This window comes from Podarcis pityusensis (assembly GCF_964106645.2).
Source record: "Podarcis pityusensis genome assembly, chromosome: 5".
In the NCBI taxonomy this organism is placed as follows: Eukaryota; Metazoa; Chordata; class Lepidosauria; order Squamata; family Lacertidae; genus Podarcis; species Podarcis pityusensis.
The window spans coordinates 91,339,816-91,483,190 of NC_138032.1; the positions used below are offsets into that span (position 1 = coordinate 91,339,816).

Sequence of the window (143,375 nt, forward strand, 5' to 3'; positions counted from 1 at the left end):
TGAGCGGTTCAAATCCCCGCGATGGGGTGAGCTCCCGTTACTCTGTTCCAGCTCCTGCCAACCTAGCAGTTGGAAAGCACGCCAGTGCGAGTAGATAAATAGGTACCACTGCGGCGGGAAGGTAAACGGTGTTTCCATGCGCTCTGGTTTCCGTCACGGTGTCCTGTTGTGCCAGAAGCAGTTCAGTCATGCTAGCCACATGACCCGGAAAGCTGTCCGTGGACAAACTCCGGCTCCCTCGACCTGAAAGCAAGATGAGCGCCGCAACCCCAAGTCTTTGACTGGACTTAACCGTCCAGGGGTCCTTTACCTTTATCTAGAGAGCATTCTACTGTGACTGTATTGCCTCTATGAAGCCTATGTTTGAAGGCATACTCCTTGCACCGTTCATCATCAAAACCACACAAATACCTTGTCTTTTTCACTATGCCACTGTCCTGTCTTTTGTTTGTTTGTTTGTTTGTTTGTTTGTTTGTTTGTTTAAATTTTAAAGAGAACAGTGGTATGCCCGGTATGGTGGTGGTGTTGTTGTTTAGTTGTTTAGTCGTGTCCCCATGGACCAGAGCACGCCAGGCACTCCTGTCTTCCACTGCCTCCCACAGTTTGGTCAAACTCATGTTAGTAGCTTCGAGAACACTATCCAACCATCTCGTCGTCTGTCGTCCCCTTCTCCTTGTGCCCTCCATCTTTCCCAACATCAGGTTCTTTTCCAGGGAGTCTTCTCTTCTCATGAGGTGGCCAAAATATTGGAGCCTCAGCTTCAGGATCTGTCCTTCCAGTGAGCACTCAGGGCTGATTTCCTTCAGAATGGATAGGTTAGATCTTCTTGCAGTCCATGGGACTCTCAAGAGTCTCCTCCAGCACCAGAATTCAAAAGCATCAATTCTTCAGCGATCAGCCTTCTTTATGGTCCAGCTCTCATGGTGTAGAAAGGACTTATTCTGGCTCAGCATGCTTTGCAACAGAGGTTCTTGGGCTTGAGATTTTCCTGGTTGTGTTTGCTTCTCCTCCTCTCACCAGTTTACAGTATCCCCCTTTGTTTGCGGTGGAAATTACTATGGGGTGTGTGTGAATAAAACCCCAGAGCAAGGAGCCTGGGTGAACTATCTCTGCTCAGACTGTCTCAGCACCTCTTCTAGCCTGGGAATTTCATTTTGCAACGTTTACCCAAGACTGGTTTCCATGGTTTTCTTCTCTCTTACTGACTAGGCCTCTCTTTTATGCCGCTCAGACTTTTGGACTCTCACGTAACCATTGTACTTAAGCTTGCTTTTCCTCTCTATTTCTCCACAGCTGGGGTGACCCACAACCCTCTGTAGCTGTAGCCGTTCCTGAAAGGTTCAGCAGGCTAGGGATGGATGGGCAGGAGATTTTGGGAGATCAAGGCCACTTCCCGAAAACTCCGTTTTTAAGAGGCCCGGGACTTGACTATGCCATTGCCATTGTGGAGTGCATGGCAGCATGGCTCACGACAGTCCAATAGCAGTTTTTGAAAGGAGCGTTAACTTCAACAGGGGGTGGTTTCTAGCCGAGAAATGTTGGGTTGATGTTTTCATTGCTCTGCTATACAGCTTCTTTCCCCAGAATGCTATGCCATTTCTCCAAAGAAAATAGGGATGTCCTATTTAATAATAATAATAATAATAATAATAATAATAATATTTATACCCCACCCATCTGACTGGGTTGTCCCAGCCACTCTGGGAGGCTTCCACCATATATAAAAACATAAGAAAACATCACACATTAAATAACTTACCATACAGGGCTGCCTTCAGATGTCTTCTAAAGGTTGTCTAATTTAGGGCTGTCTTACTGGGATTTCAAAGGTGGAACTGATGTTGGAGGGAATTGTCAAAAGGCGGTGCTGGGTCATTTATTTATTTATTTATTTGTATTTTTTTAATATTATTTTTTATTAGTTTTCAAATTTTAACAAATCCATCCTAATTGTTTAAATTTAATACATTTTTTCAAAAAGTAATTAGGTTTCCCACTCGAGCTCTGGGGTTTGTCTAATAAAAGCTTAACAATTTTTCGGGTGTTCTTAGTATAGTTACTTATCTCCTTGGCTCAGGGGTTGCATAACTCCATACCCGCTAACATTTCCCCGATGAAAATAGGGACGTCCTAAGGAAAAGTGGGACATTCCGGGATCAAATCAGAAACCGGGACAGCTTCTGTAAGTCCAGAACTGTCTCTGGAAAATAGGGACACTGGGAGGGTCTGGATATTTGTGAGATATCATTACATAGGCTGGTATTGAATCTGCAGTTCCACACTCAATAGATCGTCTCTTATCTCTGCTAGCGAATTTGGTGATTTACTTGCTTTGAAAGCCAGCGCTACAAACCATGACATTCTTGCTTAGAATTTGCAGCCTGACAAAAAAAGTCAAGTAAATGGCTGTTATAAAAGAAATATCAATTTAAATTATCTGTGGTCAAGAAGCTACAGGGTCTCCCTCCCACCCTAATAGTTGTTATGGGTAGTAAATTAAGAAATTGGCTATTTTTCAGGGACACATTTATCTGAAATATATTCCAACACCATTCAAGCAACAGAATATCTGTACCATTATGCACTATGCTGTCCTATGTACAGTGGTGCCTCGCAAGACGAAATTAATCCGTTCCGCGAGAGTCTTCATCTAGTGGTTTTTTCGTCTTGCGAAGCAACCCTATTAGCGGCTTAACGGATTAGCGCTATTAGCGGTTTAGCGGCTATTAAAGGCTTAAAGGCTTAGGGGATTAGCTGCTAAAAGGCTATTAAAGGCTTAGCAGATTAGATAAAGGGGGGGGGGAGCGAAAAAAAAATCTCTAGACTCGCAAGACATTTTCGTCTTGCGAAGCAAGCCCATAGGGAAATTTGTCCTGCGAAGCAACTCAAAAACTGAAAACCCTTTCGTCTAGCGGGTTTTCCGTCTTGCGAGGCATTCGTCTTGCGGGGCACCACTGTATTCTGAACCGAGAGCTAAGTACATTAACTATTGTGTAAGATACCTGATGTGGACGATTAAGTGAAGATCCTATATTTGCTGTCTGGATACAATAAGTTCAAGGCAGACAAAGTTGCAAAATTCGTGGCTGCGGCCCAAAAACTGAGAAGAACGTTCATCAGAGACAATATGGTGGACTGTAACGTCTGATCAGTAATGTAATATAGAAACTTATTTGTCTATGTCTGCATTTTAATGCATGTACAGTGGTACCTCGGGTTACATACGCTTCAGGTTACATACGCTTCAGGTTACAGAAATAGCTAACCCAGAAATAGTGCTTCAGGTTAAGAACTTTGCTTCAGGATGAGAACAGAAATCGTGCTCCGGTGGCGCGGCAGCAGCAGGAGGCCCCATTAGCTAAAGTGGTGCTTCAGGTTAAGAACAGTTTCAGGTTAAGAACGGACCTCCGGAATGAATTAAGTACTTAACCCGAGGTACCACTGTATGTACAAATTGGTTATATTTCCACAGTGTGCATAGAATACTTTTATTTCCTTTTTGGGGGAACCAGGATGGTTGCAACAACAAATAAACATTGAGCTAAAAAATGTTCCAACAATTTCTTTGTACAAAGAGGTAGTTTGGTTCCTTCCACAGATTTCTGAGTCTTTCATTCCTTCCAAGCAAATTGGGGATGCTGCCAAAGAAATCTGGAATTACACAGTTTTGGCAGCGGGTTTTTAGTTGAGCGGACTTTTTCTGAACTCCAAGGAGGGGCTTTCATGACCCTCCAGAAGTTCTAAACTGGTCTGGGGAGCAAGGCATCTTGCCCAGACATGTGTCAACAAAGCCACTCACCCACACTGGTTGTTCAGCCTTGGGCCTGAGTGTAGCAGGACTTGGTGTGCCACAAAGGTCTCACCTCCTGTGTGAGAGGGAGTTGCTACCAACAGGCTACTACCCTGTTTCCCCGAAAGTAAAACATCCCCCGAAACTAAGACCTACTGGTACTTCCAGTTTTGTCTCTCGCTGTAATATAAGGCCTCCCCCGAATAGAAGGCCTCCCCGATACAGTGGTACTGCTAGATGCGAACGGAATCCGTTCCGGAGCCTCGTTCGCGTCTAAGAAGCAAACGTAACCCGTGTCTGCACGTGCGCAGGTCACGTTTTGGTGTTTCTGCGCACGCGCATGACATCATTTTGAGTGTCTGCGCATGCGCAAGTGGCGAAACCCGGAAGTAACACGTTCCGTTACTTCCAGGTCGCCGCGGAGCGCAACCCAAAATTCTCCACCCCCATCATTCAGCCCAGACACTGAGGTCCATCTCTGAGGGCCTTCTGGCGGTTCCTTCATGGCGAGAAGTGAGGTTACAGGGAACAAGGAAGAGGGCCTTCTCGGTAGTGGCACCCGCCTGTTGAATGCCCTCCCATCAGATGTCAAGGAAATAAGCAACTATCCTATTTTTAAAAGACATCTGAAGGCAGCCCTGCTTAGGGAAGTTTTTAATATTTAATGCTATATTGTTTTTAATACTCGATTGGGAACCGCTCAGAGTGGCTGGGAAAACTCAGCCAGATGGGTGGGGAATAAATAATAAATTATTATTATTATTATTATTATTATTATTATTATTATTACTACTACTACTACTACTCCTCTTAGGTCCAAATTAGTTTTCTGTATGTCTTGCTTCATTGCTTTAAATTTTTTTCCCCATCAAAGTACATTTGTACAACATGTTTTACCACATGGCAAAGCTACAGCTTAAGTCTATGAACATTAATGGTGTGCAGTAATATGGTTGGAATTGGCAGACTGCGTTGGCAGTCACATCCGGAAACAGACAACAGCTGTAAATTACAAAAACCATGTTCTTCTCCCATGAAACTTTAAGAGGAATTAATTCCTCAGAGGCTTCTGCTCTTTTATGTTTTGGATTTCACGGCAGCGTATTGTTACCCTGAAACATTCTGTCTTTCGCTCCAAATCTTTGCCAAACTGTGGCCGGCAGTGCATCTCTTCAAGAAAAATAGGTGCCGGAACTTTTATTGCAGAGGTATTCACGAGGTGTGCAGGGGGTGTGAAATCCTGCTCCTTTTAATTATGTCGCTGAGACAACTCCTGCACTGTAGAAAATTCACAGTCCTTGAAAGCATAAGGATATTTGGCCCGTAGGGAGTCCCACATGCTCCCCTCATTGAACACATCTGGTGCGTTACTGCAATCACCAAAAAAAGCAATGTGCCTGTCAAATGCTGTGTTTACCAGACTTTTCGAAGTCACAGATTTTGAGTTTTGTTAATTTTTGTGTTAATCCGATTGTAAGTTGCAAGTAATAGTTTTGCTCGCATCTCAGGGGAGTACTGAACACTGTGGGAACACATTATTTACTGTCTATGAAACAGACGAGATACACCACTTTTGTCTCAGATTATAGCTACAAGCAAGCTCCATAGACAGGCTCAGGTCAGTACACTATTTATGTAGCTGTGTCTGAGTGTACACAGGCACTCTGGAACTGCCACAACACATAAGATCCCTGATCCGCACTGGATCAATAGAATACCGACAACATTTCCAAATACCTACCAATTAATTGCAAGTGTCATCACACACTGACAGTAGTTAACAAAAGAAGCAATGTCAGTTGCCTTCTGGGAAATGCACAGAGTAATGGATTGCTGCCACTGTTTCCGAGCCCAGAACCACCATCTGCTTATAGTATAGCCAGGTGACCTGATCTAGTGGGACAGATCCATGCTGAAGCAGGCTTTCATGGGATGATTACGGTGCTTGTTGTTGTTTAGTTGTGTCCAACTCTTCATGACCCCATGGACCAGAGCACCCCAGGTACTCCTGTCTTCCACTGCCTCCCACAGTTTGGTCAAACTCATGCTGGTGGCTTCAAAAAAACTATCCAACCATCTCGTCCTCTGTCATCCCCTTCTCCTTGTGCCCTCCATCTTTCCCAACATCAGGGTCTTTTCCAGGGAGTCTTCTCTTCTCATGAGGTGGCCAAAGTCTTGGAGCCTCAGCTTCACGATCTGTCCTTCCAGTGAGCACTCAGGGCTGATTTCCTTAAGAATGGAGAGGTTTGATCTTGTTGCAGTCCATGGGACTCTCAAGAGTCTCCTCCAGCACCATAATTCAAAGGCATCAATTCTTCGGCGATCAGCTTTCTTTATGGTCCAGCTCTCACTTCCATACATCACTATTGGGAAAACCATAGCTTTAACTATACGGACCTTTGTTGGCAAAGTGATGTCTCTGCTTTTTAAGATGCTATCTAGGTTTTTCATTGCTTTTCTCCCAAGAAGCAGGAGCTATTGGGGCCAAATACGATGTTCTGTGAGGAGCAGGGGTTGCCTCCTGTACAACAGCAGTGGTTTGAAACTGATCTACATGGTCTTTTTCAGTCATTGATTTTATTTACCACTTCATCTGAACACCACAGGCCGGTTCACAACCGCCCCAGAAGGAAACCATGGTCAATGGTATTGAAAGCTGCTGAGAGGTCGAGGAGAATAAACAAGGACACATTTCCCCTATCTCTCTTCTGACAGAGGTCATCATACAGGGAGACCAAAGCAATTTCTGTGCCAAAACCAGGCCTAAACCCCAATTGAAATGGATCTAGAAATCAGTTTCCTCCAAGAGGGCCTGCATCTCATCCACAACCACACACTGAAGAACCCTGCCCAAGGAGGGGAGATTAACAAACTGTCCAGCAGTTATGTAGATTACTTAAGTTTTAATTTTTTGGAAGCCGCCCAGAGTTGCTTGGGGACCCAGTCAGATGGGCAGCATATTATTATTATTATTATTATCATCATCATCATCTGAGTCCAGGGTTTATTGAGGAGTCGTTTTATCACTGCTTCCTTCAAGCAGGCCAGGACCACTCCTACTCGTAAAGGTAAAGGGACCCCTGACTGTTAGGTCCAGTCATGGAAAACTCTGGGGTTGCGGTGCTCATCTCGCTTTATTGGCCAAGGGAGCCGGCGTACAGCTTCCGGGTGATGTGGCCAGCATGACTAAGCCGCTTCTGGCGAACCAGAGCAGCGCACGGAAACACCATTTACCTTCCTGCCGGAGCGGTACCTATTTATCTACTTGCACTTTGACGTGCTTTTGAACTGCTAGGTTGGCAGGAGCAGGGGAGCAACAGGAGCTCGCCCCGTCGCGGGGATTCGAACCGCCAACCTTCTGATAGGCAAGCCCTGGGCTCTGCGGTTTAGACCACAGCACCACCTGCATCCCACTACTCCCTCTCACAAGGAGGCATTAATCACCTCCCTGGCCCAGCCAGCTGTCACCTCCTTGCGAGTTTTTATAAGCCAAGAGAGACAAGGGTCCAGAGGCCAAGCGGTCGCCCTGACTGATCCAAGCACTTTGTCTGCATCGTTGAGCCTTACCAGCTGAAACTCATCCAACACAATGGGACTAGACAGTGCTCTGGATGCCCCTTGAGAGTCATCTGCTGTATTAGCCCAGAAATGGAAACAAGAGGAAATTCCGACGAAAGAAGAATGGCAGACAAAATTAATGGACTATGCAGAATTGGACAAAATGACAGGAAGGATTCGAAACCTACGGGACCAGAGATTTACAGAAGATTGGAAGAAGTATACAAATTATTTGAAGAACAACTGTAATCAACAAATTACGCTAGTAGGACTACAAGAAGTTTTGTAAGGAGAAATATACGAAGTGTTACAAAGTAGAAAAAGATACGAGATATCGTTTATGAGTTTGAAATGCAATAGGGAAGATAAGAAATGCAGCCCGAGAGATTAGATTGGAAATTTTTCAGACAGGATCGACGGAAGTCAAAAATTTGAATAAGATGTAAAAGTATGTTTAATTACTGTTGAAAATGGTATGTTAAAAAAAAACTAATAAAAATTATATTAAAAAAAAGAGAGTCATCTGCTGTAGCAGCAGAGTCAATTTCTTTTTTAAAAACCAAAACCAGATTTGGGAGAGGGAAATAAGAAGTGTGGGAGCCGTGTGTATGTGCACAGTTTTTTTAAGAGCAACAAATATATATACATTAGGAGAATGCTACCCACATCTATGTGTGACATCTAGTTTGGCTCCAAACAGTGCTGAGAGTGTTGGACCAATTTCATCTGAAAGCCGGCAATTTTATTTATAACATTTAGACGCTTGTGTATTTGTTCCAACATTGCATTCATTGTGGGCTGCTTATAAATGAGGAGAAAATTAATGAAACAATATCTGAATTGAAAACAGGCTCCCCAATTATTTCAACTTCCCTCAGTTTGAGAAATCCACACAGCTTCCAAAAAATAATAATGAAAATTATCCCAACTTCATCAGACATTTAAAGGAACGCTCGCTCGCTCAATAGTGTGCAAAAAGTGATATCACCCCAAAGCCCTAATACATTTTGATTCTATTTGGGTTCATGGGACATTTGCTGCTCATCTGTGTGCCTGGGGTGAACTCTCCAAAAAGAATCTAGTGCTCCTCTCCCCTTTCCTTATGAACCACAACAGTGATGTAATTTCTTTGTCTCTATAATCAAGTTAAGTGGTTCTGAAGTTGTTTAATAAAAAGTGGGTATCAGCTTATCACAGGATGTTGTTTTTCCATCACTGTAATGATTATGTTTTCAATGTGCTTTTATTACATTCACTTGTTACTGCAAAATTCCACGTTGTTAATACTTGTAGAGGAGCATGTTCCACACGCAAGGAATTCATGCCATTAACCCCCCCCATAATGTTTATTAAGTTTCATATAAAAACATAACTTTAACATAACCGAAAAAGAAAAAACAATAATGAGAAAAAAGAAAAGAAAAGAAAAACCAAAGAAGTAAAATATTTCCAACCCCACATAATACCACCACATACATAGATACAATAAAGCTTAATTAGTTATAATCCAACTTCATAAACATATTACTTGACTTCCTCTAATCTCTTCCATCTGAATTTCTTTGTAATTGAATGTAGCAGTTTCCAATATCATTATTTCATATAACAATAATCCTGTCATAATCATATTTCCTAACTTTCCTTATGGTATTGTTTCTTATTTATTTATTTAATCCTGATTTAATCCTCAGCCTAATTAATTCTTTCGAGTAGTTACAAATCTTTAATATTACAATATTTATTCAAATAGTCTTTAAATTTCTTCCATTCTTCTTGATATTCCTCTTCTTTCTGGTCGTGGATTCTCCCGGTGAGATCAACCAGCTCCATAAAGTCCAACATCTTCATCTGCCATTCTTCTAGCGCTGGTAATTCTTGTGTTTTCCATTTTTTGGCTAACAAAATCAGTGCTGCAGTTGTGGCATGCAAAAATACTTTTACATCTTTTTTGGACAATTCAGTACCTGTAATTCCAAGGAGAAAGGCCTCTGGTTTCTTCACAAATGTATATTTCATCATTTTTTTAAATTCATTATAATTTTTCCCCCAGAAGTCTTTTATCTTGGGACAAGTCCACCACATATGATAGAAGGTAGCTTCCTTTTCTTTACATTTAGTGTGAAGAAGTTTAGAGGGCCATGACCCTCTAAACCTCTTGGATTTCGAAAGTCTTAGGAAGGCTTCCCATTTCCATCTGTTTAGTGCAGCCAATCGGAATTAGTACCCCAGCATTCAATTCAGACGCTTCTCTTTAACTTGGAGTATGCCTCAAGTTCAGTCTTGCCCTCTCCTCTCATTCCCAAAGGATTTCTAGGGAGGGAGGGGCCAATTCAATTCTCATTATTCACTCCCTCCAATCTTGAGCTTGGAGGTGGAGTAACTTATTCCATAGCTCTGTCTCAGGGTTTGGAGGACGTGGCAACACTAATGACAGGAGAACTCTCAAACCCCACTTTTCATTTCTGACTATCCATCATGGATGCTGAGCATAAGTAAGGAATAGCATCAAGGACAACAGCTGAATCTCTTGATTGTAGGGTAACCAGCCTCATATAACCATCATGCTTGAGTCTCTTTGGTGCATGAAAGGGTTAAAACCATAGAGCAAGCTGTCCTGCCAGGCTTAGCCTATGTTACTTCCCCTCAGCTTGGGAGGAAATGAGTAACCAAGTCTTTGTTATCTCACTCTCATTGCATACAGTCAGTATAGAAGGAGATCTGAGCTGGTCGTTCCAGCACATGACTTTAAGTAGCATCTTTTGTTTCATACCAGAACACAGTCTGAAACTAGTATTTTCTCTACCAGTAGTATAGATTTTTTTAAAAACTTTTGTAACTAAGCAATGTTCTTAACCATATGTGCATTTTTTACCTAACTGCTGTATGGAAAAGCACATGAATCCAACCTTTGAAGAGTTTTGTAAGTAAATTATTTTGCGACTTTCCAAATGTGTGGTCCATCTCTGTGCTAGGGATGTGGGAAGGCTTGAAAAGAACTTAAAAGGAACATTTGGGGCCAGACTGGAAAGGCACATTTTAAAGGTTTCACAGCCTGTGCTTCCACAAGTTTATTTGCTGCATGTTTTGCAATGTTAAATCTCTGCCAGGATTCTTTCACCCAAGAGTACATGATTCCAACACTGATAAAAATGTTGAGAAACTGGAATGATCAAAGAATAAACAATGGGTACAAGCAAATCACTGACAATACTGTAGCAGCTGCCAGATTTTACTACATGAACTCAGAGAATATAAGCAGGGAGTTTTTGAATGGTTTTGAAGAGAGGTTACTGAGAGAAGCAGTCATTGTACTCTAGCGACTGGTGGGAGCTTAAAAATAGATCGGTGCTCTGGGAGTACAATCTGGAGCACAGCAGGGTAGGAAATTCTTCCCCATGTGGTGGGATTATTTAGGGCACGAAAGGGTTAAAACCAAAGAGTAAGCTGTCATGCCAGGCTTATCCTATATCTTGCTCTCTTATTTTGTTTTGTTTTGCTTATTAAACAAATTTACAGACTGCTTCTCTGCATAATGTCATCTAATAATACTAATAATACTAATACTAATATTAATACTACTACTACTACTACTACTACTACTACTACTAATAATAATTTATTAGTTGTACCCCACCCATCTGGCTGGGTTTCCCCAGCCACTCTGGGCGGCTTCCACAAATACCCAAAATACACTAATATGTCATACATTAAAAACTTCCCCGAACAGGGCTGCCTTCAGATGTCTTCTGAATGTCAGGTAGTTGTTTATCGCTTTGACATCTGATGGGAGGGCGTTCCACAGGGCGGGCGCCACTACCGAGAAGGCCCTCTGCCTGGTTCCCTGTAGCTTTGCTTCTCGCAATGAGGGAACTGCCAGAAGGCCCTTGGCGCTGGACCTCAGTGTCCAGGCAGAACGATGGAGGTGGAGACACTCCTTCAGGTATACTGGGCCGAGGCCGTTTAGGGCTTTAAAGGTCAACACCAACACTTGGAAACGTACTGGGAGCCAATGTAGGTCTTTCAGGACCGGTGTTATATGGTCTCGGCGGCCGCTCCCAGTCACCAGTCTAGCTGCCGCGTTCTGGATTAGTTGTAGTTTCCGGGTCACCTTCAAAGGTAGCCCCACATAGAGCGCATTGCAGTAGTCCAAGCAGGAGATAACTAGAGCATGCACCACTCTGGTGAGACAGTCCGCGGGCAGGTAGGGTCTCAGCCTGAGGACCAGATGGAGCTGGCAGACAGCCGCCCTGGACACAGAATTAACCTGCGCCTCCATGGACAGCTGTGAGTTCAAAATGACTCCCAGGCTGTGCACCTGGTCCTTCAGGGTGATGAACAGGGAGAAAACCGAATAAAAGACAGAAACCCAAGCTCTAAGAAGAATAGCATCAATTCAATGGGTTCTAAAACAATTAAACCACCCACACAGATTCTAAAAGCAATGAAAGCATTTCACCAAATATAAAATTGACTTTCCATAAATGATTGGGTTGCGCTTCAGGGAAAGCCTTCCTGAACAAAAATGTATTTGGTAGACACCTAAACATAATCTTGCCAGGCACTTGTCTGACTTTGTCTGCTTGTTGATTCCAGAGAGCTTCAGCTGCAGCACCAAAAGCTCAATTTCTGGCACAGTGGTACCTTGGTTCTCAAACGCCTTGGTACTCAAATGCCTTGGTTCTCAAATGCCGAAAACCCGGAAGTAAGTGTTCTGGTTTTTGAGCGTTTTTCGGAAGCCGAGCGTCCGATGCGGTTGTCGGCTATTGTTTCTGGAGCACCTGCACCAATCAGAAGTGCCACCTTAGCTTTTGAACATTTCGGAAGTCAAACGGTCTTCCGGAATGGATTAAGTTTGGCGTTTTTGTTTTTGAGGCTTTTTCGGTTAATTTGTTTTTGTGACTGTGTGGAACCCAGTTCAGCTACTGATTGCTTGCGTGACTGTGGAAATAGATAAAAGCTATTTATTATAATGACTACCATCAGTGCAGGTAGGGAAAAAAATTATTTTATTTTTCATCATCTACAATATTATCTGATTTATTTTACAGTACAGTGCATTGATTATTGCTCTCATTTTATGGATCCATGGTCTCGCTAGATAGTAAAATCCATGTTAAATTGGATCCATGTTTTGGGGGTTGTTTTTAAAAGTCTGGAACAGATAAATCCATTTTGCATTACTTTCAATGGGAAAGCGCGCCTTGGTTTTGGAACGCTTTGGTTTTGGAACAGACTTCTGGAACGGATTAAGTTTGAGAACCAAGGTGCCACTGTACAAGCTAAGGGCACCTCTAGCTTTCCTCCACACAACCAGTCTTGGAGACGTAAACATACTGGATCAGAGAAGCTGAGATTCTCAAAGGCAGTGTCCTGGTCCCTTGGGTTCCCCGAGAGGTGAGGTCCAAGGCAGGTCCATGGTCAAAGGTGCAACATGGAGGAAGTCCGTAGTAGCTGAAGCTGGGTGCAGGACAGTCGGGTGAAGTCAGGAATGGGTCAGGAGCTCTGGCAGAAAAGCAGGACAGGGTTCAGGCAGGAACTAGCAACCATCAATATTGTTCCTGCAACTTGGGACTGGGGCTGGCCAGCTTTTATCTGCCCCGAGACATAGGGCGGCCCTGATCCTCTGGTGACTCGCCTCTCCTGGTCTGGAGGCGAGCACTCCTTCTGTGGGAACTTAGTTCCCTCCGCCTCTCTGCTCTGAGGCTCTGCAGCTCAGGAGAGGCTGGAGGGTTACCGGACCCAGAGGCAACCTCAGCTTCCTCTGATGGGGCTGAGAGTGGAGCACCTGCAGGCAATCACCTCAGGAGCCAGAGCAGACTCAGCTGGTGCCTGCACCTGAGGATCCAGCACAGGTAGATTCTGGAGGCAGGGAATCCTGTGCAGGCTGGGATCCCTCAGGTTCAGCATCCGAGTCCGAATCCCAGGCCATCACAGGCAGGTTCAGCCTACATTGGTGTTGTTATCCACATTCTCCCATATCAGTGAATGGTGACCATTTCTTCCATGAGGATAATAAAGTGCTGCAATGGATGACCCAACAGTAGAGATAATAACAGCAGCAACAACAACAACAATTTATATGCTGCCCATCTGACAATGTTAACCAGCCACTCTGGACAGCTTCCAACAAATAAAAACACAATGCAGTCAAACCTCGGTTGTCGAACATACCGTATTTTTCGCTCTATAGGACGCACTTTTTCCCCTCCAAAAATTAAGGGGAAATGTGTGTGCGTCCTATGGAGCGAATGCAGGCTCCTTGGCTTCAGCGATAGCAACGCAAAGCCTCTGAAGGGGTCGGTGCGCAGAGGGGTGCGCACCGACCCCTCTCGCTCTCCAGGCTTCAGGGGTAGCCGCCTGAAGCCTCCGGAGTGCAGCCTGAGTCTTGCTCTCCCGGCTTCAGCAAATGGAACCCGAAGCCTGAGGAGCGCAGTGGGAACTTGCGCTGTGCTCGGAAGGCTTCAGGGATAGCCGCACGTAGCCCCTCCGGCAGGGAGAGGTTGCGCGGGGCTAAAGAGGAAGCCAAAACAGTGAGTGGGATCCATCCCGCTCGCTGTCTTGGCTTGTGCCATAGCCGCGCGCAACCCCTCCGGCAGGGAGAGGTTGCGCACAGCCTGTACGCTGCTCTTTGGGGCTGGGGGGAGAAATTAGATTTTTTTTCTTGATTTCCCCCTCTAAAAACTAGGTGCGCCCTATGGTCCCGTGTGCCTTATGGAGCGAAAAATACGGCAATCCATTCTGGAAGGCCGTTCGACTTCCAAAACCTTCGACAACCGAGGCACGGCTTCCAATTGGTTGCAAGAGCTTCTTGCACAAAAGCAGAAGCTGTGTCGGACATTTGGGTTCTCAAAAGCGTTCAAAAACCAGAGCATTTACTTCCGGGTTTTCGGCTTTTGAGAGGCAAAACATTTGAAAACGGAGGCATTCCGGAACCAAGCTTTGACTGTACCACCCAAAAGTTGGGTGGTCCCACATTACGTAGAGACCTTTGCCTTCTCAGCTGTATGTGAGAAGAAGACAGGGAGGGGCTAGTCTCTGCACCCCTGCGGCAGCCCCATCCTGCGTTAATTTAAACACTTAAGTAGAATGTCTGAATAAGGCTCCTGTTATCAGTTTTAAGTCTGCTGCTTAAAGCACAGAAGTGTTATTTTCTCAATTTCGTAGATGAGGAAAGGGAAATATTTTCAACAGAGTGCGCACTCCAAGCCCACCCAGAAAGTGTGGCAAGCCCTCAAATGAAATCCCCCTGGCTCCGAGACAATCTTCCTCCCCATCTTCCCTCTTAGAACAAGACTTTCCTTTCCTGTGAAGCTGTCGCAGAGCAGGCTGGCATCAACAGAGTCGGTCGAGGCAAACCTTCACGAAGCCTCAGGAATGCTCTCGGCACCGTTTTCAAGCCGTCAGGGGGCCAGTCAGCTGTCTCAGAAGAAAACGCTTCCAGGAAAAATAGGACAGGAAGATCAAGTCGTGAGCAGCTCAGTTTTGGCGCATGTGCTTCCGTCTTCCCTTTTCTGCATTGCAGTCCTGTGTCTTGAATCAGAGCACTTTCCTGTATTCTGTATTTTTTGCTCTATAAGACTCATTTTTTCCTTCCTAAAAAGTAAGGGGAAATGTGTGTGCGTCTTATGGAGCGAATGCAGGCTGCGCAGCTATCCCAGAAGCCAGAACAGCAAGAGGGATTGCTGCTTTCACTGTGCAGCAATCCCTCTTGCTGTTCTGGCTTCTGAGATTCAGAATATTTTTTTTCTTGTTTTTCTCCTCCAAAAACTAGGTGCGTCTTGTGGTCTGGTGTGTCTTATAGAGCGAAAAATACGGTAAGTGGAAAGCAGAATACCCTCATACCCCTCAACATTTCTCTGATAGAAATAGGGATGGCCTATTCTGTAATAATAATAATAATAATAATAATAATAATAATATTTATACCAACCCCATCTGATTGGGTTATCCAAGCCATTCTGGGAGGCTTCCAACATCAATAAAAACATAACAAAACATTTTAAAAAAACCTCTTTCCTATACAGGGCTACCTTCAGATGTCTTCTAAAGTTTGTATGGTTACTTATCGCCTTGGCTCAGGGGTCACATACCGTATTTTTCGCTCTATAGGGCGCACCAGACCATAGGGCGCACCTAGTTTTTTGGGGGGGAAATAATAAATTTTGGGCTTCTTCTCTAGCCACACACAACCTCGCCCCCGCCACGTGATTTCTGTTCTCATCCTGAAGCAAAGTTCTTAACTCGAGATGCTATTTCTGGGTTAGCGGAGTCTGTAACCTGAAGCGTATGTAACCTGAAGCGTATGTAACCCGAGGTACCACTGTATAATAATGCCTACAATAAGTCTACACCTGACACTCTGTCTTGGCCCACTGACTCATAATTTCCCAGTTTCCAAAGATATCTTATTTGACCACTTCCTCACAACGCACAGCCAAAGAACAAAAGGAAATTCTTACTGTGGATTTCTATTCCCAGTGACTCCTGGAGGACAGCCTTAACTAGGGGTCGGTGAACTTTTTCAGCAGGGGGCTGGTCCACTGTCCCTCAGACCTTATGGGGGGCTGGACTATTTTTTGGGGGGGAGGGAGAACGAATTCCTATGCCCCACAAATAACCCAGAGATGCATTTTAAATAAAAGCACACATTCTACTCATGTAAAAACACACTGATTCCCGGACCGTCTACAGGCCGGATTGGAAAGGCAATTGGGCTGGATCCGGCCCCCAGACCTTAGTCTGCCTACCCATGGCCCTTAACACTGGGATTTGCTCCTCCTCCTTCAAAGAATTGGCTGATTAAATAGCAATTGGCCAAATCTCATCAGCTTAGAATTGGTTTAGTATTTACAAACCTCCCCGGCAAGCATTCTGAAAAAGCTTGTCTGTATTCTGGGAGTTCCTTCCTGGCTCATAGTGTTGGCCCATGCCTGTTGATGATGCCGCGTGAATTCACACTATTTTATTGGCCTGTAGGAGTTGTATTTTGGTTTTACTTGCTCCGTGAAAAGCACCAGCCATGGCAGAGGGCCACTTGGAAATTCAGCCCTGAAGCAAACACACTCAGAAAAAGAGGAGGTTATAGTTCTACAAGGGGAACAAAAAGCTCATAAATTTGTTTCGCGGGAGATGATTCAAGAGGGTTGACTCAAATAGACGAACGTCTTGCCAGCAAAGATCGTCTGGCCACAGATTTCACAGCAACCAAGCTAAGATTCATTGAGAATAAGGGTAAATAACTTCCACTCAAATGCCTACCTTAGTTTTGGGTGTTGTTTAGTCGTTTAGTCGTGTCCAACTCTTTGAGACCCCATGGAACAGAGCACGCCAGGCACTCCTGTCTTCTACTGCCTCCCTGTTATGTACTGAGTGGAATAGGATCCAAAATGCAGCAGTCTGATTGGTCCTAGAACAATAGGATCCAAAATGCAGCAGTCTGATTGGTCCTAGAACAATAGGATTCAGAATGCAGCAGTCTGATTGGTCCTAGAACAATGCAGCAGTATGATTGGTCCACAGGAGCCACCCAGTCCAGCTCCAGATGGAAGTGAATCCACAACCTGATTGGCTTACAGGAGAATCCCGGAATTAGCCAATCATGTGCAGCCCATTGTGTAAATAATGTATATAAAGCAGATATTGTGGGGGAACTTCCATTCCTCCTCACCACTATGAGCTGAATAAAGAGCATGAAATCCACTCTCGACTCCAAGTATATTTCACTCCTGCAGTTTGGTCAAACTCATGTTGGTAGCTTCGAGAACACTGTCCAACCATCTCGTCCTCTGTCGTCCCCTTCTCCTTGTGCCCTCCATCTTTCCCAACATCAGGGTCTTTTCCAGGGAGTCTTCTCTTCTCATGAGGTGGCCAAAGTATTGGAGCCTCAGCTTCACGATCTGTCCTTCCAGTGAGCACTCAGGGCTGATTTCCTTCAGAATGGAGAGGTTTGATCTTCTTGCAGTCCATGGGACTCTCAAGAGTCTCCTCCAGCACCAGAATTCAAAAGCATCCATTCTTCAGCAATCTTGGTTCAAATTCTGAGCGTTGACATTTGCAGAATCATCTTTAATATTCCAAGCCGAAGGAGAACTGCAGAAATGACACTTGATTCATAGTGCAGTTGAGCATCATGAGTTGGACAAATTTGTATACTGAACCTAAGTATTTATAAATTTATCAACATTGCAGGTGATATGTCGCATCGAGTCAGCAGCGTGATGCAGCAGCAAAAAAAGGGCTAGTACTATCCTAGGCTGCATCAACAGAAGTCTAGTGTCCCAATCAAGGTAAGGAATAGTACCGCTCTATTCAGCCTTTGTCACCTGGAATACTGTGACCAGATCTAGACGCCACAATTTAAGAAGGATATGGACAAGCTGAAACATGTGCAGAGGAGGGTGTTCAAGATGACCAAGGGTCTGGAAAGTGAGCCATATGAAGAACAGTTGAGGGAGTTGGAGATGTTTAGCCTGTAAAAGAGAAGGACAATGGAAAGGATGTAAGAAAAAAATGGGGTTGGCTTTGACAGCCCAACTCCCCATCAAAGGACCCCGTGTCCCCTAAGTCATGTAGTTTAAAACTGCAACTAAGGCTCCTGGCAGAACCTTCCATGTTTTGTCTCTTGAAGACTACTTCTTGATGTAGATCAGGCATGGCCAAACTTGGCCCTCCAGGTGTTTTGGGACTACAGTTCCCATCATCCCTGACCACTGGTCCTGTGAGCTAGGGATGATGGGAGTTGCAGTCCATAAACATCTGGACGGCCAAGTTTAGCCATGCCTGATGTACCGTATTTTTTGCTCTATAAGGCTCACTTTTTCCCTCCTAAAAAGTAAGGGGAAATGTGTGTGTGTCTTATGGAGCGAATGCAGGCTGCACAGCTATCCCAGAAGCCAGAACAGCAAGAGGGATTGCTGCTTTCACTGCGCAGCGATCCCTCTTGCTGTTCTGGCTTCTGAGATTCAGAATATTTTTTTTTCTTGTTTTCCTTCTCCAAAAACTAGGTGCGTCTTGTGGTCTGGTGCGTCTTATAGAGCGAAAAATACGGTATATAAATAGATATAACACACACACACACACACACACACACACACACACACAGATAGAGGAAGGGAGAGGGAGGGAGAGAGGGAGTGTTTTACAGCCCAGTGAATAGAGAAATCTCTTTCCAGGTCAATGTAAGAAATTGTAGAGCACTGAAAAGGCCTAGTTTTATCTCCTGCCAGAGAAGGGATTAAGATACCATGATTCACAGGCCTAAGGACTTTCCCCCTGCCTTTGCCTTTGCTTCTCTGAGGGTAAACTGACAGAGACGAGTTTTTACTCCAAACAGCTGTCTGTTATTTGAATGGAGACAGCTCTTAATCCCGCACATGACAGCCATCAGAGTCTGCTGTAGTGGAAATGTTTCTTGGATCCAGACAAGGCCTCTGGCACAGTACTGAAAATAACGCTGCGTTTGTAAGTTGTAACCCTACAGGCTCTGTTTTCAGCAAGGCAGCAGCCTGCTGGCTAGTCATCACCGATTCAATTAAAAAAAGAGATGAAGCCAGACTTGCATATGCAGGAAGAAAGGGAAATAAATGGAATTCATTCTCCAAGATCCTTTTCGAAAGCAGGATGGGAATCAGAACGTGCGCTGCAGCAAATTAGCTGGGGTGGTTCTGTTCAGAGTGCTGTCTGCAAGAGCACTCCACGATTGGTGAAGCTGTGCACTGATAGAAAATATCTTGATTAGTTTTAATTAATCGGCGTATCTGCAGCACCACTCATTTTGAGCCATCTGTGACTGAAAATTGCAAAAGTGCCTCAGCCCGTGTCCTATTGCTGAATGCTGTTCATTACCATTCCTCTGCTGAGTTCAGGTCATAGCTGTCAACTTACAGATTTGAAAATAAGGGACCAGCAGCCTCGAAAATAAGGGATCAGCAGCCAAAATAAGGGATCAACAATTACTTTGATAAAATACATATTTTGTTGCGTGCAAATGGCTTTAGATACCTATTAGGTCCATAAATCACCATATAGCATATATTCAACACAAAAAAGGAACAATTTGTTGTTGACAAAGGACAGCTGGACATAGAAAGGGCCCCATTACTTTCAGTAGCTTATTTAAGGGACATCATCAATAAGGGACAGCAGTGGGACATGGTGCTGGGATAAGGGACTGTCCCGCCAAATAAGGGACGCTTGACAGCTATGGTTCAGGTCCATGAAAAGTAGCAATACTTAGAAGAGGAAGAAGCCTTTGGACAAATGTCTCTTTTATAGTCCCGCAGCCCAGGCATGGTCTCCCTTGCCCCTCTTCCATTATCAGAGTTTTCCCCCTTCCCCGCATCTAATTGAACTGATTTTGTGCAAGCCAGCTCACTCCTCATAAGCATTTTGCTAATTCATTCACCTAATTTGGGAAGCAGTTTCTCTCCTTGCAAAAACTTCATCACAGTTCCAGGGAGACATCTAATGGTTGCCTCTTCTTTTCTTCCACATTGCATCAAATAGATGTGAAATATACTCGGAGTCCTGTAGTGATTTCATGCTCCTTACTGCAGCTTGTAAAACAGTGATTGAATTGCCCCCCAAACCTCAGGCTTTTATATACATTATTTACACAATGAGTCCCGTCTGATTGGCTGATTCTGCTTCCCTCCTGGAGCCTGATGGGTCTTTTCCTGCAGGCCAATCAGTTGTTGCATTCTACGATCCTACCAGCCTAATATGCTGATTAACTTCCTCCTGGAGCCCGATCGGTCTTTTCCTGCAAGCCAATCAGTTGTTGCATTCTAGGATCCTACTTGCCTACTGTTCTAGGATCCAAGCTTAGTACATAACAATATGAATAAGTGTATAGATGCTGAAATGCACAGATATTTGCACATCTTTGTAAAGTTTTTGGTTGTTGTTTATTCGTTTAGTCGTGTCCGACTCTTCGTGACCCCATGGACCAGAGCACGCCAGGCACTCCTGTCTTCCACTGCCTCCCGCAGTTTGGTCAAACTCTTTTTTTAAAAAAATAATTTTTATTAACCGGCCAATCAAATCAAATTAAATCACATCACATAAATTCCAAATTACAAAGCCGAATTTTAAATTTTGTTGTTGAGGGGACCCATATTTCAAGATCCGAAGGGGGATTCTGATCATCTTCTTGCTACTGCTTTAATGTCCAAATCAGTACAAATCAGTCCAAACAGCGTTCATAATTCTATCCAGTCTTATCTTGCTGTTTCCACATCACATCTTGTTCATATATTTTCTCTTTTTTCTTTATGATCTCTTCTGATAGTCTCCTTAAGCCGATGAACACCAATAATAATCCTGTGTGAATTTTTCCGTTCTTCCAATCCTCAAATCGAGATGGTTTCCATATATCATCGCCTTCATAAATAACATTGCTCTTTCCATCATTAATTCCAGAACTGTCGTTCTTAAGTCCCTCTGAGGAGTTTCACCCACAATATAAAAACAGCTCTATTTCTCTATTTCTCCTCCCAGACTTAAGTCCTCCGACAGAACTTCCCAATATGGTGACGGCATTTTTAACTGCGTCATTCCAAAGCCCTTATACATTCCACGCTCTTCTTAAAACATGCTTTGGTTCGAAAGTTTATCTCCACACAGCCTTAAATCCACAGCTTAAGTCCTTAAAACGACATTTCTGACTTGTGAGGGGAGGGGATTCTTGTTTAATCACATAAGGAAAGAAAGGAAAGTTTCCCCCCCTCCCCCATCAGTCATCAGTCCCTTTACCACACCGAGTCTTGGCGTATCTTCTCATAATCTATACTTGTTCCTCCGACTCGTCTTGTTTTATCAGAGATCTCTTCTGTTAGCAGTCTTTACTCCCCCTCCTTCCTTGAAATATGTGCATTCGCTTCATCCAAATTGTTTCTTTTGAAGTTCTTGCAGCTAGTGGCGCGGATCAGAGACGGCGTCCAGGAGCGCCGAAATCCCACAGGAGGGCTTTGTGCCTAGTGCCCCCATCCCCACAAATTCGGGGGTGGTATAGGGCACAGCAGACAAGGGCAGTCCCCCCCCACCATCCTGTGGGGGGGTAGGGAGGCTAATTACTCCCATCATAGCCTCCAAATTACCTCATGTGGGTCAGAGAGATGTTATTGTCAGCCATCTTCTGATGCGCCACCTAGTGGCCCCTAGTGGTCAAACTCATGCTGGTAGCTTCGAGAACACTGTCCAACCATCTCGTCCTCTGTCTTCCCCTTCTCCTAGTGCCCTCCATCTTTCCCAACATCAGGGTCTTTTCCAGGGAGTCTTCTCTTCGCATGAGGTGGCCAAAGTATTGGAGCCTCAGCTTCACAATCTGTCCTTCCAGTGAGCACTCAGGGCTGATTTCCTTCAGAAGGGATAGGGTTGATCTTCTTGCAGCCCATGGGCCTCTCAAGAGTCTCCTCCAGCACCATGATTCATAATTTCGGTTAATTAATTGAAAAATAATTTGCCAATAATTTGCTAATCCTGCAGTGTGAATTTTGAAATGGTATACCATACCCTCCAACATTTCTCCAATGAAAATAGGATGTCTCATTCCATAATAATAATTTTGCTATTTATACCCTACACATCTTTCTTTCTGCCACTCTGGGCAGCTTCCAACATATATAAAAACTTAATAAAACATGACACATTTTTTAAAAAAACTTCCCTGTACAGGATTGCCTTCAGACGGATCGGGAGCTGCATAACTCCATACCCTCCTACATTTCTCCAATGAAAATAAGGACATCCTAAGGAAAATTGGGACATTCCGGGATCAAATCAGAAACTGGTATGGCTTCTCTAAATCAGGGATGTCCCTGGAAAATTGGGACACTTGGAGGTGTTTAGTGTATCTTTTGAATATCCTGCATACAGTGTCTGTATTTAATACCGGATAATATTTAACTTCTGATATGTGACAATATATGGCAGGTTTTTTTACCATTGCTATCTTATGTGTTTCTTTATTTCTTTTTTTCTATTATTGTCTTTTGCCTGGGTAAATTCATATTAATGCAGAATAAGTTCTTGACCTCACACCCATCCCATTTGGGGGTTATATTTGTATTCTTTCCTTTGTCGGTTGTACATACTGTATTTCTCTTTATTACATAAATGAAAATTGGGGTGGGTGGGAAGGATTTCTCCCTTAAGGCACTAAATTAAAGCAATAGTATGAAACAAATATTATTGTTGTTTAGTCGTTTAGTCGTGTCCGACTCTTCGTGACCCCATGGAACAGAGCACGCCAGGCACTCCTGTCTTCCACTGCCTCCCAAAGTTTGGTCAAACTCATGTTAGCAACTTCGAGAACACTGTCCAACCATCTCGTCCTCTGTCGTCCCCTTCTCCTTGTGCCCTCCATCTTTCCTGGTCTTTTCCAGGGAGTCTTCTCTTCTCATGAGGTGGTCAAAGTACTGGAGCCTCAGCTTCAGGATCTGTCCTTCCAGTGAGCACTCAGGGCTGATTTCCTTCAGAATGGATAGGTTTGATCTTCTTGCAGTCCATGGGACTCTCAAGAATCTCCTCCTGCACCATAACTCAAAAGCATCAATTCTTCGGTGATCAGCCTTCTTTATGGTCCAGCTCTCACTTCCATACATCACTACTGGGAAAACCATAGCTTTAACTATACGGACCTTTGTTGGCAAGGTGATGTCTCTGAAACAAATATAAAAACAGTTAATAGCAGATGGTTGAGTCAATTTGGGCCACTTATCTCTCCCTTCAGTACTAATAATTAAAAAATTCAAGGGAACTTAACAGTAAGTAAACAAACAAACAAACAAACAAACTGATAGTATTTGATAGCTTACCTACAATGATGTTTCACTATATGCTTGTATTTGATCTATGGAGACAGACTGATATTTGAAACACGACATAACCACAGAATCAGTAACATGTTTGGAGTGCACAGATTTTATTTCTGAAGTTGAGAAGAAAAAGTTGAATTTAAAAATAGAATCCCGAGGCTTTTTTCTTTTTTACATGTGAAACAAAAACACATGAATTTGGCATTTTGAAAATATTTCAAAATTCATATACAGCTCTATGAATTCAGTATATTTAGTAAAAACTAATAAAAGTATGGGTATGTATGAGGAAAAGTATAGGAAATACAGTGGTACCTCGGGTTACATACGCTTCAGGCTACAGACTCCGCTAACCCAGAAATAGTGCTTAAGGTTAAGAACTTTGCTTCAGGACAAGAACAGAAATCGTGCTGTGGCAGAGCGGCGGCAGCAGGAGGCCCCATTAGCTAAAGTGGTGCTTCAGGTTAAGAACGGTTTCAGGTTAAGAACGGACCTCCGGAACTAATTAAGTACTTAACCCGAGGTACCACTGTATACGTAAATTGGTACAGGTAAAATGAGGCAGTAATGGAAACTCAGAGTCTGGTCCTGGGGCTGGTATGGGCTCTGATACAATTGCTCCAACTGCACCACTGAAAACCTGGCCTTGCAAGGCAGCTACAAGTGATTTTATTCTCAGTTCCAAGTGCTTAGCCAACATGTCCCAGCACACTTCAGAGTCTGCCTTCATCCCACCCGACAGGGTCAAGTCACAACTGGTCCCAAATAGCATGGAAAAATAATAATAACACAACACAAAATTTCCCCAAACTCTTGGTTCTTAAAAAAAATCTTTTAAGGAAACAAGATATTCTTCATTCCATCTTTAGCTTCTTTTGCACTTTTCATTGCACACATTTACAGGCTGACTTCTTCACACCTCTACCACCATAGTCCCACAATCGATTTTTAGGAACAGGACTTGAAAACACCAGCCGATTTAGAAGCTTGTTCAGGTATAGCATTTATGCATACAGTGGTACCTCGGGTTAAGTACTTAATTCGTTCCGGAGGTCCATTCTTAACCTGAAACTGTTCTTAACCTGAAGCACCACTTTAGCAAATGGGGCCTCCCACTGCTGCCACGGCGCAATTTCTGTTCTCATCCTGAAGCAAAGTTCTTAACCCGAGGTACAATTTCTGGGTTAGCGGAGTCTGTAACCTGAAGCGTATGTAACCCGAGGTACCACTGTACTATATTCATTAGGTGGGTTTCGATTTTAAAAGACACCTTTGAAAAGTACCGTACTTTTCCGTGTATAAGACAATCTTTTTTCCTGATAAAACAATGTTAAAAAATTGTGGTCGTCTTCTACATAGGTAGTGCAGAGTGGGGGCGGGGGATTTGTTGCTTTCGCAGTATGAGATTGTCAGCGGTGATTCTGCGGTTGATTGGTGGTTGTGGCAAGGGCTGCTGTTGATTGCCTGCTGTTGTGGCAATTGAGTGGGTGCTTGCGGCGGGCAGACGATTTTTGCCTCCTGCAACGTGAGAGCTTTGTAGAGTTGGTCATTAGGGAGAGCGATTTTCAGCATCCCCCCCCCCAAAGCTCAACAACTGGGCAATCCTCTCCCCAAAAAGCTCAAGAACTCTTGGCAATCACCGCCCCCCCATTTTCTTAATTTTGTGTCCCCCAAAATCTTATACACGGGGGCGTTTTATGCACGGAAAAATATGTTAAGTAGTGAATGTAGGGAAGTATCATAAAAGTGGACATAAAAAATGTAGGGTGGCAAACAATCCATATATGAAAAGCTTTGGATATGCATATTTGTACACGGGTGGCGCTGTGGCCTAGGACTTGCCGATCAGAAGGTCAGCGGTTCGAATCCCCGCGATGGGGTGAGCTCCCGTTGCTCGGTCCCTGCTCCTGCCAACCTAGCAGTTCGAAAGCACGCCAAAGTGCAAGTAGATAAATAGGGACCGCTCTGGCGGGAAGGTAAATGGCGTTTCCATGCGCTGCTCTGGTTCACCAGAAGTGGCTTAGTCATGCTGGCCACATGACCTGGAAGCTGTACGCCGGCTCCCTCGGCCAGTAAAGCGAGATGAGCGCCACAACCCCAGAGTCGGTCATGACTGGACCTAATGGTCAGGGGTCCCTTTACCTTTCTACACATTGCTTGGCTGGAGAATGGAGTGGCAAAATCTGGAATTTTGAAAGACAGCTGTGATGCAGTCTGCGCAGGGGGGAGCCCAGCAGGCCGACACAGCTTTTAGCACGTGAATCCCCCGGACACCCACGGAGAGAAGAGACGGGTCGTGTTGTGCTGTGGTCACTCCTTGCCCACCTCCCTTCATCCGTGATCGCTTGCCATGGGTCTGGGCTGCTCTGCAGCCTTCACCAGTGTGAGAGGGGGATCCCAACGGAAGCCAGCGCCTGTGAGGGGTGTCCCCTCAGAATTTTGCACCTGAAGCCACGCCCCTCCACAGCGGCGGAGCAAGCTGATTGGGCGCCTGGGGCAGCATGAGTGTCCTGTGTCCAGAGGCGGGACCAACCGCCCACAGGGCAGAGACAGCCGGGGCAGGACGCTCGATGGGGCCTCCAAGGAGTCTGCCGGCCTCCTCCCACTCAGCCACCCTACAGCTGGGGGGGGGGGCGGCAGCGGGCAGACTGTTTGGGGTAGCGCGGAGCCTGCAGGCACCCAAGCCACCATGTTAGTCTCAGGAGAGACACATGGCTCAGGCGCGATGCAGGCTCCGCGGTGAGTGCTGCCCGGCATTTTGTCACCCCCTTCAGGGGTGACACCCGGGGCGGCCCGCCCCCACTGCACCCCCCTTTCTCCGCCTCTGCCCCTCCAGCTCCCGAAGCTACACCACAGGCTACACTCCCAGGCTGAAATGATCTATAATGATGCTTTTAATTCAAAAGCATCAATTCTTCAGTGATCAGCCTTCTTTGTAGTCCAGCTCTCACTTCCATACATCACTAATTGGCAAATTATTTTCAATTAATTAAATGGGTACAACCAAAATTATGAAATATGGTGCTGGAGGAGACTCTTGAGAGTCCCATGGACTGCAAGAAGATCAAACCTCTCCCTTCTGAAGGAAATCAGCCCTGAGTGCTCACTGGAAGGACAGATCCTGAAGCTGAGGCTCCAATACTTTGGCCATCTCATGAGAAGAGAAGACTCCCTGGAAAAGACCCTGATGTTGGGAAAGATGGAGGGCACAAGGAGAAGGGGACGATGGAGGACGAGATGGTTGGACAGTGTTCTCGATGCTACCAACATGAGTTTGACCAAATTGTGGGAGGCAGTGGAAGACTGGCGTGCTCTGGTCCAGGGGGTCACGAAGAGTCAGACACGACTAAACGACTAAACAACAACAACAACAACAACAACAACAACAACAACATGGCCTAGTGTTGTTACATGCACTTGCGTGTAATGTGTGGTTTGAGCCTTGGGGGGAAAAGTGACTGCGTTTACTCCCCAATTCTCAACAGAAGTCCAGGGCTCCGTCTCTCTCCTCTTGGCCTGCAGCCAGTAAAGGGTGTTGCTTGACTCTGTCATCTCCTTGCTAGACAAAGTACAAATAATTCAAGTAAAAGACAAATGGCTGAGCTGCAAACGAGACTTGGGAGTGGTAGCGTTTTCTTTTATCAGACTCGACACGTTTCATTAAGCCAGACTGACCAAACTCATTTCACAGAGCCAGTTTCCTCTTTGTATGATCAGCCGCCTCCAACATTTCTCTGATGAAAATAGGGATGTCCTATTCAACAACAACAACAACAACAACTTTATTATTTATGGACGTAGAGTTAACCAGGATTTTGTATATTTCCAATAGCACCCCTTTTATATTACATCCAGTCATACCCTCCAATGTTTCTCTGATAAAAATGGGGGTGCCCTATTTTACAACAACAACAATTTTATTATTCACACCCCGCTCATCTGACAGGGTTGTCCCAGCTACTTTGGGCGGCTTCCAACATATACAAAAAGATAATAAAACATTAAACATTAACAAACTTCCCCCTACAGGGCTGCCTTCAGATGCTTTCTAATGGCTGCATCTCCTTGGATCTCATAACTCCATACCATCCAACATTTCTCTGATGAAAATACGGAAAAGCGGAATTTTGGGACATAATATACAATGAACTCAAAAAGATCTTTAAATTCTCATTTCAAAAAAACCCTGAAGCCTTTTTGCTAGTCATTATGCCCATTGATATATCAAAAAAACCATAGAACCCTTTTTATGTATGCAACCACAGAGGCGAGGATTTTAATAGCAAAAAACTGGGAAGGTGACGTAATCCCCACAAAAACTGATTGGCAAGCAAAAATGATAGAATATTTAGAACTTGCGAAGATAACTGGGAGAATAAGAGGAAACGCTAACCAGAAAGTCAGTAAAGATTGGACAATATGTAAAGAATATCTTGACAAATCTCCTGACAGATTTGGGTTGAATCTTGAAGGTTAAGGAAATCATAAAAGCAAAAATTTCTCCTGATAAGTAACTGAAAAGAATAATAAATAATGAAATGTGTATAGATTAGTAAGGTATATTTGCTTCTTATTTGCAATAAGAAATGGATAAATGTTGGTACATAATGAAATGTGAAAATGTGAATTTACAAATATAATGTATATGTATTATTATGTGAAGATTTCATATGTGTATTGCATTAATAATAATAATAATAATTAGTAAGGTATAAAAAGCACAATGAGGTGAATCAGAAGTTAAAGTGTATGTAATGTCAAATGAGGTGTTGTTAGCCAATGTCTATGGTCTGTTTGTTGTTTTGTTTATGTTTTATGTAAATTATTTTGTATTAAAGAATCTTTTAAAAATAAAAAAGTAAAAAAGAGCAGGAAAAGAGAAAACAGGCAAAAGCGGGACATTCCAGGATCAAATCAGAAACCGGGATGGGTTCTGTAAATCCAGGACGGTCCCCGGAAAATAGGGAGACTTGAAGGGCCTGCAGCTCCAGACCCTCCTCTATACTACACATATTGCACCATTACAACAGCCTTAATTCCCAGTCTTGTCCTCTCAGAAAAGTGTTGCAATACTATCCCTTCACCAGGATCCACTGACTTAATTCATTGTCCCCAAGATCACCATGCATGCATGTGGAGGATAAAGAGCTGCAGTTGGTCACATGTAGAAGCGGGTTGGCAGAGTGTTATGTACTGAATTGAATAGGATCCAAAATGCAGCAGTCTGATTGGTCCTAGAACAATAGGATCCAAAATGCAGCAGTCTGATTGGTCCTAGAACAATGCAGCAGTATGATTAGTCCGCAGGAGCCACCCAATCCAGCTCCAGGTGGAAGTGAATCCACAACCTGATTGGCCTACAGGAGAATCCTGGAATTAGCCAATCACGTGCAGCCCATTGTGTAAATAAGGTATATAAAGCAGATACTTTGGGGGAACTTCCATTCCTCCTCACCACTATGAGCTGAATAAAGAGCATGAAATCCACTCTCGACTCCGAGTATATTTCACAGAGAGAGCTGGCAGATCTGCTTTCTAGAATTAGACTGGACAGCCCTTCAAATGGAGGTCTGTCCTCTATAATACAGCCATCCTGCAAGACTTTATTAAAATGTATTTACACACTTCGTAGGGTGCCCCTTCCTGGAACTAGTGAGGCTGCAGCAGAAAAGAGAAACCCTTCACTTACGGTGTTTTTCTGAGTTTTCCCAAGTATATACGCTGAATAACTCTTGTTTCAAGTAAGGCTACTTTAACATAGGATCACGCCTATTTTTAGCTAGATTTATCTGTCAGCAGTGCAAACGTTCTTCTCGCCATTTGGAATTGTACTAGGCACTCTGACAAACCTGACCCAAATCTAAACCCAACCTGCTTATTAGTGAACACATATATTTCCAACATATACATTTGAGTCAGCACGGTTGGTTTCTCGTTATAAATAGTCACATTACTTTTAAGTTGCTTTCCATTTCTCCGAGCTGATTAACACCCAGATCCTGATGGTCTAATACAGGGGTTGGCAAGTTTTACCTCGCCTGGGCTGGTTTACTCCCATGGAGATCGCTCTGTGGGGAGGATGCGCAGACGCGATTTCCGGCGCCGCGAAAGCAAGTCCCCACTCCGCACTGCGCCTGTTATGTACTGAAGTTCTCACCCTGGGCCAGCAGGGGGATACTGTAGATAGTTATGCAAATAAGGGATCAAAAGTGACGTTCAGTGATTGGATAGTTTTAGAAAATTGTTACAGTTACATTGTACTGGAGCTCTATATAAGCAGGCTGGCTGAACCCTTCAGTTCAGTTCTCTTCTGGCCTGTGAATAAACAAGAGCTGTTTGAAGAATCGCTGTGTTGTCTGATATGTTCACCCACAACTTAACACTGGCAACGAAGGTGATTCTTCAAACAACTCTTGTTTATTCACAGCCACAGTAGTGGGAGTCACTGGACCTCGCTCGTACCAGGTGGCACTCGAAGACGGACGCTTGTGGCGCCGGCACATAGACCAGCTTAGGTGCAGGGTTGGGGACTTGGACACTACCGTGGTGCCCCCAACTGTGCTCGTGGCTCCAGAACAGACACTTACAGATGGTGAGGCTCCACCTACACCTCTCTCGCAATCTGCCGGCGTGGAGCCGAACCAAGCCACTTCAGAGGGTCTGCCAGACTTCCCACAGACTCAGACCACTGCCGTGCCTGACATTCCGCCAACTCCACTTGCGGAGGTTCCCTTAACAGCGCCAGTTTAGCACAGCGCATGGGGACTCGCCGAGTGGGCAGCTTGGTTCGGGGGTGGATCGTGGGCCATTTAAACAACCCCCGTGGGCTGCTTGTGGCCCATGGGGCACAGGTTGCAAACCCCTGGTCTAATAGCACACTTCCCGATCCTGAGGGCCTCAAGGTCAGTTGGACTACAACTCCCATCATCTCTGACTATTGGCCGTGCTTACTGGGGCTTATGGGAATTGTAGTCCAAAACATCTTGAGGAGGCCAAGTTGGGGAAGGCTCCTTGCCTTAAAACAGAGGCAGGAACACATGTGCAAGCCTTGCCTTCAATGTCCCAGGGCATGTGAGCTGCTCTTGAAGCCTTCACATGCTTATTGCAAAGGTCTCCAAGTGTGTTTGGTTGAATATGCTTAGAAGCAGAAAACCTGTCTTACCAGGGTTCCCAGTCATACAGAGCAGATCGTGAAGCTGAGGCTCCAATACTTTGGCCACCTCATGAGAAGAGAAGACTCCCTGGAAAAGACCCTGATGTTGGGAAAGATGGAGGGCACAAGGAGAAGGGGATGAGAGAGGACGAGATGGTTGGATACTGTTCTCGAAGCTACCAGCATGAGTTTGACCAAACTGTGGGAGGCAGTGGAAGACAGGAGTGCCTGGCGTGCTCTGGTCCATGGGGTCACGAAGAGTCGGATACGACTGAACGACTAAACAACTAAACAACAGCAAATCATACAGAGAACATGCAACTGAACATGCTTAAAAACCCTCTTCAGACCTTTGCAGGGGTTTATTTCACCCAGATCAAAGACTCAGTTTGGCACACCCGCCCACCCACATTTGTGTACACACAAAGGCTAGAAGCTTCTATGGTGCCCCCCCTGGACAGGGGCGAAAAAAGGTGTTGTGACACCCGGAAAACCGCTATGTACAGCGCATGTGTGGCATCGCTATGTACGGCATATGTGCCATACGTAACTACGCTGCTGTTGGGAAACTGTGTACATGCAGCTACTCACACAGAGTCAAGTTAAGGTTTGGCAGCCAGCCAGAAGGCAATCTGAAGGAGTAAGTCTGCCTGGTGATAACAGAGACATGGAGACTGCTCCCTAATTGGTCAAGCTCTCTTAAGGGAGTGATAATTAATGGCCTACTAACTGTTAGTTCAGTGTTTGGAGTTCAGTGGTTCAGTGTGTCAGTGAGTGTAGGAGTTGTGAGTCGTGTCAGAGAGAGCAAGCAAAAGATCATAGAATCATAGAGTTGGAAGAGACCACAAGGGCCATCGAGTCCAACCCCCTGCCAAGCAAGAAACACCATCAGAGCACTCCTGACATATGGTTGTCAAGCCTCTGCTTAAAGACCTCCAAAGAAGGAGACTCCACCACACTCCTTGGCAGCAAATTCCACTGTCGAACAGCTCTTACTGTCAGGAAGTTCTTTCTAATGTTTAGGTGGAATCTTCTTTTTGTAGTTTGGATCCATTGCTCCGTGTCCGCTTCTCTGGAGCAGCAGAAAACAACCTTTCTCCCTCCTCTATATGACATCCTTTTATATATTTGAACATGGCTATCATATCACCCCTTAACCTACTCTTCTCCAGGCTAAACATGCCCAGCTCCCTTAGCCGTTCCTCATAAGGCATTGTTTCCAGGCCTTTGACCATTTTGGTTGCCCTCCTCTGGACACGTTCCAGTTTGTCAGTGTCCTTCTTGAACTGTGGTGCCCAGAACTGGACACAGTACTCCAGGTGAGGTCTGACCAGAGCAGAATACAGTGGCACGATTACTTCCCTTGATCTAGATGCTATACTCCTATTGATGCAGCCCAGAATTGCATTGGCTTTTTTAGCTACCATGTCACACTGTTGGCTCATGTCAAGTTTGTGGTCAACCAAGACTCCTGGATCCTTTTCACATGTACTGCTCTCAAGCCAGGTGTCACCCATCTTGTATTTGTGCCTCTCATTTTTTTTGCCCAAGTGCAATACTTTACATTTCTCCCTGTTAAAATTCATCTTGTTTGTTTTTGCCCAGTTCTCTAATCTGTCAAGGTCTTTTTGAAGTGTGATCCTGTCCTCGGGGGTGTTAGCCACCCCTCCCAGTTTGGTGTCATCTGCAAATTTGATCAGGATGCCCTTGACTCCATCATCCAAGTCGTTGATAAATATGTTGAATAAGACCGGGCCCAAGACAGAACCCTGTGGCACCCCACTAGTCACTCTTCTCCAGGATGAAGAGGAACCATTGATGAGCACCCTTTGGGTTCGGTCAGTCAGCCAGTTACAAATCCACTGAGTGGTAGCATAGTCAAGACCGCATTTTACCAGCTTCTTTACAAGAATATCATGGGGCACCTTGTCAAATGCCTTGCTGAAATCAAGGTAGGCTACATCCACTGCGTTCCCTTCATCTACCAGGCTTGTAATTCTGTGAAAAAATGAGATCAGGTTAGTCTGACATGACTTATTTTTCAGAAATCCATGCTGACTATTGGTGATCACAGCATTCCTTTCTAGGTGCTCACAGACTGTTTGCTTAATGATCTGCTCCAGAATCTTCCCTGGTATTGATGTCAGACTGACTGGGCGGTAATTATTTGGGTCCTCTCTTTTCCCCTTTTTGAAAATAGGGGCAACATTTGCCCTCCTCCAGTCTGCCGGGACTTCGCCTGTTCTCCAGGAATTCTCAAAGATGACTGCCAGTGGTTCTGAGATCACATCTGCCAGTTCTTTTAATACTCTTGGATGCAGTTCATCTGGCCCTGGAGACTTGAATACATCTAAACTAGCCAAGTATTCTTGTATTATCTCCTTAGTTATTCTGGGCTGTGTTTCCTTTGCTGAATCATTTGCTCCAAATTCTTCAGGTCGGGCATTGTTTTCTTTATCGGAGAAGACTGAGAAGATCCGTGTTCTGATCCGTGTTCTGTTCCTGTAAATAGTCCACTGTATATAATAAACACCTAACTACAAGTTCCTGGTCCCTGCTTCGTCTATCCTGTCTGCAGCCAAGTCGCCAGTTGCTTCCGTGGATTGTGCGTTTGCTCTGCTAGGTCTGGCTAAGGTCCTGCAACTAGTCAGAAAGTTGCAAAACACCATATTGGTTTTGCCAATAGCTGCACATGGGCTGTACCAGCAGCGCCGCTCCAGCACCGTACGGATGGCGCAGAGATCCTCTGCTCGCGGCTTGCAGCCGCGAATGGAGGACCTTTCATTTGCCACTGTAGTAGCGACGGAGGGATCCCACCACCGTCCGTATGGTACTCGAGCAAACCGCTATGTACAGCACATGTGCGGCGGTGTTACGTACAGCACATGAATGCGACGCCGCACATGCGCTGTACATAGCCGTTTGCTGCTGGCACTGGGATCCTCTGCTTGCGGCTGCGGCGGCACGAGCCTCCATGGGGTGCCTTCTTGTCACCCCCCCAACATGGCACCCGGGGCACACCGCCCCCCTGTCCCCTGTTGCGACACCACTGCCCCTGGAGGCTTCACCTGGTGCAAAAAACCTTGCTACCCCCCTAACTATGGCTCTAATTCATGTCAAGGAGGGGGGCGCTTTCCAGAGTCCTCCCACGAAGCTACGAACCAATCACACGGAGGCACAGTGCGGGTTATTGGGCTTTATTGCCATCTTCTCTGGCACCAGCTACAGAACCTCAAACAGCAAGTCTAATCCACAGTTTGTTTTCTCTCTCCCCTGGGAAGGTTAACTCAAAAATTTATAGGGGCAGGGGCATTCTCGCAGCCAGCCAGCTCTATCACGTGTTCCCACTTCGGGGACTAATTGTTACTACCTGCCTGAGGGCCCCACCCAGCGATACTTGCTCACAGGATCACTACTTCATGACATCCCTTCTTTTCTTCTGAAGATGAAATTCTAAATGTTAGAATTTTCGTCTTCAAGTAGACCTGGACCACAAACAAGATATTTACTATAAGCATTTGGCACTAACTGAAACTCTGAGCAGCTGCACCAAAGTTACAGTGTGCAAATATATGTGTGGGATCTAAGATGTGATGCAAGTTTCTGTGAGACAGGGTATGTGCCAAATTCCACAAAGGCTAGAAATGCTACCTCTGTTTTTCACCTTTTGTTGTTGTTTAGTCGTTTAGTCGTGTCCGACTCTTCGTGACCCCCTGGACCAGAGCACGCCAGGCACTCCTGTCTTCCACTGCCTCCCGCAGTTTGGTCAAACTCATGCTGGTAGCTTTGACAACACTGTCCCGCCATCTCATCCTCTGCTGTCCTCTTCTCCTTGTGCCCTCCATCTTTCCCAACATCAGGGTCTTTTCCAGGGAGTCTTCTCTTCGCATGAGGTGGCCAAAGTATTGGAGCCTCAGCTTCAGGATCTGTCCTTCCAGTGAGTACTCAGGGCTGATTTCCTTAAGAATGGAGAGGTTGATCTTCTTGCAGTCCATAGGACTCTCAAGAGTCTCCTCCAGCACCATAATTCAAAAGCACCAGTTCTTCGGTTCTCAGCCTTCTGCTAAAGAAGACCTGTCTCTGATTGATGCCGGGATGTTGGTGCTCAATGTTTTGGAAAGACAGGGAAATGGATGAGATCGGTTAAGGCCAGGGGTAGGCAAACTAAGGCCCATGAGCCAGATGCGGTCCAATCACCTTCTAAATCCGGCCCGCGGACGGTCTGGGAACCAGCGTGTTTTTACATGAGTAGAATGTGTCCTTTTATTTAAAATGCATCTCTGGGTTATTTGTGGGGCCTGCCTTGTGTTTTTGCATGAGTAGAATGTGTGCTTTTATTTAAAATGCATCTCTGGGTTATTTGTGGGGCATAGGAATTCGTTCATATATTTTTTCCAAAATATAGTCCGGCCCACCACACGGTCTGAGGTACGGTGGACCGGCCCATGGCTGAAAAAGGTTGCTGACCCCTGGGTTAAGGCACTGTATCCCTTTCTTTGTCGTTTTCTACTGTCACTTGACTTGCTTTCCCATGTGGCGCATGGTATCTGGGCTCATGGCATGTCTGATGTGTGCATGTGGGGGAAAGTGCGGGGAGAGGGCTTCAGAAGAAAGGAGCAAATTGGGTGGAGTGGTCCCCCCCCCCCCGCCTTGCTGACTTTCCTTACTGCTGCTTGGCCATAGCTGTCAACTTACAGATTTGAAAATAAGGGACTAGCAGCCTCGAAAATAAGGGATCAGCAGCCAAAATAAGGGATTTTGCTTAGCTTATACAGAAATCCGGCACTGATGGAGCCATGCTGCTTTTGCTGCGACTGACTGTGTTTTGCAGGGGGTTGGACTAGATGATCCTAAGGATCTACAACTCCCACCAAAGAAGAGTGGCAGACAAAACTGATGAACGACGTTGAGATGGCAAAGCTTACAGGCAGAATTAGAAACCAGGAAGAGGACCTCTTTAATAAAGAATGGGGAAAGTTTATAATTTAGTTGAAAAGCTATTGTAAAGAGTTACATACATTGGTAAGATTGACAGAAAACTTGTAGTAAAAATTGGAACTATGGATGGACAAATGATTTATAAAAATAGAGTTATGAAAGGGATGCAGAGGGGGAAATCACTACATTAAGATGCTGCACTGGTTGGAGGGGATGCTAAGCAGCACGTCGGGGCTGCCGTCGTCCTGGCACGAGGAGTTCCATCGGCCATTCCCCGCCCGAGAGAGAGGGAGGGAGGGACAGAGACTCTGCCCACGCCGCCCGTGAGCCCGGCATGAGGTGGTTGTGGTGCCACCGCGGCCGCTGAAGCGCCGCCCTTCTGCGTCCCTCCCCATCCCCTCCTCTTCCTCCTCCCTCAGGCCACCTCCTCAGCCACCGCTGCTGCCACCTCTGGCTTCCCCTGGCAGCACGGCGGAAGTCTCGCAAGAGAGGGGCTGTCTGCCTGCCCGCTGCCACCCGTCTCCTCACAACGCGCCCCTGAGGGGGAAAAGGGAGAGACGGAGACACGGCAGCTCGTGCACGCTCTCTCTCTCACTCTCTCACGGCGGAGGACCCCGAGCCGCTGCTTCCCTCCCGAGCCGGGTGAGCATGAAACCTGGAAAATTTAAGGGACATCATCAATAAGGGACAGCAACAGGACATGGTGCTGGGATAAGGGAGTTTCCCGCCAAATAAGGGACTGTTGACGGCTATGTGCTTGGCTCACTCAGGACCCCTGCTCATGAGGAGCAGATAGGGCTCATCAACCTAGGAAGGTAGCCCATCGAGGAGAAGAAAAACTCTGACCCTAGCTGTTAAAAGTGATTTGACATTTTGTATCCTAAAGTGTTATATGCCTCTCCTCCTGGGCGGCGGAAAGGACAACTGATAACGCTGATTTGTTTCATGTTCTCCTCTGAGAGATCAGCTAAAGGTGAGACCATTTATTTGATAATGATGCCAGCTAGCTTGGAGACTGAAGCCCACCAACTCCAACGGCTGTCTCAGTCCATTCATTTTCACAACCAGCTAGCTTAACCAATATTTTTGGAGATACATGAAATTGTTGCTAAATAACCACATTCATAGAAAATTATAGGGCGCCCATTGGCAAACATCTTTATTTATATTTCCCCCTGGTTTGTTTTATGTTTCCAGCATTTCCCTTTCTGGCAACCGTTCAGTAATTCTCGGTTAGGACAAAATACTGGCTTCTGCTCCAAGGAACACCACTTAGTGGTTTATGCAAGGCTGTCATTAGACAGCTCTCCCTCTCTCAAATTTCTGAACAGCTCTACCATATCAAAATCTGTGGTGTGGCTTTCAGTTATGCTGGGCAAGGCAATAACAAAACCAAGCGCAAAGTTCTGGGGGAAGGCCCCGGAACAGCAAAAGAACACAAGGCTTGCTTTCTGATTGCACATAGTTCCAATGTTGGCCTTTTTGCTTGTCCGACGGGTAGATAGAGACCCTGTGATGCTGTCTAATCCCATTGTAAGATATCGCTGCCAAATATTAGGTGCAGTTTCCTCTGTTCCAACGTGCTTGCATAATGGCGGATGGAGCTAAGCAGGAACACTCAGGTAGCAGGGAGGCAGCTGGGGAGAGCATAAGGAAGTCTTGAGTCACATCCTTCCTACAAATTGATGAGGAACGCCACACAACGCAACCTCACACCTTAATCTTGTGCCTCCAAGTCCTTTGTCAATGAAACACGAGTTCTGCAGCTTGAGGCCCAAGACCCAACTTGGGATTGCATATCCACATTCACCTGTATAGCATGGTAAGAGGGGTTGGGTTGGCTCACAATCCCAGTGGGATCCCACCATTTAAGGCTGAGGTGCAGCACTCCTTCGTAGAAACTCTCACACTGCTCTGGAGTTCTTAAATTGAGAGGAAAGTGCAAACCCTCCAACATTTCTCCGATGAAAATAGGGACATCCTATTGACGCGGGTGGCGCTGTGGGTTTAACCACAGAGCCTAGGACTTGCCGATTAGAAGGTCGGCGGTTCGAATCCCCGCGACGGGGTGAGCTCCCGTTGCTTGGTCCCAGCTCCTGCCAACCTAGCAGTTCGAAAGCACGCCAGTGCAAGTAGATAAATAGGTACCGCTCCAGCGGGAAGATAAACGGCATTTCCGTGTGCTGCTCTGGTTCGCCAGAAGCGGCTTAGTCATGCTGGCCACATAACACGGAAGCTGTACGCCGGCTCCCTCGGCCAATAAAGCGAGATGAGCGCCACAACCCCAGAGTCGGTCACGACTGGACCTAATGGTCAGGGGTCCCTTTACCTTTACCTTACCCATCTGACTGGGTTGTCCTAGCCACTCTGGGCAGCTTTCAATATATATAATAAACATAATAAAACATTAATCATTTTTTAAAATGTTTTGCTCCACAGGGCAGCCTTCAGATGTCTTCCTTCAGCCAAGGAAATACGTAACTATACAACCTTTAAAAGACATCTGAAGACAGGTATACAGTTGTATGTTGGAAGTCGAACGGAATCTGTTCCAGAATTCCGTTCAATTTCCAAAACATTCGAAAATCAAAACGCGGCTTCTGGTTGGCTGCAGGAAGTTCCTGCAGCCAATTGGAAGCCCCGTCGGACATTCGGTTTCCAAAAGAACGTTCAAAAACCGGAACAGCCACTTCCGGGTTTCAATCGTTTGGGAGCCAAAACGTTCGAGAACTAGGCTGTTCGACTTCCAAGGTATGACTGTAAATAAAATCATCATCATCACTGAATAGGACATCCCTATTTTCATTGGAGGGACGCGGGTGGCGCTGTAGTCTAAACCACTGAGCCTCTTGGGCTTGCTGATAGGAAGGTCGGTGGTTCGAATCCCCATGACTAGGTGAGCTCCCGTTGCTCGGTCCCTGCTCCTGCCAACCTAGCAGTTCAAAAGCACGTCAAAGTGCAAGTAGATAAATAGGTACCGCTCTGGCAGGAAGGTAAACGGCATTTCCATACACTGCTCTGGTTTCAGAAGCGGCTTAGTCATGCTGGCCACATGACCTGGAAGCTGTACGCCGGCTCCCTCGGCCAGTAAAGCGAGATGAGGGCCGCAACCCCAGAGTCATCCACGACTGGACTTACCTGTCAGGGGTCCTTTACCTCTTTTTTTAAATGAGGTTTTATCAGTTTCTGTGGCAAAAAGTGGTACTGTACAGATTTGTTGAGTCGAGTGTGGATTTCATGCTCTTTATTCAGCTCATAGTAGTGAGTAATGAACGTTCCCCCAAAATATCTGTTTTACATACAATATTTACACAATGGGCTGCACATGATTGGCTAATTCTGGGATTCTCCTGTAGGCCAATCAGGTTGCAGATTCACTTCCACCTGGATCTGGATTGATTGGCTTCTGCGGACCAATCATACTGCTGCATTGTTCTAGGACCAATCAGACTGCTGCATTCTGGACCCTCTTGTTCTAGGTCCAATCAGACTGCTGCATTCTGAATCCTATTGTTCTAGGACCAATCAGACTGCTGCCTTTTGGATTCTATTCAACTCAGTACATAACAAAACCCCAATTACATAGTGTTCTAGGTCATATGGAAGCTGCATGCATGAAGTTTTCCTCCCTACAAGTGCCTGGGATGTGGCCAATGATGGTCCCACCTCACCTTGCAAGTTGGTTTAAGACGTAAGCAGACACCTGAATACGTCTCCTTTGTCTGTTCCAAACCAGCAAAATGTAACCATGATCTGAGAGTGATTTGAGTTTCGCATTCTTTCTCTCAATTGAGGCTTTCTACTCTTGAGTATGCTTGGCTGGAAGTAATTCAGGTCAGAAATGAATATACACCTCAGACTCAACAGTAGCTGCCAATTATGCCTGAACTTGTTTTAAGGTGATTCTAGGGAGACTAATTCTATTGTTCGCTACCTGTCTCTTGAGTTGTTTTTCCCCTTTCGTTCAAGAAAACTTCTCAGCTTTCCATTCAAGAAAATTTGGCCGCTGTGAAAATATCGTTGCGGTTGCTTTCTCAGACAAGTTTTGTGTTAATGCAGACAAGCAAACATTTGATAAAAAAGACAGCTCCTTCAAATCTTGACATAGGATTTTTGTTTTCTAAAAAAGGTAAACACTATTTAGTTTAATTTTCTATATAAAAATATAGTTTGAAGGAGAAACCCCATCTGTATCGTATGTTTTCTTGTCACAGTTTTACAACTAGGAACCTGATATACTTTCTTTTTTGCCAAGTCATAGATTGAATGTCTTGCAAAAAAAACAACAACCCAACAACCTTCTGTTTTTCTGAGATAATCTGGGGTTTTTGTTTTATAGCTTTCATCATTAGGTCTTTGAATCTTAAGTCTCCAAACTGAATCAGCACATCCCTGTTCCACTTAAACTCTTCAGTTATTATATTATATATTAGTTCTGTATTGTCTGAATCCAGAATAGCTATAAATAGTTCTTCAAGGTTCTCAACTAGATTTTTCCCTTTGGACCTCTCTTTCAAGCCCCTGATTTTAATGCCCAATCTTCCGGCTGAATTATCTAGTTCCTTAATCCTATTTTCCAGTCCTTCTTTTTTATCACTTGCTCTGTTGATTTCATCTTCTTTCACTTTACCCTTAAATTCTCCTATCTGTTGCACAAGCAGTTTTTTATTTTCCTTAAGCTCATTCATAGCTTTAATTCCCCGTGCAGCAAATTCATTCTTCTCCTGCACCATTTTAAGCCTTTGGTTTCTTCCATTTATTTTTCTTCTTCTAATGCCGCTTTGCGGAATCCATTTTGTGTATAATTTTTGCCTCTGATTTTTCAAAATATCTTTGCAAAACTATATTTAACTCCCTGACAGACAGAGCCATATCCCATTAACCAACCATTTCCCCTTCTTCCTCCTCCTCCTCCTCCTCCTCTTCTTCTTCTTCTTCTTCTTCTTCATGACATTATGTTTGTTTCCTCAAGTTCCAAGGCTACCTTTTATTTTTTTCCGAACATGAGAGAATGTTATTAACTGGAAGTAATCCCCAAGCCAATGATCTGAAATACTCACTGAATCAAAGAGCTCACCACTTCTCATGGGCTCCACTGTTCCAAAGCATGACGATGATGTCACACGATGTCACACGATGTCACACAGTACAGTTCTGTACAGCTGAAGCTCAGCAAAAGAGAGATGTTTTCACTCACTGACATAGGACCATCTCCTTTCTTCTGACTTCGCTTAAGGAAGGCAGGGAATGAGATGAAGGGACAGCAAGGTAGGAAGGAACCAGTTGTTTTATTCTGAAATGGCATGTACCTGCAAAAAAATATCCTACCCAGTCCCCCCTCCCAAGATGCTCCAGAACAAGGGTGCCAACTGGAATAAAATACAGTGGTACCTCGGGTTAAGTACTTAATTCATTCCGGAGGTCCGTTCTTAACCTGAAACTGTTCTTAACCTGAAGCACCACTTTAGCTAATGGGGCCTCCCACTGCTGCCATGCCGCCGGAGCACGATTTCTGTTCTCATCCTGAAGCAAAGTTCTTAACCTGAAGCACTATTTTTGGGTTAGCGGAGTCTGTAACCTGAAGTGTATGTAACCAAGGTACCACTGTATGGGGTGGTGGTGGATTGCCCCACATAATCAATCACAAGATGCAACATTCAGGCATGCACCATTTGAATGGTAATGAACATCAACTTTGGGGAGGGGGGGCCTTGTCCCCTCAAATATTTTATGGGGGGGCAAAGGGACCTCAGCTCCTGGGAGTTGACTCCTATGCTCCAATATCACGTGTAGCCAAATAGTCCTGAAAATTATAGGCCTATAAACCTTTGTTTGACCAAAGCAATGTGACTGTCTCTTTACTGACAAACAGTTTGGGGATTGCTATTTAAATACAGCTAGCAGTTCATTATCATTTGTTTTTCTCTGCTGAGCTTTTACCCTTTTGTAAATCCACTTACATCCTGGATTGAGACATTCCCAAACCTGCCAGGTCACCGCTGCTTATCTTTCCCATGACACCCTGTCTTCTAATCTTCCTGGGGCCATGTCAGTACATTTCCACATAAAGCAATTATTCCAACTGAGTGGAGATCTTCCTCCCCCTTTCTCCCACAATGTTTTTTTTGGGGTGGGGTGGGGGTGGGATGCTGTGTGTGAGGTGATGAAACTATTAGCAAGGTTTAAACACAGACAAGTATGAGAGATGCATGGCGATTTTCTCATGCAGAATAGAGTCCGGGACCACGGACTGAATGTTAAATGGACCATACCCTAAACATAAAAACAGCCCAAACATGCCTGCTTGATTTATACCAATGCTTATTTTCTCTGTCTGGTCAAAGGTTTAGGCACTTCAAATAGTTCCCAGGGCAACATGACTGCCACAGACTTTAAAGAAGCTTCAAGGCCTAAAATTGAATTACAGTACGCTTAGCTTGCGGTTGCTAGGGAGACTCACAAGACGGAGAGAAAGTTCCTGGCAATTCTTTGCTAGGTGAAATTAAAGCTTTATGGAAACTTTGCTGGGACAAAACTCCACCCATGGCCATCAGGTCCGAGAGAACAAACTTGTATGAAGCAGATTTGACAGAGAAGTATGATGAAGCCAGGTGTTTTGAACGTGTTTCATTTGATGGCAGACCTTAGGTAAAGGTAAAGGGACCCCTGACTGTTAGGTCCAGTCGTGGCCAACTCTGGGGTTGTGGCGCTCATCTCACTTTATTGGCCGAGGGAGCCGGCGTACAGCTTCCGGGTCATGTGGCCAGCATGACTAAGCCACTTCTGGTGAACCAGAGCAGCGCATGGAAACGCCGTTTACCTTCCCGCCGGAGCGGTACCTCTTTATCTACTTGCACTTTGACGTGCTTTCGAACTGCTAGGTTAGCAGGAGCAGGGACCAAGCAACGGGAGCTCACCCCGTTGCGGGGATTCAAACTGCCGACCTTCCGATCGGCAAGTCCTAGGCTCTGTGGTTTAACCCACAGTGCCACCTGCGTCCCCCGATGGTAGACCTTAAGACATCTCTATTTTCATCGGAGAAATGCTGGAGGGGATAAAGCACAGTGATTGGAAAAGGCTGGGTCTGGTGAGATCTGTCTGGTCCTCCTCCAGCTCCTCGAGAGCCAGTGTGGTGTCGTGGTTAAGAGCGGTAGGCTCGTAATCTGGTGAACTGGGTTCGCTTCCCTGCTCCTCCACATGCAGCTGCTGGGTGGCCTTGGGCTAGTCACACTTCTCTGAAGTCTCTCAGCCCCACTCACCTCACAGAGTGTTTGTTGTGGGGGAGGAAGGGAAAGGAGAATGTTAGCCGCTTTGAGACTCCTTCGGGTAGTGATAAAGCGGGATATCAAATCCAAACTCTTCTTCTTCCTCCTCCTCCCTTTCTGCCCTGCCCCTCTCTCCATCCTGGTTTTGGTGCCGTTCATGAGGCGACATGAAGCTGTTCACCTCAGGCGGCAGATCCAACCCCCAAGCCACCCCTGCTCTGCTGCCAGGACCACTGCGGCTTTCCCTGGGCTGCCAACACAGCCTTGTTGTCCTCACCATGTTGCAGCGTGCAGCGGCAAGGGTGCAGCGGGCACAGCTGCAGCCAAGGTGGCAGAGGCAGGGAGGGGGCAGGGCACGGATCTGCCGTGGGTTTTCACAACGGGTGCATCATAGGGGCAGAGCAGCCCATCCCTGGGTGCTGCAGTTAATAATTGCAACAGTTTGGAGAGTGTCTGCCTTTCTGAGAGACTTTCAAGCTGCTCGTGAGCACAAATTGGTTGGGGACGACTCAACCCACTCTGTAGTGATTTGCAGCTGCTTCACCCAGATTCGGACAGGTTCAGCATTCAGCCAGATCTGGTACACAGCCTTCATAGACAACAACAACAACAACAACAACAACAACAACAACAACATATTTCTACGTCACCCATCTGACTGGGTTTCCCCAGCCACTCTGGGCGGCTTCCAGCAAAAGATTAGAAATACATTAAAACTTCAAACATTAAAAACTTCCCTAAAGAGGGCTGCCTTCAGATGTCTTCTAAATGTCATATAGTTGTTTATTTCCTTGACATCTGGTGGGAGGGTGTTCCACAGGGAGGGCGCCACCACTGAGAAGGCCCTCTGCCTGGTTCCCTGTAAACTTCGCTTCTCAGAAGGAGGGAGCTGCCAGAAGGCCCTCGGAGCTGGACCTCACTGTCTGGGCTGAACGATGGGGGTGGAGATGCTCCTTCAGATATACTGGACCAAGGCCGTTTAGGACTTTAAAGGTCAGCACCAACGCTTTGAATTGTGCTCGAAAATGTACTGGGAGCCAATGTTAATCATGTCCCCTGCCTGGTAAACTATCCCATCTGATTGTTTTTATAGGGGGCAAATATCAGATCAGACCATCAAATATCCACCAAACCATAACAATTTCCACTGTACTACATTGGAACAGTATATGTTGGTTCTGAAATGATGAACCACCTTAGTAACAAAAGAGAAAAAAATCATTATTTTTTGGCTTCAGGAATAAATAATCTTGTGGTTCTTGACTTTTTATCAGCTTGCAAACATGGGGTGGGTGGGTGGGAATACCATACAAAAAAGCTCAGGACAAACTCTCTATTACCTGCTCCTACATCAACCCCAAATCGCCCATCATTTCCCTATCATTAGGTGACTGTAAGGTGATGACAGGTGGATCCAATAAAAGCAGAACTGATGAAAACAAATTATTAGTCTTCCTTCTCACTGTGCTTTCATCTGCTCCTTTAATCTCTTTTATGGGAGAATCACATTTTGGTTTGTAGACACTCATGAACTTCTCAGCCTTCCTTCCCTGAGATGCTATTGAGAGAAAGCATCCTCTGCATATTTAAACAACAGTTGGACATCCCCCTTTAAATCCATCTCAATGAAAAGAAAAGAACTCACTCTGAAACTCACCTACAGGTGGTACCTAACACCAAGAAAACTAGCGCTAATACGCCCAGGAACCTCACCAAAATGCTGGAGAGGGTGCACCTCCACAGGCACATACCTCCACATGTGGTGGGAGTGCCCCAAAATCCAACTATTCTGGACAACAACCATACAAGAATTAAGTAAAATAACCAAGCAAGTATTAGAAATCACCCCAGAATTGGCCCTACTAAACATCTTCCAAGACAACAATGCCCATTTACACCACAAAGAACTCATAACCCACCTACTTTCAGCAGCCAGAAACACCATAACCAGACACTGGAGAGATCTGTCAGGAGTAAGTATGGACCAATGGTATCAAATAGTTTGGGGAACAGCCCTACTAGAAAAGTTAACCAATAAACTGAAACTGACACGGGGACAAACAGAAGACAATGCTTTTACCCCGGTATGGCTCCCCTTTATTACATACACAGCCCAACAAGACAATGACAATAATCCACCAACAGCATACAAATCAATATGGCTAACCTGATCCAAAACACCCACCCACCCACCCCACTCACACACGAAAACAAAGAACACCACAGCCAATCACAAACAAACAACCACACCCTAGGCCAACCCCAACCTCTCTCACCATCAAAGAAACACAAATGAACAGCAGAGAACCTGCACGAGCAACGCTGACACCAAACCCTACATACATTAAGCAAAATATTTTTTTTTTTATAGCAATTTATTAAGTTTTACAGTAAAAATAAACATAATAAACAATGTAACATTGATCTTAACATATTTTCACATTTTCTTTGGACTTCCTCACATCTCCCGCTCCCACTTTCATCGTTATAACGTTTTGTCAGCAATTTATCTTCTTATTTAAACTCTTATATCCCTTCTATATTTCATAATCTTATAATTCTCAGAAGGAGCTAAATTTCACAGTCTTACTTATTTTCTTAAAAACTTCTAAATTTAGTGGTGCTCAGTTATTTTGATCTAGCGTCTTGTTTAGCATTCACTCAAGTTACAATACTTTTGTAAATAGTTCTTAAATTTCTTCCAGTCCTCCTCAATCCTCTCTTCTCCCAGGTCACGGATTCTGCCGGTCATTTCAGCCAGTTCCATGTAGTCTATCAGTTGTATCTGCCATTCTTCCAGTGTGGGTAGATCTTGAGTTTTCCAATATTTTGCGAGAAGTATCCTTGCTGCTGTTGTTGCATACATAAAGAATGTCTGGTCCTTCTTTGCCACCCCTTGGCCGACAATACCCAAAAGGAAAGCCTCTGGTTTCTTAGTGAAGGTATATTTAAATACCTTTTTCAGTTCATTATAAATCATTTCCCAGAACGCCTTCACTTTAGGGCAAGTCCACCAGAGGTGGAAGAACGTTCCCTCGCACTCTTTGCATTTCCAACACTTATTATCAGACAGGTGGTAAATTTTGGCAAGTTTGACTGGGGTCATATACCATCTATAAATCATTTTCATTACATTTTCTTTCAGAGCGTTACATGCAGTAAATTTCAATCCATTACTCCACAACCTCTCCCAGTCCTCAAACATGATATTATGCCCAATGTCCTGTGCCCACCTTATCATAGCCGATTTAACCGTTTCATCTTGTGTATTCCATTTCAACAGCAAGTTATACATCCTAGAAAGTACCTTAATCTTTGGTTCTAACAATTCTGTTTCTAATTTCGATTTCTCCCCCTGGAACCCTAGTTTCTTATCATTTTTAAAAACTTCTTTAATCTGAGCGTAATGTAACCAATCTCGCACTTTGTCTTTCATTTTCTCCAAACTCTGCAATTTCCAATTGTCTCCATCTTTTTCTAGTATTTCCCAATATTTTGGCCATTTAGCCTCCATATTGGGTCTTTTTCGGGCCTTGGCTTCCAAAGGTGAAAGCCACCTTGGTGTTTTATTTTCCAGCAAGTCTTTATATTTTGTCCAGACATTAAACAATGATTTTCTGACAATATGGTTCTTAAAGGCCTTATTTGCTTTAACCTTGTCATACCATAAATATGCATGCCATCCAAAAGCATTGTTAAACCCTTCCAGATCCAACACATCAGTGTCCTCAAGAAGTAGCCAGTCTTTTAGCCAGCAGAACGCTGCGGCTTCATAATACAACTTTAAGTCTGGCAGGGCAAAGCCCCCTCTTTGTTTTGCATCAGTTAATATCTTAAACTTAATTCTGGGCTTTTTGCCCTGCCAGACAAACTTAGAAATGTCTCTCTGCCACTTCTGAAAGCACCCCGTCTTGTCCAAGACCTGAAGTGTTTGAAATAAAAACAACATCCTTGGCAATACATTCATCTTGATAGCAGCAATTCGGCCTAACAAAGAAAGTTTCAGTTTTGACCAACTATCTAGGTCTCTCTTAATTTCTGTCCAACATTTTTCATAATTGTCCTTAAATAGACTTAGATTTTTTGCTGTTATGTTTACCCCTAGGTATTTTACTTTTTTAACCACATTAAGTTCCGTCTCATTCTGAAACCTTTCTGACTCTGTATCAGTCAAATTTTTCCCCAAAACCTTAGTTTTCTGTTTATTTAATTTAAATCCAGCCACCCGACCAAAATCATTAATCAGTTGTAATACTCTTTTCGTACTGGGCTCTGGCTTCTGCAGGGTCAAAACCAGGTCATCTGCAAAAGCTTTTAATTTATATTGTTTCTGACCGACCTGAATTCCTTCCACCAACCGATCCTCTCTAATCATACATTAAGCAAAATAGAAACATCTCCACCCGACCCCCCCCCATCTTTCCCCCCTCCACCCCTTATTTTCCCCTAATGTCTCAACAAATGAAACTGATTTGTAAAAATGTTACATGGAAAAAATACAAGAGACATTACACATACTTCTGTAAAACAAGAAAATCTTTAATAATAATAATAATAATAATAATAATAATAATACAGCTGGAAATGGATTTATTTTTCCAGGCCTTTGGAACCTGATAGTGCTCACAGGGAAGGGACTTCAGGCAGTGTTGATGTTTTTACAATGGATGCAATATAAAATTTATATTATATTTACCATTTATATTTCAATGTTACATTGTCAGCTACCTTGTGCTCTGATCTGGAGGGCCATTGGGCAGTGTTCTGTGGAGGTGTTTAGAGCAGTCTGAACAGCGTTTCTATGGGATCAGCTCCAATCGCTGCGGCCTGAGGAGGTGGACAGGACACTTGCAGGAACCCTCTCGGTCCCAGGACATCTTGAATTGTTCAGTTGGTTGGTTGGTTGGGTCCAGGGTGTGGGAGATGCCTCATTGCAGTAGCAAACAATGCCCACCATTTTGAAAGAAGCAGCGGTGTCGTCAGGCATCAGTGGCTCCAACCCCAACGGTAGGTTGCCAGGAATGGATAAGACAAGGGAAAGTTCTTGCCAACTGCCTTTTATTCAGTATTCACAGAGAGAGGCTCAGAAATGCATCCTCTTGGAATAATGGCGTTGATCTGAGTCAATCTCCACCCACTGCTCTCCCACTTTCTCATTTGTCAACACCACCCACCCCCTTTATGGTTGCCGCTTAGGGCCCTCTGTCTTTGAGCTCTTTGCTCTCCTACTTTCAAGGCTTGCCAGGTTCTGGGAGATGGTGGTTCTGGAATGCTTTCCAGCAGTAACATGTCAGCCAGCTGTTCCTGCTCTGCCTCCTCCTCCTCTCCCATTATTTCCCAACTTTCCCCCTCATCTGCCTCTGAGCTGTGACCTCCCTCAAACCCCTGTGGTAATTCAGAACTTCTCTGAAAGTTCTTTGCCCAGGTGTCCACCTCCATGGATCCTGAAGTTTCAAACAACCGCTGCCCAGCTGGGAATATCCCTTTCTTGTGCAAGATGGCAGAGAGGGTGGTTAGTTGCGTGTCGAGGCCTCCCAGGACACCCCAAATAAAGACACAGTTCACACAACATTTTTGTTTTGGTTTTTGGCATAATTTTGGCCACAACTGTATTGAATTACAGTATGTGAGTGGTTGCTTAGGCATTGGTTAGCGACTATCTGTTCCCACACAGAGGTAGAAACAGAACTGACAACCGCAAGCCTGTGGAAGTCAGTAAGGGTAAACATTTTTGGGGAGAGAATAGAGCTGGGCGCCAGGCTCTCACCTCTCCCCAAGTGCTCCCAGGGGCTCTTGCGTGGCCCTAGCCCCTTGACAGGGGTTCGGACAAGAGCATGGCAAGCCCCTGGGTTCCTTTAAAGGAATACCCTTGCAGCAGCAGCATTGGAGGGGCAGGCACAGCCAACCACATCCCCTCCACCAACCAAAACTAACCAATGCCGAACCGCAACCTTACAAGTTGTGACGATTTGCTTCGCAGTAGGCAAAAACCAAATGGCACCGGCCAATCAGCCAAATCGTAAGAATTCCTACCAGGCCCCTGCCCCAAAATCAGGCGACCCCATGACAGGCATAGCAAGGTCAGCACGAACAAACCCTAAATATAGGGAGGGTGGGCGGGTAATCCGATGTGCGCAGCGAAAAGAGGAAGCTCAACGCTGCTCACAGGGAATAAATGGCACCCCCATCAATCAAGTAATTTTGCAACATTAAATTTTCCCCAGCAACAATTGGAGGTGCCCTATCAAATTTGTGGCCATTCATACTCACCTGCCCAGCAACAGGGGATGTCATGGTTGCCCCCACTGCAACATGTGCTCTCCATGAAGGAGAACGCGCTCTGGCCAACTGCAGACATTCCTAGATGAAGTGGATTATCTAGACTCATTTCAGTCTGGCTTCAGACTTGGGTTTAGTACTGAAACTGCTTGGGTAACTCTGATTGATGACCTTCATTGAGAGAGAAGAGGACTGGTATCCTATAGGTTCTCCTTGACCTTGCACCAGTGACCGGTACCACTGACCCATACCTAGTGGCCTGTGCTTTGAGATTGGTGGGAAAGATCCTGCTCATTATTTTTATTATTTACATCCCATTTTTCATCCCAAAGGAGTCCAGAGCAGCAGTTCAGGGCTGCCTGCTGCACCACCCATACTGATAATACGCAGCAAAAAGTTCCCATCTTTAACCCATTACAGGAGTGCCAACTTGGACTCGCAACCGTTGGTGCCCGGGGCTGTGGGTACCATGCAGCTTGCATAGCCCTGGCACCAACATTTGTGGGTGCCCAACTGGGCCATAAAGAAGGCTGATCGCCGAAGAATTGATGCTTTTGAATTCTGGTGCTGGAGGAGACTCTTGAGAGTCCCATGGACTGCAAGAAGAACAAACCTATCCATTCTGAAGGAAATCAGCCCTGAGTGCTCACTGGAAGGACAGATCCTGAAGCTGAGACTCCAATATTTTGGCCACCTCATGAGAAGAGAAGACTCCTTGGAAAAGACCCTGATGTTGGAAAAGATGGAGGGCACAAGGAGAAGGGGACGACAGAGGACGAGATGGTTGGACAGTGTTCTCGAAGCTACCAGCATGAGTTTGACTAAACTGTGGGAGGCAGTGGAAGACAGGAGAGCCTGGCATGCTCTGGTCCAGGGGGTCACAAAGAGGCGGACACGACTAAACGACTAAACAACAACAACAAACCCCTTCATGGGGAATTTTATAGGTGTTCAGGCACCCAGGGCCCTGGGTGTTGGCACCTATAACCCTTTAGGATTGCTCTCAGTCAGTGGAGAAAGCATTGACCTCATCTTAGCCATCACGAAAAGTCAGGTGTTGAAGCTGCAGATTTATGATACTGAATTATATAGACTTACAGCATCTACAGTGCCAACAACGAAACAGGCGTAATTCAAAAAACATCAGTCAGCTTGCCAAACGATATATGAACTTTGCAGGGTATAATTTTTAAAAACAGAGCTGGTGATCTAGTACGAAATTACAACCCTCGAGGAACCAGCAACACCCACTGGACTTATTGCACAATATATTGAAATTAAGTGTAATTGGAAAAAGATGGGTGTGAGGGTAGCTGCAGAAAATCTTAGTGTGTGTGTGGGGGGGGGGACACATATAAGAACCCATTTCCTTTAATAATAATGTTATGATAAGGTTGGTTTTTTTAGGCAAGTGAAACCTTTATTTTCATTCAATGGTCTATTGCTTTTGGGCAGGAATGCCTGGGGCGCTCATCTTATGGGCAAAGGCTGGCTCGGAGTTGTATAATTTCTGCTTTATTACCTCCACTGAATAGGTTCTGGGCAATCCAAAAATAACTTGAAGGATTTGGTCGTAAGCATCCACTTTGGGAAATAGTTGTCTTCAGATTTCAGGGAAGGGTGGGAGGGATTTTGCAATCCTGCCTGAGTGCCTGAAATGGTCTCCCCCCTCCACTCCTTCAAGGGAAGCTCGGGCTGCACTTCTGAGTACACTCAGCATATTGAGAGAGGAGGGAGAAGGAGAGGTCAGGTCGGGGTGGGAGAGGGGGCAAGTGGTGGCAGACCCGCACTGTGCTGGACTGGCGGGTGGGGGGCAGTTGAGGAGGGAATAATAATAATAATAATAATAATAATAATAATAATAATAATTTATACCCCGCCCATCTGGCTGGGCTTCCCCAGCCACTCTGGGCGGCTTCCAACAAATTATTAAAATACAACAGTCTACTAAATATTAAAAGCTTCCCTAAACAGGGCTGCCTTCAGATGTCTTCTAAAAGTCTGGTAGTTGTTGTTCTCTTTGACATCTGGTGGGAGGGCGTTCCACAGGGTGGGCACCACTACCGAGAAGGCCCTCTGCCTGGTTCCCTGTAACTTGGCTTCTCGCAGTGAGGGAACCGCCAGAAGGCCCTTGGCGCTGGACCTCAGTGCCCGGACTGAACGATGGGGGTGGAGACGCTTCTTCAGGTATACAGGACTGAGGCCGTTTAGGGCTTTAAAGGTCAGCACCAACACTGCAAGAGGGAAGGAAGGGAGTGACTATTGTCATTCACGCCCGGCCAGGCTCCTTGTCTGCCTGTTCAAGCAGGACAGAGGACACTTTTGTGCAAAAAACAGGACGACCCCATTTTTTCTAGTCTAATAAATTTTTATTAATTTTCATTTACAACAATCCAATAAAAGCCACATCGATACGATACCAAATCATAAAAGAGCCAATTTATTCAATAACACATTATACAATTTTGTTTGGCTTCCCATGCCCTGGTTTTCGGGAGTTGATATTCTTACTTCGCCCTGCTCCAAAACTCTTAGTCCAAATGCATCCGTTCCGACACATCTGTTAACAGCCACTCATCTGGTGACTTTCATTCGTATTTAAATATTCCATGTCCATTCATTTTGCAAGGGGGTTTTCATCCTGTGGATTTCTGTATGAAATGTTTGTTTTACATTCATCTTTTCATTTTTCTGTTGTAATCCAATGTCTTCAAGCATTTCCCTTAACTTTTGCTTTCTCAGGGGACTGAAATTCTCACTGCGACACACACACCATTCGCCATTTTGCTTATCCAAGGCAATTAGAGATGTGGCGTTTCACCAGCATCCCAGGCAGATATCCAGCTTCTTTCATCTGTCATCTGACAACTAACAAGCTGGTATCCTTCCAAAGTCATAATAAATAAGTGCTCCATGTACCCCATTTTTCTAGGGATGGGTAGCAACCCTATACAGGACACTGCACCCACAGCTACCCTGCTGTCTGTCGTTGTCCCTGGAGGAAACAGTATTTGAGCTGTCAAGATGTAAACGCTTGCCTCTAAGGAACCCTGGTGGTCCTAGCATATGTTGCTTCCCAGTTAAACCAGTGAGTTTCCAGCAGCTTGCTTGTGCCTTCTGTGAAAGAGAAGCAATAAAGAAATAAAACTAAGATGTGAATGTGGGTGGTAGCTAGCCAACAAGGATGATTTGAGAACAGGTCATTAATTTTTTTGTTTTCTTAATAAAACTGTGCTGGACCCGGGGGGGGGGTACCGAGAGGCGTGGTCTGAGTCCGGTCCTGGGTCGAAGATCTGGAGACTGTCCACCAAGGGCAAAGCTGGGTCCAAAGCAAGAAGCTGGGCATGGTCGGGAACTCCGGAAGAGCAGGTCTGGGTGCTGGCAGAAACAGGTTTCCAACGACGTTGCTCCCGCAACCTGGGACTGGGCTGACTGGCCTTTATCTCCTCTGGGGCCTAGGGCAGTCCCGGCCCACAGGTGACTCGCCTCTCCTGGCCTTAAGGCGAGCACTTCTCCTGAGAGAACCCAGTTCCCTCCGCCTCTCTGCCCTGAGCCTCTGCAGCTCAGGAGAGGCTGGAGGGTTACCGGACCCAGAGGCAGCCTCACCTTCCCCTGACAGGGCTGGGAGAGGAGCACCTGCAGGCAATGGGTTTTCAATCACCCCCGGAGCCAGAGTGGATTCATCTGGTGTCTACTCCTGAGAATCCGGCACAGGTGCGGGCCCTTCAGATTCAAGCCCCTGCCCTGGCTCAGCCGGCCCTGGAGGCGGGGACTCCTGTGCAGGTTGGGATTCCTCCGGTTCAGCCTCTGAATCAGATTCCCAGGCCATCACACCAACGTTCAGTTTTCTCAAATATTCCCAAAGCTTTGGTTGTCACTAAGAGAGAGAGAGAGAGAGCAGTTTTCTCCCGTTTTCTACGAGTACCAATGGGCAAGATGCTGTCTTCAGTCACTTTCTTTACCTCTTCTCATTGAGACGAGCCAATTTAGCAAACATCTTGCTGCCAAGGGGGTGGGGGGGTGGGAATGCTTGCATTTTGACATAGCATACTCAAGTCCAATCCTGTACCTATCTCCGCCAAGTAAAGCAATGAGGGAATCTGTGGGATGTGATACATTAGTAGCAGTCAAGTACGACATTCCTTGTTTTCCTAGAGTGGACATGCGGGGGAATGTATGCTCCAGCCAGCCGAAAACTTCCTCTTTCCTCCTGGCTGAGACATACTTCCTTTGCATATGACTAGAGGTGGGCATGAGCCTACCTGTCCAGGTAACGAAAGGGACAAGGCATGCAGCACTCTCTCTCTCTCTCTCTCTCTCTGACTTCCTCCGTCGTTGGAGCAGCTTTTAGCTAGAAATGCTTTCAGCCAACAGAAGCCACTAGGATTATCCCCATATGGGCTAGATCCACATGTATATAGTAAAGGTAAAGGTACCCTAGACCATTAGGTCCAGTCATGACCGACTCTGGGGTTGCGGCGCTCATCTCGCTTTATTGGCCGAGGGAGCCGGCGTACAGCTTCCGGGTCATGTGGCCAGCATGACTAAGCCGCTTCTGATGATCCAGAGCAGCGCACGGAAACGCCGTTTCCCTTCCCACCGGAATGATACCTATTTATCTACTTGCACTTTGACGTGCTTTTGAACTGCTAGGTTGGTAGGAGCAGGGACCGAGCAACGGGAGCTCACCCTGTCGCGGGATGTGAACCGCCGACCTTCTGATCAGCAAGTCCTAGGCTCTGTGGTTTAACCCACAGCGCCACCCGCGTCCCCCACATGTATCTACTTTGTAACTAAGTCTGCCTTCAGGGATCACACTGTGAACTGATGATGTGAGTAAACTTTTATATACTTTAAACAAGATTGTGGCATGTTTAATCATTTAAGAGGGATATAAGGGAACTTACCAGGAACCTAATTGTGAGAGGCTTATCCAAGCCTGCAACCAGCTATCTCCTGTGCGTTTAAAAGGGGAATGTAAAACTCTGCTAAGTAAAGGAACTAGCGCAAGTTAGGAAGGATATTAATAAACAATATATCCTTTCCTGCCTCCCTGAACATTCCCACAGAATCGCCAGGGAGCCCCCACAGCTTCTTCAAGTTTGGGGATTTATTTTTAAATCCTGCCTCCTGGCCTTTGGATGAACAACCAAGAGGGGGCAGGATGGAAGCGTTATGGTGATGCCATTAAAGTAAGGTTACCAGATTTTTTCCAATGAATCCATGGACACTTTCCAACTTCAATAGATTTTGTACGTGGACTGATTTGTAAAGCCAGGGACTGTCCCCAGGAAACGGGGATGTCTGGTAACCTTACATTACAGGCCAAACTGCATGCAACAGGCAGTTCCATGGTTCTTCCTCCTGGCAATGTGGGATTGGATTGGTTTTTTGAACAAAAAGCAGCTGCAGAACACTGGAATCGGGAGCAAAGGGATGAGAAGGGGCCATAGCTGTCAATTTACAGATTTGAAAATAAGGGACCAGCAGCCTTGAAAATAAGGGATCAGCAGCCAAAATAAGGGATTTTGCTTAGCTTATACATAAATCTGGCACTGATGGAGCCATGCGGCTTTGGCTGCGACTGACTGTGTTTTGCAGGGGGTTGGACTAGATGATCCTAAGGGTCTACAACTCCCACCAAAGAAAAGTGGCAGACAAAACTGATGAATGACGTCCAGATGGCAAAGCTTACAGGCAGAATTAGAAACCAGGAAGAGGACCTCTTTAATAAAGAATGGAGTAAGTTTATAATTTATTTGAAAAGCTATTGTCAAGAGTTACATATATTGGTAGGATTGACAGAAAACTTGTAAAAATTGGAACTATGGATGGACAAATGATTTATAAAAATAGAGTTATGAAAGTGATGCAGAGGGGGAAATCACTACATTAAGACGCTGCACTGGTTGGAGGGGATGCTAAGCAGCACGTCGGGGCTGCTGTCGTCCTGGCGCAAGGAGTTCCATCGGCCATTCCCTGCCCGAGGGGGGGGAGGGAGACAGACTCTCACCCACACCGCCCGTGAGCCCGGCATGAGGTGGTTGTGGCGCCACGGCGGCCGCTGAAGTGCCGCCCTTCTGCGTTCCTCCCCATCTCTTCCTCTTCCTCCTCCCTCAGGCCGCCTCCGACTTCCCTTGGCAGCGCGGCAGTCTCGCAAGAGAGGGGCTGCCTGCCTGCCCGCCGCCACCCGTCTCCTCATGACGTGCCCCTGAGGGGGAAAAGGGAGAGATGGAGACACGGCAGCTTGTGCGCATGCTCACTCTCATGGCGGAGGACCCCGAGCCGCTGCTTCTCTCCCGAGCCGGGCGAGCATGAAACTCGGGAAATTTAAGGGACATCATCAATAAGGGACAGCAGCGGGACACGGCGCTGGGATAAGGGAGTTTCCCGCCAAATAAGGGACGGTTGACAGCTATGGAAGGGGCTGCTTATGCCTTTCCTGCCTTGCCCCAGTCTGCTCAGTAATGTGCCTCTCCTTCAGCTGCCTGCCTTGATAGGAAGCAGAAGGAAGGGCATCTGATGCCTGAACAGAAAGATACAGGCATAATTTGTCCCTGTGCTAGCAGCTCACCAGCAGGAGGCATTATAGCAGGGCCAGTACTGGACCTCTGCTCCCCGCTCACACAATTGCAAGCACTCATTCATTCGATCATTCATTTATAAATCAGTTGATCAATCAAACTCAGTTTAGCCTAGTAGGTTAACATTGCTATTTTTACTGCATCCATTGACTGCCAGTGTCGAGGAATCTTAGGCACCATGGGAACATTCAAAAGTATTTAATTCTGGTATATAAGCACAAGACAACAATTTTAAGGGAAAAGAAAGGGAACTTTTCCTCTTCTTGTCTTTGAGGTGTAAACTACAAATGTCTTACATGCTAACTACTGCCATCTCCGTCATCAGGGAGCATTTATTGAATGTATAGGCAATTATTATTATTATTATTATTATCATCATCATCAGTAAGATCCATCATCCAAGTTCATGATAAATTGTGGCGCTCAGCTCCAGACCATTTTCAGGCATAGCACATGACTTTATTTTGGAAAACACACAGGTCTCTTTGATGGAGGGAGAGGTTTGGTGAAAGGCTTCAAGAATTCAGTTTTATTGCACGTAGCAGAGCTTATATTTTATTTTCTTCTCATACCCACACTATATAATTGTGGGTTACTTATGCGTGTGGTCCCATTGGCAAAGGTTCCTTTTAATTGCTTCTGTGGCGATACTCTGGGCAGAATCGTCATTGCCACAGTTGCCTTCTCCCAAACAATTTCTGCCTCTCAGGTCAGTCCTTTGGGCTTTTAGAGCTCAGATCTGGCTTGAGGTTTGGAGTTCACTCCTCTGATGCCATTGCAGCCATACATTACTTTTAATATATGCATGTCTTCATTTATTTGATATCTCTTCTTGCCAGGCAAAAAGCAAAAGCATACAAGGATGGTTTACGCTACTGAATTTCCCCACATGGTTGGATGTGGGAATGTGTCCATATGAATTGGTTGATGTGTGAGGTTGTAGTCCTTCCTGTGATCATGGTCGTACCATTCAGCTTAGAAAATGTGGCCGGGGTGCCATCGGCGGGGGGTTGGGCAAGGGCCCCCCTGCATAGCTGTCAACTTACAGATTTGAAAATAAGGGACCAGAAGCCTCGAAAATAAGGGATCAGCAGCCAAAATAAGGGATTTTGCTATTGTAAAGCGTTACATACATTGGTAGGATTGACAGATGCTGTCAATTTGGCATGAGGCGATTGTGGCGCCGCGGCGGCCACTGAAGCGCCGCCCTTCTGCGTCCCTCCCCATCTCCTCCTCTTCCTCCTCCCTCAGGCTGCCTCCTCAGCTGCCACCACCGCTGCCGCTTCCGGGCTTGCAGGCGGCGTGGGCGAGAGTCTCTCTCCCTCCCCCCCCCCCTCGGGCGGGCAAGGGCCGATGGAACTCCTTGCGCCAGGACGAAGGCGCCAGCGCACGCTCTCTCTTGCAGTGGAGGACCCCGAGCCGCTGCTTCCCTCCCGAGCCGGGCAAGCATGAAACCCAGGAAATTTAAGGGACATCATCAATAAGGGACAGCAGCGGGACACGGCGCTGGGATAAGGGAGTTTCCCGCCAAATAAGGGACGGTTGACAGCTATGCCCCCCTGAAATTTTCAAGGAGGGGACTGGGCTCCTCAATATCATGCCACCTATAGCAGGCCTCACCGGCTCTCCCAGTAATATGAGGTAATGTGTGCTCTTTGTACTTTTGTCCATTTGCTGTATTTATTTTCCCCAGTTTGAACTATAAAATGGTGATTTTCTTGAGTCAAAATGAGAGTATCCCTAAACATTTTTTTTCAGAAAAGGCACTGTGCACACACACAAACACACACATATAGTTCCATTTTTACCCACGCCAAAACTGTAAAGGCTGCTCTTGCATGAAAACCACTGGATAGCAAAGTTGGTTTGACCATGGTACTGACAACACCAAACTTTTTTAAGGAGAACTATATGAAATATCGCAGAAAAGATTGATGAGAATGGATTTTAAGCTATGGATTATTAAACGTAATAGTTAGGAACAAATGTAAGATTAAGAGATGAGGTTTGAAAATCATTAGACGTGGTTGATGGAAGTCTCAGGCTAAAATAGCCAAAATGTTGTATAAGATGAGATGAGATGATGTGTTCTGTTTGGAAAATCTATGTAAAAACTAATAAAAATGTATATTAAAAAAGACAACACCAAAGTTGCAGGTTCAATTCCCGTAAGGGACTGGTCCCTTTCAATTCTATGAGGTATCATTTTGAAATTGGGTAGGATACATACCGTCAAAATGGCATACCAAAGTAATCCAGTAATTCTACCCAAAGTAATAAAGCTATAGTTTTCTGCAAGCTATTTGTTGTTGTTAAAGGTGCCTAGCAGAAACACCCCTTTGTATCTAAATTAAGGAAGGGACCCAATAGATTGACTCCTCCCACTAACTGTTAGTGGTTTCAAATCTGGTGAAGAATGAACAGCTATCCTAAGTTATCATTATCTTAAGTTTGGTAATCTATATGCACACACTTCAGATAGCTGCTTGATTTGCCTGGCAATGGAATATAGTTCCCCATCTGTTCCTCATTAAAAAGGAAGGATTATAGAGGGGAAAGGATTTCTTATGTGGGGTGCTTGGTGGCAAAACAGCTGGCAACATAAAAAAGAGCTGAACACCAAGTTTAGTGTTCCACGGCACCTGAAACATGAGCTTCACTTTGCTCTGCGTTGGTTATCGTGGCTTTGAGCCACCAAGATTTGAATATAATGTTTACTGAACTAACTTTAGTTTAGCCTGATGCATGACTGAAACCCAGTTTATTCTGGCTGTGGCACTGGGAATATTTTGGATTGGGAAATGTGGTATTCAGCAGTGACACTGACTCAGAGTAAGCCGTTTCGTATTTCCATCTTAAAAGTAGTTTTCCAAATGGCTTCTGTTGTTCTGCAGAGGTCAGCTGTCATGAAATGGATAGTGTAGATCAACTCCTCGAAAGATTCCATCAATGGTGTCTCCGAAAATTTTTACACATCACTTGGGAAGATAGGCGAACTCATGACAGTGTACTGGAAGAAGCAAAGATCACCAGTGTCGAAGCAATGGTTCAACATCAACTTCGTTGGATGTGCAGATGCCTGATTATCATCTTCCAAAGCAACTACTCTATTCCGAACTTAAAAATGGGAAGCGTAATGCCGGTGGTCAACAAAAAAGATTTAAAGACTCTCTCAAGGCAAATATTTTAAAATGTTCCCCAAAACTGGGAAACAGACCTGCGAGCGCTCCAATTGGAGAACAGCCTTTACCAAAGGTGTCATGGGCTTTGAAGATGCTCAAACTCTGGACGAAAAGGAGAAACAAGCTAAGAGGAAGGCACGTTTGTCAAACCCTCACCATGATCAACTCCCACCCAGAAACCTATATCCCGACTGTGGAAGGACGTGTGGATCCAGAATTGGCCTCCACAGTCACTTAGAGACTCACTGTTAAAACTGTTCATGGAAGACAATCTTACTCGGCTATGAGTGATCACCAAAGAAGAGTGCAGATCATGCAACTCAGAGATGACAGACATCCCAATTTAACTCCAAAGTTAAACTTCCCCATTTATGCAGAAAGGTGGGGCTTCATTTAAACCAAGTGCTGGAGTCCCCAAGATGCTATGAAACAGTCTTCTCACTGTACATGCACAAAACATCATAACCGTTCACCATGCTGGCTTGGGCTGTTGTGACTTGGATTCTACCAACATCTGCAGTCAAAGGCCTAGTCATTCATAACTTGGAGGCAGGTTCTGGCCCTGACACTTCAGAAACAAATCCACGTTTGCATCAGCACATGCGTAAAGAGAGAGAAGGAACCTGGTCTCATAGGACAGGAGACACAGCAGCTGCAGTCTTGATGCTGGGAATGGCATTCATTTCTGCCAGAAGCTTGCCAATGAGTCTAAGCACTAAACTTCCACAAGTATTTTAGCCAAATACTGCTTCAACAGAAAAGTAGGCAGAGCCTATCAACCTTTTCTAAGGCAAATGAAGCAGGCCAGAGATCATTTTAAAATCCTGCATCATTAGAAGAACATCCACATGGAAACAGTGGCACCTGCTGGTTAATACTGAAATGAAAAGTTCAGAAACACTAACGTGCAAGGTAATGCTTATGGAATTTTACGATTTCTTTTCAACCTGGTCTAAGAGCCATACATTTCAGGCAAAGATCTGTGATCCAATTACAATGAGAAAAACGTAAATGTGTGCACACGCAGGGCAATTTCTCTCAATATGTGGTCTTGTTTCTTAACAAATGTTCTGAGTAATTTGTACCTGTTGCTCATTTAGAGAGGGTGGTACAAAGACCCAAGATTTACCCACACTGGAAGAATGGCAGATGCAACTGATAGAATACATGGAGTTGGCTGAAATGACCGGCAGTATTCGAGACCTGGGAGAAGAGATGGTGGAAGAGGACTGGAAAAAATTTAAGGACTATCTACAAAAACATTATAAGTTGTATGAATGCTAGGAGAATGCACGATTGAAAGAAACATGGCAGCAGTAATCTTATTGTAAGACATATGAAAATAAGTGAAAAGGACGTAATTTGAAGTAACACTATTGGAGATTTATATAACAAGAATGGAAGTAAGGTAATAAATTGCTGCATGTAACGATAAGATTGAGAACGCAGGGAAGGGAGATGTGAGGAAGTCTGAAGATTATGAAACTATGATTTGTGAACAACATTTACTTTAATCTGTATCTTTTTTTCTTTTCTATCTTTTCTTTACTCTAACTTTATTTTATATTCTTGTATGTTATATGGTGATGGTAACTTATGTTTGGTGTTTTTTAAAAAAATTGCAATAAATATCTTATAAAAAAAAAAATAGAGAGGGTGGTACAGCCGTGTTGTTTGCTGTCTCTTTAAAGATTTTTATTTAAAAAACCAGTGTCACATAAAACATTGGTATACGTAACTATCAAATCAATTATGACCCCCTTTTCCCAGGCTCTGACCAAGAACTCAATGAAACGCATTACTCCAGTTGGGAATATGTCGAAGGAGGTCAGATCTGATTGTGTTTGTTCACATGCATATTAATTTATACCAGATTTCCAGAAAGCCTTCATCTGCCTATTGTCCTTTTAATGTTTTACTTGCTTTGTAAGTTTTTCCATGAATGCAACTGTTCATACTTTTCGTCTCCAGTTATGCATATGTAAATTGTCCTGGCTCTCCCAGCTTTGAGCTATTCATTACCAGGTTTCAAGTAAAAGAAAAATTACCTGCTACCATGGGGGAGAGCAAACTGAGGAGTATTCTGTATGTCCTGTTGTGTTATTAAGCTTAGCTCCTTAAATACACGTCACATGTCCACTATATATTAAATATAGCACCAATAGTCATAGCCCCTCCAGCATAGGGATGAAAGCTGCGGGCTAATCTTAAAATTTTTAAATACCAGCTATGCAACATTTTGAGCATGTTCTCCCTAATCTTGTCCATAGCAAGTAAAACCTTTCCCCCCATCCACATACACCAGTCAGTTTGTTCAAACTGGAACATTTCATTTAAGTATGTAAGGTTAGTTCTGAAAGAATTCCCAGCCCATATTATTTCCACGGGGTTGTACAAGGGGAACACACTGCAGAATGGCCCTTCAACACACTCTGCTTTCACAAATCACTCAGAGCCACTGCTATTCTCCAGTCAGCAAGTTGTGTCAGCTCATTGGGTTTTCCATGAAGGAAAAACAAAATATCTTGCCATCTCCTTTCACATGGGAAGCAACATCTTTGGAAACTCAAGGCTGTCTAGATCTACCAGGTAGCAAGAGAAACAAATTGTAGTCTGAGTAAGAGGAAAGCAATCTGCAGGGCACTTGTCATTTGACGACTTACAGGAGAGTTAAAAACCAAACTAAAACCTCAAAGTGCACAAAAAGCTTTATTTACATACAAAAATACAGACATGGGCATTCAGTTGTTTTTTGTATCTCATAAAAACCAACATTAATAGACAAATCAGTGCAAGTAAGTTATTTTTTTGTAATTAAACTATTCAAAAGCACAGACTTGTGAAATTAGAAATAAAACAGGAATTGTGTGATGCAACAATTTCGCTCATTTTTGCACCATCCTAGAAATCAAGTCTTCACAGATTTTTGTGAGTTCGTTGTTTTCCTTTGTCTGTTAAAAGAGAAGGAGACATATCAGAGATTGTAGGAGTTGCACAAATATTCAGAAAAGTCACCCATATTTTTACAGATTAGAATAGTTTGCACAGTGGGCCTCATTTTTAAGTAGCAAAATGCAAGGAGAAGCCTGAGAGGTGCTTGTGTCTGGAGTACACAAATCACAGCATTGTTTCATTTTAGGGATCTCAGCTGGAGCTAATGAGTAGCCCGGATGAGATGCAATTTGGGTCCAGTAGATTTTCATATAATACAGATTTCAGATGAGTTTTGCAGATACAGTGGTGCCCCGCAAGACGAATGCCTCGGAAGACGAAAAACTCGCAAGACGAAAGGGTTTTGCGGTTTTTGAGGTGCTCGTAAGACGAATTTCTCTATGGGCTTGCTTCGCAAGACGGAACGTCTTGCGAGTTTGTTTCCTTTTGAAGCGGGAACTGGGCTGGCAGGGAGCGAGCAGGGGAGCGACCTACATTTTCCAGAGGGATCCTCTTCTGGAGAGGGCACAGAGGAGGCAGGTGAGCTGGGATCCAGCGGATCTGGCTGGGTCTCTGTGCCGCCTCTGCCTCTGCCTCTCTCTCTCCCCCTCCCCACGTGGCTGCTCCATTTTGCTCTAACTGCGCGAAGGCAGGAAGAGGCGGGACAAAGGAGGAGGAGGAGGAGGCATCCACTGTGCTTGGGCGGCCGCGAAGGCGCCTTTGCGGGGGTGGGAAGAAGCCGGGAGCAGCTGCCGAGACTGTGGGGAGCCCGGCGGCGTGGCGCAAGGTAACGGGGGGAGCAAGGGAGAGTCCGCGCCGGGCGCTTCGTGCGTCCGCCCTCGGTTCCTGGGCTCAAACTTCCTTTGGCACCTCATGGAGAGAGAGGGAGAGGAGCGGGCTGGGGCTTTGATGTGGAACGCGGTTTGGCGGAGCGAAGACGCGGCAAGGCTTGGCGACAGAGGAAGGGGGGCTGTTTTCATGGGGAGGTGGGAGGGGGTGTCTTTGCCTCTTCCCGGCAACAGATCCTCCAGGCTGGGGAAACTCCTCCTGCTGGGGAGCGACCCGCTTTGTGCTTTGCCCGCTATCCCATTATAATACAGTACCAGGGTGCATCCGTGCTTCGCAAGACGAAAAAATCCGCAAGACGAAGAAACTCGCAGAACGGATTAATTTCGTCTTGCGAGGCACCACTGTATGGATTTAATCTGCAAGCAGCAAAGCCTTTGGAAGCAAAGCCACTCCTCTGCTTGAACCACCACAAACAGTCCCAAGCTCCAGCGAGAATTTAAGACTGACCTTTTGCTCAAGGCTGCTCTCTAGTGACTGGGCTCTCATCTGTTCTTTGCGCAAACTGGCTTGGAGCGCTGCCTCTTCGGCTTTGGCTTTGCTTCGTACTTGGGCAATCTCTTCATTTGCCCTGTCAAAAAGGCATGCAGGCGTATTAGCTTCTTCGTTAACACGGGCACTTTACTTAAATGCACTGCAATCTGAAGGACGGCTGGATCCCAACACCTCATTACTCACCGGCATAGCTTTTCTTCTGCGTGGGCCTTCAATGCTTGATATTTCTGTTCCTCCTTCTTAAGTCTTGTATTGTAATCCTCAACACATTTTTTCAAAGCCTCTTCGTTCTAGAAGAAAAAACAACCCCAGGCCATTTCAGAGGGGAGAGGACCTCTTAAAAATAATTGCGAGGGCAAGCCCAAATCTTGATCTGTCAAAAAGTAGAATCACTCTACACCAACACCACAAATTACACATTCAGCAAAATTCTGTTAAAACCTCTACAAGTGCATTGTAATACAGAAAGCTATACTGGTTGTATTCAGAAGAAAACAGGTTGAATGCATGTGTGCCACCTGTGCTATATCAAGTAATAGCACTTTAAGACATTTGGGATAACAGAGAAACTTCCATACCATTTCTTTAGTTTCCTGTCCAGAACCAACATCTCAGCAAATACTACATTTGGCACCAATGAAGCTCATCTAGCATTATTGATGTATGGTCCTTTAAAGCAGGGATTGGCAGTGTAGCACCTGCGGGTGTCCTTGTGTGTTTTTCTGGTTTGTTTTTAAGAATAGTTTGGGAGGGGTTGTATGGGGGGGGGTAGAATAGCAGCCCTTCATCCATAGAGGGTTTTGCTAAAATATGCTCTGTGTGTGATTAAGGGAAATGCACTTGGGCGGAGAGGGAGAATTGTGTTGTGTGGGGGAGGTTGCTGTGTGGTCCGTACGCATCATCTGCACAAGACAGGGAGAAATGCAGGTCAGCTTTTTCTGTATTGGTGTAAGAAACATCTATGGATGAAGAGCAGTAAACTAACTAACTAAACAATAGTGGCCACTTTGTATATTTTTCCTGGTACTGAGAAATGCTCTGTATTAGACAGCAACTGTGTGTGTGTGTGTGTGTGTGTGTGTGTGTGTGTGAGAGAGAGAGAGAGAGAGAGAGAGAGAGATTGATTTTGTATGATCCCCACAATTACGACCAGCAGGACATAAGCAACTTCCCATGTCAAACATGAGGTTGCCTGGGATTGGGAAAGTAGCAATGACTGCAGTATCTCCAGCTTTCTTATGCTATCCCCCATCCAGCCCTGGTCCAAAAAGGTTGGAGACTGCTGCTTTACATTTTACTCTGCAATTATTTTGATGTTCTTAGTAGTAAATGAATTTATTTTCAACCAAAGATGTCACGCTTGCCAAGTTCCCCCCCTTAGTAATTAAAATACAGTGCAGCCTTCATAACAGGATCTCAAAATAGCCTGCCTCCACAGTTATAGTTGTTATATACGTGTTGAAATGTAATGTGGAATCAGGGATACACATGGGCTTTGCAGGCTTAAGAGTTGCAAAGGTGGGTGTGGCGTTTACCCACTCCTTGTGACTATGTTTGTACAGGGGGATGGAAATGGTTAATGTAGATTGACCAACGAGAAAGCTCAGAGGTGGAGCCTACCTGGTTTTGAGGCTCAGCCCAGGAGTTTTACCATTGGGAGATAGGAGTCAGAGCCAGTGAAAGTCGAACATAGTGGTTGTGACAGATAGAGTGAGAAACAGGGATAGAACTGAGAGAGAAGAGTGTGACAGTGAGATAGTGCCACATCTAGTTAAGGGCAAGCATTTGAGAAACCGTTCTGAACATATTTAAAACTTGTTTGTTCTTCAATAAACTTTAATCTTCGTTGTTGACTTTACAACCTGACTGAGACTCAGTATTTCACCAGAAGAAACCTGGTTGGTGGCAGCGGAAGAATAAAGCAGTGGTGTACAGGTCAACAGTCTGTGAAACGACCAGGGGCTCTGTACGAACGCCACAGTGGGAGACCAAGAAACATAAGTGGCTGGCAGAGTTAAAAATGCTCACTTTCTGATATCCTTCTATTGCCTCCTTCTGCTTTTCAAATCGTTTGAAGAGCTCAGACAATGATTTTTCCACAGAATTCAGATCAGAGCTAATCTGCCGTTTTTCATCCAGTACTTTCTGCAGTTCTTTCTGGGCAAGCTCCTTTTCTTTCTGGGAATTCTCTAGAGAAACAGATAGATACAAATGAAATGCACTGCTTGCTCTCTAGGATCCAAAACTGACAACAGTCCAGAGATCTTTGTGCAAAAGCGCCCCATTACCCCCATGTCTAGGAGAGGCAGTTTTCAAGTAACCTCAAGAAAGGCTGCATATATTCAGAAACGTCAGATATGGTGCAGAATTTAGGACACAACGTGCAACAAAATAGAACAGGGTTTCTCAAACTCAGGTCTCCAGCTGTTTTTGAACTACAACTCCCATCATCCTGAGCTAGCAAGACCAGTGATCAGGGTGATGGGAATTGTAGTCCAAAAATAGCTGGAGACCCAAGTTTCAGAAACCCTGCATTGTTTGAACAGCTTCCTCTTAAGTTCATATTCAAATAATGCATATAAAACTGGCTTCTGTTAGCAGCTAGGCCTCACTAGCTTTCAGTGTCTTGAGGACAATTAGCCTATAATAATGAAATATACAAATTAATGCTGTCCCTTAGAAGAGTGGGAGAACCACATGTTCCTGGACTCCAATTCCCATTATCCCTGACCATTTGCCATGCTGGCTAGGGCTAATGGAAGCTGGAGTCCAGCAACATCTGGAGGGTCAGATTCCCCACCCTGTCCTAGTTCAAGTTTATTAATAGCAGCAGCCACTATGGAGCAATCATCTTAACAGTTAGATTGAACTATTCCCTGTGGATGTGAGGCGTAATCTGCAATGTAAAAGATTTTCCTAGTCTGTTTTTGATGCCATGTGGATGATCGCATACTGTATTTTAGTTATGTATTTGTCTTGGAAACAACACTTTGGATTTTTTAAAAAAAATATACCAAAGACTGACAGTCAGTTTCTTCCAAATTAAGTTGATGGGCTAAGCCAGCCTCTCTCAAACATGCCCCCCCCCGATGTTGTTGGACTACAACTTCCTTCATCCCTGACTGGTCCTGATAGCTAGGGATGATGGAAGCTGTACATCTGGGGGACCAAGTTTGAGAAAGACTAGGCTAAACCAATATCAAGTAATCTCGAATCTCTGCTGCTGCCCCATACTTCTGTGATTCTCAATTCCTGTGCTTTCCTAGTCTTTGAAAAGTTTGGCAAGAATGGAGCTGGAGACTCTCAAACACGTCTTTGGAATACACAATGGTAGAGCACAAGCTTTACACACAAAGTTTCGAAAGTTGAATCCCTCGGTTGTACCAGGCCTCAAAACAAACAAACAAACAAACAAACAAACAAACAAACACAAAAACAAACCAACAACAACAACTCCTCACATCTTGCTGGGAGCCTTTGAAAGCTGCTGGTAGTCAGCATATAGTTCTGGCCAGATACAACAGCGGTATGATTCAGTACAAAGCACCCCCGCCCCCGTCTTCATGCTTTTGTAATTTGTACTTACCCATCACTTGTGCTACGGTAACTTCAAACTCCGCAACAATTGTTCTAAAAAAGAGAAAGAGCTTATTTTAATATGTATAGCAAGAAAGATCACTAATGACCCAGAACACTAAGCTTCCCATGAATGCTCTTCTACTTGAAGAAAGGTCATCTTGCACAGGGTAACTCTTCCTATTTGTCTGTTGCTGTTTTTAATTACATTTTTTTTATCTCCACTGTAGTGGTACTGGTGAGAGTTCCCTCTCCTTTTGAGATAAGCCGCAAATAAAAATAATTTGCCCCTCCTAACAAAAGTGGTCCTAATAAAGTTAGGCAACTCATGGAGGATCTAGACCAAAACAGGTATTTCACTTGGCAATAATGAAACATGGCCCGCCTGAAACCCTGGAAAGCAGCTGCCAGTCAGGGCAGAGGATCCTGGGTGAGATGGACCAATGCCCTGACTCAAAGTTACTTTAATAATTAGCAAAGCTTCAGCAGCACAGGACCATAGCTGTCAACCGTCCCTTATTTGGCGGGAAAGTCCCTTATCCCAGCGCCGTGTCCCGCTGCTGTCCCTTATTGATGATGTCCCTTAAATTTCCCGGGTTTCATGCTCGCCCGGCTCAGGAGGAAAGCAGCGGCTTGGGATCCTCCGCTGTGAGAGAGCGCGCTCGCACCGTCGTCCTGGTGCGAGGAATTCCATCGGCCCTTCCCCGCCCGAGACAGAGGGGAGAGAGAGACTCTCGCCCACGCTGCCCGCGAGCCCGGAGGCGGCAGCGGAGGAGACGGCCTGAGGGAGGAGGAGGAGGGGATGGGGAGGGGTGGTAATAATAATAATAATTTATTATTTATACCCCGCCCATCTGGCTGAGTTTCCCCAGCCACTCTGGGCGGCTCCCAACCAAGTATTAAAAACAATGCAGAATGGCGGTGCCACAACCGCCCCATGCCAGATTGACAGCACCTGTCAATCCTACCAATGTATGTAACTCTTTACAATAGCAAAATCCGTTATTTTGGCTGCTGGTCCCTTATTTTCAAATCTGTAAGTTGACAGCTATGCACAGGACCCCTCCTAGGCCACGTTGCCCAGAATGCCTTGCTCCAAGGAAGGGCCCCAGCCATTTCTCAGAGTGAGCCTGAGGCATGCCTGACACTTTTGCTGCATCAGCAAAGCAGTTCAACAGCTGAGGGGAAGGAAGTTAGGAGGAATAGCAGCCATGACAAAGGTGAGGAGGCAGCAACGACAGAGGCACCTCGGGCAGAACAATCATCCCAGTCAGTCCAACAGGTATCTGGCACTGCCCAAGGAACCAGCACTTGTTGCCTACCAGGAAGGAAGAGGAAGCTTCAGTTCCAAAGCAGAGTCAGATACCAGTTGAAATGGATCTATATATTTGGTGGTATTTAAGTCTTGTGAGAAAGCAACCGTAGAATATGCTTCTGTATCCCAGTTGTACACCTACCCCATTTCTTTATTTTCCAAATAGATCTTGTGATGCTTCCTTTCCCATTCCAAAGCTTCCATCTCCTTTTCTTGTACCTGAAACCACAAGGTCCCCAAAATGAGAGCGTAACAGTAATGGATGTCACTTTAGATCTGGGCTAGAATCAAAGCAACATCCAGAAAAGTCCTTGGCTAGACCTCATTCTACCTTAAGGACAACTGTACCATTTGATAAGAAAGCTTACTCTCTTTTGTATGGGCATTTGAGGAAGCCATTTATTTATAATCACCCAAGGAAAAAAGCAAAAATAAATGACCCTGGTGGTTTATATTGATCAGGAGCATTAGATGGAACTAATTTGATTAGTGTTCCAAAGATCAGTTTGAAAACTCCCACTGGTAAAGAAAATCTGCAGAAAAGTGGGCAAATGTTACCGGTCAGCAGGAAATCAAAAGTTGGTCAGCAGGAAATCAAAAGCCATTCTAAACAGTATCTTTCTAAATATTATCAACTCAAATATTCCTTCCCATGTTCTCACCTCGGAAGTAAGCTTTTTGATAACCACGTCCTTCTCAAGTTTAACCCTTTCGATAGCTGTATCCATGTCTTGCTGAGTGTATTTCAACACTTCCACAATAGCCTCAGTAGGCAGCGCAGAAGGCAAAAATGAAATATCCTTAGTGGTTGGAATATCTGGAGAACCTCTGGCCTGTGACAAGAATTTAAAAACACATTTACATGTGATACTTTTATAATGCATTTTTGTGCTAACAGATACTCTAAGATGCATCAAGCTGAATCAGACAAACCATAGTTCCCTTGATGTCTAAACTGTTAAATGTTTTAAAAAACCGTAGCTGGTTCATTTGAGTTTAAAATGTAATGCTTCTGACCTCTTCCAGCATGCAAGCCTGAGGTTCACCATGGCTCATTCACACAACAGGAAACCATGATTTCATACTATTTCTGAACTGGGCCAATGTGTTGATCTTTTTTAAAAAAATTACAAACCACCTGTGTCTGCAAACTACTGGAGATATTTAGATGGCACTTACCAGATTTGTTGAAGCTCCTAGAAGGTCTAGTCCCAATGCCTTTTCTTCAGGTTTAGATGTTTTTATTTCATTGACTGCCATTTCTCTAGATGGTCTAATTTAAAATAAGAAAAAATACTGAAACAATCCTAAATAGGCTCCAAAATTGAAGAGCACTAAAAATTGAATGCTTACCCATTTCGAACTGCATGTTCATTAGCACCAGGAGCACTTTTCTTAGGGCTTTCACTGAGCAGTGGATCAAATTTCAAGTACAGAGATTGCTTCCTCAAGACAGATTCTTTAAACTATGGGGAAGGAATTTGTAAGTAAGCGACGTACAGGCACAAGTCAGCCAGCCAAAGATGTGATTGTTTGGGGTACAGATCTTCCAAGTTGTATTAAAGAGCATCTCACAACCAAGGAAGTTTTGATACAACTCTAAAACAACCCAATAAAAGTAGCTTCTTTTATATCTGTTTTGTGATTTAAGCAGCATATACCGTATTTTTCGCCCCATAGGGCGCACCGGCCCATAGGGTGCACCTAGTTTTTTTTTGGGGGGGGGGGAATAAAGAAAAAAAAATTTATTTCCCCCCAAGGCGTGGGAAGCCCGAGCTTCCCCCGACCCCAGAACAGGCTGCTATCTGCAAGCCTAGGGAGCCCGGAGGGAAGTCGCGCCGGTCTCCCCAGGCTTGCGGATATCTGCCCGAAGTCGCGCAGCTCTCCCATGGCTTGCGGAGAGCTGCGCGAAGCTCGAAGCCTGAACTCAGCGTGCCCCAGGCTTCAGGCAGCTCTCCGCAAGCCGTAGGAGAGCTGCGCGACTTCACGCCGGGCTCCCACGGCTTGCGGATAGCTTCCTGAAGCCTGGAGAGCGAGAGGGGTCGGTGCGCACCGACCCCTCTCGCCCTCCAGGCTTCAATGAAAGCCTGCATTCGCCCCATAGGACGCACACACATTTCCCCTTCATTTTTGGAGAGGGAAAAGTGCGTCCTATAGGGCGAAAAATACGGTAGTTTAACTGGAAGAGAATGAAGACAGGGCAGTGTTTTGCCACAGAACAAGTTTAGCTCTTGTGTAAATGAGAAAATATACATAACACTGAGTTTATATTGGTAGGTAGACGTTTAGAGCTCTCCTCTGCAATTGCCTTCAGATCCTTAGGAGTATCTACTCCAGCCAAAGTCTCCTCTGCTTGAAATACCTTTAACTCTCTTTTATAGACTGTTCTAGTATAGTAAGCTCAATGCTGTAAAAATCTTAAAATCAGTTCACATAATGGTTACTTACTGAGGCCCTTCCAAATTGTTCCAGATAGTCCACTTCAATATTGAGTCCTAGAACTAAGCAAATGTGTTAATAAATGCAGAAAGCAATGGTTTTTATGTTATTAAAAGTAGAAGTAGCATGGGCAAAGATAAGATAGTCCTTTCTGGAGATGAGAAGTGCAAGCACATCTTCCTGCAATTTTTAGTAGCCTGTGCACCTTGTGGGAGTTACTAGTCACAGTTCAGCTCTTTCTACTTTTCATTTAAATTAATTTAACTTATGATTTAATCATGAAGGAACAGATAATTCGTCAAAGGTTCAGATCTAACATTATTTTGAACACTTTTGGAGTCACATGTTGCTAGATGAGGGATGGGGAGCCTGTGGTCAATTATCAGAATCTGGCAGGCTACAGGTTCCCAGCCCCTGGCTTGGTGGAGACATTTACTGGATCCATGGCTGTGCCTGGAACTTCAGTGAAAGCTAGAAGCACATATTGGTAAACTATTTAGAAGTTTATTATTTTTAGAATTAAGCTATATATAAATGAATAAAAAGCTATACTAGGCGTGCTGCAAGTGCTTTGCAGAACTTTGAGAATGGCAGTAGTCTGTCCTCCAATCAGGGTAGCACGTGAAGACATAGTCACAATAGTGCTTTATCGACAAATATTTGCACACTGATTTTTTTGGGGGGCGGATCCTTAAGACAAACGCCTACAAAGCGGTCTTCATAGGAGGAGAAGATATGATAGCCATCTTCAAATATCTAAAGGGCTGTCACGTGGAAGATGGAGCAAGCTTGTTTTCTCCTGCTCTAGAAGTTAGGATGCAAACCAATGGATTATAAGGAGATTCCTACTGAACATCAGGTAAAAGCTGTTCAACAGTGGAAGATGGTGGACTCCCCTTCCTTTGAGGTTTTTAAGGAGAGGCTGGGTGGCCACCTGTCATCTGATATTCCTGCATTGCAGTGGGTTGCACTAGGTGACACTCAAAAACTTTATAATAAATCTGGTAATTTGTACTTATGATGTCCGTTTGTGCTCTATGTAATTGCCCCAAGCATGGGAAACAAAATTAGGTATAACGGGGGGGGGGGGGGGGAGTCTGCACAATAATTAGAAGGGCCTAAAAGTTCCATAGTTCCAACTACTCTTACCTTCTGAGGGTGATCGGAACTCTTCGTTTTCTGTATCTGCAACCTGGTTGTTTTCATGCATTACTGTGGCAGGCCTTTCACAAGAAGGCTGGAGCAAAAAGCCATCTCCAGGCAACTCTCCATTTAAAGACAAGTTACCCTAAGAAGCAAAGTTTAAAGAAAATATTCCTTAAAGTGGAGAGACGAAATAAATCACACAGTAGTGTAATTGCTCCTCTTCACTTTACTGAGTAGCTACGGCAGAGGACCAAGTTCTCAAAAATCAATAAACACATTTTTAAAAGTCATTTTGCCATTGCAGATGGCTGCGTTTTTATATGTAAGTAGTGTTATATTAAAAAGTGTTTTTCTTCCCCAAGGTTGTTATATTAGCAATATTATTGCTTTGCTTTGAATTCTGGAACTTGATTACAAGGTCTTTAAGATTGTGGATTTATTATTCAAATACCACAAGTCTTCTTATAAAAGGTGAATGAACTAATATTAATAAAAACTTTACTTTAGCAATATAGTAAACTTAAGAGGTTTTACTACAATCAAGTGGTATTTACATCTGTTAAATTAAATCAAGTGCCTAAGTAGTACATCTGTTGAAATCTCAGAAGTATGTTTGTGTTTACTTCAAATGACCAGGACTGAGATAGGCTTTCCTGCTCTGCATAGTGCCTCTCACTCACCATGACAAGAAGGGGTGATTCAAAACCACTACAAGCATATGCAAAACTTGCCTATGCAGGTGACAGAATTCAGCTTTAAAACTGAATGCTTGTGCAGTTTTGTTTTCCATTTTGGCAAGTATGCACAGCTTTGAGTGCAGGTATAACAATGTACACAGGGCCATATCATACCATCAAATCCACTGACGGTTCAGCTGGAGTTTCTGCTTCAGCCACAGCTTGATCTTCAGCTATAATCTGCTCATCACTCTCTTTCCTATAGGGAACAAGACAGCATATGTTATAGAACCTGACAGCTAACAAAGCCTGGTTCAACGTGCTTTATAAATTACCTTCCATAACTTTATAATTCAATTTTGTGCACAAACAGTATAACTTGCACAATTTCAATCTTGCACGGCAGAAAGGCAGCCAGGTTATTTGCACCCCAATCCGACAAATCAATCACATGCAGGGTAGAGAGCTTAAAAGCGCCTCTTGTGCCCCTGGGTCTTCCCCATCACTGAAAGAGCTTTTAAGCTCTCCGCCTTGCTCACTGGGTTCTGGGATGCTCTTGCAGGAGCTCGAATGGTCCTGCAAATCACATGGGAGCATCCCAGAGCCCAGTAAGCAAGATGGAGATTTTAAAAGCTCTCTGCCTTCCTTGAAAGGTAAGGATGGTCGTGGGGGCAGTTCCAAGGGGGTAGTTACAGTATAGAAGTTTTATACATACACATGCCACCCACAGAACGCAACGCCCATACTGCAATAGTACGATATTTAAAATACCACAATTTTTAGCAAGAACCTGTCTTTTGATGTGCGGGATAATCGCTAGTGTCAGACTTAGACCTGGAACACCAGGTTCAAGTCCCCACTTGGCCTTGAAGCACACTGGGTGACCTTGGGGCAGCCACTGCCTCTCAGTCTAACATACATCACAGAGTTGTGGCGGTGACATGTTAACCACACCACCTTAAGGTCCTTGGAGAAGAACAAGACTGTTTATGAACACTGTCTTCCTTAAGCATGTTATTAAACAGTTTATAGCTAGTTCTACTACACAGAACTGAGTAGCATGAAATGATAAGAGAAGCCTGAATAGTTCCAATATATGCTGTGTTCTTCCCCTACCTGTCTTGGGTTCTCTAACTTGCTAGTTTTTGGGATTGATATAAAGTTGCAAGCTTTTTAAATTTGTACTACTTCATTTCCCAAGCCCAGGACTGCTCCAGATTTAGTGTTAAAATACTCACAATTTCTCACTTAATAGTTCTGCAGCTCCAAAGTCATCCGGTTGATTGTGCAACTGTGCTTGAAGTATTTTGGACAAAATACTATCCTCCTGGGTATCTGTTGTTTTAGTTCTGGGCATAGGACACTCAAGGGAATTTTGCATTTTTGAAACACCTCCTAATGGATTGAAGTCAGGATCATCAAATTTATTGCAGTCCAGGCTATAAGATGCTTTGTGGACAGAACTCTTTGTTGCAGTGTTGGTTCTCTCTTCAGCTTCCTCCAGCACTTTGTGAGTTGAAGCTGGTTTCCCAGAAGGAACCTTCATTTCAGCACCCTTGCCTGGTTTCCTTGGAGATACCTTATTAGTTGCGTTTTCAAGCATATCTGGTTCCAGTTTTATGAACTCAGGTTTTGTTACGTGAACCTCCCCCTCACACTCCGGCAAGATGCTGTTCACTGCTGTGGAATTTTGCCACTTTGATTCCTCAGTCTGAAAAGGTTTTATTTCACCGCAGCTGACATTCTCAGAGCTACAGGATCCTTGCACGTGTTGCGAGGGAGAATTTTGTATGTGGGATATTGACAACGGCTCAGATTTGCAGACTCCGTTAGAAACTGTTGCCAAATCAGAGCTTAGAAATTGCTTTGTCACATCATTGTTTGCCGATGGGGTTTTGCAACCTGTTTCCTCATCAGATGGATTGTTCTCTGTAGCAGTCTGAGGCAGGCAAACTGCATCAAGAGAATCGCCATCCTGTTTCTCAGCTGCAGCAAACACTGCCAAAGACGATATTTTCACAAAGTCGTCAGTAGGCAAGTCAGGGATATTTGCTCCTTTGCTTTCTGCTGACATTACATCATCTGAAGAATCAGGATTTACCTTTCCTTCCACCTCTATCTTCTCACTTGCAATATCAGCATCTAGGGTAACTGTTTGTTGACTCCTGTTGAAAGGTAGACCCATCACTAGCTAGTTAATACGGCCTTTGAAGAATAATTAAAATAAAAGAGCCGCATTTGGCACACAGGAAAAGAGGCTTTTGTTAGGTGCAGCCCAATGCTTACGAACAGGGCATTTACTATCCACTTCAGTTTGGCACAAAACTGGAATTCTGTTTCCAAAATGGCCAGCTACCATCCTCCTGCAGTAGCTCTCTCATGAGCCATAGCACCTGCATCCGGAAAATTTATGTCAAACTTAGTGTTTGTCTTCTACATTGTATTCAATGTGGAACTGGAAACGTATACCCCAAAATAAGCTTTTGGCCGCCTCAAATGCTATATCCAAACACCTCCAGGAAAGAGTCTTCTATGAGAAGGCATGAAGTAGTGTCCTGCCCAATGCTTCATTTGGTTGCAAGACACTGCACCCTAAAAGGCGGCTTTGTGCTGCAGCAAATGCTGCATCCAGATTTACAGGTAAGTGCCCCAATGCATTCTCTGGGCACAATACCCTGCCAAGTGTGGGCCCAAGCCAAAATTAGACAAACTATCTCTAAATAAGGAATGGAGGTGTGCACCCCCACAAAACTCTGAATCACACACTCAGGAGTCAGTTTGCACATCTTTTGGCAATTACTGGTGTGGAACCATGCACCTGTCAGTAACTTACACAAAGACTAAGCGTATGGCATCTACACATTCTGGGTTGTGTAGGTATATGATTTGTGGTGGGCTATTATAGGCATAGGTTACACCATCAACAGTATCTTGCATCTAAACTAAGTGTGGGACTAGACACTACTCACTGCCACCTTGTAGATGATACCCTGGAGAATGACTTCTGCAGACTTAGGCCAATCTTCACATGATATCCACTCAATATTTCTTTTTTTATGCTTCTTTTTTATTATTAAAGATTTTCTTGTTTTACAGAAGTATGTGTAATGTCTCTCGTATTTTTTCCATGTAAAATTTTTACAAATCAGTTTCATTTGTTGAGACATTAGGGGGGAAGATGGGTGGATGTGGGGTCGGGTGGCGATGTTTCTATTTTGCTTAATGTATGTAGGGTTTGGTGTCAGCGTTTCCACTCAATATTTCTAATGCCCAAAAATGTCATCAAGTGGAAGACTCCTTCAGAAATCATGGGCTAATGCAACAATCTGTTCTAGCACTTAAGTCAATGCTGCTGCTCTTAGCTTTGAAGGACCAGAAGAAACACTTCCTGTAAAATCTCAATTGTCAGCTTCTAGGAAGAAAAAGTCAGTCACCTCTCTCACTGAATCAGAAAAGACAGCTGCAAGAGAGTATTCTAGAGAACAGGGGCAATCATACAAACTTTTCTAGTTTTAATTTTTAAAAATACATCAAGAGGATCTGATTTACTCACATAGCACTGGATGCAGACAAGACAAAATCCTCTGGGATATCTGTGCAGTCACCTATAACAGGTGTTTCAGGAATCTTCCTTTTATCTGGACTTAGGATTCTGTGAGTCTGAGAATCCCGCATAGGAGTATGAAAAGTTACCTTGGAAGAGAAAGTCACACAAATTACTTGAGCAAGCACACACACACACACACACACACACACACAAAAAAACCCCTAAGAGCACACATGCATGCACATCCATGGGTATTGATACTCTTCCTTTCCACTAAGGAGGCCCTCAAGGCAGCTTATAAAATAATAAAGGCATCAATAAAGATGCCCATAAATATGATTAATAAAGAAGATATTAAGCAACAAAAAGTATTAAAAACTGAAGAGAACTAGTACTAATACAAGTACTAAGCAACAGAGATCCTGTGTTCCTTTACAGTGATGGGTACATTTCAAAGGAATTCTATAATAAAGTCTTCCCTCACATTCCCATCACTGTAAAGGAACACAACCGCCCAACAGGCATGGTGGTAACAGTTGGGGAAATTCTGCGTATGAGTTACAAAGTCTGTCTGCTATAATTATCCCATAATAAAGTGAGACCTGAATATCAAACGCTTGGGCCATGTAATGCCTCTCCATGGTTCCATGTTACACATACCTACAATGAAGACCGTTGCCAGTGTATACATTACACTTGCTGCTGGTCCATGACCCTTGAAGGGTCAGCTTGCTGTTGCCAGTGCACTTGGTGAAACTTAAGTATTTGTCAGCACAGAAACCCGTTGGACCAGGCCTTTAACACAGAAAATTATGCTGGACATTAACACAGACATACCTTCATAGGCTTTACCATCCCCTTTGGTGGCACATTTTCTTTCTGTGATGGGCGAAGAATAGAAGGTCTGCCTACGACTTCTGGAGATGTGAAAAGTATGGCACAGCTTTCAGCAGCTATGTCGTTGCTACCGTTATCTCCACTTAAGGTATGCAGACTCATTCTAGAAACGAAAGCAAAGGTGTTAACAACCATAGTCAGGCTGACAATGTTGTTTTAATGCAACTGGATACTTCTAGGTGGGAACCTGTGGTCTCATAGGTCAAACCCTGTGGCTCTCCAAGTTATTGGACTCAACTCCTATGGACAGGGATGATGGGAGTTGGAGTCCTGCAAGTACTCAGAAATCCAGTTTCTCATCCATTCTCTAAAGTGTAGAGCTCTTGTAAACAAAATTCAGTGTCACTCAGGTTACCATTAACACTATTGTAAGCCACAATGAAGTATAAGCTTTGCTGCCAAAAGCAATAGTGCAAAAACAAGATTAAGCATCTCTTCAAATGTGGGATGTTCTCACTCAGTGCTGTGGCTGTAAGTTTAGGGTGTTTTGAGACTGTGGGTGTAGAAGGACTTTTTAAAAAAAAACCCTCGCTGCTAGAGGTGAGGTTACAGGAAACCAGGCAGAGGGCCTACTGGGGAATGGCACCAGCCCTTCAGATGTTAAGGAAATAAAACAACTACCTGACTTTTAGAAGACATCTGAAGGCAGCCCTGTTTAGGGAAGCTTTTAATGTTTGATGTATTTATCAAGTTTTTAATATTCTATTGGGAGCTGCCCATAGTGCCTGGGGAAACCCAGCCAATGGGTGGGGTCAGGGCCAGTATTTAGGTTTGATGAGGCCTTAAGCTACTGAAGGTAATGGAGCCCTTTATATGTCCAGCTTTCCTTTGTCAACAACCAATTGTCACTGTTTTTTGTGCTGAATATATGCTAAAAACAGTGGTACCTCAAGTTAAGTACTTAATTTGTTCCGGAGGTCCGTTCTTAACCTGAAGCACCACTTTAGCTAATGGGGCCTCCCGCTGCTGCCGCGCCACCGGAGCACGATTTCTGTTCTCATCCTGAAGCAAAGTTCTTAACCCGAGGTACTATTTCTGGGTTAGCGGAGTCTGTAACCTGAAGCGTATGTAACCCGAGGTACCACTGTATAGTAATTTATGGATCTAACAGGTATCTAAACAAAACATGTATTTTATCCTAGTAATTGTTGAACTTATATTTTGGAAATGTACATCCATTTCTTCCCCTTTTTTGGGGGGGGGGCAAGAGAGTGGGGCCCTAAGCTATAGCCTGTTTAGCTTCTATGTAAATCCGGCACTGGGTGGGGGATAAATCATTATCCTCATTACTATAGCATGGCCGTTCTCATTGCAATTATCTGTACGGTATATTTTATGCACATATACGCATGCATATACGAAGTACAGTGGTACCTCGGGTTAAGTACTTAATTCGTTCTAGAGGTCCGTTCTTAACCTGAAACTGTTTTTAACCTGAAGCACCACTTTAGCTAATGGGGCCTCCCGCTGCTGCCACGCCGCCGGAGCACGATTTCTGTTCTCATCCTGAAGCAAAGTTCTTAACCTGAAGCACTATTTCTGGGTTAGCGGAGTCTGTAACCTGAAGCGTATGTAACCCGAGGTACCACTGTATTAATGTTTAACTGGTTAGAAAGAGAGAGAGATATTGCCCCCCGCCTTTTTAGCTGCCTTCCTTTTGTCTGTAAGCCACCTTGAGGTAAAAAATGCAGGGAATAAAAACGGGACGACGCTAAGGCCTAATAGCCCAAGACGGACCAAGGCAGACAGGTATGCAAGGGAAGGTTCCTCCTCCTTGGGGGGGGGCGCGACCCCCTCCAGCCGCTTTCCCGTTCCTCACGGCCCTCCCTCTTTCCCTGAGGGCCTGGACCAGGGGCCGAAGCCTCCTCCCAAAAACCAGCGGGAGAGGAGGAGACCGAAGGGGGGCTTTTTCCACCCCCCCAACACCCCTCCCTCGCCTTCCCTGAGGGAGAAACCGCCGCCCGTCTCCGCTCACCTGCCAAACCACAGTCGCCGACCCGAGAGACGCCTATTCGCCAACTGAGGGAACCGCCGCCGCCGCGTTCAAATTTTCAGCGTCGGCCCGCCTCCGCCAATAAAAAAGCTCACTGCCGCGTTGCGTCAGAGGCCACGTGGCCTGTCGCCGGCCAACCAGGAGAGGCGGCGGCGGCAGGCATGCAAAGCGAGCCCAGAGGGCGGTGGAGGCGGAGCTTGGCTAATATTATTAACGCATGCGCACCACCGCCTGCCGTGCAATTTCCTAAGCTAAGTGCAGGGAATGAGGTGCTTTATATGTCCAGCTGTCCTTTGTCAACAGCAAATCGCCGCTGTTTTGTGTGTTGAACATATGCTAAATGTCTAAACAAAATTTTAAAATTTCTTCCTTTTTATTTTGTTTCGACTAGGGCAGACCAACACGGCTGCCTGCCTGTAACTAGAAATATGCTATATGGGAATTGATGGACCTAATAGGTATCTAAAGCCATTTGCACATAACAAAAGATGTATTTTATCAAAGTAATGGTTGAACTGAAATGTAGTTAAGAAGAAGTATATTAATAGTGAAGTACAATTAAGAAGAAGCATATTAATAGTGAAATAATTATGAAGCTCTAACTTAAAATGATTTTTTTATTCATATCAAACTTAATAATGCAAACACGTTGGCATTTGGCAATAACAAAAGTCCCTTTAGAAACACAGTTTACAAAGACTCATAATTTAGTCTCTAGAAACATGAAATAGCAATAGGTGTAAATATATGGTACAAACTACTAATAATTATCAATAGCTTTATTAACATTAATCAGTCCATGCAGAATGTAGGCACCCTATGTATAGAAATGAGCAAACCAGTGATATTTTAGGGAGCATGCTAGCATATTATGGTGCAACTACTAATAATTATAAATAGCTTTATTAAATAACCAGTCCATGCAGAATGTAAGCACTATATATATATATATATATATATATATATATAAATGAGCAAACCAGTGATATTTTAGGGAGCTGGCTACACAACCCAAAACACTGTTGCTGCATGTAGGTTTTATTTTATTTGCATTTTATCTTATATTTTGGAAGTGTACATCCAGATTTTTCCCCCTTTAATTTTCTTTGGGTTCCCCTAAGCTATAGCTTGCTTAGCTCATAAGGAAATCCGGCCCTGGTTCTGGGGGCTCCTGCCCTCCGTGCTTCGAGTGCCCGTCCCTGAGACCCTCGGACACTTTCCCCGCGGGCAGAGAGTCCTTTGCAGCTCCGCTCCGACAGAGGCTGGTTGAGCGCTGCCCCCTGGACTACACTTCCCAGAGTGCACCGCGCGCGGGGAGAAGCCCGGCCTGGAGCGCGGACCGGGCCTTCGCCGCCTCCCGGGGCCTCCAGCGGCCTTGCCCGCGCGCCCGCCCGCATGGAGAGCCCCGCCGCCACCTTCAGCCTGGCCTACGTGGTGCTGGCCGTCTGCTTCGTCTTCCCGCCCAACGAGTTCCACCTGGCCGGGCTGACGGTGCAGAACCTGCTAGGCGGCTGGCTGGGCAGTGAGGACGCGGCCTTCGTCCAGTACCACCTCCGGCGCGGCGCCGCCACTCTCCTGGCCCACGCCCTGCTGCCCCTCGGTGCGTGAGCGGGAGGCAGGGAGAGGGGGCTGCGGGGGGAGGAGGGGAAGGGCGGGCCCCTCACCACTTGCCCTTCCATTTACTTATTTCTTTGGATTATTATTATTATTTATTTATTTGGATTAGTATTATTATTATTTACTTATTTGGATTATTATTATTAATAATAATAATAATAATAATTTTTATGGATCATTATTATTTATTTCTCTGGATTATTATTATTATTTATTTCTCTGGATTATTATTATTATTATTTAATTTGGATTATTATTATTATCATCATCATCATCTTTCTATACTGCCCCTTACGGTCCAGTGCCAGGGTATAAGCCACACAAGCTATAGCTTAGCGCCCCACTCTCTTGGGGGCCCCTAAAATTTTATTATTATTATTAATTTTTATGGATTATTATTATTTTTATTTATTTCTTTGGATTATTATTATTTATTTCTTTGGATTATTATTTATTTCTTTGGATTATTATTATTATGATTATTTATTTCTTTGGATTATTATTATTATTGTTATCATCATCATCATCTTTCTATTCTGCCCCTCACGGTCCAGTGCCAGTGTATAAGCCACACAAGCTATAGCTTAGAGCCCCACTCTCTTGGGGGCCCCTAAAAACGTTTAAAGGGAAAACATTGTATTTCACTATTAATATAAAAAAAATTCCTTCCAGTAGCACTTTAGAGACCAACTAAGTTTGTTATTGGCATGAGCTTTCGTGTGCATGCACACTTCTTCAGATGCCAGTGTGGTGCCTTCTATAGTTCTAGTTACAGGTAGGTAGCCGTGTTGGTCTGCCAATTTTATTTTGTTTCGACTACGGCAGACCAACATGGCTTGTTGTTGTTGTTTAGTCGTTAGTCGTGTCCGACTCTTCGTGACCCCATGGACCAGAGCACTCCAGGCCCTCCTGTCTTCCACTGCCTCCCGCAGTTTGGTCAGACTCATGCTGGTAGCTTCGAGAACACTGTCCAACCATCTCGTCCTCTGCCGTCCCCTTCTCCTTGTGCCCTCCCATCTTTCCCAACATCAGGGTCTTTTCCAGGGAGTCTTCTCTTCGCATGAGGTGGCCAAAGTATTGGAGCCTCAGCTTCAGGATCTGTCCTTCCAGTGAGCACTCAGGACTGGTTTCCTTCAGAAGGGATAGGTCTGATCTTCTTGCAGTCCATGGGACTCTCAAGAGTCTCCTCCAGCACCATAATTCAAAAGCATCAATTCTTTGGTGATCAGCCTTCTTTATGGTCCAGCTCTCACTTCCATACATCACTACTGGGAAAACCAAAGCTTTAGCTATACGGACCTTTGTTGGCAAGGTGATGTCTCTGCTTTTTAAGCTGCTGTCTAGCTTTGTTATTGCTTTTCTCCCAAGAAGCAGGCATCTTTTAAATTCATGACTGCTATCACCATCTGCAGTGATCATGGAGCCCAGGAAAGTAAAATCTCTCACTGCCTCCATTTCTTCCCCTTCTATTTGCCAGTAGATGATGGGCCCAGTAGCCATGATCTTCGTTTTTTTGATATTGAGCTTCAAACCATATTTTGCGCTCTCCTCTTTCACCCTCATTAAAAGGGTGAAACCAACACGGCTACCTACCTGTGGCTAGAACTATTAATATACTTCTTCTTAATTGTATTTGAGTTCAACCATTACTTTGATAAATTACATATTTTGTTATGTGCAAATGGCTTTAGATACCTATTCGGTCCATAAATTACCATATAGCATACGTTCAACACAAAAAACAGCAGCAATTTGTTGTTGAAAAAGGACAGCTGGACATATAAAGAGCCCCATTACCTTCAGTAGCATAGGGCCTCATCAAACCTAAATGCGGCCCTGCCCTCACCCCAGGATCACAGGGTGGTTTGCAATATTAAAAGCGCAAAAATGCAGGACATTCTGTGAACGTCCCTGAGACCTCTGGGTAAAGGGCAGGGATGTAAATTAAATAAATGAAATAAAAATAGCAACAAACAAAAACAATGCCCTCCACCATTGGAAAGTCCAGTGATGGCTGAATCAAGCCAAAGTCCTGGGAAAGGAATGTTTTTGCCTTCGCGAAGGCATTCCCCATCTTTAGGAGTCTGGGGAGAGGGCCCCACGAACATGTGCGCTGGGGAAAAGTTCCTAAGCAGTTGCTCCCTTTTTTCTGTTTCTCCTTCGCTGCTCTCTCTTCTCCTCTCTACACCTGTATCCCTATAAAAACTAAGCCTGCCATGTAAGGTTTTGCTTTGCTCGTTTGCTTTGAGACGCATGTAAAAGAGATGGTTGGAAGGGAAGTTCAAGTAGGGTTCTCTCTTTCCCCTCCACAGCTGTCAAACGTCCCTTATTTGGCAGGACAGTCCCTTATCCCAGCGCCATGTCCCGCTGCTGTCCCTTATTTATGATGTCCCTTAAATAAGCTACTGAAGGTAATGGGGCCCTTTCTATGTCTAAATGTCCTTGGTCAACAACAAATTGTTGCTGTTTTTGTGTGTTGAATATATGCTATATGGTAATTTATGGACCTAAAGCCATTTGCATGCAACAAAATATGTATTTTATCAAAGTAATTGTTGATCCCTTATTTTGGCTGCTGATCCCTTATTTTCGAGGCTGCTGGTCCCTTATTTTCAAATCTCTAAGTTGACAGCTATGTTCCCCTCCCTGACTACCCTATCACAGTGTAGATAAGGCACAGTTTTCCGGGGATGAAAGTGCGGCAGGGGGAAGAGCGTTTACAATGAGAGAAGGATATGTGGAAGTTCAATGTCTGAAATGTGAACTGTCAAGATGTTAGGTTCTTGTTGGAAGCTTTAAGTAACACCTACGCGTCAAGGGACGCGGGTGGCGCTGTGGGTTAAACCACAGAGCCTAGGGCTTGCCAATCAGAAGGTCGGCGGTTTGAGTCCCCGCGACGGGGTGAGCTCCCATTGCTCGGTCCCTGCTCCTGCCAACCCAGCAGTTCGAAAACATGTCAAAGTGCAAGTAGATAAATAGGTACCGCTCTGGTGGGAAGGTAAACAGCGTTTCCGTGCACTGCTCTGGTTCGCCAGAAGCGGCTTAGTCATGCTGGCCACATGACCTGGAAGCTGTACGCCAGCTCCCTCAGCCAATAAAGCGAGATGAGCACGCAACCCCAGAGTTGTCCGCAACTGGACCTAATGGTCAGGGGTCCCTTTACCTTTACCTTTACATGTATGTCAGGTTATTTTCTCTCTTTCCTAAAAGTACTTTTCTTCTCCCTTGCAGGTTACTATGCTGGCATGTGCTTTGCGGCACCCGAGAAACAACTTTGCAGTTTTTATCAGGCTCCAGAAAGCTGGAGAGTCTTTTTATTGTTGGCTCTTCTTGCCCCAACCATTGCTGGTATCCTGATATATTACTGGTCACGAAATGGCTGGAATAACCACCCATTAGTCAAGACGCTTTCCCTTTATGCCCTCCCACAGTCAGGCTGGAGGGCAGTGGCTTCCTCTATCAACATAGAATTCAGGAGGATTGACAAGTTTGCTACGGGAGCCCCGGGAGCCCGAGTAATTGTTACAGACACCTGGATCATGAAAGTGACCACATACTGTCTACATATTGCGCAGCAGCGAGACATCTTTCTAACTGTGGTGGACTCCAGACAGCATGAACTCTTGCCAGACTCAAACATGCCTGCACAGTTCCTCACAATTCGTGTTGCCAGTATTAATCCTCATGTGAAACCTTTTACTATCCGGTAAAATGGGCATTTTTTTAAAGTTTTGTCAATGTGATCTCAATACAATATTCCACTATCTCTTGGTTAGAGCTGTTTTTTTAAAGCAAGATTGCCTATATGTGATAATTTGGTACAATTTATTTCAATTAAATATATTCAGAGCTCAGGAAAACTTGGGTAAACATAAGATTTTAAGAGGCTTTAAAGGTCTCTATTGCCTGTTGCTCACAAGTTACTCAAGTGAGGCCATTCCAGAGGATGGGTGCTATCGCCAAGAAGGCCTGTTTCCATCAAGTGACAATCTGTTGGCTGTGAAACAGCCAATAGGATCTCCTCTGATCATAAAGATTGGCTTGGTTTGTACTTGTGGGAGGTGGGCTGCTAAGCATCCTGGTCCCAAGTTGTTTTGGGCTTTAAATAGCCACAAAACCTTGAACTTAACCAATGCAGATACTGTACTTTTAACACTGGTATATTATGTTGGACACCTGAGTGTTTGCCCGAGTGTTAGACACCTGAGTGTTTTCCCTAGCATAGCTTGAACCACTTAATGGCAGGATATCAGTGTTCAACCTAGTCATTTTAAAAGTGCTTTTCAAATCAATGGAGGAGACTTTAACAAAACATTTCCCTCCAGTTTGTGGAGGCACAAATGAATACATAAAACGTTGTGAGTCATATGCAAACTCATTTGATGCTAGTGAGAGTTTTCAGTCATCTAAGACATTTAAATAACCCACTGAAAAACAAAAGTTGAAATTTGGTTGTGATTTTTTTATATAATATGCTGCAAAAACAGTATGGATTTGTTTGTTCCTAGTCTGTAATTAAAATGAGATAAAAGTAGCCTTGGTATTTGAGACTGTGTCTCCTTTCTATAAAGCTCACGTATAAAATACAAAGTACAATTTCTTTTACACTTGCAAATGGCTGATATGAAACTCTATCTGTCTTAGGCTGAATTCAACAGAATATGGCGAACTGAGAGAAAAGCTCCATGCTCCCATCCGTAATGCTGCTAATGTGGTCATACATCAGAGCCTCAGTGACTTGTTTCTGGAAACCTTTACCTCTTTGGTAGAGACTAATCAGGCATACAGTGTTTCAAGCAATCAGGTAGGTTCAAGATTGGAGATTATAACTTATTTTTTCGTGTTGCCTTTATTTCACAGTTGGTGGAGTGTGGGCAAGTTGGTAGATTATGACTAAACCTAGAGTATGTTGCCAAATACCAGCTTCCCTGTTGAATATAAATAGCCTCAGGTTAATTGATAAGAATTAATTGATAAGAGTTAATTGATAAGAGGTTAATTGGTAAGAGTTAATTGATAAGAATAATGATCTGTTGTGAGCTTGACGGAAGTGTACAAAAGATGAGCTTTCCTGCTTTGGCTCATCTTCCTTTTTCTTTTTCTTTTTTCTTTTCTTTTATCTTTCCCATAGTTGCTTATGTTCTGTGTTATGTACTTTGATATTTTTTGTAGTTTTTGTAGTTTTTCCCCATTACTATTAAGGAATTTTCCTTTGTAATGTTGGTTGTCTATATTTATATGTACCTGTTTATATGTACCTGTTAAAAGCAAAATAAAAGTTATTAAAAAAAAAAATAGCCTCAGGTGACAAGATCTGCTTCATATCTTCTGAAGTGCCGTATTTTTCGCTCTATAGGACGCACCCAACCATAGGACGCACCTTGTTTTAGAGGGGGAGAACAAGAAAAAAAATTCTCCCCCTCTCTGCTCAGCGCCCCTTCAGCGAAGCGGCAGGAGAAACGGAGCCCCTTCCATTTCTCCTCCCGCTTGGCTGAAGGGGCGCTGCGCAGCTCTCCCTCTCTGCTGAAGCCAGGAGAGTCTTGCTCTCCCAACTTCAGCAAAAGGAACCTGAAGCCTTCGGAGCGCAGCGCGAGTTCCCACTGCGCTCCAAAGGCTTCAGGCGGCTATCCCTGAAGCCTGGAGAGTGAGAGCTCTCCCTCTGCGCTTTGGAGCTTCGCGTTGCTATCACTGAAGCCAAGGAGCCTGCATTCGCTCCATAGGACGCACACACATTTCCCCTTAATTTTTGGAGGGGAAAAAGTGCATCCTATAGAGCGAAAAATATGGTATATCTTAAGCATGCACTTGGCCATTTAAAAACCAATATTTTGCATATAGCAAGTTCAGCAATGGGGACAATATCCAACTAAACTACACAGTTCCACTAATACGAGCACTTCTTGCTGCACAGCAGAACATTCCTCCCCTCTTCTCAAGTATCCCCTAAATTTGACTGGGGGAAGCTCAGAACCTATTTGGTGAATGTGCAAGGAAAGGAGAGGAATTTCTGCTGCACAGCCAAAAGTGCAAGCAGAACTGTTCAGTTGAATTCCATCTACTATAAGTTTTTAGTATCCCTGTGTGAGTGACTGAAACAGGCTGTAGTGAAGTTGGGAACTTTCAGCAAGTTAAAACTTTGGCTCATGCCAAAGGAGAGCATTATGGGAGAGCCAAACACTATAGAATTCTGGGAAAGTGTATCTGGTTCTTTAATTGCCGAATTTTTGTCTTCAGAAGTGTAAATTGGGTGTCTCCTTTCTCAGTAGGAAAGGGGGTTTCTAGTTGATTTGTGCTTCTTGACACCTGGCTGTCCTGGTGGATTCAGTGTGAATGGGTCATCTGGTTAATTTCCAACTCTAAGAATCTTTTTGTCTGTGGGAATGCTTTAATCTTCAAGGCCCCTCTGATAAACAGGATTCAGCTGGTGTCTCCTAACAAGTCTGAGTTATTGTTCTTCTATCTAACCATTGGCTAATTGCTAATTAATCTAAAGAACTGATTGGCTTTTGAGGGGACTGTAGAAAATTTCCTTCCACAAACTTCCAGTTTGTTTATTTTTGGATCCAATCCTTTATCTAGATGTGTGTCCTTTGTTGTGACTGGTTCTTTGGGCATTGACAGTTCAGGGAGGTTCAGGGTTTTCAGTTGCAAAGGCCTGCTTTGGAAGCATTTTGGAAACAGTTTTGGAAGCCGAAAGGAGACAGAATAGTTCCTCCAAAGTTGCCACAAGCAAAAAAAGAACCCCATGTATTTCCCTTTAGCTTTTTAAAGAAATGTTCTAGTACTGCTGGAAAGATTGCTTCTGTCGACAGGTGTCTTTTGTACAGGTACTGTAATGAGCTGGGATTACAGGTAAAATCTCTCCCTTACAGCAGGTGCTTCTAATCTCAGCTCATTACATACAGTGAAGATACCAGGTAGCCTGGTATAGGGGATCAAATACTTATTTTACTCATTATAATGCCCATCAATCTCTGACTTGTGTCTTCTGGGTTTCTGGGGGTTTTCCTGTTGTTGTTCTGTCTCTCACAGCTACAATAAACCTACCATTAAAATTATGGACTGCTCATTTCTTCGTCAGAGGGCAAACGGGCAAATTTATCAGGGGATCAAATACTTTTTTCCTTCACTGTATGCATAGCTAGGCTTGTAAAAATTATGCATCTTCTACGTGAGCCAACTGTTTACTCAAATGTAAGTCCAAGCGGCTTCATTGGGATTTACTTCCAAGGAAATGTATCTTGGATTGTGGTTTTTAAGGCATTAAAAATATTTTCAAAGTCATTTTGAAAAACACTTGCTGGAAATTCAGCTGATGGGAGGAGTTCTCCTTCAGTGGGTGTCAAAAAGCTTTAAAACTTTTACTGAAAATGTTCAGGGGGTGGGGAGCTTATAGCTAAGTAGACAGATTGGTAAGAAAGACTCGCCTCTAAATAGAATAACAGCTTTTTCCAAGGAACAGCTAGCTTTGTTGTTGTTGTTGTTTTGTCATTTAGTCATGTCCGACTCTTTGTGACCCCATGGACCAGAGCACACCAGGCACTCCTGTCTTCCACTGCCTCCCGCAGTTTGGTCAAACTCATGCTGGTAGCTTCAAGAACACTGTCCAACCATCTCGTCCTCTGTCACCCCCTTCTCCTTGTGCCCTCCATCTTTCCCAGCATCAGGGTCTTTTCCAGGGAGTCTTCTCTTCTCATGAGGTGGCCAAAGTATTGGAGCCTCAGCTTCAGGACCTGACCTTCCAGTGAGCACTCAGGGCTGATTTCCTTCAGAATGGATAGGTTTGATCTTCTTGCAGTCCATGGGACTCTCAAGAGTCTCCTCCAGCACCATAATTCAAAAGCATCAATTCTTTGGCGATCAGCCTTCTTTATGGTCCAGCTCACACTTCCATAAATCACTACTGGGAAAACCATAGCTTTAACTATACAGACCTTTGTTGGCAAGGTGATGTCTCTGCTTTTTAAGATGCTGTCTAGGTTTGTCATTGCTTTTCTCCCAAGAAGCAGGCATCTTTTAATTTCGTGGCTGCTGTCACCATCTGCCTCCATTTCTTCCCCTTCTATTTGTCAGGAGGTGATGGGACCAGTGGCCATGATCTTTGTTTTTTGATGTTGAGCTTCAGACCATATTTTGAGCTCTCCTCTTTCACCCTCATTAAATGGTTCTTTAATTCCTCCTTGCTTTCTGCCATCAAGGTTGTGTCATCTGCATATCTGAGGTTGTTGATATTTCTTCCAGCAATCTTAATTCCGGCTTGGGATTCATCCAGCCCAGCCTTTCGCATGATGAATTCTGCATATAAGTTAAATAAGCAGGGAGACAATATACAGCCTTGTCGTACTCCTTTCCCAATGCCTTGCTGTGGCGAAGGGGCTTGAATAACTCGGAGAAGCTATGAGCAGGGCCACCCAAGATGGACAGGTCATAGTGGTTGTTTTGACTAAACGCGATCCACCTGGAGCAGGAACCGGCAAGCCACTCCAGTATCCCTGCCAAGAAAACTCCATGGACAACAGCTAGCTAGATGTGATGAATTTAAAATTCACCATGCGTTTACATTTTCTCATGAGTGGCAGAACCCGGGTGCAGATGACTTTTACCCAGTAACAGCCTAAGGTGAGAACACCCCAAAATTATGCCACTAGGTGGCGATTAAATTTGTGGCAATCATTTGTGTTAACATTGACCGAAAGAATTAGTTGGTTACTTCAGACAGATCATTAGTTTCTTTCTCTCCCCCCCCCCTTCTTTTTGTGTTCTTATGACATCCTGTCAAGTGTCATGTACATTGATGGCACTATATATTAAATAAAACATAATAATTATATTGTGACATATTTTTTCCTCTCTCTGTCTGCAGGAGCTAGACCCATGCATTGGGTGTATGCAAACTACTGCAAATGTCAAGCTTCTGAAGAATTGTCAAGAGCTGAATGAAGGCGAGTGCCAACAATGCTACTGTCGTCCCATGTGGTGCCTGACTTGCATGGGCAAATGGTTTGCCAGCCGGCAAGACCAGCAGCACCCAGAAACCTGGCTTTCAAGCCGCGTGCCTTGCCCAACCTGCAGAGCCAAATTCTGCATTTTAGATGTTTGTGTTATACGATGAACAGGTCCCGGAACACTCCTTTAATCTGAATCTACTTCAAAGGTGGATGAATCCACCTGCTGTTTACCTTTTATTATTCTGTTCATGGGGACTTTCTGTTGGTTGTCTTTCTGATTATTTTCTATTGGTTCAGTTTTTTAATTGCTGCAACCAAACAACGGAAAATGATTATTTTCACCAGCTTTGGCTACTCCCTTTGGTTACATTAAATATTGAGTGATAGTTTAGAATTGCATCAGACCTCTACTGAAGCAGAATTAGGGAACCCTGTGGCCTTCAAAGCTGTCCTTTCCACTAGTGGAACAGGGAAGAGGCAATTTCCATTGATTACGCTGCCTCCTCCCATCTGCTTTGGAGGGTTGGGAGAAACACAGGGGTGAGGGGGTGGGTTGCCAGAAATAGTCTCCCCACATAACCTAGCAGTGGAGGGAACAGTTCTGGCCACTATCTTCACGAGACCTGTTCAGGTTGAAATATGTAGCACAAAATGGGGTGATCATCAATTTAACTTTTTTGAGCAATACAGCCAATCAGTTCAGCTCTTGGCTACATAGCATATTAGAAGAAGAAGGAGGAGCCCATCTGCTCAGTAGTGGTTGGGGGCTTGCCTATTAAATAATACATAACCAGTCTCATCTGGGCTGGTGAACTGATCACAATTGTATTATGTCTGAAATCAGAATAAAAGTCGCAGTATAAAAGTACATGTGTTAAGGTTTCAGGAATCTAGTATTAGACGGATGCTTTCTCTCTTGAAACAAAAGTCTCAAATACTTGCCCTGTTATAGAACATCTGATTTTGCAAGAATAAATGTTCTATGGGCTTTCCCCCTTTTAAAGTTTATTAAATAAGATGTATAAGTACCATAGTTGGCTGGGATTCTGGGAAATATGGGACAATTTCTGTTAGTCATGGAATATGTATCAGAAAATCTTTAGGTCAGAACTTTTTAATGCTTGTTGCTGCCCCAGCTTCTAAAGCTTGGGATTCAGATGAGACGCCAAATAGACCAATTGTGCATGAGATACAAACTATTGTAAATAGATTAGTATCTTAAAATGCAATCATATTACTTTGTAAATCAATATTAATCTTTATGGGATCTCTGCACTTGCTTTTCCTTGATCTTCAGAGGCCTCCCGTTATTAAATGAGAAGGATGACACTTCACTTACCCTTAATGTGTATGGAATTGAACTTCACTTATTTAAAATGCCTGCTGATTGGATTTCCCCTATCCCCCCTCCGTAACTTGTTTTCACATGTATGAGATATGTTCTTAACCTTACTAACCTTGAGGCTAGTCTAGCTGACATGCAGTTACTATTCTTCCTACTACTACCATGTGGGAAAAATACAACAAGCCATAGTAAGTCTGTTTACATTCAATTCCAGGAAACAAGAACACTTGACCACTGTCTTATAAATTGAAACATAATTCTGATCTGTTGCTCTTATTAAGGCAGTGCCTTGTGGTCTCATTATACAAGGGGCAGGTTTCCCTGAGCATTTTGAACTCCAGTAGAACCCAGTTGGGACGTGGGTGGCTCTGTGGGTTAAACCAGAGCCTAGGGCTTGCCAGTCAGAAGGTCAGCAGTTCGAATCCCCGCGACGGGGTGAGCTCCCGTTGCTCGGTCCCTGCTCCTGCCAACCTAGCAGTTCGAAAGCACGTCAAAGTGCAAGTAGAAAAATAGGTACCGCTCCAGCGGGAAGGTAAACGGCGTTTCCGTGCGCTGCTCTGGTTCGCCAGAAGCGGCTTAGTCATGCTGGCCACATGACCCAGAAGCTGTACGCCGGCTCCCTCAGCCAATAAATTGAGATGAGCCCCGCAACCCCCAGAGTCGTCTGCGACTGGACCTAATGGTCAGGGGTCCTTTTACCTTTACTAGCACCCAGTTGCCATCTGGGTGTACACCATTAGGCTGGAGCTGCTATCTGCCTCTAATGCATTTGTACTATTCCAGCAGGAGCAGAGGAACAAGTCCCTATGGATTACCCCTATGTATTGCCTCGGTAGACAAGGTCACAGTGGTTATCAGGGTTGTGAAAACATGGGTTGCATCTGCATTGCTATTTTGTTGGTCTATGCCCTGAATATTTCCTTTGATAGATGCCTCTGCCTAGGTGCCTTACAAGTACCTGTGCGTCTTGTAGAGCAACCCACTGGAGGGGAACCAGAAGCAGGCATTGATCTGCAGTTTCAACTCTCTTGTCTTCCACTCGCTTGGTAGTGATTTAAATTGGAGGATTATCCAGCTCTTGCTTGTGGGATCACCCTGCGTTTTTGCCGGAGGGTTGTTCAAAAATTGTTTTGTGTTCTGTTATTTTGCCATTGTACACTATTTCCCCAGCTACCCCCATGGAAATTGGGCAAAGACTCTGCACTGTGAAGAGACATGCAATTCTAGTTCTCAACTGTTATGGGTAACTGCCATGGGGCAACTGCCTCTTTCCTCAGTATTGATCCTTCACTCTGGCAAGTAACTCATGTTGTGATCTTTTAGTGGGTCTTTGAGGGTGCTCTGAAGGAGGATCCACTCTGAAGGATTGGCAGGGACACACTGTAAGCATTTCTCCAACATCTGTTTCTTGTATGAAATAAAAGATCATGTCCAGGGTCCTCTGTAATACTACCTTCTTTGTCCATCCCCACCCCCAGATGTATTGCAACCTTCCATGTTTTTTCACTTCCTTAGTATACATAAACTCATTTTTGTTGCTTCTGTATTTGCTTGTTATGGATAATTAGCAATGCACAAACCCTCCAGGCAGAAGAGTGTGTGTGTGTGTGTCTCCCAGCTCCTGCCAACCTAGCAGTTCGAAAGCACATTAATGCAAGTAGATAAATAGGTACCGCTGCAGCGGGAAGGTAAACGGGGTTTCCGTGCACTCTGGTTTCCGTCATGGTGTGCCATTGCGCCAGAAGCTGTTTAGTCCTGCTGGCCACATGACCCAGAAAGCTGGGGACAAATGCTGGCTCCCTTGGTCTAAAAGTGAGATGAACGCCGCAACCACAGTTTCCTTTGACTGGGCATAACCATCCAGGGGTCCTTTACACTGTCCGTGTGTATGTGTGTGTGTGAGAGAGAGAGAGAGCACACAAGTGTTCTTCTGGATATTCAGGGTCCCTTAGTTTCACTGATGTAATCAAAACAATTCTCTGGGCTTCCTGGGACTTAATGTTCTTTCTGGTTTAGATGAACCACTTAAGGATTGAAGAATTCCTCTTATCCCTTGCTTGCTGGGTGCCTTTTGACAATGCCACCAACTCTCGTCTCCCTGGTGTTTCTGTGACTTGAGTCAGCTGCTCTGCAGTTACTCTCCTTGCCTGACTTGCCTGTACTGCTTATTGCCTCAATGTAAGGACATGATTTGGTAATCACATGGCTGTGGTCCCATGGAAACGAGGAAATTATCTCCGTGCCAGTAATATTGCCAGAATTGTACTATCCATGCACAAAGACAGTGCAATCATCACTGGGGTGATCGTCAAGGATTGCAGGAGTACTTTCTTAAATAAATGGGAATTTTAAGGGGAGGGGAACAAAAAAAAACTCAATAAGGACTAAGTATGCTCAGTAGTGGGACGCGGGTGGCGCTGTGGGTTAAAGCACAGAGCCTAGGACTTGCCGATCAGAAGGTCGGTGGTTCGAATCCCCGCGACGGGGTGAGCTCCCGTTGCTCTGTCCCTGCTCCTGCCAACCTAGCGGTTTGAAAGCACCTCACCAAGTAGATAAATAGGTACTGCTCCGGCGGGAAGGTAAACGGCATTTCCGTGCGCTGTTCTGGTTCGCCAGAAGTGGCTTAGTCTTGCTGGCCACATGACCCGGAAGCTGTACGCCGGCTCCCTCGGCCAATAAAGCGAGATGAGCACCACAACCCCAGAGTTGGTCACGCCTGGACCTAATGGTCAGGGGTCCCTTTACCTTTACCTATGCTCAGTAGTAGGCACAGAATACTGACTTGGAGAAAACAAAGAAAACAGGCCAGGGGCCAGGACCAGATTTAGGTTTGATGAGGCCCTAAACTACTGAAGGGCCCTTTATATGTCAACAACAAATTGTGGCTGTTTTTTGTGTTGACTATATGCAATATGGTAACTTATGGACCTAATAGGTATCTAAAGCCATTTGCACATAACAAAAGATGTACATCATCGGAGCCTACGCAACACAAAACAAAACACTGTTGCTGTATGTTGGTTTTATTTTACAGTGGTACCTCGGGTTAAATACTCAATTCGTTCCGGAGGTCCGTACTTAACCTGAAACTGTTCTTAACCTGATGCACCACTTTAGCTAATGGGGCCTCCCACTGCCGCCGCACCGCTGGAGCATGATTTCTGTTCTCATCCTGAAGCAAAGTTCTTAACCCGAGGTAATATTTCTGGGTTAGTGGGGTCTGTAACCTGAAGTGTATGTAACCTGAGGTACCACTGTATTTTATATTTTGGAAATGTACATCCAGGTTTTTTCCCCTTTAAATTTGGGGGGGGGCAAGAGAGTGGGGCCCTAAGCTATAGCTTTTTTAGCTTATACGTAAATCTAGCTCTATCAGGGGCATTGCCTCTTTTTGCCATTTGTCGTATGTCTGTGTATTTGCATTTCAGATCTTCCCGCCAACTGATCCCGCCGAGTGGGCGGAGCCTTTGAAAAGCGAGGCAAAACCGGCAGACAAAGGGAAACGCGCGCTTCTGTGCGGGGCGGGGGCGGGGGAGGAGCAGGCAGCTCAGAAGAAGCTCCCATTGGCGCAGCCCTTGGGGGACGTACCATCTTCATCGCTGAGTGGGGGGAATTAATCTATGAGGGGAGAGGGGGGAATCGAGACTGCCGCTTTTGCCCCTCCCCCTTGCTAAACTGGGTTATACACACATCACATACACGCATATCTCGCCAAAGCGGCTTGCTCTCCGCGAAGGCGAAACCTCGTGACAAGGACAACCCCCCCCCCGCCGCGCGCCCCTAATGGTAGGAGCCGCCCAGCCGGTGTCCGCGCAGGCGCTCTCTGTCTCTCGAGGCTCGCTTGAGGGAGGGGAGCGCAGTCGTTTCTTGTTTGGCGGGAGGGAAGGAAGGCGGCGGGAGCGAGGCGCTGAGGGAGAAAAGAGCGGCTATTTTCTGTTTTTATCCGGCTCAGCCATGTCGTCGCGTCAGCGGAGCCCGCTCGGTGGCCGCGCTCACAGTAGGTGCGTGTCCTCTGCCGCCTCCTGAGGGGAATTGGGGGGGTGGGGGCGGGGAGGGGTCTGGAGGCGACCCAGGCCCCGCTTTGTGTCGAGGGCCGCCTTCCGTGCCTCAGCCGGCGAGGCGAAGGGAGGGCGCCGTGAGGGGGCCGAGAGGGCCTTGAAACTCCTTCCCACCCCAACCCCCCCATTCCCAAAATCTGCCTTTTATGGTTTCTGTGAAGTAGGTCAGCGAGAAGGAAGGAGACCCTGGTAAGGCAAATGAGGGAACCAAGAAGAAAGGAGAAATATTTGTTTGTTTATGCGAGTAACGCCCCCCCCCCATTTCATAATTTTAAGTTATTTTTTTATTGATAATAGTTCAGCCATCGTTTATTATAATCGCTAAGATAATATAATAATAATAATTCATTATTTATACCCCGCCCATCTGGATGAGTTTGCCCAGCCACTGTAGGTGGCTCCCAGTCAAGGGTTAAAAACAGTACAGCGTTAAATATTAAAAACTTCCCCGAATTTCTGTCTTATTTGCCGATGTTCTGAGAGTTCGTTTTCTTGTGCGCTGTTGCAATAGGCCGTGGAACAACAGATCGACTGGACGCTTTGCGATTTCCGAAATAGAGGAAACTCTAAACTGGAGGGACTCTTTGAGAGAACAGCTCTGCTTATGAAACGGTCTTAATAAGGCCGCCTTTCTCAACCTTGGGTCCTCGGATGTTGTTGGACTACAACTCCCATCATCTGTGACTGCTGGCTAGGGATGATGGGAGTTGTAGTCTAAGAACATCTGGGGACCCAAGGTTGAGATAGGCTGGTCTAGGGGGTACAGGAGAGGCTCTTTGTGCTAACTGTTTGTCAATAAATATTCCACATCTAGGGTGCAGTTTTAAGATGTGCAGTTAAAACGCCAACATGCAGTACTTTGTTAAGTAATCTGAGGGCGGGGGTGTTGTTTTTTTAGATTATCCCCCCTCTTCTCTCTATCCACATAGTTAGTTGTAAAGTCCTCAGAGGGCATAAGAAGGACAATCCAATTAGGATTTAAATTTTGTATTTTTAAAATATATATATTAAATTTGTATACCGGCTATACCTGCACGTCTCAATGTGGTTCACAGGATAAAATCACAATATAAAAACACAAAATGCATAATCAAAATAAAAACGAGAATGGCAGCCCAATAACAACCCCACAACCCTCCCCAACAAGCATTTTCTAGCAACTTTATAGTCTACATATACAAAATTGTTTACAGTTTCACTTTCTGATTGCTTCCTCACAGACCACCAGCTCGTTGGACTCAAGGAAGGAAGCGTGGAGCAGATGGCAAACACAGAAGCACACATGATCCAAGCATGTCCAATTCTGATGATAAAAATACATGCAGTTTGTCAGACAGTAGGCCAGATAGGTATGTATATAAAGTATGCTGAACTTAAAGCACAATTAAAGTTAACTTTTAATGCATAGATGATATGCAGTAATTTTTGACAACTGATTATGCACTTGCAGCATACTAGGTGTATACTACACTTTTAGAGGACGTTAAATGCAAAAATTCAAATTGAATTGTTTAATTTGTGGGCCTACTGGTACAGGACACATTTTATTGTACTTTTAAAAATATTGTTTTAAAGCTTCAATTCTATATTTATTGGGATTTGGTTTATAGTTTCACAACACCAGAAGGCCATAAACCCCGTTCACGATGTTCAGACTGGGGAAGTGCAGTTGAAGAAGATGAAATGCGGACTAATGTTAATAAAGAAATGGCAAGGTATGACTGCATAATTCATTAAAAATATTTGTTGGGATGTAGAACTATTCAGTGGCTGCCTACTACTGATGAGATCAAAACCACCAGAGTGCCTATATTACGCAAATCCAATTGAAAAAAACGTAATAGGCTGTATGATAACAATTACAAAGTTATTTACTAGAAACTACTTCTCAAAAATTAGATACAGCTTCTCATTGTGTCAAAATCAACATCGTGAAATAATATATTGAAATTATGTCATGATGTTGATTTTGACAGTATGAGAAGCTGTATCTAATTTTTGAGAAGTAGTTTCTAATAAATAACTTTGTAATTGTTATCATATAGCCTATTACATTTAGGTGTTTTAGTACTGATGAGATGGCCAAATTTTAACTGTCTTACTTGGATGCTGGAAGTAGATCTTATTCTGAATGTGGGAGCATTGTGATTTATTCCTCTGAGCAGTGAGTTGAGAATAATAATATTGAAAACTCCCATATACAGAAAAAGAGAACATTTTGGTCTTTTTCATTTGGCAACAAAAACAATTATTGATTATGTTATATTGTACAAAGTTATAATATAACTATAACTTTATTATTGTAAGTCTTTGAGAGACGATAATTGGTCTGTAAAGTGGGATAAAATATAGTAAAACAATTATGTAATGATAAAACTACCCATTTTGGATAAGTGTATTGGTATGCGAGCAGCCTGAGAAGCGACCTAGTAAGCTATATTAGTTGATTGCTTTTTGTTCTTGTCTTAGATCCTCATGGGCATTGCAGCTAGGGAGGGGAGGGTTAATCTTCCCCAACCACAATATCCCTAAAGATCACCTCTTCACCTGCACAGGAATTTATGCTTGCAAAATATCCACAACAGTTAAAAGGCTGTTTTCAACCCTAAATGGAGGTGGGGAAGGGGTTCTAGCTGTGCATGGGAAAGGAAGGGCCATGACTTTCCAGCAGTAATATCTCCAGGCCTCCTGCACTGAAATGCTTGCTTTCTATTGCAAGACTGAGTGAATCTGTCTTCTTTGTTGAGGGATGCTTAACATTTGGGGAGTATAGCTCAAGTAGGGAAAATAAATTAGGAAATGATTATTATGGTCTGCTTGAATAAAACAATTAAAGCTATTTATTTATTGTAATTATGATTGAAGGATTTACATCTTGTTTTCTAATAATATTTTAAAGATATTAACGTTATGTGTAGTAATTTTCTTAATTAAGAAAAGGGGAATACTTTTTGAAGTCTAAATGATACAGAGGTGAGGGGGCTCCCAAGGATACACCTTGCATGTGGGCCAGTAATTTGCCACCTCTGAGCCACATGGTATCATTGTAATGTTAAAGTTGGTAAATCACTGTTATGAGTGGGATTGTTAAACTGGAAACAAATGCACCTACGCTGTTAAGTGCTTGGGAAAAGGATTCCGCTGTAGCTATTACAAGGGCAACATAGCTTAAAGCTGAATGCAGTAATGACGTCAGATGTAAAGGTTTTTGGGAGAAGCTTCCAGTTTCTTAACTTGGAGCAACTGTTCTGATTATGAAGAGATTGAATGGGTCCTACTCAACTGAGTCTTTATTAAATAAGCCTCAATATCAGGTGACCAAGATTTAATGTTGGGTCCTACTCAACTCATGGGTCCTACTCAACTGAGTATTTATTAAATAAGCCTCAATATCAGGTGACCAAGATTTAACGTTGGGTCCTACTCAACTGGGTCCTACTCAACTCATGGGTCCTACTCAACTGAGTATTTATTAAATAAGCCTCAATATCAGGTGACCAAGATTTAACGTTTCAGCAGTTAGCAGCCTTATGTAAAGGTCCTGCATCTTCATACTGTAATAGAGTGGCTATGATATTAAAATAGTGGAAATGTGTGCTAAAATAAAAATACATTTTGTAGATACAAAAGAAAACTTTTGATAAATGAATATGGAAGAGAGAGGAAGCTGTCTTCTGGAAGGTAAGAGTCAAAAACTCATCTGTTGGGTGTGGTGAAATGCTTATTTTGAACTGTACTGTTTTTCTGGTTAGCTATGAAAAAGCTAGAGCTTTCCTGTTCTTTAATGTATCGTCTGTTTAGCCCTCATTATCAGTCCTTCATTAGTGAGTGCTTTTACTCTACCCTTCAGCATGCTTTGGAGGTGGCTTACAAAATAACAATATAAAATACTACACCCACATATCTAAAATCTTTCGTTCTAGAAGTTGCATAAATCTCAAACCAAATGTAACACAATTTTAGTTTTAAAAGCCTAGAAAAATAAAAAGTATTTGCCTGGCACCAAAATGAGAACTTTCTCATTTTTAGGAAAGCCTCTCAGGACAGAGTATTGCAAAGCTAGGATACCATTACTGAGAGGTGATGACCCACTGCCCCAGATGGCAAAAGAATGACCATTGCTTAAGATTTTACTGTACAGACATGCACATGTAAGATAGGTACCCCAGTCCTAAGCTGAGAAGCGCTTAAAAGCAAACACCTTGAACTGAGCCCAGGATATTGATTGGGGTCTAGTTAGAATTGGGAGCCACTGGTTTAGTATGATCATAACACATAGCCCCAGTAACCGTGTTTTGAACTAATTGGGGTTTACAAACACCTTCAAAGGCAGCCTTTGTGTAAAGTGCATTACAGTAGTCCAATCTAAAGGGTACCACCAGAGCATGCCAGTGTGATGTGGTTAAGAGCGATGGACTCGTAATCCGGTGAACCGGGTTCGCTTCCCCGCTCCTCCTCATGCTACTGCTGGGTGACCTTGGGCTAGTCACACTTCTCTGAAGTCTCTCAGCCTCACTCACCTCACAGAGTGTTTGTTGAGGGGGAGGAAGGGAAAGGAGATTGTTAGCCGCTTTGAGACTCCTTAGGGTAGTGATAAAGCAGGATATCAAATCCAAACTCCTCCTCCTCTTCTTCTTCTTCTTCTTCTTCTTCTTCTTCTTCTTCTTCTATATAGCAGAGTGGGTGGAGGGTTTAGGAGGGCAGAAATGGTGTCCAGTACAAGCCCCAATAGTGCCAAAAGGTTCAAGGTTGGCTGAAACCCTGAAAAGGTGCCAAACTCCAGAAAAACTTGCTAAAATGTATAATAATAGATCATCTACATATTGAAGATGCAACAGAGAAATTGGGTCTTATTTGCATATGTGGTGGAAGTGTACAGACATCTGTGTATTTTGGAATAAAACATATGAAGAACTTAAAAAAATTACTTAAATTTACGTTAAAAAAAGGCCAGAAATATTTCTATTAATCATATTGCCAGAAGAAATAGGGAAATCAAAAAGAACATTATTCATGTATGGGATAACAGCGGCCAGAATTTTAATAGCAAGAAATTGGAAAAATACAACAATACAACCTAACACGGCAGATTGGCAAATCCTAATGGTAGAATATCTGCAGCTAACAAAGGTGACAGGAAGGATAAGATGCCAAACAAAACAAATAGCCTATAAGGATTGGAGAATATTTAAAGAATACTTTAAAAACTATGGTATAAAAGGAAACCTCTTGGCAGAATTAGACTGACCCTTGTATTGTATAAATATAAGTTAGTAGGGAGGTAAAAAGAAACTGTATAAGAAATGTGTAACTGCAGTATAAGGTAACCAATAGATAAAGTACAGTGAGACTAACGAAGTCATTTTAAATTTTTTTCTTTACAAGTTTTATAATTGTTTTCATTATTGGAAGTATAAATGATGTTAGTCATATTAATTTTGCTGTTTCTTATATTGTTGTAGTTTGCTTCTATTTTCTATTGTTTGCCTGCTTGTTTGCTTGTACGTATGTATGTATGCTTATTCCCCCCCCCCCTTCATAAATGTACTTATTTTAAAACAATAAATATAGATTCAAAGTAAAACCCTGAAAAGGAACACATCCATTTAACTACGGGGATACATTTCAGTACAGCATCCCATCACCATCTATGCGCAACCACATTTATGTTGGCCACTGCTAAATAAATAGTTTGGCCTCCCCTTGTTCAGGGCTTCTGCCTGAGTGAGGGACGGCTGCCTGCGATCAACCAGCAGTGCAGGGTGGGAGGTGCCTTCTCTCTGCTGCTCCTCCATTGCGTGCCTGCACCCCCCTCCTGGCACCAGTTCTGGTGGCGCCCTTCTTGCACTGGTTCCTTGCAGGCAGACAGGCTGGGCAGCGACCCTGAGCAATTTCCAAGCTGAGTCTCTCCTCCCTGTGTGCCTTCCTTAAAAGTGGGGTGCTCCCCACTTTACGTAATTACACTTTATGAGTGTAGGGGCCTGGAACATAACCCCTGTGTAACTCGGGGGGACACCTATACCATATTGTGTTACAGTTTCGTTAGTATTTATATAGTGCTGTTAACCTATCATGAAAAAGGTAGATTTAAAAAATTAAAATCAACATTATATTTTCAGTTCTGACTCCAAGGAGTCCACAGCAGCAGTGGAACTTGAGACGGATGAGGCTGTTCTGATGAGGAGACAGAAGCAAATAAATTATGGGAAGAACACACTGGCATATGACAGATATATTCGAGAAGTTCCAAAGTATGTTTTCTTGTTTACCAGGAACATTTGGGTTTTCTTTTAAAACTTGCTACTGGTTTCATTGCAGACACTTATGGCAAGCATAAAGTATGGCTTGATTCTAATATACTGCCTTCGTTAAAGAATATAGCTATTTTTCACCCATAGTCTTATTTTAGTTAAATTTTTGAATATGTTTTAGCATTTCTGTGATTACTCACTTGAACAGGTCAGTTGTCTTTTGAAGTATACAGGCAGATAATGTTCTAAATTGAAGCATTCAGATATGTGTTAAATTAAGCAACTGTTTTGCTAAATTGCTAAAGGCAATAGTAAGCAGAAAGAATGACACTAATGAAGTGAGATTTTGATTAATTAAAAATTACTGTAATTAATACTTGCTCTTGCATTTGGAATAAAAGCATGGCTTGGATTAAAATGCCATGTAAACAGTTTTTAATTTTTGTTCCAGGTGTCTACGAGTTCCAGGGGTTCATCCGAGGACTCCCAATAAATTTAAGAAATATAGCCGAAGATCCTGGGACCAACAAATCAGACTGTGGAAAGTTGCACTTCATTTTTGGGACCCTCCTGGTGAGAGAAGTTGTGACATGCAAGTAATGTAAGTACCAGGTATTTTTAGAGTGAATAGAAACTAATGACTTAAAAGAATGAGGGACTGTCTGTTTAGAACTTAAGAATTTCAGTTATAGTGATCTTCTCCTTAATATAGCTAGGGTTAAGAGAGTTATTCAGTTTAGACTTCGTTTTATAGCAAAGTTTAGCATATAATCTGTATAACGGGTGAGCTTAAGAATATTGATTTTCAATAGCATTTATACACATATAACTGTGTGACTCAGAACTAAGATTGCCTTAACTCCCAGAAGTATGTGAACTGTTAAAGGTTTTAAAAACCAGCATTGCCAAGCTTATGTAGCTATCAAAATACAGCTATGGGGCCAGATGTATAAACTTGGAAACCATAGGCCTGGAATCTTGGTTCTGATCACTCATAGACATTTCTTGGGCAATATATAACTGTCAAAAATGAATAACTGATAATTGCTTTTCTCCCCTCATAGTAGTCCTGTTGATCTTGGTGACATGGAAACAGAATCTATAGGAAGCAATTCTGCTGGGTCACAAGGAAGCTCTCAGGATAATGATGTAAGTACTTTGAAGCCTGGAATAAATATTTTGTTAGTCCTGCTTCAGTATCCATTACTGTTAGGGTGCTAGATCACTGATTAACCCAATCTTGCAACAAAGTCTGAAAGGAGCAGCTGCTTGCCAAAAGCTAGTGGACTGCCAACAGGTGATGCACTGCTGTGTTTGTTGATGTTGAACTACCCAGTATCTGCTTATTTTTGTCTCCAAAACTACCTCATCAGGGTACATAGCACCTCTATTTTTTCCATACGCATTGTAAAACTCTTCTTCCCTTGTGTTCTCCACCTTCCCATACCTCTTCGGTCCCTCTTTTCTCTGCCCACCCAGTACAGAATGTGTTTCCCCTTCCTTTAGTATGTTTGTGTATGCTTTTCCCACCACCTCACATACTTGCATTTGTCATTTCTCTCCTCCCACCCCGCCAACATTTTCTGCCTTTAGTGATACATTTTCCTTAACCAGATTGACATATCTGACAAAAGTTGCATTATGAACATTTTTCAGAGTGACCTCCCACCATAAGTTAGAATAATTTTAACTATTATGGCATCGCAGCACTTTAGCAATTGTAGAGGAAGAGGTTTCCACAAACAACAGGAAGTTGATGATCAGTTTTCCTTTTCCATTCCCACATAGCACGGACATTATTTTAAGTTGTTCTGTGTCTTCAGAGGAATAATTGAAGTGTCACATTACAGTATAGAACATAAAGGTTTACAGGGGAGAAAGGATGATTTGCACAGTCATAGGAAATTAACAAAAGGGGAAAAAGGATGATTTGCACAGTCATAGGAAATTTACAAAAGCTGAGATAAACAAAGGTTGTGGTTCAAAATCTTATTGCCATTGACTGCTGCTGTGATGTCATGAATGATGCAATATTACAATTGCTAAGATTTTCTTTACGAAAGACCTGGAGGTGTAGAGGTTGTGGCTTTTTGTGAAAAGTGCAGAGAAAAGAGAATAATTTCAGTAATTAAGTTATAAGTGAAGGTGTGATGCAATGATGGCATAAAAAATGAGGTTTGAGTGAGTGAGTAGTAGATAAAGGGTGAATGTTGGACAGGAAGGGAAAATGTCTTAAATTTTCACAGATCTGCCTTTTTCTTCCTGAGAAAAACCCTAATGGTGTGAGGGAGAGGTATTCAGAACTTGGGAAAAATTAAAGCCATCTAGTTGCCCTTATGTGCTATTGAATCCCCTTGGCAAGATACAATTCTTTACAGTGGTACTCTGGTTACGAACTTAATACGTTCCGGAGGTCTGTTCTTAAGCCGAAACTGTTCTTAACATGAGGTGTGCTTTCGCTAATGGGGCTTCCTGCTGCTGCCGGACTGCTGGCGTGCGACTTCCGCTCACATCCCGGGGCAAAGTTTGCAACTAGGGGCATCTACTTCTGGGTTAGTGGAGCTCGTTACCCGAAGCATTTGTAAGGAGGACGGTATGTAACCCGAGGTTCCACTGTACTTTGGAAAAAAATTTCACTAATGATCAACAGAGTGTGTTAAGAATGAATACCCAGGAGTGAGATTTTCCGTACCCCACTTAGAGACAATTGTAGCTAAGCAGTATATGAATTGTTCAAATAAATAAATAATAGTTTATCTATTTGTCTTGTTTGTTAATCGAGTTTTCCATTTGTTTTAGGAAAACTGTACAGGCACACCCACTAAAGTGAGAAGCATTGACCACCTGGTGGAAGATGAATTTGAGCTGGAGACATGTTAGGTTTTGACATACTTTATGACTGCAAAGCATGCATTCTACTGGCTGCTTTTTGAGAAAGGAATGTCTTACTCAGAAGACACATACACCTGAAACTGTCTTATCTAACAGTCTGGAGAACTGGAGTATGGCAGCTGTGAAATTGCAATCAATGTTTTCGCCTGACTACTTTTTTTTATACAAAGCATAAAACTTGAGTTATATGTAATTGAGTGATTGCCTAATTTTATGTATACTCAGGAGGTAGCTTTATAAACAGTTTAATTATAGTTCAGAAGATAAACCAGCCCAGACAATGTTGACACACTTGAAGAGCTTGAACACTTGACACATTAGAAGAACTTCAGCATCGGTGCTGAGCTATTGGCTCTTGTCCATAGACAAAGAATATGATAGGCAGCAAGTAGTAGTTCTCCAGTCTGTCCTATAATTCATATTGCAAAGGACCACTTATTGATAGCACAAGGCGATGGCATTTTATGCCTCTCGAACCTTTGTGTCCTTCAGATATTGACAACGTGTGCAGTAACAAGGTAATGAGTGTGAACAGGCTCTTTATGACAAAAGGCTTTGACCCAGTTTCCAGGTCCTCCTTATGGTGTCAGCTCTTAAGTTTATTCTGAATTGATGCTTGTAAATAGTTGTGTGCAGAACTTCACTAACTTTTAAAGAAGAATTAATGAACAGAACTTTGGAGACTGTTGACTTATTTTTTTCATAATGTAAAGCTATAGACTTTTTACTAAAACAGTTGCTGTTTTGTATGGGATAAGGCATAAATAAAGCAAGTACATCTTTATGTGTATGGTGCAAACACTGTCATGAAAACATTCTACAAATAAGATGCAAAGAGTTGAAAGATCAAATTCTGAGGCTACTTTAATCAGTGCTGTCATTCCACCTGGAAACTGATGATCACAGTGCCAGCATGTTAGGTAGATTTATTTCTTTATTGTTCGGCGCCCAGCCACGCTTCCCCTGCGAGCCTCTGTGGCTTCTGTTTACGCAGGGTGGCTTTGTAGCGGTCGTAAAGCAATTAGCAGAATTACGCATCAGTGTGTGTCGAAAGAGCAGTAATCAAGTCCCACACGTTTCTTCTGTCCTAATATCCCTTTATTTGCTCAAAAGTAGCATATTTACAATTAATAACGCCATCAGATTCAAGCTGCATTTTCTCTGCGTGCTTCTCTCAGTTTGCAGCTGCGCAACAAAACTGCTTTCACTTTTCACTCAGCTCACAGCATTCCAAGCTGCTTTCGTCACGTCCTGGCGTACTTCCCCTGTACGCGCCTCCTCTCAGCCCCAAGACACAGAAGGTTAACCCTTCACTACACCCAACACCCCCTCTTGTCTCACGCCTGACAAATCTGTGTGCACACAAATCTGCATGAATTAATTCAAAGGGTTGTGTGGTCTGCCTCTGACTTTGGATATGAGCATGTCACAATTTTTGCCTGTTTACATGCATTGCAATCTAAAAATTTGTCACAAACATTAAATTTGCACCCTTGTGTCAGCTCTGGTGCTTTCTGGAGATCTCTCCAATTCAAATGGGCGAAGCATCGGTGCCAAATATGTGAACAACCATGGTGGGCGCTACATTCACACATTGGCCCTTCGCATCTTTGGTGTCATCCTCTCCTATGGCAAAAGGCACATTTACAGCAAACAAATTATCTTTAGACTGCACTGTGTACACGTGTTTCCCATCCTTGGAGAATTCACATTTGTCACCTGCAAAAGAGATATGAAAACCATCAATAAGTAGATCATGCACACTTAACAAACAGTTAAACCGGGCACTGCATAAGCTTTGACTTCATGCTTAATGAAAGGACAGAAGAAAAGGCCTGTCTCTGTTAGTCTTTTTCTGTTTCCATCTGCAATCGTCACAAATTTCTCAGTTTTTACTGTCCTGCAATTCCTCAAAAGACCAGGAGATGGCACCAATGAGTTTGAGGCACCACTGTCGATTACTACAGTGAGAAAGTTTTGTTGTTGACATGCCTGGGTCGCCATGGCAACAATCTCCTCGCTACCCCCTCCTTGGGGCTTCTGCAGATGTCCTCTCTGGTTGTCACAGCAACAGACTCCCCCTGGCAGGAAGACTTGCCCACAACCTTCACAGCTTCCGTAGATGCAACTCAGTTGCCATGGAGACTGGACTTGTCTGGGCGTTCCCACACAACTCTGAAGCTCTTATCTCTACTTGCTGCAGGTGGCTAGCCTTGAAGCCTCCAGCTCTGTTCAGCTTCCCAGGCTCCGACTCACGACGTAAACAACTCTTGGTAGCTTTTGGAGAAAGAGGCGTCTCTGAGCTTTCACTGCTCACTGCCCCCCCCCCCACTGCTCACGGGGCCTCTAGGACGTTTTCCTGCACCCCCTTTGATGGGTAAAGGGCTCACAACACTTGGCCTCTCTCCAGGTTTCTCACACAGACACGTTGCAGCATCCACACAGCTCCCAGGCTCAGCAAAAGCACCAGCAGCATTGCTAGCAACAGCAACAGTCCCTTCGCCCCCCCTGTGGGGGCTCCCAGCTCCTCCCAGCTGTGTATCGGCTCTCAAAAATGTGGCCGGCGCCATCTTGCCTCTCCCTTTCAGATGCAGCCACATCGGCCCTTGCTTCCCACCCCAGCTCCACAAGCTTCTCGGAGTGCTAGCCAAGCGGCCTCTGGCCTTCTTGCACCCAGGACAACTGGCACCAGTTGAGCATCCACACTTTCTGCCAAAAAAGCAAGCACACGCTTCTCAACTTCACTTTGCTCTGCAGCCCTCTTAGCCTCTGCTTTCCCAGCTGCATTCTGTGGGGGCTGGACTACGTCCCAAAGCTGCTCCCCCACCAGAAAAATCTCTGCTTGAAAGCTCCACTGCAGCCAACTTTGGCTAGTCAGTTTCTAACATGGCAGTTTAAACTCAAAGCCATGTTCACGGGGCTGAGCCATTGCCTCCCTTCTGTTGGCTTTTCCAAAAGCAGCCGATAATACTCCCTCTGCAGCCAAACCGGGCTCTCAGCTCCTTCTCCGTCAGCCTCCTCCGATCTGCCCTTTGAAGTCTTGGCAGTCGATCAAACTGACGTTCAGCAAATAAAGCTTCAAAGCCCTTTCTCACACGCTTCACGTTGACCCATAACCTTTGTTAGGTAGATTTATTGCTTTATTGTTCGGCGCCCAGCCACGCTTCCCCTGCGAGCCTCTGTAGCTTCTGTTTACGCAGGGTGGCTTTGTAGCGGTTGTAAAGCAATTAGCAGAATTACGCATCGGTGTGTGTCGAAAGAGCAGTAATCAAGTCCCACACGTTTCTTCTGTCCTAATATCCCTTTATTTGCTCAAAAGTAGCATATTTACAGTTAATAACGCCATCAGATTCAAGCTGCATTTTCTCTGCGTGCTTCTCTCAGTTTGCAGCTGCGCAACAAAACTGCTTTCACTTTTCACTCAGCTCACAGCATTCCAAGCTGCTTTCGTCACGTCCTGGCGTACATCCCCTGTACGCGCCTCCTCTCAGCCCCGAGACACAGAAGGTTAACCCTTCACTACACCCAACACAGCAGTGTGCACAAAGTACCACCACTCAGAATCAAGCCAAAAATCCATGTATGATTGGAAGTAAATCCTACAGAATTAAGTAGCCTTCATATCTAACGTGTTACGATTGCAGCTCAAGGTTGAGGTCCTTAGCATACAACTGAGATTTATGGGACATAATGGTATTAAAGAGTGATAAAGTATTGGGAACATTCTACTGTTGGAAGATGATGTAGAATTGGTGAGTTCGGCACCATTTTTGAGTGAATTGCAGAAGGTCAGATTTTTGCTGAAATTGTGACCGCGCGGCTTAGGGATTTTTTCAAAAAAATGTTGTTCAGAATTCGAGGGCTAATTCTGTTTCCGATGATAAAAACCCACCTGTTTCCACCAAAAAACATTTCAGGGGATCGTTTGCAACAGTTTGGCACCACTTTTGAGTGAATTGCAGAACGTCAGATTTTTACTGAAATTGTGACCGTGCGGCTTAGCGATTTTTTTTTTAAAAAAGTTGTTCCGCAAGTTCAGACATCAAGGGCTAATTTTGTTTCCGATGATAAAAACCCATCTGTTTCCACCGAAAAACCTTTCAAGGTATCATTTGCAACAGTTTGGCACTATTTTTGAGTGAATTGCAGAACGTGAGATTTTTGCTGAAATTGTGACCGCTCGATTTCGGGATTTTTACAAAAAAAAGTTTTTCAGACGTCGAGGGCTAATTCTGTTTCTGATGATAAAAACCCATCTGTTTCCACCAAAAAACATTTCAGGGAATCGTTTGCAACAGTTTGGCACCATTTTTGAGTGAATTGCAGAACGTCAGATTTTTGCTGAAATTGTGACCGCGCGGCTTAGGGATTTTTACCAAAAAAAGTTGTTCAGATGTCGAGGGCTAATTCTGTTTCCGATGATAAAAACCCATCTGTTTCCACGGAAAAGCTTTCAAGGGATCATTTGCAAAAGTTTGGCACGATTTTTGAGTGAATTGCAGAACGTCAGATTTTTGCTGAAACTGTGACCGCGCGGCTTAGGGATTTTATCAAAAAAATATTTTTCCGCAGTTTCATGCGTCGAGGGCTAATTCTGTTTCCGATGATAAAAATCCATCTGTTTCCACCGAAAAACCTTTCAGGGGTTCGTTTGCAACAGTTTGGCACCATTTTTGAGTGAATTCCAGAACGTCAGATTTTTGCTGAAATTGTGACCGCGCGGCTTAGGGATTTTTTCAGAAAAGGTTGTTCAGACGTCGAGGGCTAATTCTGTTTCTGATGAGAAAAACCCAATTGTTTCCACCGAAAAACCATTCAGGGGATCGTGTGCAACAGTTTGGCACCATTTTTGAGTGAATTCCAGAATGTCAGATTTTTGCTGAAATTGTGACCGCGCGGCTTAGGAATTTTTTCAAAAAAATATTTTTCCGCAATTTCAAACGTCGAGGGCTAATTCTGTTTCCGATGATAAAAATCCATCTTTTTCCACCGAAAAACCTTTCAGGGGTTAGTTTGCAACAGTTTGGCACCATTTTTGAGTGAATTCCAGAACGGCAGATTTTTACTGAAATTGTGACCGCGCGGCTTAGGGATTTTTTCAGAAAAAGTTGTTCAGTCGTCAAGGGCTAATTCTGTTTCTGATGAGAAAAACCAATCTGTTTCCATCGAAAAAACTTTCAGGGGATTGTTTGCAACAGTTTGGCACCATTTTTGAGTGAATTCCAGAACGTCAGATTTTTGCTGAAATTGCGACCGCGCGGCTTAGGGATTTTTTCAGAAAAAGTTGTTCAGACGTCGAGGGATAATTTTGTTTCCGATGAGAAAAACCCATCTGTTTCCACCGAAAAACCTTTCAGGGGATCGTTTGCAACAGTTTGGCACCATTTTTCAGTGAATTGCAGAACGTCAGATTTTTGCTGAAATTGTGACCGCGCGGCTTAGGGATTTATTCAAAAAAATATTTTTCCGCAATTTCAGCCGTCGATGGCTAATTCTGTTTCCGATGATAAAAATCCATCTGTTTCCACCGAAAAACCTTTCAGGGGTTCGTTTGCAACAGTTTGGCACCATTTTTGAGTGAATTGCAAAACGTCAGATTTTTGCTGAAATTGTCACCGTGCGGCTTAGGGATTGTTTCAAAAAAATATTTTTCCGCAATTTCAGACGTCCAGGGCTAATTCTGTTTCCGATGATAAAAATCCATCTGTTTCCACCGAAAAACCTTTCAGGGGTTCGTTTGCAAAAGTTTGGCACCATTTTTGAGTGAATTCCAGAACGTCAGATTTTTGCTGAAATTGTGACCGCGCGGCTTAGGGATTTTTTCAGAAAAGGTTGTTCAGACGTCGAGGGCTAATTCTGTTTCCGATGAGAAAAACCCAATTGTTTCCACCGAAAAACCATTCAGGGGATCGTTTGCAACAGTTTGGCACCATTTTTGAGTAAATTTCAGAATGTCAGATTTTTGCTGAAATTGTGACCGCGCGGCTTAGGGATTTTTTCAGAAAAAGTTGTTCAGACGTCGAGAGCTTATTCTTTTTCCGATGAGAAAAACCCATCTGTTTCCACCGAAAAACCTTTCAGGGGATCGTTTGCAACAGTTTGGCACCATTTTGGAGGGAATTCCAGAATGTCAGATTTTTGCTGAAATTGTGACAGCGCGGCTTACGGATTTTATCAAAAAAATATTTTTCCGCAGTTTCATACGTCGAGGGCTAATTCTGTTTCCGATGATAAAAATCCATCTGTTTCCACCGAAAAACCATTCAGGGGATCGTTTGCAACAGTTTGGCACCATTTTTGAGTGAATTCCAGAACGTCAGATTTTTGCTGAAATTGTGACTGCGCGGCTTAGGGATTTTTTCAGAAAAAGTTGTTCAGACGTCGAGGGCTAATTCTGTTTCCGATGAGAGAAATCCATCTGTTTCCACCGAAAAAACTTTCAGGGGATCGTTTGCCAAAGTTTGGCACCATTTTTGAGTGAATTCAAGAAGGTCAGATTTTTGCTGAAATTTTGACCGCTCGGCTTAGGTATTTTTTCAGAAAATTTGTTTAGACGTCGAGGACTAATTCTGTTTCCGATGAGAGAAATCCATCTGTTTCCACAGAAAAACCTTTCAGGGGATCGTTTGCAACAGTTTGGCACCATTTTTGAGTGAATTCCAGAATGTCAGATTATTGCTGAAATTGTGACCGCGCCGCTTAGGGATTGTTTCAAAAAAATATTTTTCTGCAGTTTCAGACGTCGAGGGCTAATTCTGTTTCCGATGATAAAAATCCATCTGTTTCCACCGAAAAACCTTTCAGGGTTTCGTTTGCCACAGTTTGGAACCATTTTTGAGTGAATTCCAGAACGTCAGATTTTTGCTGAAATTTTGACCGCACTGCTTAGGGATTTTTTCAGAAAAAGTTTTTTAGACGTCGAGGGCTAATTCTGTTTCCGATGAGAAAAACCCATCTGTTTCCACCGAAAAACCTTTCAGAGGATCGTTTGCAACAGTTTTAGCACCATTTTTGAGTGAATTCCAGAACGTCAGATTTTTGCTGAAATTGTGACCGCGCGGCTTAGGGATTTTTTCAGAAAAAGTTGTTCAGACGTCGAGAGCTTATTCCTTTTCCGATGAGAAAAACCCATCTGTTTCCACCGAAAAACCTTTCAGGGGTTCGTTTGCAACAGTTTGGCACCATTTTTGAGTGAATTCCAGAACGTCAGATTTTTGCTGAAATTGTGACCGCGCGGCTTAGGGATTTTTTGAGAAAAAGTTGTTCAGACGTCGAGGGCTAATTCTGTTTCCGATGAGAAAAACCCATCTGTTTCCACTGAAAAACCTTTCAGGGGATCGTTTGCAACAGTTTGGCACCATTTTTGAGTGAATTCCAGAATGTCAGATTTTTGCTGAAATTGTGACCGCGCGGCTTACGGATTTTATCAAAAAAATATTTTTCCACAGTTTCATACGTCGAGGGCTAATTCTGTTTCCGATGATAAAAATCCATCTGTTTCCACCGAAAAACCTTTCAGGGGTTCGTTTGCAACAGTTTGGCACCATTTTTGAGTGAATTCCAGAACGTCAGATTTTTGCTGAAATTGTGACTGCGCGGCTTAGGGATTTTTTCAGAAAAAGTTGTTCAGACGTCGAGGGCTAATTCTGTTTCCGATGAGAGAAATCCATCAGTTTCCACCGAAAAAACTTTCAGGGGATCGTTTGCCAAAGTTTGGCACCATTTTTGAGTGAATTCCAGAACGTCAGATTTTTGCTGAAATTGTGACCGCGCGGCCTAGGGATTTTTTGAGAAAAAGTTGTTCAGACGTCGAGGGCTAATTCTGTTTCCGATGATAAAAATCCATCTTTTTCTACCGAAAAACCTTTCAGGGGTTAGTTTGCAACAGTTTGGCACCATTTTTGAGTGAATTCCAGAACGTCAGATTTTTGCTGAAATTGTGACTGCGCGGCTGAGGGATTTTTTCAGAAAAATATTTTTCCGCAGTTTCAGACGTCAAGGGCTAATTCTGTTTCCGATGATAAAAATCCATCTGTTTCCACCGAAAAACCTTTCAGGGGTTCGTTTGCAACAGTTTGGCACCATTTTTGAGTGAATTCGAGAAGGTCAGATTTTTGCTGAAATTGTGACCGCACTGCTTAGGGATTTTTTGAGAAAAAGTTCTTCAGACGTCGAGGGCTAAGTCTGTTTCCGATGAGAAAAACCCATCTGTTTCCACCGAAAAAACTTTCAGGGGATTGTTTGCAACAGTTTGGCACCATTTTTGAGTGAATTCCAGAACGTCAGATTTTTGCTGAAATTGTCACCTCGCGGCTTAGGGATTTTTTTTTAAAAAAGTTGTTCAGACTTCGAGGGCTCATTCTATTTCCGATGATTAAAACACATCTGTATCCACCAAAAAACCTTTCAGGGGATTTTGTGCAACAGTTTGGCACCCTTTTTTAGTGAATTCCAGAACAGATTTTTGCTGAAATTGTGACCGCGCGGCTTACGGATTTTTTCAGAAAAAGTTGTTCAGACGTCGGGGGCTAATTCTTGTTCCGATGAGAAAAACAAACCAGTTTCCACCGAAAAACCTTTCAGGGGATCGTTTGCAACCATTTGGCACCATTTTTTAGTGAATTCCAGAACGTCAGAATTTTGCTGAAATTGTGACCGCGCGGCTTAGGGATTTTTTCAGAAAAATTTGTTTAGACGTCGAGGGCTAATTCTGTTTCCGATGAGAAAAATCCATCTGTTTCCACCGAAAAACATTTCAGGGGATCGTTTGCAACAGTTTGGCACCATTTTTGAGTGAATTCCAGAACGTCAGAATTTTGCTGAAATTGTGACCGCTTAGGGTTTTTTTCAGAAAGAGTTGTTTAGACGTTGAGGGCTAATTGTGTTTCAGATGATAAAAATCCATCTGTTTCCACCGGAAAACCTTTCAGGGGATCGTTTGCAACAGTTTGGCACCATTTTTGAGTGAATTCCAGAACGTCAGATTTTTGCTGAAATTGTGACCGCGCGGCTTAGGGATTTTTTCAAAAAAAGTTGCACAGACGTCGAGAGCTAATTCTGTATCCGATGTGAAAAACAAACCAGTTTCTACCGAAAAACATTTCAGGGGATCGTTTGCAACAGTTTGGCACCATTTTTGAGTGAATTCCAGAACGTCAGAATTTTGCTGAAATTGTGACCGCGCTGCTTAGGGATTTTTTCAGAAAGAGTTGTTTAGACGTTGAGGGCTAATTGTGTTTCAGATGATAAAAATCCATCTGTTTCCACCGAAAAACCTTTCAGGGGATCGTTTGCAACAGTTTGGCACCATTTTTGAGTGAATTCCAGAACGTCAGATTTTTGCTGAAATTGTGACCGCGCGGCTTACGGATTTTTTCGGAAAAAGTTGTTCAGACGTCGGGGGCTAATTCTGTTTCCGATGAGAAAAACCCATCTGTTTCCACCAAAAAACCTTTCAGGGGATCGTTTGCAACAGTTTGGCACCATTTTTGAGTGAATTCCAGAACGTCAGATTTTTTGCTGAAATTGTGACCGCGCGGCTTAGGGATTTTTTCAGAAAAAGTTGTTTAGACGTCAAGGGCTAATTCTGTTTCCGATGAGAAAAACCCATCTGTTTCCACCAGAAAACCTTTCAGGGGGATCGTTTGCAACAGTTTGGCACCATTTTTGAGTGAATTCCAGAACGTCAGATTTTTTGCTGAAATTGTGACCGCGCGGCTTAGGGATTTTTTCAGAAAAAGTTGTTTAGACGTCGAGGGCTAATTCTGTTTCCGATGATAAAAACCCATCTGTTTCCACCGAAAAACCTTTCAGGGGATCGTTTGCAACAGTTTGGCACCATTTTTGAGTGAATTCCAGAACGTCAGATTTTTGCTGAAATTGTGACCGCGCGGCTTACGGATTTTTTCAGAAAAAGTTGTTCAGACGTCGGGGGCTAATTCTGTTTCCGATGAGAAAAACCCATCTGTTTCCACCAAAAAACCTTTCAGGGGATCGTTTGCAACAGTTTGGCACCATTTTTGAGTGAATTCCAGAACGTCAGATTTTTTGCTGAAATTGTGACCGCGCGGCTTAGGGATTTTTTCAGAAAAAGTTGTTTAGACGTCGAGGGCTAATTCTGTTTCCGATGAGAAAAACCCATCTGTTTCCATAGAAAACCTTTCAGGGGGATCGTTTGCAACAGTTTGGCACCATTTTTGAGTGAATTCCAGAACGTCAGATTTTTGCTGAAATTGTGACCGCGCGGCTTAGGGATTTTTTCAGAAAAAGTTGGTCAGACGTCGAGGGATAATTCTGTTTCCGATGATAAAAACCCATGTGCTTCCACCGAAAAACCTTTCAGGGGATCGTGTGCAACAGTTTGGCACCATTTTTGAGTGAATTCCAGAACGTCAGATTTTTGCTGAAATTGTGACCGCGCGGCTTAGGGATTTTTTCAAAAAAAGTTGTTCAGACGTCGAGAGCTAATTCTGGTTCCGATGAGAAAAACAAACCAGTTTCCACCGAAAAACATTTCAGGGGATCGTTTGCAACAGTTTGGCACGATTTTTGAGTGAATTCCAGAACGTCAGAATTTTGCTGAAATGGTGACCGCGCGGCTTAGGGATTTTTTCAGAAAAAGTTGTTTAGACGTCGAGGGCTAATTCTGTTTCAGATGATAAAAATCCATCTGTTTCCACCGAAAAACCTTTCAGGGGATCGTTTGCAACAGTTTGGCACCATTTTTGAGTGAATTCCAGAACGTCAGATTTTTTGCTGAAATTGTGACCGCGCGGCTTAGGGATTTTTTCAGAAAAAGTTGTTCAGACGTCAAGGGCTAATTCTGTTTCCGATGAGAAAAACCCATCTGTTTCCATAGAAAACCTTTCAGGGGGATCGTTTGCAACAGTTTGGCACCATTTTTGAGTGAATTCCAGAATGTCAGATTTTTGCTGAAATTGTGACCGCGCGGCTTAGGGATTTTTTCAAAAAAAGTTGTTCAGACGTCGAGAGCTAATTCTTGTTCCGATGAGAAAAACAAACCAGTTTCCACCGAAAAACATTTCAGGGGATCGTTTGCAACCGTTTGGCACCATTTTTTAGTGAATTCCAGAACGTCAGAATTTTGCTGAAATTGTGACCGCGCGGCTTAGGGATTTTTTCAGAAAAAGTTGTTTAGACGTCGAGGGCTAATTCTGTTTCCGATGAGAAAAATCCATCTGTTTCCACCGAAAAACATTTCAGGGGATCGTTTGCAACAGTTTGGCACCATTTTTGAGTGAATTCCAGAACGTCAGAATTTTCCTGAAATTGTGACCGCTTAGGGTTTTTTTCAGAAAAAGTTGTTTAGACGTCGAGGGCTAATTCTGTTTCAGATGATAAAAATCCATCTGTTTCCACCGAAAAACCTTTCAGGGGATCGTTTGCAACAGTTTGGCACCATTTTTGAGTGAATTCCAGAACGTCAGATTTTTGCTGAAATTGTGACCGCGCGGCTTACGGATTTTTTCAGAAAAAGTTGTTCAGACGTCGGGGGCTAATTCTGTTTCCGATGAGAAAAACCCATCTGTTTCCACCAAAAAACCTTTCAGGGGATCGTTTGCAACAGTTTGGCACCATTTTTGAGTGAATTCCAGAACGTCAGATTTTTTGCTGAAATTGTGACCGCGCGGCTTAGGGATTTTTTCAGAAAAAGTTGTTTAGACGTCGAGGGCTAATTCTGTTTCCGATGAGAAAAACCCATCTGTTTCCACAGAAAACCTTTCAGGGGATCGTTTGCAACAGTTTGGCACCATTTTTGAGTGAATTCCATAACGTCAGATTTTTGCTGAAATTGTGACCGCGCGGCTTAGGGATTTTTTCAAAAAAAGTTGTTCAGACGTCGAGAGCTAATTCTGGTTCCGATGAGAAAAACAAACCAGTTTCCACCGAAAAACATTTCAGGGGATCGTGTGCAACAGTTTGGCACCATTTTTGAGTGAATTTCAGAACGTCAGATTTTTGCTGAAATTGTGACCGCGCGGCATAGGGATTTTTTCAAAAAAAGTTGTTCAGACGTCGAGGGATAATTCTGTTTCCGATGAGAAAAACTCATCTGTTTCCACCTAAAAACCTTTCAGGGGATCATTTGCAATAGTTTTGCACCATTTTTGAGTGAATTTCAGAACGTCGGATTTTTGCTGAAATTGTGACCGCGCGGCTTAGGGATTTTTTCAAAAAAGGTGTTCAGACGTCGAGAGCTAATTCTGTATCCGATGAGAAAAACAAACTAGTTTCCACCGAAAAACATTTCAGGGGATTGTTTGCAACAGTTTGGCACCATTTTTGAGTGAATTCCAGAACGTCAGAATTTTGCTGAAATTGTGACCGCGTGGCTTAGGGATTTTTTCAGAAAAAGTTGTTTAGACGTCGAGGGCTAATTGTGTTTCAGATGATAAAAATCCATCTGTTTCCACCGAAAAACCTTTCAGGGGATCGTTTGCAACAGTTTGGCACCATTTTTGAGCGAATTCCAGAACGTCAGATTTTTGCTGAAATTGTGACCGCGCGGCTTACGGAGTTTTTCAGAAAAAGTTGTTCAGACGTCGGGGGCTAATTCTGTTTCCGATGAGAAAAACCCATCTGTTTCCACCAAAAAACCTTTCAGGGGATCGTTTGCAACAGTTTGGCACCATTTTTGAGTGAATTCCAGAACGTCAGATTTTTTGCTGAAATTGTGACCGCGCGGCTTAGGGATTTTTTCAGAAAAAGTTGTTTAGACGTCGAGGGCTAATTCTGTTTCCGATGAGAAAAATCCATCTGTTTCCACCGAAAAACATTTCAGGGGATCGTTTGCAACAGTTTGGCACCATTTTTGAGTGAATTCCAGAACGTCAGATTTTTGCTGAAATTGTGACCGCGCGGCTTAGGGATTTTTTCAAAAAAAGTTGCACAGACGTCGAGAGCTAATTCTGTATCCGATGTGAAAAACAAACCAGTTTCTACCGAAAAACATTTCAGGGGATCGTTTGCAACAGTTTGGCACCATTTTTGAGTGAATTCCAGAACGTCAGAATTTTGCTGAAATTGTGACCGCGCGGCTTAGGGATTTTTTCAGAAAAAGTTGTTTAGACGTCGAGGGCTAATTCTGTTTCAGATGATAAAAATCCATCTGTTTCCACCGAAAAACCTTTCGGGGGATCGTTTGCAACCGTTTGGCACCATTTTTGAGTGAATTCGAGAACGTCAGATTTTTGCTGAAATTGTGACCGCGCGGCTTAGGGATTTTTTCAGAAAAAGTTGTTTAGACGTCGAGGGCTAATTCTGTTTCCGATGAGAAAAATCCATCTGTTTCCACCGAAAAACATTTCAGGGGATCGTTTGCAACAGTTTGGCACCATTTTTGAGTGAATTCCAGAACGTCAGAATTTTGCTGAAATTGTGACCGCTTAGGGTTTTTTTCAGAAAAAGTTGTTTAGACGTCGAGGGCTAATTCTGTTTCAGATGATAAAAATCCATCTGTTTCCACCGAAAAACCTTTCAGGGGATCGTTTGCAACAGTTATGCACCATTTTTGAGTGAATTCCAGAACGCCAGATTTTTGCTGAAATTGTGACCGCGCGGCTTAGGGATTTTTTGAAAAAAAGTTGTTCAGACGTCGAGAGCTAATTCTGGTTCCGATGAGAAAAACAAACCAGTTTCCACCGAAAAACATTTCAGGGGATCGTTTGCAACAGTTTGGCACCATTTTTGAGTGAATTCCAGAACGTCAGAATTTTGCTGAAATTGTGACCGCGCGGCTTAGGGATTTTTTCAGAAAAAGTTGTTTAGACGTCGAGGGCTAATTCTGTTTCAGAAGATAAAAATCCATCTGTTTCCACCGATAAGCCTTTCAGGGGATCGTTTGCAACAGTTTGGCACCATTTTTGAGTGAATTCCAGAACGTCAGATTTTTGCTGAAATTGTGACCGCGCGGCTTAGGGATTTTTTCAAAAAAAGTTGCTCAGACTTCGAGAGCTAATTCTGTATCCGATGTGAAAAACAAACCAGTTTCTACCGAAAAACATTTCAGGGGATCGTTTGCAACAGTTTGGCACCATTTTTGAGTGAATTCCAGAACGTCAGAATTTTGCTGAAATTGTGACCGCGCGGCTTAGGGATTTTTTCAGAAAAAGTTGTTTAGACGTCGAGGGCTAATTCTGTTTCAGATGATAAAAATCCATCTGTTTCCACCGAAAAACCTTTCAGGGGATCGTTTGCAACAGTTTGGCACCATTTTTGAGTGAATTCCAGAACGTCAGATTTTTGCTGAAATTGTGACCGCGGGGCTTAGGGATTTTTTCAGAAAAAGTTGTTCAGACGTCGAGGGCTAATTCTGTTTCCGATGAGAAAAACCCATCTGTTTCCACCGAAAAACCTTTCAGGGGATCGTTTGCAACAGTTTGGCACCATTTTTGAGTGAATTCCAGAACGTCAGATTTTTGCTGAAATTGTGACCGCGGGGCTTAGGGATTTTTTCAGAAAAAGTTGTTCAGACGTCGAGGGCTAATTCTGTTTCCGATGAGAAAAACCCATCTGTTTCCACCGAAAAACCTTTCAGGGGATCGTTTGCAACAGTTTGGCACCATTTTTGAGTGAATTCCAGAACGTCAGATTTTTGCTGAAATTGTGACCGCGCGGCTTAGGGATTTTTTCAGAAAAAGTTGTTCAGACGTCGGGGGCTAATTCTGTTTCCGATGAGAAAAACCCATCTGTTTCCACCAAAAAACCTTTCAGGGGATCGTTTGCAACAGTTTGGCCCCATTTTTGAGTGAATTCCAGAACGTCAGATTTTTTGCTGAAATTGTGACCGCGCGGCTTAGGGATTTTTTCAGAAAAAGTTGTTTAGACGTCTAGGGCTAATTCTGTTTCCGATGAGAAAAACCCATCTGTTTCCATAGAAAACCTTTCAGGGGGATCGTTTGCAACAGTTTGGCACCATTTTTGAGTGAATTCCAGAACGTCAGATTTTTGCTGAAATTGTGACCGCGCGGCTTAGGGATTTTTTCAAAAAAAGTTGTTCAGACGTCGAGAGCTAATTCTTGTTCCGATGAGAAAAACAAACCAGTTTCCACCGAAAAACCTTTCAGGGGATCGTTTGCAACCGTTTGGCACCATTTTTTAGTGAATTCCAGAACGTCAGAATTTTGCTGAAATTGTGACCGGGCGGCTTAGGGATTTTTTCAGAAAAAGTTGTTTAGACGTCGAGGGCTAATTCTGTTTCCGATGAGAAAAATCCATCTGTTTCCACCGAAAAACATTTCAGGGGATCGTTTGCAACAGTTTGGCACCATTTTTGAGTGAATTCCAGAACGTCAGAATTTTGCTGAAATTGTGACCCCTTAGGGTTTTTTTCAGAAAAAGTTGTTTAGACGTCGAGGGCTAATTCTGTTTCAGATGATAAAAATCCATCTGTTTCCACCGAAAAACATTTCAGGGGATCGTTTGCAACAGTTTGGCACCATTTTTGAGTGAATTCCAGAACGTCAGATTTTTGCTGAAATTGTGACCGCGCGGCTTAGGGATTTTTTCAAAAAAAGTTGCACAGACGTCGAGAGCTAATTCTGTATCCGATGTGAAAAACAAACCAGTTTCTACCGAAAAACATTTCAGGGGATCGTTTGCAACAGTTTGGCACCATTTTTGAGTGAATTCCAGAACGTCAGAATTTTGCTGAAATTGTGACCGCGCTGCTTACGGATTTTTTCAGAAAGAGTTGTTTAGACGTTGAGGGCTAATTGTGTTTCAGATGATAAAAATCCATCTGTTTCCACCGAAAAACCTTTCAGGGGATCGTTTGCAACAGTTTGGCACCATTTTTGAGTGAATTCCAGAACGTCAGATTTTTGCTGAAATTGTGACCGCGCGGCTTACGGATTTTTTCAGAAAAAGTTGTTCAGACGTCGGGGGCTAATTCTGTTTCCGATGAGAAAAACCCATCTGTTTCCACAGAAAACCTTTCAGGGGATCGTTTGCAACAGTTTGGCACCATTTTTGAGTGAATTCCATAACGTCAGATTTTTGCTGAAATTGTGACCGCGCGGCTTAGGGATTTTTTTAAAAAAAGTTGTTCAGACGTCGAGAGCTAATTCTGGTTCCGATGAGTAAAACAAACCAGTTTCCACCGAAAAACATTTCAGGGGATCGTGTGCAACAGTTTGGCACCATTTTTGAGTGAATTCCAGAACGTCAGATTTTTGCTGAAATTGTGATCGCGCGGCTTAGGGATTTTTTCATTTAAAAGTTGTTTAGACGTCGAGGGCTAATTCTGTTTCCGATGAGAAAAACCCATCTGTTTACACCAAAAACCTTTCAGGGGATCGTTTGTAACAATTTGGCACTATTTATGAGTGAATTCCAGAACGTCAGATTTTTGCTGAAATTGTGACCGCGCGCCTTAGGGATTTTTTCAAAAAAAGTTGTTCAGAGGTCGAGAGCTAATTCTGTTTCCGATGAGAAAAACAAACCAGTTTCCACAGAAAAACATTTCAGGGGATCGTTTGCAACAGTTTGGCACCATTTTTGAGCGTATTCCAAAATGTCAGATTTTTGCTGAAATTGTGACCACGCGGCTTAGGGATTTTTTCATTTAAAAGTTGTTCAGACTTCGAGGGCTAATTCTGTTTTTGATGATAAAAACCCATCTGTTTCCACCGAAAAACCTTTCAGGGGATTGTTTGCAACAATTTGGCACTATTTATGAGTGAATTCCAGAACGTCAGATTTTTGCTGAAATTGTGACCGCGCGCCTTAGGGATTTTTTCAAAAAAAGTTGTTCAGAGGTCGAGAGCTAATTCTGTTTCCGATGAGAAAAACAAACCAGTTTCCACAGAAAAACATTTCAGGGGATCGTTTGCAACAGTTTGGCACCATTTTTGAGCGTATTCCAAAATGTCAGATTTTTGCTGAAATTGTGACCTCACGGCTTAGGGATTTTTTCATTTAAAAGTTGTTCAGACTTCGAGGGCTAATTCTGTTTTTGATGATGAAAACCAATCTGTTTCCACCGAAAAACCTTTCAGGGGATCGTTTGCAACAGTTTCGCACCATTTTTGAGTGAATTCCAGAACGTCAGATTTTTGTTGAAATTGTGACCGCGCGGCTTACGGATTTTTTCAAAAAAAGTTGTTTAGACGTCGAGGGCTAATTCTGTTTCCGATGATAAAAACAAACTAGTTTCCACCAAAAAACCTTTCAGGGGATTGTTTGCAACAGTTTGGCACCATTTTTGAGTGAATTCCAGAACGTCAGAATTTTGCTGAAATTGTGACCGGGCGGCTTAGGGATTTTTTCAGAAAAAGTTGTTTAGACGTCAAGGGCTAATTATGTTTCCGATGAGAAAAATCCATCTGTTTCCACCGAAAAACATTTCAGGGGATCGTTTGCAACAGTTTGGCACCATTTTTGAGTGAATTCCAGAACGTCAGAATTTTGCTGAAATTGTGACCCCTTAGGGTTTTTTTCAGAAAAAGTTGTTTAGACGTCGAGGGCTAATTCTGTTTCAGATGATAAAAATCCATCTGTTTCCACCGAAAAACATTTCAGGGGATCGTTTGCAACAGTTTGGCACCATTTTTGAGTGAATTCCAGAACGTCAGATTTTTGCTGAAATTGTGACCGCGCGGCTTAGGGATTTTTTCAAAAAAAGTTGCACAGACGTCGAGAGCTAATTCTGTATCCGATGTGAAAAACAAACCAGTTTCTACCGAAAAACATTTCAGGGGATCGTTTGCAACAGTTTGGCACCATTTTTGAGTGAATTCCAGAACGTCAGAATTTTGCTGAAATTGTGACCGCGCTGCTTAGGGATTTTTTCAGAAAGAGTTGTTTAGACGTTGAGGGCTAATTGTGTTTCAGATGATAAAAATCCATCTGTTTCCACCGAAAAACCTTTCAGGGGATCGTTTGCAACAGTTTGGCACCATTTTTGAGTGAATTCCAGAACGTCAGATTTTTGCTGAAATTGTGACCGCGCGGCTTACGGATTTTTTCAGAAAAAGTTGTTCAGACGTCGAGGGCTAATTCTGTTTCCGATGAGAAAAACCCATCTGTTTCCACAGAAAACCTTTCAGGGGATCGTTTGCAACAGTTTGGCACCATTTTTGAGTGAATTCCATAACGTCAGATTTTTGCTGAAATTGTGACCGCGCGGCTTAGGGATTTTTTAAAAAAAAGTTGTTCAGACGTCGAGAGCTAATTCTGGTTCCGATGAGTAAAACAAACCAGTTTCCACCGAAAAACATTTCAGGGGATCGTGTGCAACAGTTTGGCACCATTTTTGAGTGAATTCCAGAACGTCAGATTTTTGCTGAAATTGTGACAGCGCGGCTTAGGGATTTTTTCAAAAAAAGTTGCTCAGACGTCGAGAGCTAATTCTGTATCCGATGAGAAAAACAAACCAGTTTCCACCGAAAAAAATTTCAGGGGATCGTTTGCAACAGTTTGGCACCATTTTTGAGTGAATTCCAGAACGTCAGATTTTTGCTGAAATTGTGACCGCGCGGCTTAGGGATTTTTTCAAAAAAAGTTGCACAGACGTCGAGAGCTAATTCTGTATCCGATGTGAAAAACAAACCAGTTTCTACCGAAAAACATTTCAGGGGATCGTTTGCAACAGTTTGGCACCATTTTTGAGTGAATTCCAGAACGTCAGAATTTTGCTGAAATTGTGACCGCGCTGCTTAGGGATTTTTTCAGAAAGAGTTGTTTAGACGTTGAGGGCTAATTGTGTTTCAGATGATAAAAATCCATCTGTTTCCACCGAAAAACCTTTCAGGGGATCGTTTGCAACAGTTTGGCACCATTTTTGAGTGAATTCCAGAACGTCAGATTTTTGCTGAAATTGTGACCGCGCGGCTTACGGATTTTTTCAGAAAAAGTTGTTCAGACGTCGAGGGCTAATTCTGTTTCCGATGAGAAAAACCCATCTGTTTCCACAGAAAACCTTTCAGGGGATCGTTTGCAACAGTTTGGCACCATTTTTGAGTGAATTCCATAACGTCAGATTTTTGCTGAAATTGTGACCGCGCGGCTTAGGGATTTTTTAAAAAAAAGTTGTTCAGACGTCGAGAGCTAATTCTGGTTCCGATGAGTAAAACAAACCAGTTTCCACCGAAAAAAATTTCAGGGGATCGTTTGCAACAGTTTGGCACCATTTTCGATTGAATTCCAGAACGTCAGAATTTTGCTGAAATTGTGACCGCGCGGCTTAGGGATTTTTTCAGAAAAAGTTGTTTAGACGTTGAGGGCTAATTCTGTTTCAGATGATAAAAATCCATCTGTTTCCACCGAAAAACCTTTCAGGGGATCGTTTGCAACAGTTTGGCACCATTTTTGAGTGAATTCCAGAACGTCAGATTTTTGCTGAAATTGTGACCGCGCGGCTTAGGGATTTTTCCAAAAAAAGTTGCACAGACGTCGAGAGCTAATTCTGTATCCGATGTGAAAAACAAACCAGTATCTACCGAAAAACATTTCAGGGGATCGTTTGCAACAGTTTGGCACCATTTTTGAGTGAATTCCAGAACGTCAGAATTTTGCTGAAATTGTGACCGCGCTGCTTAGGGATTTTTTCAGAAAGAGTTGTTTAGACGTTGAGGGCTAATTGTGTTTCAGATGATAAAAATCCATCTGTTTCCACCGAAAAACCTTTCAGGGGATCGTTTGCAACAGTTTGGCACCATTTTTGAGTGAATTCCAGAACGTCAGATTTTTGCTGAAATTGTGACCGCGCGGCTTAGGGATTTTTTCAGAAAAAGTTGTTTAGACGTCTAGGGCTAATTCTGTTTCCGATGAGAAAAACCCATCTGTTTCCATAGAAAACCTTTCAGGGGGATCGTTTGCAACAGTTTGGCACCATTTTTGAGTGAATTCCAGAACGTCAGATTTTTGCTGAAATTGTGACCGCGCGGCTTAGGGATTTTTTCAAAAAAAGTTGTTCAGACGTCGAGAGCTAATTCTTGTTCCGATGAGAAAAACAAACCAGTTTCCACCGAAAAACCTTTCAGGGGATCGTTTGCAACCGTTTGGCACCATTTTTTAGTGAATTCCAGAACGTCAGAATTTTGCTGAAATTGTGACCGGGCGGCTTAGGGATTTTTTCAGAAAAAGTTGTTTTGACGTCGAGGGCTAATTCTGTTTCCGATGAGAAAAATCCATCTGTTTCCACCGAAAAACATTTCAGGGGATCGTTTGCAACAGTTTGGCACCATTTTTGAGTGAATTCCAGAACGTCAGAATTTTGCTGAAATTGTGACCCCTTAGGGTTTTTTTCAGAAAAAGTTGTTTAGACGTCGAGGGCTAATTCTGTTTCAGATGATAAAAATCCATCTGTTTCCACCGAAAAACATTTCAGGGGATCGTTTGCAACAGTTTGGCACCATTTTTGAGTGAATTCCAGAACGTCAGATTTTTGCTTAAATTGTGACCGCGCGGCTTAGGGATTTTTTCAAAAAAAGTTGCACAGACGTCGAGAGCTAATTCTGTATCCGATGTGAAAAACAAACCAGTTTCTACCGAAAAACATTTCAGGGGATCGTTTGCAACAGTTTGGCACCATTTTTGAGTGAATTCCAGAACGTCAGAATTTTGCTGAAATTGTGACCGCGCTGCTTAGGGATTTTTTCAGAAAGAGTTGTTTAGACGTTGAGGGCTAATTGTGTTTCAGATGATAAAAATCCATCTGTTTCCACTGAAAAACCTTTCAGGGGATCGTTTGAAACAGTTTGGCACCATTTTTGAGTGAATTCCAGAACGTCAGATTTTTGCTGAAATTGTGACCACGCGGCTTAGGGATTTTTTCAGAAAAAGTTGTTTAGACGTCGAGGGCTAATTCTGTTTCCGATGATAAAAACAAACTAGTTTCCACCAAAAAACCTTTCAGGGGATTGTTTGCAACAGTTTGGCACCATTTTTGAGTGAATTCCAGAACGTCAGATTTTTGCTGAAATTGTGACCACGCGGCTTAGGGATTTTTTCATTTAAAAGTTGTTCAGACTTCGAGGGCTAATTCTGTTTTTGATGATAAAAACCCATCTGTTTCCACCGAAAAACCTTTCAGGGGATTGTTTGCAACAATTTGGCACTATTTATGAGTGAATTCCAGAACGTCAGATTTTTGCTGAAATTGTGACCGCGCGCCTTAGGGATTTTTTCAAAAAAAGTTGTTCAGAGATCGAGAGCTAATTCTGTTTCCGATGAGAAAAACAAACCAGTTTCCACAGAAAAACATTTCAGGGGATCGTTTGCAACAGTTTGGCACCATTTTTGAGCGTATTCCAAAATGTCAGATTTTTGCTGAAATTGTGACCACGCGGCTTAGGGATTTTTTCATTTAAAAGTTGTTCAGACTTCGAGGGCTAATTCTGTTTTTGATGATAAAAACCCATCTGTTTCCACCGAAAAACCTTTCAGGGGATTGTTTGCAACAATTTGGCACTATTTATGAGTGAATTCCAGAACGTCAGATTTTTGCTGAAATTGTGACCGCGCGGCTTAGGGATTTTTTCAAAAAAAGTTGTTCAGAGGTCGAGAGCTAATTCTGTTTCCGATGAGAAAAACAAACCAGTTTCCACAGAAAAACATTTCAGGGGATCGTTTGCAACAGTTTGGCACCATTTTTGAGCGTATTCCAAAATGTCAGATTTTTGCTGAAATTGTGACCTCACGGCTTAGGGATTTTTTCATTTAAAAGTTGTTCAGACTTCGAGGGCTAATTCTGTTTTTGATGATGAAAACCAATCTGTTTCCACCGAAAAACCTTTCAGGGGATCGTTTGCAACAGTTTGGCACCATTTTTGAGTGAATTCCAGAACGTCAGATTTCTGCTGAAATTGTGACCGCGCGCCTTAGGGATTTTTTCAAAAAAAGTTGTTCAGAGGTCGAGAGCTAATTCTGTTTCCGATGAGAAAAACAAACCAGTTTCCACAGAAAAACCTTTCAGGGGATCGTTTGCAACAGTTTGGCACCATTTTTGAATGAATTCCAGAACGTCAGATTTTTGCTGAAATTGTGACAGCGCGGCTTAGGGATTTTTTCAAAAAAAGTTGCTCAGACGTCGAGAGCTAATTCTGTATCCGATGAGAAAAACAAACCAGTTTCCACCGAAAAAAATTTCAGGGGATCGTTTGCAACAGTTTGGCACCATTTTCGATTGAATTCCAGAACGTCAGAATTTTGCTGAAATTGTGACCGCGCGGCTTAGGGATTTTTTCAGAAAAAGTTGTTCAGACGTCGAGTGCTAATTCTGTTTTTGATGATAAAAACCCATCTGTTTCCACCGAAAAACCTTTCAGGGGATTGTTTGCAACAATTTGGCACTATTTATGAGTGAATTCCAGAACGTCAGATTTTTGCTGAAATTGTGACCGCGCGGCTTACGGATTTTTTCACAAAAAGTTGTTTAGACGTCTAGGGCTAATTCTGTTTCCGATGAGAAAAACCCATCTGTTTCCATAGAAAACCTTTCAGGGGGATCGTTTGCAACAGTTTGGCACCATTTTTGAGTGAATTCCAGAACGTCAGATTTTTGCTGAAATTGTGACCGCGCGGCTTAGGGATTTTTTCAAAAAAAGTTGTTCAGACGTCGAGAGCTAATTCTTGTTCCGATGAGAAAAACAAACCAGTTTCCACCGAAAAACCTTTCAGGGGATCGTTTGCAACCGTTTGGCACCATTTTTTAGTGAATTCCAGAACGTCAGAATTTTGCTGAAATTGTGACCGGGCGGCTTAGGGATTTTTTCAGAAAAAGTTGTTTTGACGTCGAGGGCTAATTCTGTTTCCGATGAGAAAAATCCATCTGTTTCCACCGAAAAACATTTCAGGGGATCGTTTGCAACAGTTTGGCACCATTTTTGAGTGAATTCCAGAACGTCAGAATTTTGCTGAAATTGTGACCCCTTAGGGTTTTTTTCAGAAAAAGTTGTTTAGACGTCGAGGGCTAATTCTGTTTCAGATGATAAAAATCCATCTGTTTCCACCGAAAAACATTTCAGGGGATCGTTTGCAACAGTTTGGCACCATTTCTGAGTGAATTCCAGAACGTCAGATTTTTGCTGAAATTGTGACCGCGCGGCTTAGGGATTTTTTCAAAAAAAGTTGCACAGACGTCGAGAGCTAATTCTGTATCCGATGTGAAAAACAAACCAGTTTCTACCGAAAAACATTTCAGGGGATCGTTTGCAACAGTTTGGCACCATTTTTGAGTGAATTCCAGAACGTCAGAATTTTGCTGAAATTGTGACCGCGCTGCTTAGGGATTTTTTCAGAAAGAGTTGTTTAGACGTTGAGGGCTAATTGTGTTTCAGATGATAAAAATCCATCTGTTTCCACCGAAAAACCTTTCAGGGGATCGTTTGCAACAGTTTGGCACCATTTTTGAGTGAATTCCAGAACGTCAGATTTTTGCTGAAATTGTGACCGCGCGGCTTACGGATTTTTTCAGAAAAAGTTGTTCAGACGTCGGGGGCTAATTCTGTTTCCGATGAGAAAAACCCATCTGTTTCCACAGAAAACCTTTCAGGGGATCGTTTGTAACAGTTTTGCAACATTTTTGAGTGAATTCCAGAACGTCAGATTTTTGTTGAAATTGTGACCGCGCGGCTTAGGGATTTTTTCAGAAAAAGTTGTTTAGACGTCGAGGGCTAATTCTGTTTCCGATGATAAAAACAAACTAGTTTCCACCAAAAAACCTTTCAGGGGATTGTTTGCAACAGTTTGGCACCATTTTTGAGTGAATTCCAGAACGTCAGATTTTTGCTGAAATTGTGACCACGCGGCTTAGGGATTTTTTCATTTAAAAGTTGTTCAGACTTCGAGGGCTAATTCTGTTTTTGATGATAAAAACCCATCTGTTTCCACCGAAAAACCTTTCAGGGGATTGTTTGCAACAATTTGGCACTATTTATGAGTGAATTCCAGAACGTCAGATTTTTGCTGAAATTGTGACCGCGCGCCTTAGGGATTTTTTCAAAAAAAGTTGTTCAGAGGTCGAGAGCTAATTCTGTTTCCGATGAGAAAAACAAACCAGTTTCCACAGAAAAACATTTCAGGGGATCGTTTGCAACAGTTTGGCACCATTTTTGAGCGTATTCCAAAATGTCAGATTTTTGCTGAAATTGTGACCACGCGGCTTAGGGATTTTTTCATTTAAAAGTTGTTCAGACTTCGAGGGCTAATTCTGTTTTTGATGATAAAAACCCATCTGTTTCCACCGAAAAACCTTTCAGGGGATCGTTTGCAACAGTTTCGCACCATTTTTGAGTGAATTCCAGAACGTCAGATTTTTGTTGAAATTGTGACCGCGCGGCTTACGGATTTTTTCAAAAAAAGTTGTTTAGACGTCGAGGGCTAATTCTGTTTCCGATGATAAAAACAAACTAGTTTCCACCAAAAAACCTTTCAGGGGATTGTTTGCAACAGTTTGGCACCATTTTTGAGTGAATTCCAGAACGTCAGAATTTTGCTGAAATTGTGACCGGGCGGCTTAGGGATTTTTTCAAAAAAAGTTGTTTAGACGTCGAGGGCTAATTCTGTTTCCGATGATAAAAACAAACTAGTTTCCACCAAAAAACCTTTCAGGGGATTGTTTGCAACAGTTTGGCACCATTTTTGAGTGAATTCCAGAACGTCAGAATTTTGCTGAAATTGTGACCGGGCGGCTTAGGGATTTTTTCAGAAAAAGTTGTTTAGACGTCAAGGGCTAATTCTGTTTCCGATGAGAAAAATCCATCTGTTTCCACCGAAAAACATTTCAGGGGATCGTTTGCAACAGTTTGGCACCATTTTTGAGTGAATTCCAGAACGTCAGAATTTTGCTGAAATTGTGACCCCTTAGGGTTTTTTTCAGAAAAAGTTGTTTAGACTTCGAGGGCTAATTCTGTTTTTGATGATGAAAACCAATCTGTTTCCACCGAAAAACCTTTCAGGGGATCGTTTGCAACAGTTTCGCACCATTTTTGAGTGAATTCCAGAACGTCAGATTTTTGTTGAAATTGTGACCGCGCGGCTTACGGATTTTTTCAAAAAAAAGTTGTTTAGACGTCGAGGGCTAATTCTGTTTCCGATGATAAAAACAAACTAGTTTCCACCAAAAAACCTTTCAGGGGATTGTTTGCAACAGTTTGGCACCATTTTTGAGTGAATTCCAGAACGTCAGAATTTTGCTGAAATTGTGACCGGGCGGCTTAGGGATTTTTTCAGAAAAAGTTGTTTAGACGTCAAGGGCTAATTCTGTTTCCGATGAGAAAAATCCATCTGTTTCCACCGAAAAACATTTCAGGGGATCGTTTGCAACAGTTTGGCACCATTTTTGAGTGAATTCCAGAACGTCAGAATTTTGCTGAAATTGTGACCCCTTAGGGTTTTTTTCAGAAAAAGTTGTTTAGACGTCGAGGGCTAATTCTGTTTCAGATGATAAAAATCCATCTGTTTCCACCGAAAAACATTTCAGGGGATCGTTTGCAACAGTTTGGCAACATTTTTGAGTGAATTCCAGAACGTCAGATTTTTGCTGAAATTGTGACGCGCGGCTTAGGGATTTTTTCAGAAAAAGTTGTTTAGACGTCGAGGGCTAATTCTGTTTCCGATGAGAAAAACCCATCTGTTTCCATAGAAAACCTTTCAGGGGGATCGTTTGCAACAGTTTGGCACCATTTTTGAGTGAATTCCAGAACGTCAGATTTTTGCTGAAATTGTGACCACGCGGCTTAGGGATTTTTTCAAAAAAAGTTGTTCAGACGTCGAGAGCTAATTCTTGTTCCGATGAGAAAAACAAACCAGTTTCCACCGAAAAACCTTTCAGGGGATCGTTTGCAACCGTTTGGCACCATTTTTTAGTGAATTCCAGAACGTCAGAATTTTGCTGAAATTGTGACCGGGCGGCTTAGGGATTTTTTCAGAAAAAGTTGTTTTGACGTCGAGGGCTAATTCTGTTTCCGATGAGAAAAATCCATCTGTTTCCACCGAAAAACATTTCAGGGGATCGTTTGCAACAGTTTGGCACCATTTTTGAGTGAATTCCAGAACGTCAGAATTTTGCTGAAATTGTGACCCCTTAGGGTTTTTTTCAGAAAAAGTTGTTTAGACGTCGAGGGCTAATTCTGTTTCAGATGATAAAAATCCATCTGTTTCCACCGAAAAACATTTCAGGGGATCGTTTGCAACAGTTTGGCACCATTTTTGAGTGAATTCCAGAACGTCAGATTTTTGCTGAAATTGTGACCGCGCGGCTTAGGGATTTTTTCAAAAAAAGTTGCACAGACGTCGAGAGCTAATTCTGTATCCGATGTGAAAAACAAACCAGTTTCTACCGAAAAACATTTCAGGGGATCGTTTGCAACAGTTTGGCACCATTTTTGAGTGAATTCCAGAACGTCAGAATTTTGCTGAAATTGTGACCGCGCTGCTTAGGGATTTTTTCAGAAAGAGTTGTTTAGACGTTGAGGGCTAATTCTGTTTCCGATGAGAAAAACCCATCTGTTTCCACAGAAAACCTTTCAGGGGATCGTTTGTAACAGTTTTGCAACATTTTTGAGTGAATTCCAGAACGTCAGATTTTTGCTGAAATTGTGACCGCGCGCCTTAGGGATTTTTTCAAAAAAAGTTGTTCAGAGGTCGAGAGCTAATTCTGTTTCCGATGAGAAAAACAAACCAGTTTCCACAGAAAAACATTTCAGGGGATCGTTTGCAACAGTTTGGCACCATTTTTGAGCGTATTCCAAAATGTCAGATTTTTGCTGAAATTGTGACCACGCGGCTTAGGGATTTTTTCATTTAAAAGTTGTTCAGACTTCGAGGGCTAATTCTGTTTTTGATGATGAAAACCAATCTGTTTCCACCGAAAAACCTTTCAGGGGATCGTTTGCAACAGTTTCGCACCATTTTTGAGTGAATTCCAGAACGTCAGATTTTTGTTGAAATTGTGACCGCGCGGCTTACGGATTTTTTCAAAAAAAGTTGTTTAGACGTCGAGGGCTAATTCTGTTTCCGATGATAAAAACAAACTAGTTTCCACCAAAAAACCTTTCAGGGGATTGTTTGCAACAGTTTGGCACCATTTTTGAGTGAATTCCAGAACGTCAGAATTTTGCTGAAATTGTGACCGGGCGGCTTAGGGATTTTTTCAGAAAAAGTTGTTTAGACGTCAAGGGCTAATTCTGTTTCCGATGAGAAAAATCCATCTGTTTCCACCGAAAAACATTTCAGGGGATCGTTTGCAACAGTTTGGCACCATTTTTGAGTGAATTCCAGAACGTCAGAATTTTGCTGAAATTGTGACCCCTTAGGGTTTTTTTCAGAAAAAGTTGTTTAGACGTCGAGGGCTAATTCTGTTTCAGATGATAAAAATCCATCTGTTTCCACCGAAAAACATTTCAGGGGATCGTTTGCAACAGTTTGGCACCATTTTTGAGTGAATTCCAGAACGTCAGATTTTTGCTGAAATTGTGACCGCGCGGCTTAGGGATTTTTTCAAAAAAAGTTGTTCAGAGGTCGAGAGCTAATTCTGTTTCCGATGAGAAAAACAAACCAGTTTCCACAGAAAAACCTTTCAGGGGATCGTTTGCAACAGTTTGGCACCATTTTTGAGTGAATTCCAGAACGTCAGATTTTTGCTGAAATTGTGACAGCGCGGCTTAGGGATTTTTTCAAAAAAAGTTGCTCAGACGTCGAGAGCTAATTCTGTATCCGATGAGAAAAACAAACCAGTTTCCACCGAAAAAAATTTCAGGGGATCGTTTGCAACAGTTTGGCACCATTTTCGATTGAATTCCAGAACGTCAGAATTTTGCTGAAATTGTGACCGCGCGGCTTAGGGATTTTTTCAGAAAAAGTTGTTTAGACGTTGAGGGCTAATTGTGTTTCAGATGATAAAAACCCATCTGTTTCCACCGAAAAACCTTTCAGGGGATCGTTTGCAACAGTTTGGCACCATTTTTGAGTGAATTCCAGAACGTCAGATTTTTGCTGAAACTGTGACCGCGCGGCTTAGGAATTTTTTCAGAAAAAGTTGTTTAGACGTCGAAGGCTAATTCTGTTTCCGATGAGAAAAACCCATCTGTTTCCATCGAAAAACCTTTCAGGGGATCGTTTGCAACAGTTTGGCACCATTTTCGCTTGAATTCCAGAACGTCAGAATTTTGCTGAAATTGTGACCGCGCGGCTTAGGGATTTTTTCAAAAAAAGTTGTTTAGACTTCTAGGGCTAATTCTGTTTCAGATGATAAAAATCCATCTGTTTCCACCGAAAAACCTTTCAGGGGATCGTTTACAACAGTTTGGCACCATTTTTGAGTGAATTCCAGAACGTCAGAATTTTGCTGAAATTGTGACCGGGCGGCTTAGGGATTTTTTCAAAAAAAGTTGTTTAGACGTCGAGGGCTAATTCTGTTTCCGATGATAAAAACAAACTAGTTTCCACCAAAAAACCTTTCAGGGGATTGTTTGCAACAGTTTGGCACCATTTTTGAGTGAATTCCAGAACGTCAGAATTTTGCTGAAATTGTGACCGGGCGGCTTAGGGATTTTTTCAGAAAAAGTTGTTTAGACGTCAAGGGCTAATTCTGTTTCCGATGAGAAAAATCCATCTGTTTCCACCGAAAAACATTTCAGGGGATCGTTTGCAACAGTTTGGCACCATTTTTGAGTGAATTCCAGAACGTCAGAATTTTGCTGAAATTGTGACCCCTTAGGGTTTTTTTCAGAAAAAGTTGTTTAGACTTCGAGGGCTAATTCTGTTTTTGATGATGAAAACCAATCTGTTTCCACCGAAAAACCTTTCAGGGGATCGTTTGCAACAGTTTCGCACCATTTTTGAGTGAATTCCAGAACGTCAGATTTTTGTTGAAATTGTGACCGCGCGGCTTACGGATTTTTTCAAAAAAAAGTTGTTTAGACGTCGAGGGCTAATTCTGTTTCCGATGATAAAAACAAACTAGTTTCCACCAAAAAACCTTTCAGGGGATTGTTTGCAACAGTTTGGCACCATTTTTGAGTGAATTCCAGAACGTCAGAATTTTGCTGAAATTGTGACCGGGCGGCTTAGGGATTTTTTCAGAAAAAGTTGTTTAGACGTCAAGGGCTAATTCTGTTTCCGATGAGAAAAATCCATCTGTTTCCACCGAAAAACATTTCAGGGGATCGTTTGCAACAGTTTGGCACCATTTTTGAGTGAATTCCAGAACGTCAGAATTTTGCTGAAATTGTGACCCCTTAGGGTTTTTTTCAGAAAAAGTTGTTTAGACGTCGAGGGCTAATTCTGTTTCAGATGATAAAAATCCATCTGTTTCCACCGAAAAACATTTCAGGGGATCGTTTGCAACAGTTTGGCACCATTTTTGAGTGAATTCCAGAACGTCAGATTTTTGCTGAAATTGTGACGCGCGGCTTAGGGATTTTTTCAGAAAAAGTTGTTTAGACGTCGAGGGCTAATTCTGTTTCCGATGAGAAAAACCCATCTGTTTCCATAGAAAACCTTTCAGGGGGATCGTTTGCAACAGTTTGGCACCATTTTTGAGTGAATTCCAGAACGTCAGATTTTTGCTGAAATTGTGACCACGCGGCTTAGGGATTTTTTCAAAAAAAGTTGTTCAGACGTCGAGAGCTAATTCTTGTTCCGATGAGAAAAACAAACCAGTTTCCACCGAAAAACCTTTCAGGGGATCGTTTGCAACCGTTTGGCACCATTTTTTAGTGAATTCCAGAACGTCAGAATTTTGCTGAAATTGTGACCGGGCGGCTTAGGGATTTTTTCAGAAAAAGTTGTTTTGACGTCGAGGGCTAATTCTGTTTCCGATGAGAAAAATCCATCTGTTTCCACCGAAAAACATTTCAGGGGATCGTTTGCAACAGTTTGGCACCATTTTTGAGTGAATTCCAGAACGTCAGAATTTTGCTGAAATTGTGACCCCTTAGGGTTTTTTTCAGAAAAAGTTGTTTAGACGTCGAGGGCTAATTCTGTTTCAGATGATAAAAATCCATCTGTTTCCACCGAAAAACATTTCAGGGGATCGTTTGCAACAGTTTGGCACCATTTTTGAGTGAATTCCAGAACGTCAGATTTTTGCTGAAATTGTGACCGCGCGGCTTAGGGATTTTTTCAAAAAAAGTTGCACAGACGTCGAGAGCTAATTCTGTATCCGATGTGAAAAACAAACCAGTTTCTACCGAAAAACATTTCAGGGGATCGTTTGCAACAGTTTGGCACCATTTTTGAGTGAATTCCAGAACGTCAGAATTTTGCTGAAATTGTGACCGCGCTGCTTAGGGATTTTTTCAGAAAGAGTTGTTTAGACGTTGAGGGCTAATTCTGTTTCCGATGAGAAAAACCCATCTGTTTCCACAGAAAACCTTTCAGGGGATCGTTTGTAACAGTTTTGCAACATTTTTGAGTGAATTCCAGAACGTCAGATTTTTGCTGAAATTGTGACCGCGCGCCTTAGGGATTTTTTCAAAAAAAGTTGTTCAGAGGTCGAGAGCTAATTCTGTTTCCGATGAGAAAAACAAACCAGTTTCCACAGAAAAACATTTCAGGGGATCGTTTGCAACAGTTTGGCACCATTTTTGAGCGTATTCCAAAATGTCAGATTTTTGCTGAAATTGTGACCACGCGGCTTAGGGATTTTTTCATTTAAAAGTTGTTCAGACTTCGAGGGCTAATTCTGTTTTTGATGATGAAAACCAATCTGTTTCCACCGAAAAACCTTTCAGGGGATCGTTTGCAACAGTTTCGCACCATTTTTGAGTGAATTCCAGAACGTCAGATTTTTGTTGAAATTGTGACCGCGCGGCTTACGGATTTTTTCAAAAAAAGTTGTTTAGACGTCGAGGGCTAATTCTGTTTCCGATGATAAAAACAAACTAGTTTCCACCAAAAAACCTTTCAGGGGATTGTTTGCAACAGTTTGGCACCATTTTTGAGTGAATTCCAGAACGTCAGAATTTTGCTGAAATTGTGACCGGGCGGCTTAGGGATTTTTTCAGAAAAAGTTGTTTAGACGTCAAGGGCTAATTCTGTTTCCGATGAGAAAAATCCATCTGTTTCCACCGAAAAACATTTCAGGGGATCGTTTGCAACAGTTTGGCACCATTTTTGAGTGAATTCCAGAACGTCAGAATTTTGCTGAAATTGTGACCCCTTAGGGTTTTTTTCAGAAAAAGTTGTTTAGACGTCGAGGGCTAATTCTGTTTCAGATGATAAAAATCCATCTGTTTCCACCGAAAAACATTTCAGGGGATCGTTTGCAACAGTTTGGCACCATTTTTGAGTGAATTCCAGAACGTCAGATTTTTGCTGAAATTGTGACCGCGCGGCTTAGGGATTTTTTCAAAAAAAGTTGTTCAGAGGTCGAGAGCTAATTCTGTTTCCGATGAGAAAAACAAACCAGTTTCCACAGAAAAACCTTTCAGGGGATCGTTTGCAACAGTTTGGCACCATTTTTGAGTGAATTCCAGAACGTCAGATTTTTGCTGAAATTGTGACAGCGCGGCTTAGGGATTTTTTCAAAAAAAGTTGCTCAGACGTCGAGAGCTAATTCTGTATCCGATGAGAAAAACAAACCAGTTTCCACCGAAAAAAATTTCAGGGGATCGTTTGCAACAGTTTGGCACCATTTTCGATTGAATTCCAGAACGTCAGAATTTTGCTGAAATTGTGACCGCGCGGCTTAGGGATTTTTTCAGAAAAAGTTGTTTAGACGTTGAGGGCTAATTGTGTTTCAGATGATAAAAACCCATCTGTTTCCACCGAAAAACCTTTCAGGGGATCGTTTGCAACAGTTTGGCACCATTTTTGAGTGAATTCCAGAACGTCAGATTTTTGCTGAAACTGTGACCGCGCGGCTTAGGAATTTTTTCAGAAAAAGTTGTTTAGACGTCGAAGGCTAATTCTGTTTCCGATGAGAAAAACCCATCTGTTTCCATCGAAAAACCTTTCAGGGGATCGTTTGCAACAGTTTGGCACCATTTTCGCTTGAATTCCAGAACGTCAGAATTTTGCTGAAATTGTGACCGCGCGGCTTAGGGATTTTTTCAAAAAAAGTTGTTTAGACTTCTAGGGCTAATTCTGTTTCAGATGATAAAAATCCATCTGTTTCCACCGAAAAACCTTTCAGGGGATCGTTTACAACAGTTTGGCACCATTTTTGAGTGAATTCCAGAACGTCAGATTTTTGCTGAAATTGTGACCGCGCGGCTTAGGGATTTTTTCAAAAAAAGTTGCTCAGACGTCGAGAGCTAATTCTGTATCCGATGTGAAAAACAAACCAGTTTCTACCAAAAAATCTTTCAGGGGATCGTTTGCAACAGTTTGGCACCGTTTTCGAGTGAATTCCATAACGTCAGATTTTTGCTGAAATTGTGACCGCGCGGCTTAGGGATTTTTTCAAAAAAAGTTGTTCAGGCGTCGATAGCTAATTCTGGTTCCGATGAGAAAAACAAACCAGTTTCCACCGAAAAACATTTCAGGGGGTCGTGTTCAACTGTTTGGCACCATTTTTGAATGAATTCCAGAACGTCAGATTTGTGCTGAAATTGTGATCGCGCGGCTTAGGGATTTTTTCAGAAAAAGCTGTTTAGACGTCGAGGGCTAATTCTGTTTCCGATGAGAAAAACAAACCAGTTTCCACCGAAAATCATTTCAGGGGATCGTTTGCAACAGTTTGGCACCATTTTTGAGGGAATTCCAGAACGTCAGATTTTTGCTGAAACTGTGACCGCGCGGCTTAGGGATTTTTGCAGAAAAAGTTGTTTAGGCGTCGAGGGCTAATTCTGTTTCCGATGATAAAAATCCATCTGTTTCCACCGAAAAACCTTTCAGGGGATCGTTTGCAACAGTTTGGCACCATTTTTGAGTGAATTCCAGAAAGTCAGATTTTTGCTGAAATTGTGACCACGAGGCTTAGGGATTTTTTTATTTAAAAGTTGTTCAGACTTCGAGGGCTAATTCTGTTTCCGATGAAAAAATCCATCTGTTTCCACCGAAAAACATTTCAGGGGATCGTTTGCAACAGTTTGGCACCATTTTTGAGTGAATTCCAGAACGTCAGATTTTTGCTGAAATTGTGACCGCGCGGCTTAGGGATTTTTTCAAAAAAAGTTGTTCAGAGGTCGAGAGCTAATTCTGTTTCCGATGAGAAAAACAAACCAGTTTCCACAGAAAAACCTTTCAGGGGATCGTTTGCAACAGTTTGGCACCATTTTTGAGTGAATTCCAGAACGTCAGATTTTTGCTGAAATTGTGACAGCGCGGCTTAGGGATTTTTTCAAAAAAAGTTGCTCAGACGTCGAGAGCTAATTCTGTATCCGATGAGAAAAACAAACCAGTTTCCACCGAAAAAAATTTCAGGGGATCGTTTGCAACAGTTTGGCACCATTTTCGATTGAATTCCAGAACGTCAGAATTTTGCTGAAATTGTGACCGCGCGGCTTAGGGATTTTTTCAGAAAAAGTTGTTTAGACGTTGAGGGCTAATTGTGTTTCAGATGATAAAAACCCATCTGTTTCCACCGAAAAACCTTTCAGGGGATCGTTTGCAACAGTTTGGCACCATTTTTGAGTGAATTCCAGAACGTCAGATTTTTGCTGAAACTGTGACCGCGCGGCTTAGGAATTTTTTCAGAAAAAGTTGTTTAGACGTCGAAGGCTAATTCTGTTTCCGATGAGAAAAACCCATCTGTTTCCATCGAAAAACCTTTCAGGGGATCGTTTGCAACAGTTTGGCACCATTTTCGCTTGAATTCCAGAACGTCAGAATTTTGCTGAAATTGTGACCGCGCGGCTTAGGGATTTTTTCAAAAAAAGTTGTTTAGACTTCTAGGGCTAATTCTGTTTCAGATGATAAAAATCCATCTGTTTCCACCGAAAAACCTTTCAGGGGATCGTTTACAACAGTTTGGCACCATTTTTGAGTGAATTCCAGAACGTCAGATTTTTGCTGAAATTGTGACCGCGCGGCTTAGGGATTTTTTCAAAAAAAGTTGCTCAGACGTCGAGAGCTAATTCTGTATCCGATGTGAAAAACAAACCAGTTTCTACCAAAAAATCTTTCAGGGGATCGTTTGCAACAGTTTGGCACCGTTTTCGAGTGAATTCCATAACGTCAGATTTTTGCTGAAATTGTGACCGCGCGGCTTAGGGATTTTTTCAAAAAAAGTTGTTCAGGCGTCGATAGCTAATTCTGGTTCCGATGAGAAAAACAAACCAGTTTCCACCGAAAAACATTTCAGGGGGTCGTGTTCAACTGTTTGGCACCATTTTTGAATGAATTCCAGAACGTCAGATTTGTGCTGAAATTGTGATCGCGCGGCTTAGGGATTTTTTCAGAAAAAGCTGTTTAGACGTCGAGGGCTAATTCTGTTTCCGATGAGAAAAACAAACCAGTTTCCACCGAAAATCATTTCAGGGGATCGTTTGCAACAGTTTGGCACCATTTTTGAGGGAATTCCAGAACGTCAGATTTTTGCTGAAACTGTGACCGCGCGGCTTAGGGATTTTTGCAGAAAAAGTTGTTTAGGCGTCGAGGGCTAATTCTGTTTCCGATGATAAAAATCCATCTGTTTCCACCGAAAAACCTTTCAGGGGATCGTTTGCAACAGTTTGGCACCATTTTTGAGTGAATTCCAGAAAGTCAGATTTTTGCTGAAATTGTGACCACGAGGCTTAGGGATTTTTTTATTTAAAAGTTGTTCAGACTTCGAGGGCTAATTCTGTTTCCGATGAAAAAATCACATCTGTTTCCACCAAAAACCTTTCAGGGGATCGTTTGCAACAGTTTGGCACCATTTTTGAGTGAATTCCATAACGTCAGATTTTTGCTGAAATTGTGACCGCGCGGCTTAGGGATTTTTTCAAAAAAAGTTGTTCAGACGTCGAGAGCTAATTCTGGTTCCGATGAGAAAAACAAACCAGTTTCCACCGAAAAACATTTCAGGGGATCGTTTGCAACAGTTTGGCACCATTTTTGAGTGAATTCCAGAACGTCAGATTTTTGCCTGAAATTGTGACCACGCGGCTCAGGGATTTTTTCATTTAAAAGTTGTTCAGACTTCGAGGGCTAATTCTGTTTTTGATGATAAAAACCCATCTGTTTCCACCGAAAAACCTTTCAGGGGATTGTTTGCAACAATTTGGGACTATTTTTGAGTGAATTCCAGAATGTCAGATTTTTGCTGAAATTGTGACCGCGCGCCTTAGGGATTTTTTCAAAAAAAGTTGTTCAGACGTCGAGAGCTAATTCTGTTTCCGATGAGAAAAACAAACCAGTTTCCACAGAAAAACATTTAGGGGATCGTTTGCAACAGTTTGGTACCATTTTTGAGTGTATTCCAAAATGTCAGATTTTAGCTGAAATTGTGAGCGCGCGGCTTAGGGATTTTTTCAGAAAAAGTTGTTTAGTCGTCGAGGGCTAATTCTGTTTCCCATGATAAAAATCCATGTGTTTCCACCGAAAAACCTTTCAGGGGATCGTTTGCAACAGTTTGGCACCATTTTTGAGTGAATTCCAGAACGTCAGATTTTTGTTGAAATTGTGACCGCGCGGCTTACGGATTTTTTCCAAAAAAGTTGCTCAAACGTCGAGAGCTAATTCTGTATCCGATGAGAAAAACAAACCAGTTTCCACCGAAAAACATTTCAGGGGATCGTTTGCAATAGTTTGGCACCATTTTTGAGTGAATTCCAGAACGTCAGATTTTTGCTGAAACTGTGACCGCGCGGCTTAGGGATTTTTGCAGAAAAAGTTGTTTAGGCGTCGAGGGCTAATTCTGTTTCCGATGATAAAAATCCATCTGTTTCCACCGAAAAACCTTTCAGGGGATCGTTTGCAACAGTTTGGCACCATTTTTGAGTGAATTCCAGAACGTCAGATTTTTGCTGAAATTGTGACCCCGCAGCTTAGGGATTTTTTCAGAAAAAGTTGTTTAGACGTCGAGGGCTAATTCTGTTTCCGATGAGAAAAACCCATCTGTTTCCAAAGAAAACCTTTCAGGGGATCGTTTGCAACAGTTTGGCACCATTTTTGAGTGAATTCCATAACGTCAGATTTTTGCTGAAATTGTGACCGCGCGGCTTAGGGATTTTTTCAAAAAAAGTTGTTCAGACGTCGAGAGCTAATTCTGGTTCCGATGAGAAAAACAAACCAGCTTCCACCGAAAAACATTTCAGGGGATCGTTTGCAACAGTTTGGCACCATTTTTGAGTGAATTCCATAACGTCAGATTTTTGCCTGAAATTGTGACCACGCGGCTCAGGGATTTTTTCATTTAAAAGTTCTTCAGACTTCGAGGGCTAATTCTGTTTTTGATGATAAAAAGCCATCTGTTTCCACCGAAAAACCTTTCAGGGGATTGTTTGCAACAATTTGGGACTATTTTTGAGTGAATTCCAGAATGTCAGATTTTTGCTGAAATTGTGACCGCGCGCCTTAGGGATTTTTTCAAAAAAAGTTGTTCAGACGTCGAGAGCTAATTCTGTTTCCGATGAGAAAAACAAACCAGTTTCCACAGAAAAACATTTAGGGGATCGTTTGCAACAGGTTGGTACCATTTTTGAGTGTATTCCAAAATGTCAGATTTTAGCTGAAATTGTGAGCGCGCGGCTTAGGGATTTTTTCAGAAAAAGTTGTTTAGACGTCGAGGGCTAATTCTGTTTCCCATGATAAAAATCCATGTGTTTCCACCGAAAAAACCTTTCAGGGGATCGTTTGCAACAGTTTGGCACCATTTTTGAGTGAATTCCAGAACGTCAGATTTTTGTTGAAATTGTGACCGCGCGGCTTACGGATTTTTTCCAAAAAAGTTGCTCAAACGTCGAGAGCTAATTCTGTATCCGATGAGAAAAACAAACCAGTTTCCACCGAAAAGCATTTCAGGGGATCGTTTGCAATAGTTTGGCACCATTTTTGAGTGAATTCCAGAACGTCAGATTTTTGCTGAAATTGTGACCGCGCGGCTTAGGGATTTTTTCAGAAAAAGTTGTTTAGACGTCGAGTGCTAATTCTGTTTCCGATGAGAAAAATCCATCTGTTTCCACCGAAAAACCTTTCAGGGGATCGTTTGCAACAGTTTGGCACCATTTTTGAGTGAATTCCAGAACGTCAGATTTTTGCTGAAATTGTGACCGCGCGGCTTAGGGTTTTTTTCAAAAAAAGTTGCTCAGACGTCGAGAGCTAATTCTGTATCCGATGAGAAAAACAAACCAGTTTCCACCAAAATTCGTTTCAGGGGATCGTTTGCAGCAGTTTGGCACCATTTTTGAGTGAATTCCAGAAAGTCAGATTTTTGCTGAAATTGTGACCACGAGGCTTACGGATTTTTTCAGAAAAAGTTGTTCAGACGTCGAGGGCTAATTCTGTTTCCGATGAGAAAAACCCATCTGTTTCCACAGAAAACCTTTCAGGGGATCGTTTGCAACAGTTTGGCACCATTTTTAAGTGAATTCCATAACGTCAGATTTTTGCTGAAATTGTGACCGCGCGGCTTAGGGATTTTTTTAAAAAAAGTTGTTCAGACGTCGAGAGCTAATTCTGGTTCCGATGAGTAAAACAAACCAGTTTCCACCGAAAAACATTTCAGGGGATCGTGTGCAACAGTTTGGCACCATTTTTGAGTGAATTCCAGAACGTCAGATTTTTGCTGAAATTGTGATCGCGCGGCTGAGGGATTTTTTCAGAAAAAGTTGTTTAGACGTCGAGGGCTAATTCTGTTTCCGATGATAAAAACAAACTAGTTTCCACCAAAAAACCTTTCAGGGGATTGTTTGCAACAGTTTGGCACCATTTTTGAGTGAATTCCAGAACGTCAGATTTTTGCTGAAATTGTGACCGCGCGGCTTAGGGATTTTTTCAGAAAAAGTTGTTCAGACGTCGAGGGCTAATTCTGTTTCCGATGAGAAAAACCCATCTGTTTCCACCGAAAGAACTTTCAGGGGATCGTTTGCAACAGTTTGGCACCATTTTTGAGTGAATTCCAGAACGTCACATTTTTGCTGAAATTGTGACCGCGCCGCTTAGGGATTTTTTCAGAAAAAGTTGTTTACACTTCGAGGGCTAATTCTGTTTCCGATGAAAAAAAACTCATCTGTTTCCACCGAAAAACCTTCCAGGGGATCGTTTGCAACAGTTTGGCACCATTTTTGAGTGAATTCCAAAAAGTCAGATTTTTGCTGAAATTGTGACCGCGCTGCTTAGGGATTTGTTCAGAAAAAGTTGTTCAGACGTCTAAGGCTAATTCTGTTTCCGATGAGAAAAACCCATCTGTTTCCACCGAAAAACCTTTCAGGGGATCGTTTGCAACAGTTTGGCGCCATTTTTGAGTGAATTCCAGAACGTCAGATTTTTGCTGAAATTGTGACCGCGCGGCTTGGGATTTTTTCAGAAAAAGTTGTTCAGACGTTGAGGGATAATTCTGTTTCCGATGAGAAAAACCCATATGTTTCCACCGAAAGAACTTTCAGGGGATCGTTTGCAACAGTTTGGCACCTATTTGAGTGAATTCCAGAACGTCAGATTTTTGCTGAAATTTTGACCGCGCGGCTTACCGATTTCTTCAGAAAAAGTTGTTCAGATGTCAAGGGCTAATTCTGCTTCCGCTGATAAAAATCCATCTCTTTCCACCGAAAAACCTTTCAGGGGATTGTTTGCAACAGTTTGGCACCATTTTTGAGAGAATCCCAAAATGTCAGATTTTTGCTGAAATTGTGACCGCGCGGCTTAGGGATTTTTTCAGAAAAAGTTGGTCAGACGTCGAGGGATAATTCTGTTTCCGATGAGAGAAACACATGTGTTTCCACCGAAAAACCTTTCAGGGGACCGTGTGCAACAGTTTGGCACCATTTTTGAGTGAATTCCAGAACGTCAGATTTTTGCTGAAATTTTGACCGCGCGGCTTACCAATTTCTTCAGAAAAAGTTGTTCAGATGTCAAGGGCTAATTCTGTTTCCGCTGATAAAAATCCATCTCTTTCCACCAAAAAACCTTTCAGGGGATTGTTTGCAACAGTTTGGCACCATTTTTGAGAGAATTCCAGAATGTCAGATTTTTGCTGAAATTGAGACCGCGCGGCTTAGGGATTTTTTCAGAAAAAGTTGGTCAGACGTCGAGGGATAATTCTGTTTCCGATGAGAAAAACCCATGTGCTTCCACCGAAAAACCTTTCAGGGGATCGTGTGCAACAGTTTGGCACCATTTTTGAGTGAATTTCAGAACGTCAGATTTTTGCTGAAATTGTGACCGCGCGGCTTAGGGATTTTTTCAGAAAAATTTGTTCAGACGTCGAGGGCTAATTCTGTTTCCGATGAGAAAAACCCATCTGTTTCCACCGAAAAACCTTTCAGGGGATCGTGTGCAACAGTTTGGCACCATTTTTGAGTGAATTCCAGAACGTCAGATTTTTGCTGAAATTGTGACCGCGCGGCTTAGGGATTTTTTCAGAAAAAGTTGTTCAGACGTCGAGAGCTAATTCTGTTTCTGCTGATAAAAATCCACCTGTTTCCACCGAAAAACCATTCAGGGGATTGTTTGCAACAGTTTGGCACCATTATTGAGAGACTTCCAAAATGTCAGATTTTTGCTGAAATTGTGACTGGGCGGCTTAGGGATTTTTTCAGAAAAAGTTGTTCAGAAGTCGAGGGCTAATTCTGTTTCCGATGAGAGAAACCCATGTGTTTCCACCGAAAAACATTTCAGGGGATCGTTTGCAACAGTTTGGCACCATTTTTGAGTGAATTCCAAAAAGTCAGATTTTTACTGAAATTGTGACCGCGCTGCTTAGGAATTTGTTCAGAAAAAGTTGTTCAGACGTCTACGGCTAATTCTGTTTCCGATGAGAAAAACCCATCTGTTTCCACCGAAAAAC

General features: G+C 43.4%; 3 protein-coding genes and 1 long non-coding RNA gene across 7 annotated transcripts; 3 read left to right on the forward strand and 1 right to left on the reverse strand.

Moving 5' to 3' along the window:
* Window positions 1–40,412: 40,412 nt before the first annotated feature.
* LOC308477288 lies at window positions 40,413–54,536 on the forward strand. Of its 2 annotated transcripts, XR_013986447.1 has the most exons (3): window positions 40,413–40,522; window positions 51,541–51,677; window positions 54,400–54,536. It is a non-coding gene; the product is annotated as an uncharacterized lncRNA (long non-coding RNA). The 2 variants fall into 2 exon arrangements; XR_013986448.1 differs by lacking the exon at window positions 54,400–54,536 and having other exon boundaries at window positions 51,541–51,716.
* A 6,718-nt stretch (window positions 54,537–61,254) lies between these two features.
* TACC3 (transforming acidic coiled-coil containing protein 3) lies at window positions 61,255–78,483 on the reverse strand. 2 transcript variants are annotated; one of them, XM_081005472.1, is made up of 16 exons: window positions 78,171–78,306; window positions 76,374–76,536; window positions 75,543–75,682; window positions 73,228–74,154; window positions 72,164–72,248; window positions 71,316–71,454; window positions 70,176–70,228; window positions 69,081–69,193; window positions 68,907–69,000; window positions 68,390–68,560; window positions 67,870–67,946; window positions 66,423–66,466; window positions 64,865–65,025; window positions 63,020–63,126; window positions 62,792–62,912; window positions 61,255–61,515 (listed from the first exon to the last, which is right to left on the reverse strand). In XM_081005472.1, the coding sequence occupies exons 2-16, from the start codon at window positions 76,533–76,535 to the stop codon at window positions 61,450–61,452; spliced, it is 2,460 nt and encodes an 819-aa protein (XP_080861598.1). In that variant the 5' UTR covers window position 76,536; window positions 78,171–78,306; the 3' UTR covers window positions 61,255–61,449. The 2 variants fall into 2 exon arrangements, with proteins under 2 accessions (XP_080861598.1, XP_080861599.1); XM_081005473.1 differs by lacking the exons at window positions 73,228–74,154; window positions 78,171–78,306 and adding an exon at window positions 78,409–78,483.
* A 1,279-nt stretch (window positions 78,484–79,762) lies between these two features.
* TMEM129 (transmembrane protein 129, E3 ubiquitin ligase) lies at window positions 79,763–91,882 on the forward strand. Its single transcript, XM_081005745.1, has 4 exons — window positions 79,763–80,026; window positions 83,275–83,749; window positions 84,688–84,847; window positions 88,907–91,882. Exons 1-4 carry the CDS (start codon window positions 79,822–79,824, stop codon window positions 89,153–89,155), a joined length of 1,089 nt encoding a protein of 362 aa, XP_080861871.1. The 5' UTR covers window positions 79,763–79,821; the 3' UTR covers window positions 89,156–91,882.
* Window positions 91,883–94,171: 2,289 nt separating this feature from the next.
* On the forward strand, window positions 94,172–104,321 carry SLBP (stem-loop histone mRNA binding protein). Of its 2 annotated transcripts, none has more exons than XM_081006830.1 (8): window positions 94,172–94,337; window positions 95,615–95,743; window positions 96,005–96,109; window positions 98,016–98,075; window positions 100,514–100,645; window positions 101,097–101,246; window positions 101,710–101,794; window positions 103,445–104,321. In XM_081006830.1, exons 1-8 carry the CDS (start codon window positions 94,291–94,293, stop codon window positions 103,523–103,525), a joined length of 789 nt encoding a protein of 262 aa, XP_080862956.1. In that variant the 5' UTR covers window positions 94,172–94,290; the 3' UTR covers window positions 103,526–104,321. The 2 variants fall into 2 exon arrangements, with proteins under 2 accessions (XP_080862956.1, XP_080862957.1); XM_081006831.1 differs by lacking the exon at window positions 94,172–94,337 and adding an exon at window positions 94,500–94,583.
* Window positions 104,322–143,375: the final 39,054 nt, after the last annotated feature.

Coding starts and splice junctions, on each gene's coding strand:
- TMEM129 (XM_081005745.1), top strand. CDS start 79,822: ATGGAGAGCCCCGCCGCCACCTTCAGCCTGGCCTACGTGGTGCTGGCC. Junction 80,027..83,274: donor CCACGCCCTGCTGCCCCTCG/GTGCGTGAGCGG, acceptor TCTCCCTTGCAG/GTTACTATGCTGGCATGTGC. Junction 83,750..84,687: donor GTGAAACCTTTTACTATCCG/GTAAAATGGGCA, acceptor TATCTGTCTTAG/GCTGAATTCAACAGAATATG.
- TACC3 (XM_081005472.1), bottom strand. CDS start 76,535: ATGAGTCTGCATACCTTAAGTGGAGATAACGGTAGCAACGACATAGCT. Junction 69,001..69,080: donor GAACATGCAGTTCGAAATGG/GTAAGCATTCAA, acceptor ATTTTAAATTAG/ACCATCTAGAGAAATGGCAG. Junction 65,026..66,422: donor TACCGTAGCACAAGTGATGG/GTAAGTACAAAT, acceptor CTGTTTCTCTAG/AGAATTCCCAGAAAGAAAAG.
- SLBP (XM_081006830.1), top strand. CDS start 94,291: ATGTCGTCGCGTCAGCGGAGCCCGCTCGGTGGCCGCGCTCACAGTAG. Junction 95,744..96,004: donor TCAGACAGTAGGCCAGATAG/GTATGTATATAA, acceptor TTTGGTTTATAG/TTTCACAACACCAGAAGGCC. Junction 101,247..101,709: donor AGTTGTGACATGCAAGTAAT/GTAAGTACCAGG, acceptor CTCCCCTCATAG/TAGTCCTGTTGATCTTGGTG.